We start from the raw sequence: 136,389 nt of genomic DNA, 5'->3' as shown, positions 1-136,389 counted from the left end.
ATTTGTTCCTGGCATTGCCCTCTTTGCCAGGCCACCACAGCCCAGAAATGTCTGCTGAGGGTCTTTCAGGTGTTCTGTGGTTGCCCACCATCTCTCTTTGTACCTTTTTCAGGAGATGAAAACAAGGTGGCCCTCACCGAGCTCGGAGCCTTAGATTCGCTGACCAAGCTGATAAGTCACGAGGACAAGGTGGTGCGCAGGAATGCCATCATGGCGCTGGCTGTGATGTCTGCTCACGGTGAGTCCACCGGCTCTGTTTGTACTCACACTTTACTTGGTAAGCTTAGATTGTGAAAGCCTCCACCCAGGTTGATGGGAGACCAGCTAGGTGGCCAAACCCATGGAGGATCTGTGAGGGACCACCAACTATGCAGCTTCCAAGACCACCAACTGGCCTCTCATTGGACCACAGTCTAAAGCCAAAATGGAGGCCATCTGATGCCCAGCTATATGTCTGTGAACTCTGTGGTGGTGCCACGGTGGGCATGGCCAGGTCACTTCTGGTGGGCGGGGCCATTGTAAGTTGGCTTTTTGGACTTGGGGTCCAAGGGGATGGGGGAAGGTTGTCCATGCTGGAGAACTTCCCAACAGCAAACTGGCAGGCATCTTTATCTTATATAGCGCCTTCATGGCCCCTCCCTGTGTGATCAGACTTGATGTTTGCCCGCACCTTCATCTTGTGCCCGAGCTGACACTCATTGCAGTTTCCTTTAAATGTCCTCTGATTTGACGTTGACAGGTGAGGTCAAGCGGCTCTTGAAGAAGATGGACATCATAGCGTCGATGATTGACCGACTGGCCCCTGAAGGTGAGTCAGCGTAGCGTCGTCAGGCAGAAGGGACGAGTCAGCGGAGTTAGGGGGTGCTGGACCACACCAGTCGCGGTCAGTCTAACGGGCACAGTGTTTAAGGTGTGGACCTGGGGGGCCGTGAAGGAATGGATGAGAGAAAGAAACCACAACGGTGTCCTTCTGGGTCGCCTTGACCTGCCAGCATGTTGTACCCCTGCATTTTGACTTTATATAGCGCCTTTCTAGGTTGTCTACAGGATGCCATATTTGGCTGTAGGTATTTCTTATGGTGCTTTTCTAGATTTCCCAGAATTCCAAAGATGACATGTTGGTGTTTTGGTTTAATATGGCAGGTCCAAAACGTCACCCACAGTGCATTGTCATTAGGTTATATATAGCGCCTTTCTAGGTTTCCCAGCATGCCAAGTACTTTCTAAAGAGTCACCATGTCTTCCTTTCTTTGTAGAAGATTTCATATAGTGCCTTTCATATTTAGTGCCAGTTCTCAGTCCTTTACAGGCATCGTCCACTCGGCCCACTTGCTTCCTTTGAGTGGGCTGTGACACGCCCAGGGTCAGCCACTAGGGGGCCGTAAAGCTCAACAGTGAAGTTCAGGGGGGAGGCCGCCCAGCAGATTGACCTGCCGTGTTTGTCCCCTGGCTTTGCAGAAGAGGTGGTGATTCATGAGTTTGCAAGTCTCTGCCTGTCCTTCCTGTCCAGCGAGCCAACGGTCAAAGTGCAGATATTTAACGACGATGGCCTCGAACCTCTGATCGCCCTCCTGTCCAGTCCTGACCCCGACGTCAAGAAGAACAGCCTGGAGACCATCTACAACCTCGTGCAGGTATCCCCCTTCTTGTGTTCCTTTATTATTTGATCCCGGGTCTTGATGTTGACTTGAAGTGAGCTCAGGGTTGTCTGTGAGGCTGGTATTTTCTGGGCTTGTCGGTCTCCCTGCCAGCATCTCTCCGCCAACGCCACTCTCTTGCCCTTTGCAGGATTTTTACACCCGGGCCGTCATCTCCGAGCTCAAGGGGGTTCCTCCTCTGCTGGAGCTGCTCAAGTCCGAGTTTCCGGCTATCCAACAGCTGGCGCTCAAGACCCTGGCGACGATCACCAGTGACGTGGAGAACCGGGTGGCTCTGCGAGAGTGCCAGGGGCTTGACCGTCTCATCGAGATCCTCGGCAGCCATGTAAAGCTCTTTTGTGTTTATACATGTGAAAGGCGCTATATGTTAACACTTTACATCCCCGTTTTATGTTCATGTTCTATTCATCTGTGAATTAAGGAAATGTACCGGGCAGGCTGGCATTGAGCAGTGGCCCGTGATGGCAAGACATGCCACCCTAAGCGAGTGTGAGATTTACAGCTTTGTGTCGTCTGTCCCCAGGAGCTGAGTGACCTACACGTGGATACGCTGCTCGTCGTGTCCAACTGCTTAGAGGATGAAGAAGTCATGGCGCTCATTCAACAGACGGGGGCGCTCGACAAGCTGCTGCACTTCGCCAGGACCTCGAGCCAGATGGAGATTCAGAGGAACGCCGTCAGAGCCATCCTGAGGGCCGCGCACAACAGTAGGCCACCGCACTGCACGACATTGCTCTCCGTTTGTACCTGTACTCGTCTGATAAAGGGGGGCACCAACCTCCGCCCACCCCACCCGCCCTTCCAGTTGGGCTCATTTCACCCTCTTGTGGGTTGTGAATAAACTTAAAAAGGAAAAAAAGTCATGAGACCATCAGGGTTGAGGAGCACTGCTGTGATGGACTGGCGCCCCCTGCAGGGCAGACCACTGACTCCTATCTGTTGCCAGTTTGTTTGACTGGCGCCCCCTGCAGGGCAGACCCCTCTCTTGTATCTGTTGCCAGTTTGTTTGACTGGTGCCCCCTGCAGGGCAGACCCCTATCTCGTATCTATTGCCAGTTTGTCTGACTGGCGCCCCCTGCAGGGCAGACCCCTCTCTCTCGTATCTGTTGCCAGTTTGTTTGACTGGCGCCCCCTGCAGGGCAGACCCCTCTCTCGTATCTGTTGCCAGTTTGTTTGACTGGCGCCCCCTGCAGGGCAGACCCCTCTCCTATCTGTTGCCAGTTTGTTTGACTGGCGCCCCCTGCAGGGCAGACCCCTCTCTCGTATCTACTGCTACTTGTCATTAACAATGAGACTTTAAGAATCTCTAAATGCTGAGCTCCACAGGGCCCCCTGCTGGCCACTTTTTCCAATTCAGAAAGCTAAACATTTGGAGGTGAAGGTTGGGTGTCGATTGGATTCTTTGGAAATTCTACATGTAGGTGGGTGTCTGCCCCCATTATTGTATATATATAGTCCCTTTCACCTCAGAGATTGGCACTGACTCGTTTGTTCCTCTGTATCAGTCTAGCCCTAATCCTAAGTGTAACTCTGGTGGGTGCCATTCACACAAGGGGGTCTCGTCAGCCTCTATGCATTTCTGAAATGTTCCCCTTTTTTGTGTTTTCTTTCAAGATGAGAATAAAAAAATGCTGCATGAGCACAACGTCGAGCAGGTCCTAGTCACCCTGCTGGGCGTGGATCACAGCGAAGTGCGAGAGGTGACCTGCCTGGCGATCACCGTCATGTGTGACAATGTGGCCAGCAAAGCTGCCTTTGGACAGTGCGGTAGGTGTGGGGCCTGCTGGTACCAGTCGAGAGTTGGTGTGTGGTGTTTGACATCCTCCAAGGCACGAGATGTCCGTCATGAAACGTGCCGTCACATAAATGACTACAAGGTGACACTCGTTCTGCTCTGCTGTGACATAGCACAGGCCCACCCACTGTAGAGGTGGAGAGTCTTGGAGATGTGGGCTGCCTGCAGTGCCACCTAGTGGGCACAGCCTGCATTGTCTTCCTTTCTACTCCAGTCTCACTTTTCAGAATGTGGCTGAGACCCCACAAGAGAGGGAGATGGGATGACCATCAGGGTATGTGGGTGCAAGGTGGCATGTCACACTGGGTGTAACCTAAAGTGGCTTGCACCAGATGGTGCTGATAGAAGTAAGCTGACATCCACGATGTCCAACAGGGCAGGGTGCAGGTGGTCCCGCCTATTAGGGTCTTCAGCACTCAGCCTCACATACAACTGGGCAACCACGTGGCATTCATGTGGCACAGGAGTGTGCAGAGTGACCTCCCACCTTAACATGTCATTGCCACCTCTATCACTAGGCCATCAAATGCCACTGGTGGCTCAGCTGATTTGAATTTTGACTTTTTAGGACAAACTGAGGTGAGCGTCTCGTCATAAGCTGGCAAAGCCACCACTTCAGGTGAAGCTCCCTGCCAGCTCAGACTTCCTAGGTGTGTCACAGTGTTAGGTGCAGGCTCCACCCCTCCATGGTGCTTGCCCCGCCCCTCCCCACCCATGCAGGACCAAAGTGGGCCACGTGCCAGTCTGGGAGTTGCTATGGAAAATCCAAGGAAAGGGCCATGTAAGAGGCACATGTCACGTGCTTCAGGCCCGGAGGGGACAGCAATGTCCCTTCACTTGTAGCTCCATGTTAAGGGCTTTGGAACTCTGTGGGGCCCAGCTGTGTCACTTCCTGTATGGGGCAGCAATGTCACCTTGTGTGTAAGGCCCTCTGGGGGAAGCAGTGACACCAGTAATGTGGCACCAACTAGGGTGACTGACCTGCTATATCCATGTCTTGCAGATGCCATTCGGACCCTCGTGAAGCTGCTTCAGAGTGACAGCGGGGCGGTGAAGGAGGCAGCAGCGCTGGCCCTGTCCAGTCTCACTACCTCCAAGAGCAATGCCAGGTAAGTCCATCCACCCCTGAGCTGAGTGCCAGAGTGACAGCCCACCTGTCACGGCATGTGCTGCCCAAGTGATGGGTGACTTGACCACCCAGGTGTCTCCATCACGAGTGGACAGAATGGAATGCACAGGCTGAATGCCTTGTGATGGCACCTTGGAGCTACAGGATGCCATGTTGGTCATCTCTGACGTGTGATGCCACAGCTTTGGGAGAAGGGAGCCCTGCAGTGCCCTTCAAGATGCCCCAACGTGATTTTGTCATGGGTCTTGTGGAGGTCCGTCCTGTCAAAGAAGCTGTGACCACAGGGGTCTGTCTGCCCAGGGCAAACCTCAAAGGCATTAGCCAAGTCTTGCCTTCCATGGTGGACAGCGTGACTGGCCCCCTGATCTGAGTGAGCCATTGTTGGGGCAGCACGTGGCCAGCACTCCTCCTCGGTGTCTTCCTCCACACGTCCCCTCTGACCCCTTCAGTGTGCGCCAGTTGGTCAGCAGTGACAAAGTGTTCAGGGTAGACCAGCAAGTCCACTATTTATTCTTTGTTTCCCTCCTGTTATTGACAGGTGCTGTACTGTCTGTGGTGGTCTTTCACACCTTACTGGTGGGACTTCGGCCTTATCAACTGAATGCCTTCTGCCCCGTCCTACTTGCTTTTGGATTAAATATAAGGTGCCTTTCGCCTTCTGCTCTAATCTCCTTGTCAAGGTGCTCAGTACTAAAAGGCGCTATATAAGGACTGAGACTTGTGGGGATTAAAGTCTCGTTCTGCCAGTGCAGCTCTGGACCCCCCAAAAAATGTCAGGTTTAAAGCACAGAACAGAAATCCAAGTAAAAGGCAGAGTGCTGGCGCCCTCTTGTGGGGCCATCAAGAATTACACTTGCTGACTCTTTCTTATCCATTTGAGAGACCATCTCCTCCACTTCTTCTGTTGGTCCACCTGGAGCTCAGGCAGATGAAGTGGCTTACTGAGGGTCACTCAGCCCGCCGCAGCCTCAGAGTTTGTAGTCCACAGCCTGCCCCACAACACCGCTCTGCCTTACCCGCCTACCCGGGCTCTGCTAGTTAAGTGACACCCTGCTTGGTGGCTTTGCACCTTTTGTCCTGATCTTCTTCCACTGTCAGGAGGGAATGGATGATTTGTTCCCTCGGTCTGGCAGACCCCGTATTACCTTGTGTAGGAGACCCTGTCACCTGCATCTGTGACAGATGTTACCTTCTGCTGTTTGTTCTCCTCTGATGCCCCCTCCCCATTGTTGTCCCCACACAGTGCTGTCTTTGAAGAAGGGGCCGATCCTCTCATACGACTTTTGGCTGATGACCGAGATGCCGTCATCGCTCATTCTGCGGCTATTCTCACCAACATGTCCTCCCAGAATGCACTGCGTGGGAGCATACGGGCACAGGGGGTCATGTCGGCCCTGGTGCAGCCGCTGCAGTCCCCCAACACTCTCGTGCAGAGTAAAGTCGCCCTGGCGGTGGCCGCCTTCGCCTGTGACTCAGAGGCCCGGTTGGAGGTGAGTGTAAGGGGGTGCCATTGGAAAGGGGGGGTCCACTTACCTGGGTGCTGCCCACCGCCCCATCGGCCTTGTCACTTAAACCCAATGAGGTGATGGGAGGTGGGCCCTGACTCAATCTGTGGTGCCAAATGTGACTGGTTTTGTGTGCCCAGACCCCCCAATTTAAAGCTGTCGGCTTGTGAGTTGACTGGTAGGGTTCTTGAGATGGTCCTGCCCAGTGGTCCTTAGGGGGTCAAATCCAGCCATGCTGGCCAGTGACACGGTCAAGGTAAAGGCCACACCTCATCAGCTCATCAGGAGGGGTGGGATTCATCAATTCTAACTGCATCGGGAACACAATATGCAATGGTGGGCGTTGGCGCCGAACCATCCATGTCCTGGCACCATCCGCTCTTGTGGGCACAGCCAGCTCGACTTTAAGGCCTGCTTTCTCTTTCAGTTTCGTGCAGCGGGAGGCATGGAGCCCCTCGTGAAGCTCCTGTCCTCTAACCATCACGAAGTGAGGCGCCATGCCTGCTGGGCCGTCTTTGTGTGTGCCAGCAACCGGGAGTGCTCGGTGGACCTGTGCAGATTAGGGTAAGTGGCACCTTGGCCTTTTTCTCCTTCCTCTTTCTCTTAATCCTCCTCCTTGACTTACAGTGAGTGGTCAGCTGTCAGGTGTCACCAGTCGTGTCACTTTTTGTCATTGCAGTATGTCCATGCAGGTGTACTTTGGAGTGGAGATTACTTGCTGAATTTTATAGTTTTGACGGTGGTGCCGTTCCACTGCCATTTGGAAAATCGGTCTTACTGTGCAATGTGCGGGTGGCCATTTTGTTTACTGGCTGCCATCTGCTGTAATCACCGGTAGACTATCCAAGATGGCCGCCCCTCACTGTCTGTTATCCTACTTGTGGGATTTCAAGCATAAAACAGACGTCCCCTTCGTTTGTTCCTAAATTAGCATCTCCAGGTCTCTGTGCCCCCCTGTTTCTCCAAATCCTTTACTCCTCTGTGTTCCCGACCCTCAGGGTCTTGCTCATTTAAAACGTCGTTTTCTCTCCCGGCTTGGGGATACCATCAGTAACAGAAACGAAAGAGTGATAACCAGAGTCTAGACACTAGGGGGCGATGTGGGGGGGGGGACCTCCTCAGTAAAAGAGTCCAGATACTAGGGGGCAATGTGGGGAGGCTCAGTAAAGAGTCCAGACACTAGGGGTAATGTGAGGGGGGCTCAGTAAAGAGTCCAGATACTAGGGGCAAATGTGGGGGCTATGTGGGGAACCCCCTCAGTAACAGGGTTCAGACACTAGGGGCAATGTGAGGGGGCTCAGTAAAAGAGTCCAGATACTAGGGGCAATGTGGGGGCCCCTCAGTAAAAGAGTCCAGACACTAGGGGGCAATGTGAGGGAGGGCCTCAGTAAAAGAGTCCAGATACTAGGGGCTTATGTGGGGGAACCCCTCAGTAACAGGGTTGAGACACTAGGGGGCGATGTGAGGGGGGCTCAGTAACAGGGTTGAGACACTAGGGGGCGATGTGGGGGGGGACCCTCAGTAACAGGGTTCAGACACTAGGGGGCGATGCATTCATGGATACCCTCAGTAAGAGACTTGTGCTGGTGACGTAGCTGCTGGTCATGTGTGACACCAGTGACAGAGTTTCAAGGTGCAGTTGTTGTGCCCTCGAGTGTGACGCCGTGTTTCATGTCGATTTGCACATAGAAGTAAGACTTTCCCCCAGACTCCTTACCTATGACAATGAGGACCCCATTAACCTCTTATTTTATTATCATTCATAGCCATTTACCATATAGCGCCTTTCATGTCTTTCTGTCTGTCCTTAACGCTGGTCCTGGAATGGGGTGTCATGTTGCATGTTCATCAGCACCTGCTTACTTGTGCTGGGCACGGGACAGTCAGGACCCTCTACGCCTATAAAGAAGAACAGAGGGGGTGCCAGAGAGACATGGGGGGTCTTCTGAGGTTCTCTTCTCAGAGTCGTGGGGGCACATTGGGTAGGAGATCAGGCGGTGTGGTGGATGGCAGGACCTTCGACTTGATGGTATTTTTGAATTGAGACTGATGAGCCATGATGGGCTGGACGGCCCCTTCTCGCTGGCACCATTCGTGCGCCCCTTGACTCCTTGGGCCGGTGGGCCATCTTTATTGTGCTCTTTATGCTTGTCTTTTTTTTTTTCATTTTCAGAGCCTTGGAAATCCTGCAGGAAATCAATTTATCGCCGTGCCGGAAAAGTCAGTTTAGCGAGTCTGCGCTGCAGAAGCTCTTCGAAGGGAATCTGTCCATTAAGTACAGCATGATGGGCAGCCTGGCACTCAACGACATCATCGTGGATGGCTTTTACGACCCTGGCAAGGTAGGTAGTGTGCAGCAGGCAGACATGCCATCTTGATAGCTGGTGCCAACTGAACACAAGCGCTTCCCATTTTTAGGAAAAATCAGGGAGCAGAGTGCCATCACTGGAAGAGCTTTCCAAAATGAAAGTGACCTCACAACAGACAGTCATCGTGATTAATGGGAAGCTGCCAGAAGTGTAAGTTGGCATCACCCGGGGGGTCTGGGATGAGCTGTGTCCCCTGTGCTGACCCCTCATTTCATTGTCTGTTGCTCTTCAGGGAGCCTCCCGAGTCGGCACCAGCTGAGGAAAAGTTGACGGATCCACGTGGACGCTCCCCGGCAATTCCCAGTAGGAACATGGCGGACAAAAACTTGAGGTACAGTTGGCTGCCTGATCACATTTGGACTTAAGCGGGCAGCTCAGGCCTTTCTCTGGGTCTGCTGCCCCTTGGGGGGGCTCGCTGTGTTACTAGGTGGGCTTTTAAATCTTTCAGCAAAAACAAAGGCAAAGGGAAAAAAGAAGACAAAGTCAAAGAGGAGGTGAAGATCGTGGACGACAATGGCGTCGAGACAAAGCCGTGGCTCCCACCCTCCGATCCGGCCTTCTGCAGCCTCGTCAGCCAAGTCATGGAGCTGATGCTGCCCCTAAACAAAACGCGGGAGCGTGTGGCACTGTTGGCCAGGTAAGCGCTGGGAAAATGGCACGTGGAGTTTGGGCCCCCCGCCCACCCAGGGGGACGGCGGAAAGCTCATCCCAATAATAGGCTTGTTGCAGACACCATGGGTGGTCCGGTGGAGAGGGATGTGCTGCACGAATTCTTCTGGGAGCTGCACCTCAGTGAGCTGAAAGCCGAGCTGCAGTCCAACGTCATCCCCATCGGCAGAATCAAGAGAGGCGTCTTCTGCCACCGGGCGCTGCTTTTCAAGGTGAGTGGCGTGGGCTCGAGTTCCTGCCGCCTGCTCCCTCTAGTGATGTGCACTGATGTGGGACTGGGAAGTGAAGAGATTAAAACCTGCAAGAGGGGTTTCTGGAAACAGCCTGGTGGTGCAGTGAGGTGCCTGCGGGCGCACGTCTGGTTTGGGCTTCATGGCCTCAGAAATCTGAGTACCATAAAGCGCCCCCTGCTGGCCGGACTCCTACACTGTCCTTTTTGATGATGTCAGTGCCACCCAATGAAAAGTCCTGAACCCCCGCAGAGCTCCCCCTCCCCGAGACATCGTGGGCATACAAGTGAAGCCTCGCATATTGTCCACAGAATTGGAAACCATTGGGCGTCATGTGCTTGTCCCGATATTTGATCAGGTTGGTCTCCGCCTGGTCTCTGTGACACACCCTGTGGGTCAAGAAGTGCTTGCAGCCATCCATTCGAGATGCACTTCTCTCAAGTGTCCAGTAGGTGTCCTCGAGAACCTTAGTTTAGTGTTGGCAGCATCTGACTGAACCTTCGTACGTCTGCTAGTGGCGGGCGGCGGCGTCGTGGTCCAAGCACTGAGGATCTTCAGGTGTGGAAGACGCCACAGTTTTGAGGTCAGGTGTCAGAGACGGTGCCATGCTGTGTGTCGACATGTGACACTTTGTACTTGTGACAGTAGTGACTCTATAAACATGTAACCAAGTTCAGGCACTAAGGGGGCAGTGCAGTCAGTCATACTATCAGTAGCAGAGTTCAGGCACCAGGGGGCAGTGTAATAAATGATGCCATCACTAACAGAGTTCACATATTAGGGGGTCATGTAGCTGCTTGCCAGCTGTGCCATCACTAAAACTGACACTCGAGGGTGATCTATGCATGCATGTCCTCACTAGCAGAGTTTAGACACAAGGGGGCAGTGTAGCTGCTGTCATCTGGAATTTCTTATTAAGGGTCCAGCCGCAGACCTCTGGAGGTCCATGAGCTTTGGCAAACAGCCAGTCAGATTGCATACTTATGTCTGCTTATGGAAAATCTGAGAAGCCAGCATCACAACACAGCAGCGTCGCTACCCGAGTGACAGTCATATAACAAGACACGCCCACTCAATGACAATCATTATTCATGAGTCATATAACAAGACACGCCTCTCAATGGCAATCATTATTCATGAGTCATATAACAAGACACGCCCACTCAATGACAATCATTATTCATGAGTCAGTTGACTCCTCCCACATCCCTAATCTTACACGATGTAAAAACACCTCCAAGATGGCCGTGTTGAGAAAGACGCCAACGACCAATCACATGGTGCGCCGTCACTGAGGTTTAAGGCCACGGACGCTGAACATCATAGAGTGCATGCAATTTGATTGGCTGTTTGGTGGAGCGGAGCTCTGGCTCTAAGGGTTTGCCACTTGGCTGTATGGGATTGGTCACAAGTTTACTAATAGCATTGGTCGGACACCAGGGGGCGATCTTTTCAAGGTGAGTTGTCAGTTCAGGTAAGAAGACCAAAGTCCAGAGGAGCTGCAGTTCTCCTGACTAATGATGGGGCCTGAGAGTGGAGGTGTGGGGCATCTTGATTGGCACATGGAGGTCAGACTCTAAGGGGAGTAGGAGCGGTGCATTTAGGACTGGAGCCCAGAGGGCACGTCTTTACCCAAAGAGTTGGTGGAATGGCCTACGAGACCTGATGACCTTTATGAAGGAGACACTGGGGTGGCAAATGGACTGAGTGGTCTCCTCTCGCTGGTCAGATTTCTCCTGCCCTCTGTAATGGTTGTCGTCTTTGATGATTTTTGGCCCTCGTGCAGACGTCACTGGGTTTGAATAAGCAGGGCGCAGGGCCCCCTGGTGGTCATCCATTCACTCCATCACGTCCTCTCCTGACCATGTCATGTAACCAGCCGTGGACATGAAAACCTCCAAAAGATACAAAGAAGAAAGACGGAATGGCAGAGGCAGACAGAAGGGACGGTGACAGGTGGGAGAATCTCGGGGGGCCTGAAGTGTTTCATGCTGTGGGTAGGATGAGTGCCATGGATCTCTCACTTTATCTTTTCAGGTTCCACACAAATGCCCACATGGGCCTTCCACACCCCACCTTAGGTGCCTGGGACTGGTGGATGTGTGAGGCTCAACGGCCTGTTGTCATTCATGTTGTTTTGTTTTGTTGTCAAATCGTCACCCGTTGTCCCCAAGGCTGGACCCGGGCAGGATTCAAATGGACGTTCTTCACAGTCTGTCTGTTTTTCTCCTCCTCAGGCACTGGCTGACAGACTGGGCATCAACTGCACCCTGAACAAAGGCGAGTTCAGCCGGGCCTGGAACGTGGTCATGTTAATCGAGGAGACCCCCAAGACGTCACTGGTGGCTTACATTGTGGACCTGATGCATAGTCCTGGGCGCCTGATGAAGGTTGGCAGTCCAGAAGCCATCCGCTATCAGACTCTGTGATGGGCACCGTGGGGGTCTCCTTACAATGTCAGGCGGGGTGGGGGTGATGTGAGCTGGTGCAACAGCCAAATAAAACATCTCAGGTGGTCTTCTGAAGTCCATACAATACAGTTTATTATTTTTGTATAGCATCACACAGGAAGTGCACAATCCCAATAAAACCTTGTAGGGAAAATGGAAGAAACCTCGGAAAGGCAGTTCAAAGAGACCCCTTTCCAGGTAGGTTGGGCAGTGGGTGTCAAAAGTAGGGGTCAATACAATACAATATACACAACAGAACAATTCCTTAAGACAGCATAATAATAAAATTTTAGAAGTACGGTTTAACAGTAGATGATATGACATAATTAGGTTTGGATATTTTTAGAGTCCTGGAGACCTCATCCATCTAGCTGCCTCCCCATTTGGCCATGCCACGGCTGAAACGTTGCTCCGATGAAAGGACCCTCTTTCCCATGATTCCTGTGATCCTCCATCAGGGATGACTTTACCATAGGCAGGCAAACAACTTGGCAGGTGGGCGTGGCACCAATGCCACATTTGGGTACCGAGAAAAGAAACAGAATAGGTGAGGGTTAGTATTCAAATATAATTTATCATGTTACTTATGTTATAGTGCTAATGACTAACAACAGAGATGCAGTATGTACAGTTAATCAGCAGCTCTAGTCAGGATATGCTAAACTGAAGTAGTGAGTCTCAGCGAGCACGGGCCTGTAAGCCCAACATCGTTTTCTAGCCTGTGCAGTAAAATAGAATGGTCAATGGTGTCAAATGCTGCACTTAAGTCCAACAACATAATTACAGTGGAATTTCCTTCATCAGAGGATATCAGAATGTCATTTACAACCCGTGTTAGTGCGTTTCTGTACTATGACCAGTCGAAAGCCAGACTGGAATTTCTCAAATAAATTGTAATGCGTAAGGTGTGACTGAAGCTGACTGGGAGAAAATGGTAAATTTGTGACTTTTTAAGTAAAGGTTTAATGACTGGGGGTTGTGAGCTGGTGCAACAGCCAAATAAAACATCTCAGGTGGTCTTCTGAAGTCCATGAATGACTCAAATCAGCAGCAAAGCTCGGATGTGGCCCAGATCGTCTTTGGTGCATAGAGATGAAGTTCCGCTTTAATACCTCAGATTGCTGTAAATAAATATCATTAGTGCCGACTTACTGCAGCTTGTGATTGGCACCGCGATGGCTGGCCGAGGTGTGACTGCTCATTGTGGTCTCTTCAAGTGACTCCCTAGAAATGAAGGGTGGGAATCCACTGAAGACCAGGGTGGTGGGAGTCAGTTGGGGCCAACGAGAAAGATCTGCAAGCCAAAAGAGAAGAGGCCTGCATCATAGGGTCTCTTGTGACTGCTCATCGGCCCTCCGTTGGAAGGACATTGTGGTGACCACCCGTGCATCATAGTCTCTTGAGTGTGCTGAATGGGGGTCTGTGTGAGTTTGATGGAGCAAGTGAAGAGGTGGGCCTGGGGATTAATAGAAGTAAATGAGAGTGCCTGAGGGGGTCGAGACGAGGGGCCGACTTGATTAAAGATGGCGGTTCACACGTCGATTGGACCAGACTGCCAGTGGCGCCCCGTTTATCGTTCGATTGAAGAGCCGTTCACCCCGTTGAACTCTCAGCGTACTGCTGCCCACCTAACAAACGTTGGCATAGTGGTGGGTACCGGACCACTTCTAGCACTGGCCCTTGGTCCACACACACTCTCCACCGAGAGACCTCACGTGAAGACCAGCGGCACGACTTACAAGCTGATATTACTGGAGATCACAAACACGTTCATGTCTTGGTTTAGCCGTCGAAGGTATGGAGACCCCACAAAATGGACCCTGAGAGGCTTCGAGTCACACGGTGTGCAATGGGGAGACGATGGTGAACGTGTCACTCGGAGATCGTGTCGAAAACGAGGAAATTCAGAGTACGACTGGCATCAAAGATGTCACGGTGGTCTTTAAGAAAGGGAAGGACATGTGGAATGCATGTCTGGTGACAAAAGGGCACGGAAAGTGACATTCTGGTGGCCTCATAACTTCAACCCCCCAGTTGCTAGACCTCCGGTGAGGCAGTGAAATATACCATGGACTAATGATGAGGTCAGAGAGTGGAGATGTGTGGCATCTTGATTGGCACGTGGAGGTTGGACTCTGGCAAGAGGACAACTAGGACTTCAGTCCCAGCTGAGCAAAAGATCAACTGAAAGATCAACAGGTGTTGTCCTCCTTGCTTCAGATGGTGAACCCCCCTGGGTGAACATGAGGAAAGGGTCCGTCACCTGCTCAATCTTCTTCTTCAGCCATCTCACGTTCTTTGGCCCATCAGACACAGAGAGGAGAAGCCATGAGGACTGCAGACCCTCAGATATTCCTCATCCACACCCACTTTGGCCTGCTGATTGGACCACCATTCAGAGCCAGAGAAAGGTCATTAGAGGTGAGTGGCACCTCTCGGGTTATGACTGGTATTGTTAGCCTTGCCTTACATGTGCCCCCTGTGCCACTTACTGCTTTGACATCCACTCATCACTCAGTTCTGGCAGAGGCTGGTCAGCTCAGCGTCACCACCTTAGCAAGGACCACCTGTTGGGACATCAGCTCCCAAATCACTGCCCCCCAAAAGGGCTACACAGACCACCTAACAGAGGCCAGGAGAACTTCCTGTCATGACGCCTTCATCCTTCAGTTCCTGGAATTGCTATGTCTGAAGTAAGAACGAATCACATGCATGACACGGGGCAGAAGACGTCAACTAATCAGAGGTGACATTCAAACGTCACTCGAATCTTTACTTGGGTTTGCTGGCGAGTCAAACGTCAAAGAAAATACGCAAACCTGAGCAAGTCCGGTCGGCGTCCACATCAGAGCAACCAACGGAGAGGTCCATGGACATGCAGGTGTGCTTAGTCCAACTGAGCCTTTCTTTAAAACATCCATCATCAGACGTCACAAAAGTTACAAAAGTCGAGCCGAGTGTGACAACCAAAAAGACCAAAAGTGAAGCAAAGGCTGCCTCGTGGTCGCTGTGCTCGTCCTCCACGCCTGACCTTCTACAGGTGGGCTAAGGTGGGTCACGTCCTCAAACGGTGCACTTGACTTGGAGAGTCCAAATCCTCCTCCTGAGTCTGAAGCCCGGCAGTTGTCATCATGTCTAGCCCCGCCCCAGACCTTTAGCCCCGCCCCACAACTCTAGACCTCCATCCATGTCCAGCCCAGACCTGTAGCCCTGCCCCAGACCTCCATGTCCCACCCCAGACCTGTAGCCCCCCCCAGACCTCCAGACCTCCATGTCCCACCTCAGACCTTTAGCCCCGCCCCAGACCTCCATGTACCACCCCAGACCTGTAGCCCTGCCCCAAATACATCCTTGGTTTGACCTCTGACCTGCTCCTTGTGGGCTGCCTTTTCATTCTGTAATTGGCATTTTGGTGCCCCTTGAGAGTCACCCTTGTTTCCGGTCTTTCACGCTCCACTCTTTTCTCGTAGTCAGATCTTCTCTCGGCCTCATAAGTCACATGTAGTCCGCCTGCCTGCCTTAGCTGTATAGCCTCTTTTGAGGTGCTTTCTATTAAACTGTGGCTATTTGTGACAGAACATCACATCTCAAAGGGCGGTCAACATCCACTCTTGGGGAAAAGATAAACATGAAGATGAGGAGGAAGGAAGAGGAGCCGAATCCACACAAGGTGCCTGGATGAGATGGGGCTGAGCGGCGGTGGCTCGAACCTTCTCACATTTAATTTCCACTCGGACACCTATGCCAGACAACTTGCACAGGTCGGGGGTGAGCAAGGAACCCCTCTTCAAGCTTCATGGCACAAATTCCCCTCAGGCGGTGCTGACCAAGGGGAGGTCCAGGTGGTGTCATGTTAAGGTGTGGTCAACGAGAAAGAACCATCCAGCCTGAGCACCATCACCCTAGTATAGGAGGTCCAGAGCCTGGCTGTCCAGGGTGAGGCCTATAGCAGGATCTGCAGCCCATCCTAATGGCTTCTGTCCCCCATCTTGATGTGACAATGACCAGTCCACCTCAACCCCCAGCTGGACTTTCACATTTCCAGCCCTCTACTGTGTAGCTCTTTAGATTTTACTTTACATTAAGCCTCACCCTCCTGTGTGCTGCCCTGCTCTGGCTGTGGTGAGTCTTCCTCCTGGTGTGCCATCATCATCATCAGACCCAATCAGCTTGTTCTTTATGTTCTTAGCAGAACATTTCTGTAGCTTAAAAAGGTAAAGCATTGTAATGGTTAAGACTTTGGACTTCAAACCATGGGGCTGTGGGTTCAAATCCCACTACTGACACCAGAGTGTGACCCTGAGCGAGTCACATGACCAGCCTGTACTCCAGTTGGAAAACCAAAAGACAGTTGTAGAATAGCTGTTATAAGTCGCATCGGATAAAAGCGTCAGCCAAATAAGGAAATGCAGCCCCAGTGCTGCCCTCTGCCTGACACGACTTGTAACATCAACCGGTTCATATCATGTTCCTCTCCCATAACCCTTTGTTCCTGGAGTTTAAGACATTTTTGTGACCACCTACAGCACTGTGCTCCCAACTCCCACTACTTTTCATTTAATGCCAACTGATCAAAAGCTTTCTTTGTCTTTTGCTATTTTGTGTTAATAAATCTTTCATTCGTAAAAGTCCTTTTACTACACGCCAGGGGTCTACAGCCATCCCTCCTCTTGTGTGGCTCTTGTTGTATTCTGCTGATATTTCTAGTTGCTTTGCCACCTGCCCATTTTTGGGTTCGCTCCAGTTCAGGCCAGCGGGTGGCCATGTGGGCCTGGCTGGGTTGTGGTGAGACTCTCCTGGGTGGACCACTGAAGACCCCGGCCTTCTCGAGTGGCAGCCTTTGGACGCCTCACACCTATTTGGCCTTGGAAGAAACTCCAAATTATGGCACAATGGACACGAGGTGCATGGGGCCGGGTATGGAGGTAGATTACTAGCCCTGATGCTTTAGGTAATTCAGCTCGGGGTGCGTGACGGCGCAGGAATGTGAAGAGATTTAACTCGGTGGTCTTTGGCAATGCCAGGAATTAATGAAAGAATTTGGTGAGGCTCCTGCTTCATTCTCCTTGCCTTCCTGTGTTGTAGGTGGTGGTCTCCAGCCCATTCGTTTCTAAGGAAGAGAAAAATACCATTTATTGATAAACACAAGGATTACAGAAATATGAATCTAAAAAGATAAGGTGGGACGCAGACAGACAAGTGTCCGCCATCACTGCCTGTCTAGAGTCCTAATGTATCTCGGCAGGTGACATGGTGGCTCACAGTAAGGAGACCAGGGTTTGCGTCCCATGACCTCCATCTGTGGAGTCTGCACGTTCCCCCCGTCTCACAGGTGCCCTGATTTCCACCCGCCATTCAAAGACATGCAGGTTAGATGAATTGGTGGCACTAAATTGTCCCCAGTGGTGTGTTTGCCCTGCGATGGACTGGCGTCCTGTTCAGGGTTTGTTGCTGACGCTCGCTGGGATGGACGTCAGCCCCCCGGTGGTCCTGGTCTGGGTGAGGCGAGTTAGAACATGACGTGACGTTAACAGTTTTACAGGGCCAAGACTTTAAAGATGAAGTTGGGTGTTGGTGTTGTTGCGGTCCCGGGTTCAAGTGTGTCGGAGTTCCCACGAGGTCCTTTTGTTTGGGTGTCCGGGGCTCTTCGCACTGAAGCTCTTTGCTGGGCCACCTTTCTGGCTCCACAGTTTATTCAGATGCTGAAGTCCCCTTCGTAAAGTGATAACAGCTGGCACACCTACTGGCACAGCTCGGCTTGGCAGAGAGGTCTCAGCTTTCAGGCCCATAAAGAGGGCTCGACGTTTCAGAGGGGCAGGCGGTCATTTTGGAGAGAGTGGGGGTGAAGGGTCCAAAGAGCAGAGTGCAGCTCGTTTCTGATTGGCTTAAAGTCTCTTAGAGCTACTAAAGCACTGCCTTCTCATTGGTGGATCACTCTGTCCATCACAACTGTCATTCCTTGACTCACAGCTCCTTGTCCAGGGGGTTCGAATTTGGGCCTTCCAGCCTGAAAGGGTCAGGCCAACTCTGATCTCCACCGTTGGTCTCAGATGAAGACCAGGCTGGTCCTGCTAGGTGAGTTCAGTCATTTCATTTGGAGTGCAAGTGAGGCATTGGCACAGCTCCATGCCAGGTCTGGTGTGCCACTAAAGCCTAGCAGAACGGGCAGTACCCACTTTGTCATATCAACGCTAACCTAGTCCACTAATTGCATTTCTCAGCATCTCACACTCTTCTAAGGGGTCCAACTTTTGTAGAGTTCCTTAGATTTAAACATATCTACATAATGTGGGGTCTCCATTTCTGGTCAGAGTCCGAGATCACCCCTCAAATCTTAGGTGCAGGGTCATCTGTGTTACTGGGACCACTGGGGGGAGGTCTGGGCAGACAGTGCTGTGGGACTCTATCTGGCCCAGAAGTGACCTCAGAGGTTACTCCAGGGATGTGAAGGCCCACCGCCATTGGTCCTGTGAACTGAGTGGCAGAAGAAGAAGAAGAGAAGAAGAAGAAGAAGAAGAAGAAGAAGAAGAAGTATATGGTGGGAGCAAAGGTAGGCGGTGTAGACAGGTGGAGGCGAGTTGTTTTTTAATTTCTCGTGTTTTTACTGCCAAAGTGCCCCTTTTCTTGCTGCCTTTCTCTTTCTCTTCTATTGTTCTATTGTTTTTCTATTGTTAGTTTCTTCACCATTAACTTTAATATACATGTGGATGCCATCTTCCCACCGCTGTGTTCCCAGCCTAGGCCTTCCTACCTGCCTGCCCAGCCCTTCTGATTGGCTGCTCCGATTCTGCACTAGACTGGCGTTGGCCATAAATCCACTGAGCTGTTGGGTTGTGCCATCTTGTGAAACTGGGGGTGGGGTTTAGTTTGAACACATAAAAAAGGAAACAAAAAAAAGGGGGGACACAAGAAGGGGGCAGAAAATTAAAGTGTGGGCAGCAGTTCACAGGTGCCAATGACACCCACTGTCAAGGCCTTGGCAATCAATGACCTGCCACCCTTTCCATTAAAAAGTATACCACACCCAAAGAGAGGAGGAAAAGCCAGAGCAGGCCAGGGCTGGCATCATTACTGTGCCCACATCTCTGGCGTTAGTGCCTCTGCATCACTCTGTCACAAGTCCTTGAACATACCGTGAGTAACAAGGCAGGACTAAGAATGGCTGTCACCATTCAGCTAACCTGAAAGATAAAAAGGTGGCACACAAGAGAGAGGCAGAGCCCTGTGAAAGGCGCTACATCACTGAAAGATAAAGAAAGATGACATCGGACCACCAAAGCTGAAGCTGAACACTAAACTACTCTGTTTTATGACTTGGTGCTGCCCTCTGGAATTTCGAATCCACAGACTTAAGGATAAGCAGACTGGCAACATCACATCCTTCATACTGACCACCCAACATGGGCACTCCCCCTTGACATGACTGTGTGACCAGACTCCACCATTAAAACTCATCACTAAGGAGCTGAGCAAAGACTTCAGGGAGCAGCGGGCAGAGCACTCTGGCATCTACTGGGGAGCGGGTGAGCAACTTTACACTCCTTGGAGTGACCACCACTTCTCCTTGGAGTGACCACCACTTAGGAGCTGAGCACCTTGACTCCCTCGGACATCTGAAGGCAGCTCACATTTCCTTGTTTGTTTTTACCAACTTCTATAGGTGCCCAGTGGAGTCCATCCTCACCATCCTCATCACAACCTGGGCTGGCACAGAATACAACCAGCACGGCACTGCCCTCTGGCCAGGACGACATCCACAAGACTCACAAGGAGCCTGGAAGAGCTTGGAACAGTCCTGCCTGCTGGTTATCGGCACTCGCGCCAGGAGACTCTACCCACCAGGCACCATGTCAGTAAAGAGCTGATTATAAAATCAAATGTTACGAGAATAAGACTGTACATGTAGAAAAGAAAGAAATGCATCATTTTAATATTAATGTATGAGTGGCACTATATAATACAAAGTAACAGCAGTCATAGCACCCAGTGGGCAGAGTAGAGTGGCATCCTGGCACAGAACATGTGGGCACTGGTCAGCGTTACCATGAAAAAGAATGGCAGAAAATAACAGAAGAGCATCAAATTCATAGAAAATGTACACAAGCTTCACTGAGATAGATAGATAGATAGATAGATAGAGTGAAAGGCACTATATAATAGATAGATAGATAGATAGATAGAGTGAAAGGCACTATATAATAGATAGATAGATAGATAGATAGATAGAGTGAAAGGCACTATATAATAGATAGATAGATAGATAGATAGATAGAAAGGCACTATATAGATAGATAGATGTGAAAGGCACTATATAATAGATAGATAGATAGATAGATAGATAGATAGATAGATACAGTAGATAGATAGATAGATAGATGTGAAAGGCACTATATAATAGATAGATAGATAGATGTGAAAGGCACTATATAATAGATAGATAGATAGATAGATAGATAGATAGATAGATGTGAAAGGCACTATATGATAGATAGATAGATAGATAGATAGATAGATAGATATGACAGGCAGTATATAACAGACTGGTGTGAAAGGCGCTATATAATATATCCTAGCAGTCGTTGTATTGCCCCGTGTTCTTTCCTGCCTGTCAAGCTGCCCCTTTTTCTCCTCCCAAGGTTCATCCTCAGTTCTTGGCCCACATTGGCATTCAAAGCCAGGACTCCCCAAAGTGGATGGTCCACAGAGACCCTCAGTTCAGGGTCATGGGAGCCACCATTAATATCCCAGCAGGCTGGTGTGCCTCAACAGGTCCCCATGGGTCAGTCAGCCATCACCCGGTCTGCGCCGAGGTCCGAGCTGCACAGCCACAGTAGCCGCGTATCGTGTCCCCCTGAACTGAAGAGCGCCCCCAAGTGCCTTCTCTGCCCCTCCTTCACCCTGAGCGTCACGTGGCTCCATTCCGTGCGGTTAAGATGGCTGTGAAGAGTTTAAGTGCTTGACGTGACTAAGTGAAGTGTGTGGCTGGCAGCTTCCTTGTTGGCACTTTTTTTTTTTGCAGTGCTCAGCAGGGAATGACATTCCACATAAATGGAGAGGAGTGGCAGGGTTGGCAAGTGGTGTGACAATGGACTTTAAACAGCTGATTGGCCTAAAAGAAAACTTGGCTCAGTTAAAAGAGGAATTGGGGTCTTCTCAGACGGCACAGAATTTGGGGGCTGCATGGTGAACAGGCACATATAGCAGCGGCCCACACCCACGAATGGTTGACTGAAGGTTCGAGAATGTGTCTTGTGTGCCACCAGGACTGGACAAGAGCCTCATGGCCGGAGCACAGGAAGGAAGTTGTCCCTTAAATTATGATGCCACTTTGGTCCAAGGGGTGCAGTAAGGAAGACTGATGCCAGCCTAAATATGGGGTCCCTCCCTCAGATGATTGTCTCTGCCCTTCCATCAGCCTCCACCCAAAGACCCTTTAGCCTAGAAGCACAACACAAGGTTAAAAGCCACCAGATATCTATCTTCTCAAGAAGAGCTGCTGTCCCCCTGGGCTGCATGACTACGTCCTCGCTTTGCTTCTCTTTGGGGGGACTCATTAAAAACAGCAGCCGATCTTGTATTGAGTGAATTCACATTTGAACCTGTGTCTCTAATTCCCTTGAGCTCTCCCTAAGCCATTTGGGATGTAGAGACCGGAGAAGGTTGTCCATCTTTCACAAATGCAGTGGCAGAACTGGCAGAGCAGGATGCCAAGGTGGGGGGCACTCAGGTGAACATTGAAGGTTCCAGGGTGAAAAGAGGGTCACAACTGGAGACCCTTCTTTGGCAAAACAGTAAGGAAGATGGAGGGACAAAGAAGTGATTCCATGTTGTACCTCATGACCCTCCTGCCACCACTCAGCTTGAGCCACATGGTATATAGCGTCTTTCATTCCAAGCTCTGTCTTCATGGGTCAGTGATGGGTGCTGATGGGACTTTGATGTGTCACACAGAGTTGACGATTGTGCAGGGTCTCAAAGTGACAGGAGGCTTAAAGAGGGGCTGGCAGTTAAGATTCGGGGCATTGACTGACACCTGGTGAATATAGGGCAGGTGGCATTCACTAACATGACTCTCTGTGCCACTTTCATTTCTAGGATGGCGAAGAAAGGAAAGAAAGAAGCCGAGTCGTATGGGAAGGACTCAGTAAGTGAGAGTGGAGCGCCACCATGTGGAAACTCCTGAGTGCACAGATTTAGATAAAAGGTGCAAGTGCTCAATGACTGTGAGTTAAAATGGTAGGGGGCATCCAAAATACTGGGGGCGGTGATAAAGTCCCAGTAATCCATCAAGTCACAGGATAGTATTTAGGAGGCTCAGCCCGGGTAGATGGCCCCCCCCGGAGTTGGACCTGCCATGGGCACCATGTTAGAGAGGAAGATGAAGGAGAGATCACAGGGAAACGAAAAGCACAATAAAGGGGGCTGATGCCTGGACAGGACTGGGGTTCAACATCTAGACAGGTGGCACCATAAGTGAGCCAATGCACCCAACTGGCCATCTTTTGGGTCACAGCTGTCTCGGGGGTCTCCCACCAATCCCTCCCACCTCTCAGATACTAATGTAGAGTCCCGTCCAGGGTGGGCTGCCTGCTTTTACGACCCTGAACTGGATTATGAGGAAGGTGGACGTGTTTGTGTTTGTTGAATTCACCGAGAGGACTTGGTGGCCTTGACCGCCAGAGACAAATGACAGAAGTCTGGGGGCTTGTTTGAGTTGGGGACTCTAAAAAAAATGGCAGGAATCTGCAGTCGGTTTTATGGACCCCTCGGTGTTTCCTCACTTTGTTTGTCCTTCTGCCCTTCCTCAGTTTGAACCCCTCTTGATAGAAAGCAAGAATGCGGCCACCGTGGTGCTCATGCTGCAGTCACCTGAGCTGGAAGTCATCCTCAAAGCCTGCGAAGCCATCTACAGATACGCAGAGAAAGGTTTGCTATAATGGGTGGGGGGGCTTCAAGGGAGGGGGGCAATGCCACCTCACTCACTCCTTGGGCACATCATGTCTGCTCTGCAGATCCACACCATTAGCACCACAGTCTTAGTGTTTACTTGGGCGGCTCTTAAAAGGACCCCTCAGGCCAGGCGATTCTGAATGGGGAACGATAAAAGGCTGTGGGCCAACTGGGAGCTCTCCCAGAACTGTAAAAAAGTATTTGCCCCTTCCTAATCTCACCATCCAGTGGCCTCAGATGACCAGAAGGAATGCATTATTAGAGAAGGGGGGCTTGGGGGGACACAGCAGACCCACCTGTAAGTCGGGATATTCCTTATTTGAGGAACAAAGTCATCTAACAGCCCCTGTGGAAAGAGTGAAGGCCTCCTCTGCCTTGGCGTCACAGTATGTTAGTCCTTCACGTGGCCCACTTGGCTTCACTTTCATTCCAACACGGTGGTAGCTTTTCTTTTTCTGTGTGTTTTACATTCCTTTATGTGGGACCACTCGTCCTGGGCAACAACTGGGCACTTGATCTTCACTCGGATTCAGCTGGCACTGGTCTTTACTTTTAACATTGTGGACATTTTGCTGATGTGAACTGCAGGACATCCTGGAAAAGGTTTTGATGAGACATTTAAGGAGGTTTGGGTCAGGGTGGCATGCTGACAGGGTTTACGTGTTGTGCTTTGTATAATGAGTTCATGCCTCGCCATACGTGCTGTGATGGATGGCATGCATGGGCAGGCATCCCGGCCGGGATGTGCAAGCTTCCTTACCTGGATGGGAGGAGAGCCTTCAGTGGCACAAGAACGCCAGTAGATACAGTGGTGTGAAAACTATTTGCCCCTTCCTGATTTCTTATTCTTTTGCATGTTTGTCACACAAAATGTTTCTGATCATCAAACACATTTAACCATTAGTCAAATATAACACAAGTAAACACAAAATGCAGTTTTTAAATGATGGTTTTATTATTTAGAGAGAAAAAAATCCAAACCTACATGGCCCTGTGTGAAAAAGTAATTGCCCCTGAACCTAATAACTGGTTGGGCCACCCTTAGCAGCAATAACTGCAATCAAGCGTTTGCGATAACTTGCAATGAGTCTTTTACAGCTCTGGAGGAATTTTGGCCCACTCATCTTTGCAGAATTGTTGTAATTCAGCTTTATTTGAGGGTTTTCTAGCATGAACCGCCTTTTTAAGGTCATGCCATAGCATCTCAATTGGATTCAGGTCAGGACTTTGACTAGGCCACTCCAAAGTCTTCATTTTGAGGTGGATTTGCTGGTGTGTTTTGGGTCATTGTCCTGTTGCAGCACCCAAGATCGCTTCAGCTTGAGTTGATGAACAGATGGCGGACATTCTCCTTCAGGATTTTTGGTAGACAGTAGAATTCATGGTTCCATCTATCACAGCAAGCCTTCCAGGTCCTGAAGCAGCAAAACAACCCCAGACCATCACACTACCACCACCATATTTTACTGTTGGTATGATGTTCTTTTTCTGAAATGCTGTGTTCCTTTTATGCCAGATGTACATTTGCCTTCCAAAAGTTCAACTTTTGTCTCATCAGTCCACAAGGTATTTTCCCAAAAGTCTTGGCAATCATTGAGATGTTTCTTAGCAAAATTGAGGCGAGCCCTAATGTTCTTTTGCTTAACAGTGGTTTGCGTCTTGGAAATCTGCCATGCAGGCCGTTTTTGCCCAGTCTCTTTCTTATGGTGGAGTCGTGAACACTGACCTTAATTGAGGCAAGTGAGGCCTGCAGTTCTTTAGACGTTGTCCTGGGGTCTTTTGTGACCCCTCGGATGAGTCGTCTCTGCGCTCTTGGGGTAATTTTGGTCGGCCGGCACTCCTGGGAAGGTTCACCACTGTTCCATGTTTTTGCCATTTGTGGATAATGGCTCTCACTGTGGTTCACTGGAGTCCCAAAGCTTTAGAAATGGCTTTATAACCTTTACCAGACTGATAGATCTCAATTACTTCCCATCATTTAAAAACTGCATTTTGTGTTTACTTGTGTTATATTTGACTAATGGTTAAATGTGTTTGATGATCAGAAACATTTTGTGTGACAAACATGCAAAAGAATAAGAAATCAGGAAGGGGCAAATAGTTTTTCACACCACTGTAGACCGAAGATGCCAGTGTGACAGTGGGTATACTGGCAAGCTCGTTAGTGATGGACCAAGGAACAATAACCAGAGGGGAGGCAACTTAGGTGGCAGAGTCTCTGTGTGACACTACTTTTGCAGACACCCACAAGGCACACTGGGAACTGTAGTCCTGTAGGGTGGCCTTGCCAGGTTCTGTGGGTGCCACCAGGGGTTGTAGCAGGGATTCGTCATCTCTGCTTTTGTGCAAACTGAGTTCATACAACGCACAAAACAACACAAACAGTCGTCTTCTATGAGCCAGCTTATGAATGTCACAGCACACGTGAACGAGGACAGACGCAGAGCACATGGCAAGGAAGAGTCCGGAACACTCGCCAAATAAGGACCTGGCACTTAGAAAGAGGAAAGGTCTGTTAAAACTCACGGAAAAACAAAGTAGGAGACCGTTAACGGAAATGGAAACCAACAACGTGTGTCCAGGAATGAATTGTAGAGCTATGGACAATATAGATAGATAGATAGATAGATAGATAGATAGATAGATAGATAGATAGATAGATAGATAGATAGATAGATAGATAGATAGATAGATAGATAGAGTGAAAGGCACTATATAACAGATAGATAGATAGATAGATAGATAGATAGATAGATAGATAGATAGATAGATAGATAGATAGATAGAGATCTTGTTGGGCTCCCACTGGCCAGTTATGTTTTTTATTCTGCCTGTCTGTGGGCACATACTGGGCAGCATTTTTGTGTGTTGCCTACTGGTGGTGATTCACAAGGTAATTCAGAGGGGTGGCACAATTCTGCTTTGCTGAGGGTGGCAGACTGGCATATCGTGACTCGTCCATGGTGGTCTCGGCCCACACCAGCTCTCATTTGTACCTCTCTGTTGCATTTGCCCGGCTCACCAGCTCTTCCTGCCAGCAGTTCCTCTTTTCTTTTCTTTTCTTTTCTTTTTCGTTGTCCTTCATCTGCTAAGTGACCCCCCACCATTTTGGAGCTGCTTTACTGAAGGGCCAAGGAGCAAAGAGTGGTGAAGCAGCGGGCGCCATGCTGGTGTCCACAACGCTCACCCCTCAGCACAAAGGGAGTCTTTGGTGGTCAGTTGTGTAGCCCGTCACGATGGTGGTTGGCGTCAAGAGCAGTGGATGCACAAGGACCCCACGCCCTACCTCTGCCCCTTCTCCTCCTCAACGATGTCGTTTTTATTTCTTTTCTGTTTCTTTCCCTTTCAAGGAGATGAAAACAAAGCCATCCTCGCCGAGCTGGGCGCCTTGGAGCCGATCTCAAGGCTGATAAAACACGAAGACAAACCTGTGCGCAGGAGTGCCGTCATGGTGCTGGGCGTCATCTCTGCACAAAGTAAGTCTGCCCTGCTGGTGCCCATTCTGTGGTGTTCATGACCTGGGTGGGCTGGGACCCCAAAGCTGACTGACCATCTCACCGTGAGACTCTCGGCCGGTCTTCCGAAGGCCTGTCTCGTTTGGGACGAATACAACATTGGAGGTGTTTGGAGACCACCTGCCAGGAGGGCCCACACAAGCCTGGCCAGCATTTGCTCCTCTGCAGTGTGAGTGACGGTGTCGTGATTTGACATTTCGTTTTTTTTATTGTTTACAGTCATAAAGGTGGCTCTTAAGTCTTGTTTTGTGGGTTTGGGTGGTCAAGGAAGTTTGAATTTAGTGGGGCGTTCAAAACGAAAAGACGCCGAGACCGTCTCTCGCAAGGCACCACTTAGTTTGCATTGTGAGCTGCCACCATTTTGTGTATTTTGTTTGGCCTGGTTGCCAAGTTGTTGCTAGGAAGTGTGTGCCACATGACATCACCAGGTCAAAGGTACAACTTGAGGTCAGCGTCCGGCTCTGATAGTCCACGATTGTGGAGGTTCAAAGGAAAACCCCCGACATCCTGGCTGCGAATTCAACTACGGGTTGGTCTGTCATTCCGATTGTTGACTACGATTGTTGACGATTTGACGGCGTTCCTCCAAGTTTAATTCTCACGATTTTAGTTTTTTTTAATACGAGTTTCAAAAATGGACCTGACTGCCTGGCCCACTTCTGATGGAGTCAGAAGGTAAAGACCCAAAACGGCAGGACATTCATGGGCTGCCATGTTAGCTCAAGGCCTTTGCTGAGATGAGTGAGTGATCGAGACCCCTTGGTGACATTGCTGATGAGATGCTGACCAGAGCTTTGAGTTCCACAGATCCTTAGCGTAGTTCATGCAAGAACAAGGCTTCAACCCAAAGGAGATGTGTCATCACGTAAAGATGTCTGCCTCCTGAAGTAGGCCACTCTGTCTTCATGGCCAGCCGCGGTCCCTAAGAGCTTGTCTGATCTTTCTCTACAGATGACGTCAAAAAGTACTTGAGGAAGATGAACGTCATCCCTTCGGTTATCGAACTGTTGGAACCAGAAGGTAAGTCCACTCGAACACCAAGGGAATGAGGAGAGATTGTCCAATATGGCTACCTGTGCCCTTCTGCAGTCGTCTGAGTAACTAAAGGGACACACGTGGCATTGGAGGGGATCTGCATGGTGAGGGCCACATTGAATACTGTGGTCATCATGTCTGACTCAGCTGCCAGTTGTCCGATATTTGGGAAATTTGTTGGGAAAGTTTAGTTTTCATTGAGCTCTCACAGTTTTCCAAAACTTCCATTGAAGAGCATCGGCCAAATTTGAAAACAGTCAGTGCGTCTTATTAATGAAATACTAGGAAGGGCAATGCCAACCAAGAAAGGGAAACCCCCCAAAACCCTGGCCCATGCCTTGTCCTTATTAAATTTAAATTTACATGTCATGTCAGAGGGGGTCACTGGTGGAAACTTCTGGGAAAACACACCAAAGATGAGACGTCATGAATTCAAGAGGCGAAAAACCTCCAGCAGAAAGGGAACGACAGGGGGATTCACTCGAAAGAGGCCCCCGGAATATTCTGTAATGACTAGAACGACGCAATCTGAATGAAACAACGTGCCACGTGCTCCTCGGTTTGTGGAGCTTCCAACAAGCCGGGATGCCCCTGCATCGGAGCGATGAGGTAGGTGCCAGACAGCCATCGCGATGCTTAACCTCCGCTGGCAACTTTCCACCCGGACCCCTTCACTCCAACACTCGACTTCTCAACAGGATGGTGGTGTACAGTATGGAGCAACACGTCTTCCTGGTGCCAACCTATTGGGCCACCGATTCGTTTTAACGACGTCAGAATCAACTGAATGATCGCAAGTTAACGGAAGGTGACTTCCAGCAAAACAGAATACAAATAGTCGTCTTCTACCAGCCAATTTATGAATGTCACCTCAGAAATATGACACAAGAACACGAACGAGGACAGACAGAGGACACGACAAACCACAGTCCAGATCACTCGGAAAATACAGAACTGGCACTTAGAGAGAGAAAAGGTCTTAAAACACACGGAAAAACAAAGTGGGAACTCGTTAACGTAAATGGAAACCAACAAGAATGAACTGTAGAGCTACGGACAGCTGACAACGGAGGAGATGAGATTGAAAGAGAGAGAGAGAGAGAGAGACATAGATAGATAGATAGATAGATAGATAGATAGATAGATAGATAGATAGATAGACTGAAAGGCACTATATAATAAATAGATAGATAGATAGATAGATAGATAGATAGATAGATAGATAGATAATAGATGAAAGGCACTATATAATGGATAGATAGATAGATAGATAGATAGATAGATAGATAGATAGATAGATAGATAGATAGATAGATAGATAGACTGAAAGGCACTATATAATAAATAGATAGATAGATAGATAGATAGATAGATAGATAGATAGATAGATAGATAGATAGATGTGAAAGGCGTTATATAACAGCTAGACAGTTCTACTGTTTTTGCCCCCTGTAGAGTGGTCCAGTGAAATTCTCAATTGCCTGTCCAGCTCTCATGCCACACGTTGCCCTTTCTGATGCCATGGCCAGTCAGTGTGTTGAAATGCAGAACTTCACTGTCACTTGTGCACAACCCAAATAAGCTCATCTGATGTCCTTGTCCCATTTCCATGTTCATGATGCCAACTGGTGTTTCACTTTACGATGCCCCATAAGCTCTGCCAGGGCATCCTCACCCGCATGAAGCAGCTTGTTTTTTAGAGCTGCTCACCAGCCTTCTAAAACAGGATGCGTCCATCATGGACGCATCTTGTTGGGCTCCTGCTGGCCAGCCATGTTTTTTATTCTGCCTGTTTGTGGGCACATACTGGGCGGCTTTTATGCGTGTTGCCTACTGGTGGTGATTCACAAGGCAATTCAAAGGGGTGGCACAATTTTGCTTTGCTTAGGGTGGCAGAATGGCATATTGTGACGCTCCACTCTAACGTCAAAGGAATGAAAAAGGATTGTCCAATATGGCTACCTGTGCCCTTCTGTAGATGGAGCAACATGTCACACATTGGCAAGGAGCATGGCAGAAATTGAGAGGGTCGTTTCCAAGGGGCTTTGGTCACCACGGTCGTCGGATCTGACACCACCAGACTTCTTCCTTCAAAGGACAGTCTATTGTAACAAGCCTCACACTGTGAGGAAAACATCCAACTTGAAGTTGCTGCTATTCCCCCTGAATGCGTTCAGGAACACAGAGTGCCGCTTCGAAATGTGTCTGAGGAGAAAACGGAAACCACTTCCAGCATGGCAAGTCATGCAGTCGATTCCACATACGTCAAGGTGTAGAGCGTATTTTATTGGTTCAGATTGCGTCATCCTAAGGGGAGTTACCACCGAATGCTCGGGGTCTCGTTCTCTTTTGAGTGAATCTCGCTGGGCTAAGGAGGGACAGAGTGAGCTGGAGATTGTAGAGAGAGATGTGTTGCTGGGACTAAACTCTGACAAACCACCAGGAGCTGATCACGTCCATCATGGAGTGCTTCAGAAGGTCAGATAGAAATCCCTGACGTGTGTTTTTTCAAAAATCTCGGCACTCTCTTGAAATTCCTAAAATCATGAGGCTAGCAAGTCTTATGTTCTCGCATAAAAATGACGATTGGGATGATCCACATTACGTGAGGCTGGTCAACTTAACGAGTGCCACAGGTACATCAATGGAGTCAATTATTAAGGTTGAGATGAAGCAGCTCGTGTCCAGAACAAGAGAGTGATGGTGAGCAGTCAACACGGGTTCAGATAAGGAAGGTTGTGTTTCACTAACTTGCTGCCATTCCAGGAGGAAGTCCCAAAAGCAAACGATCAGAGCGGAGTTTACGATATTCTTCACCTTGGCTTTCTGAAGGCTTTTATTAAAGTTCCACATGAGCGATCAAACTAACGGAAGTGGGAGTTCAGGGTGCAAACTGGGCTCAAACACAGGAAGTGGAGAGTTAGGGCGAGGGGAGATGTTACAGGTGGTGTCCAGCAGGGGTCAGTGTTGAGACTGCTGCTCTTTTTAATATCCATAAATGTCAATACACTTTTGGAGCTTGTAGATGATACCAAATTACGTGGATTGTCAGATAATGTAGAGTCATTACAGAGGGTCTTGGACAGCATACCGGCTTAGGCAGATTTGGAGGAAATCTGAACTGGGCTGGAGATCCTGAGGTGCACAAAGCAGGTTCCACCATGAAATGCATGGAATTTCTGTTTGGTCTTTCTGCATTTTTGCACCCTTACTGATTATTTAAGTTGGTCCAGCGGCGTGACCTGGTGTGTCTGTCCCCTTGCTTTGCAGAAGACGTGGTGATTCACGAGTTTGCGAGTCTCTGCCTGTCCTTCCTGTCCAGCGAGCCGGCTGTCAAAGTGCAGATATTAAACGAAGATGGTCTCGAACCTCTGATCGCCCTCCTCTCCAGTCCTGACCCTGATGTCAAAAAGAACAGCTTGGAGACCATCTACAACCTCGTGCAGGTGTCTCTTTACTTTCCTCTCTTTTCCTCTGAATGCCCCTTTGGACTGAGAGGTGCTTTTTTTTTGGGAAGCCGCAGGTTACTGAGGGGGTTGCTGGAATTTGAACTAAAAAAGGGGATGAAATCCAGCAGATCTCCAGGAGCAGTTAGCAGTCACCCTTAAATGTTTAAGGAGGCCAGTGAGTGCAGACAGAAACCATTGACGTGAACAAAGGGTGAAAAGGCTTATGGGTAGAGGACCTTATTAGAGTCGGGTGATGTTACTGGTGCTCTCCAGCAGGGGTCAGTGCTGGGGCTGCTGCTCTTTTCAATATACCAATTGAGCCAATCCTTAGGACCACAATCTTAACACTGGGTAGGCCAACCATTTGCTCTCCAAAGAGCATCAGTCCATCATGACATGGACTCCCTTGGAGATTCTGGGCCATGTGGAGATGATGGCATCGCACGATTTCTGCAGATTCTCTCTGTGAATCTCCTGCCCTACCCATCCCAACGGCCTTCTGTTGAATTCGGTGGTCAGCTGTGCCATTCAATGGATGGTGTTAATGGGCCCAAAGTGTGCCAAGAGCACATTCCTCACGCCAGTATGCCACCAGCACCAGGGGCTTGTGCTGCTTTGACCCAACTATCAGCAGGAACTGAGATTCCTCACACCAGGCTACGTTTTCCCACTTGCCAGCTGTCCAGTTTTGGTAAGCCTGTGCTTTCTGTTTTCGACTGACAGGAGTGTTTTTTTGGTTTTATTTTTTTTGATGTTGTAGCCTACCTGTCCCAAGGTTCAACAACAAACAAGAACATTGTTGTGAAAATGTAAAAATAAGATTAGGCAATAGTAATTAACATAGAAAAAAAAGTAAGAGAGGACAAAAAAACAACAACAAAAAAAAAAAACTCCAGATGGCTGGAGAAAACAAAAACAAAATCTGCAGGGGCTCTGAGGCCACGAGACCACCTGGCCCCCACCAGACATTCTACCTGGCATCAATGCTCTCAATCAGTCCTCAGGGTTTTCAGGATTCACGTGGAGGAATTAGATGATGATGATGATGATGGTGGTCATGTGGACCTCTGGCCTTCAGTCCATCAATGTAGGCGCCCTCATCGGGTGGTGGGGGCGCAGATTGGCACCACAGAAAACCGGAAAAAGAACAGCAGAAAGAGTAGGGGTCAGTAATAGGATTGTGGAGATGTGATAAAAAACGATAACTAAATGCATATCATCAGAATATCAGGGTTACGCTAAGATGAAGCTCTGAGGGCGCCACGTTACAGTAACGGGTTTTTATCAGTTTTTAAAGTGCTCCACCGTATTAGCCTGGCGAATATTGACCCGACTGACACACATGGCAGGCACACTTATAAAACAAATAAATGTTTCTTTTATTTATTCTTCACCACGTGGGAAACGCCTTCCCCGTTTCCCACAGGCACACAGCACAGTCCCAATAAGCACTGACACACACACTTTTCTTCTTTTCCTTTCTCCTTCACTCCTCTCCAGCAAGCTTAGTCCCTCTCCTCCCGACCCTGGCTCTCGGAGTGGTGTCTGCTGGTCCCTTATATAGCCCATCCAGAAGTGCTCCAGGTGTTTGATGACACACTTCCGGGTGTGGTGCCCATATGGGCTCAGCAACTCTTGCTGCAGCGCCCCGTGGAGGTGCCAGCAGATCCCAACAGGGCTGTATCGAACTCCATCTCCCATGAAGCCCTGCGGGAGTCAGAGACACAGCTACAACCCAGGGAGGTTGCCATCTAGGGTCGAGAGGGAGGTAATGCTCCTTCCACGCCTGCTCCCCCAGTCCTCCCAGCACGATGGCGTCTTGGCCGCAGGCTACAACTCGTATTCCAGATTTGAGGTGCATAACAGCAGAAGGCCCACCTCACCACTTCTTCTTGGAATTCTAAGCAGACCCTCATTTGAAGATCTAAGGTTATGATTTGAAGTGTGTGGTGTGGACGCTGACGTCGGAAATAACGGGAGACAAACACCGATTTAAAGCAAAAAGCAATTTCTTTATTCTTGGTGAGTCAAAGAGACTGCAGCCCCTCTCAGCTGAGTCCACTGACTGGTCAGATCAGACAGCCTGCAGCCTAACGTGGGGCTTCCGTCTTTATACCTCATTTGTGTATTAAACAAAAAAAAGAGATATATATGGCAATTCATTTTGTGGTTATACATCAATTATAATAGCTTGTGACTCCCTGAATTGGAATGTGCACTTTGCTTCTTTCAGATAAAGAGGGCACTCACAATTTATAAGAAATACTGTATGCTCAAATAGTTTTAAGCAAGAATTCAGAAACGGTCATAACTGATCTATACTAATAAAAGGCAAAGCCCTCACTGACTGACTGACTGACTGACTGACTGACTCACTGACTCATCACTAATTCTCCAAGTTCCCGTGTGGGTAGAAGGCTGAAATTTGGCAGCTCATTCCTTACAGCTTACTTACAAAAGTTGGTCAGGTTTCATTTCGAAATTCTACACGTAATGGTCATAACTAGAAGCTATTTTTCTCCATATAATGTAATGGAGTTGAGCTCGATGGCCGTGGGGGGCGGAGTTTCGTGTGACATCATCACGCCTCCCACGTAATCACGTGAACTGACTGTCAACGCAGTGCGTAGAAAACAAGGAAGACCTCCAAAAAGCGCTGAAGAAAACATGCATTATATAATTGAGAAACAATAAGAAGCGAGCGAGCAGCGAAACAATAAGAAGCGAGCGAGTGACATATACTACCATATTCATGAGTGCTGCTACTTCAGAAACAAAGCACGGTGTAAACCTAAAGTTTAAATTAAGTTCATAGACAGGCTGCCGCTGGCGTTTGTCATGCCCACAGGTAATGCGGGATACAAGTTTAATGAGAGGACGCAGGATATAAACGAGAGTTTTGATCACTTTGTAACTAAGTTAAAATTACTGGTGAAGGGGTGTGCTTATGCAAATTCCGAGAGACTGTGTTTGTGGGGGGATTGACAGTTAAGGCGGGTGGGGAGTCACGTCATCATCTCCCTCCCATTCACCTCATTTCGCTCTGAGCTGAGCTCAGGCTAAAGGAGTTAGTTTCTTCAAAAAAATAGCCACGCTTTGAGTTTCACACTCTTGGCATTCTCTCGACGAGCTTCAACAGGTAGTCACCTGAAATGAAACCAATGAGAATGCCAAGAGTGTGCAAAGGGGGGCTATTTTGAAGAAACTAGAATATAAAACATGTTTTCAGTTATTTCACCTTTTTTTTGTTAAGTACAGAACTCCACATGTGTTCATTCATAGTTTGGATGCCTTCAGTGAGAATCTACCAATGGAAATGGCCATGAAAATAAAGAAGACACATCGAATGAGGAGGTGTGTCCAAACTTTTGGCCTGTACTGTATATATATCTATATATGACAGCAACATTCATAACACTCACAAAACAATTACATTGACAATCATGGTACGTTATTTTCAAAATGTTTCCTTTTCTTTTTCTTTACTTCTTTAACACACTACTTCTCCGCTGCGAAGCGCCGGTATTCTGCTAGTTTATAATATCACAGGGTGTTCTGTTAGTATCAGGAGGTCAGCAGTTTCTCATAAAAGAGTGCAAGTGAGTCCCTTATTCTGTGCATAAGCTTAATTCTCTTTCTACATAAATGAACAAATCATATAGCTTTTTTTTAGCATGATTAATACATAATGCAGTCCTTGGTATTTAACTCCTTATAATTATTACAGTTAATGATATTTGTTCCTCAGCGGTGAGAGACATTCTGAGATAAAGGACGGAGCAGATGATTGACGGCTTTGTAAACCAGCAGCCGTATTTTAAAGTCAATTCTAAATGGCACCGGTAACCAGTGTAGTGACGCTCAGACTGGTGTGATGTCCATACATCCATCCATCCATTATCCGACCCACTATATCCTACAGTAACTACAGGGTCACGGGGGTCTGCTGGAGCCAATCCCAGCTAACACAGGGTGCAGGGCAGGAAACAAACCCCGGGCAGGGCGCCAGCCCACTGCAGGGCCTGGTGTGATGTGCTTGGATTTTCATTTCCTAGTTAAGGTTCTAGCAGCTCCATTCTGCACTCATTGTGACCGATTGATGTCTTTTTTGGGTGGTCCCGAGAGGAGCAATCCATCCATCCATCCATTATCCAACCCACTATATCCCAACTACAGGGTCATGGGGGTCTGTTGGAGCCAATCCCAGCCAACACAGTAATCTAGTCGACTAAAACCAAAAGCGTGAACTCATTTTTCAGCATCTTGTAAAGTTATAAGGGGTCTAACCTTTGCTATATTTCTTAAGTGAAAATATGCTGTCCTGGTAATCCGATGAAAATGTGATTTAACATTCAGGAGCGAGTCAATAGTTAGCCCTAAACGTGTTGTGCTTTCTGAGATGCCTTTCTGCTCACCGCACAGTTGTCTCTCTAAATGACTGTAGCGCCTTTCAAACCCGTCTGGCCGTTCTCCTCATCATCACAGTTGTCGCTCAGTGGACCCTTTTTGTTTTTCAGTAAACTCTAGAGAGAACCTTCAAGGAGATCAGTCGTTACTCAAATACTCTAAGCAGCCCATGTGGTTCAGCCCAGAGGTCACACCGATTCCCCATTCTGGTGTTTAATGTGAACCTGACCTGGAGCTCCTGACCCGGATCTGCAGGATTTTAGGTACTGCGCTGCTGCCAATTAGATACCTGCAGGTGACCCTACTAATTTGTTCAGTGGGTATACAAGTAGATCCGACAAATAATGTGGTGGTCAGGACCCTTCAAAACTCAACTTGAATTTGGAGAAACTAGGGGGATAGAATTGAGGAGCTCGTTGGGCTGATTTGCCCGTTCTCTTTGCAATTCTCCTAATGAGCCCCCCGACATCGGCTCTCGTCTAATTCCACTCTCTTGCCTTTGCAGGATTTTTACAGCCGAGCGGTCATCTGTGAGCTGAATGGAATTGCTCCTCTGCTTGAGCTGCTCAACTCGGACTACCCGGTGATCCAGCAGTTGACCCTCAAGACCCTGGCAACGATAACCAGTGATGTGGAGACCCGGATGGCTTTGCGAGAGTTAGAGGGGCTCGACTACCTCATAGAGATCCTGGGAACCAACGTAATGCAGCATCATTTCTTGTTCTGTTTCTTGGGATCGGGATGATGGGATGAGCACCTTATTGTAGGGATAGCAATCAGAGAATGAGGAAACACAAAGGGTGAAGGTCAGAAGAGATGTCATCATTGTGATGACGTGTCACTCAGAGTAGAAGCTCCAGTCGAGGGTTATGGAGCTAAAGAGTAGAGGAGGACGTCATAACTAGCCACATGCCTTCAGGGGTCCAGCACTGTGTAGCCATAGGAGTGGAACTCCATTCAGTGTGAGGAACTGATCTGGTGCTTTGTTTGGTTTTTTTTCCCAGGACCTTAGTGATCTGCACGTGGATGCCCTCCTGGTCATATCAAACTGCTTAGAAGACGAGGACACCATGCAGCTCATTCAGCAGACGGGGGCTCTGGACAAGCTCATGCAGTTTGCAAGAACAGCCACCCTCGTAGACGTCCAGAGGAAATCGGTGAATGCGATCCTGAGAGCCGCACAAAACAGTACGGGACATCCCAAGTCTCTAAAGAACACGTCTTAATACGCTCGCCACTCCGTTGTCGCGATTCTGGTGCTTTAGAATAGACGCCTGTTGAAAAGAGTCAGTCGTGATCACTGAACTGCTTCCCATGCGTCCCCCACTGGCGGCCTGTTTGCAATCGCACTCCCTGGCAGTGGGTCTCGCTGTCTCTCTCCCTGGCACACGTCTCGGTTTGGCAATCTCTTTATACTGGGAAAACAAATGTGCTGCATACACTGGGTGGTGTTCTGTACTCCAGGGTCCAGACACAACTGTGCACGACACCATTTTAGTCCCAAAAGGACCCCCCTCACTGGTCACAGTTCTGTTGACAGGCAAAGCACTCCAAGCGGTTGGTGATAATGTACCAAAGCTCCCCTTCCTTTTCAGATGCGATTTGCCCACCTCCATTCTTCACTCTAACTGTCCTGGCCGAGACCCCTTTTCAAGACACACCCGGACATAGTTCACATCAGAAGCTCCCTGCAGCAGCACCCGAGGAACCCAACATGGCAGCCCTTCTGGACTACGATTCCCATGCTCCTCTGCGGTAACACATGGCCCCTGGGATGTCTCACACTGCCCTTCCACTAATACTTGCCTCTCGAGCAACCGAGGAAGGGAACACCAAACTTCCCAGCCAGGCCACCCATCCACGTACATCACCAATCACACCAAACATTAACTGGACACAACTTGGTCCAACAAACTTGTGTGGCACCACAAATGATGTCTGATGACCCTGTGCACACTCTTGGCCCATCTGGTATCACTCCAGATATTGAGTTTAAGACGTTAAAGGGGATTCGACATTTTCAGAAACGCTCATCGTTCCTCACTCTACACACAGAGGGCCTTCGGGGGGCTCAAAAGGTGAAAAGGGGTAGACGTGACAGGACAGGATTTGTCACCTTCTTAACTTGGAGACAAATTAGTACCTGCTTTTGTGACCATGTTGTTAAGTTCATTTCATTCAGTAACAGCAGGATGGTTTGATTGATCGCAATCCGCTAGAGTTGATGGGTAGAAAACGTTGTGAAAAACAGTTTAGAAACGTCTCAAAATGGTTGAAATCTGACAACCGTCACAAAGCCAACTGGAAAAGCTGCTGCTATTAGCACAGTGAGTGTGTGTGTGGCTCCTGTAAGATGGCAATCAGTCGACAGCTTTGGGGACCTGGACTGAAAAGTGTGACCTCCGCCGTCATTTCATTCATCTTTAGCATGCTGGCACTGTGAACCCTTAATGCCCACTCGAGTCAGTAAATCACTATAAATTGAGACCCTCGCTGTTTATATGGAAGGAGGAGGATTTGGAAATGTCCTCTAAGCTCAAAAGAGAAGCTCAGCATCTGTCAAGTCAAAGTTATTTCGTATGCATCTGCTACGTGAAATTTCTCAATTATTAAAAAAAATCTTGAGACGAGACGAGTTTATTGGCCAAGAGATTTTCTTAAGTCCCACCCTCCTCTCAAACCACGCCCTTTCACGGTCCTCTCACCTCTCATTAGTGTGAATGCTTTTGTCATCACAGCTCCTGCACTCTCAGCTCTTATACATTTTTATGTTTTCCTCACTTTTAAGTTCCCAATAAAAGAACACGTCTTATGTCCAAATCTTATTGAAGAGTTTCATCAACAGAACAAATGAGTACACGGGCAGTCCTATTCTGGGACGTCAAACGAACACGTGAAAATTGTCGATCGGTTACATGGCAGATTGGTTAAATGCGTATCAATAGACTCTGCTGAAACAGTTGGTGGCAATGGTGAGGAAGATGAAAACATCAACTTACAATATCATGAAGAATATCTATAACCGTTAACACCATACAAATTACCGAAGACAGAAGGATGAACCCTAATGTAATTAATGTAATTGTGTCATTTATGTCTGAGTGATGGGCTATGCAATAGGACAAGATTAGTTGGATTCAAAGTTGGTCGAAAAATTCTGACATGTAAAATGTTAACAGGCGACAAGAAAGGTAATGTAGTCCATCTTCACTAATGACATGAGACTCCGAAGGAGATCTTGATATGCCATTTGTATTTAAACATTTACCGTTTCCCGTTAGAAGAGCTTTTGCTATGACAATTAACAAAGGGACAAACAATCGAAAATTCACTCACAGGCATTCCTACGTTGCGTTGTCACGATGAAAGTCCAAACACGGAATCAAAATTTAATGCAATATTGATGACAAGTTAATTTTCAAATATTGTTTTTACTGAAGTTTAACAGTAAAAGTGTAAGTTTAAAAAGTATTTGTGTGTTCATTTCAAAGCCAAACAGAACGAAAACGTGTAACGCAATAAATACCTCTAACTCAACATGAAACATCAATTTATTACGTTTGACTATTTTTACTACGGTTAATTACTCGCTGTCATGTAAAATAGTTAGGTCTATAATGAATACGAAACAATTCCCATGAAAATAACAATCTGTTTAAATTGCACATCCGCTTCCCCACACGCCAGTGGCAGACCCCCGGTATCGTTTTAAAATCGAACATTTTCTGAGAATTAAAAAGAAAATTTCATCCCCACCCCGGCAATTTTATAATGGAAGTCAAGGGACAAGCGGCGTTACTGGAAAAAAAGCCTAAAACTTTCCAAATTTGTTCAGGCCTTGAAAGTCATCCTTGATCCTCATCTTGCGATTCCACACACTTTGTGAAATGGCTCATACGTCTCACTTCTGAACAAAAGCCCCTCCGTGTTATGAGATTCAGCCATTTGAAGAGGAGACTCTGCACCCCGGGGCTCGTCTTCTTTCACCCCCAGGGGTGTTGGTTGTTCGCTGTGGCTCCCAAAGTGACTCCATCACATTAACTATGTCATGTCTTTGTAAAAGAGGGAGACAGAGGACCTCTCGCTCATCGAGGACGTGCAGTCTTCACACAGAGAGCGAGCGGGCATGAGATTCAAACCCAGAACACTATATCTGTGAGCTTCACACACACAAGAACTACTCGTCTCTTCAGTATTTGGCTCGCTAGTGAACGATATTTCTGTTTCTAGCAACACCATGGACTCCATTTGTCATGCCGCTTCACTTGGACTTGCACATTCTGTTTTATCAGGTACATCGCCGTCCGTTGAAAAATGAAAACTACAAACTCGCGGACCAACTTTCAACAGGTCTTTAAGTTCAAGTTTTCATTTATTTATTGACTAGCTGTCCCCTGCAGCTGTGCCAACGTAGTAATGAAACAGGACAAACTTTAAAAATGAATAGACGTTGGCACTGCATCTGATTGTGTTCAGCTCTGACGGGAGAGCATCACCTGTGTGGGGAGAAAAGCACATGGCCGTGATAACTCTGCCAATCATCAGGTACCCTCTCAAACACACGGAGCACTGATCTCTCTCTCTCTCTCTCAAAAACATCAAACGTTACTCCTTGGCAATCTCTAGATGGTAAAGTCGCTGAACAAATGGGTATCGCCAGCTAAGCGGAGGCAACACGTGGCGAGAGGTAGAGGGACTCGAACAGCAAGCCAAGTTTTGGAGGTCCCAAAAGTCCTCCTGTCCGCCGCTCTACTTTGTTACTTATTCCACGTGCCTGTGGTTCTCTGTGAGAAGAAAAACTTCCTAATGTTTGTGTGAATTTAACCCTTCACAATTTACTAATGGTGTCCCCGTGTTCCTGATGACCTCATTTTAAAGTCACCGTCTCAATCCACTGGACTAATTCCCTTCATCATTTTAAACTCTTTCAGTCAGGTCTCCTCTTCTTCTTCTGGCTGCTCCCGTTAGGGGGTCACCCCAGCGGATCACCTTCTTCCATAATCTTCCTGTCCACGTCATCTTTATCTGTCACACTCGTCACTTGCATGTCCTCCCTCACCACATCCATAAACCTCCTCTTAGATTTTCCTCTTCTCCTCTTTCCTGGCAGCTCTATCCTTAGTACCCTTCTCTCCTCTGCACATGTCCAAACCAACACAATCTCACCTCTCTTGACTTTGTCTCCCAACCGTCCAACCTGAGCCGACCCTCTAATGTCCTCATCATTTCAATCTCTGTAAAGGCTCAGCTCTGTTAATCTTTCCTCATAACTCATCCCCTGTAGCCCTAAATCAGCCTCGTCGCTCTTCTCTGGACCTTATCTTGTGCTACTGTGTCTTTATGGAGACCCAAACTGTACTCAGGACTCCAGATGAGGCCTCACCAGTGTGTTATAAAGCCTGAGCATCACCTCATGTGACTTGTAACTCCACATGTCAAGGCGCTATATAATCTGACATTCTGTTAACGGCTTCTGAACACTGTCGGGAAGTTGATAGCTTAGAGTCCACTATGACTCCTAAATCTTCTCATAAGGTGGTCTCTCAATTTTCAGACCACCCATTGTATATTCAGACCTCACATTTTTACTTCTTGTGTGAAACTCTTCACATTTGCTGACATTAAATGTCATCTGCCACACATCTGTCTGCTGCCCAAGTCCCTCTGATGATTGAACACATTATTGACCATCTGCTAATCCACCTATCTTGGTATCATCTGCAGACTTCACCAGCTTGTTCCTCATATTCCTATCTAAATCATTTATATTTATTAAAAATAGCAGCGGCCCCCAGCAATGCCCCCTGCTGGTCACCACTCTTAACGTCACCCAGTTCTGATGGGTTAACCACCCATTGCCCTCTCCTTCCTGTGCCTGAGCCAATTAATAACATTAATGTTTCCTGCTTCACCAAGAGGCACACACTGGTGAACACCTAATGGCCGGGTGAGGCTTTATTTAATGTAATATTCAAAATGGAGGACATCACAAAGATCTTCACACGGAGCTAAGAAGGAAGAGCCTTTGCATTATCTTTCCAGTGCCATTGTTGAATAATGAACAGCAGTTCAATGCCCAGGACTGTCCTTTTTTTCTTTTCACAGGACTAATTTATCCTCTTTTATAATGGTGGACATTTGCACATTAGCCTATTGGGGGGCTTTTTTGTGTCCCCGGCTGTTTTTATGGTTCAGGATGGTTTTCATTGTTTTCAAGTCGGTTAGCTCTGCTCATTAAGTGCTCGACATTTGCACCCAACTTTGTTTTTCTGAGATCCCCAGGAGCTCACATTGGGGTCTTAAGTCTGCACTGCTCAAGTGCCCACTTCATTCTTTTCATTTTTGTTTTTAGGTAAAAATAAGAAGATTTTGCACGATCACGGGGTCGAGAAGATCTTGGTAGGACTTTTGGGTCCGGATAATGCAGAAATTCGAGAAACTGCCTGCTTGGCCATTACCGTCATGTGTGAAAACGAATCCAGCAAGGTGTCATTTGGGAAGTGCGGTAAGGAAAAACAAAATGGCGCCATCCCACCTGGAAAAGAAAACAGGTGGGGTAGGGGACAATTAGGGGGTTGGGGTGGGGGGGGCTTCACACCTACAGCAGATAACACAAACCTTCAAACGCTCCATCAACAGGTGCTTGGCTGTCAAGGTTTCAAACAGCAGGGTGGACCTTAAGGGCCTGGAGACCACCACTACTCTCACCCCTTAGCCTGGGAAAGAGAGAGACGGATAAGCCAGGTGTCCCCCAGGCTCGGTTCTACACAACATTCACCCGATTCTTTCTTTGTAAACCTTGGTTCTTGATTTGTACTCATCTCTCCACTGCCCCCTCTTATAGTTTAACCCTCTTATAGTTTAACCACAAGTCATCAATCATCTCACCTGCACCTCTTTGGTCATCTGCTTTTGTTGCTTCTTCATAGATTTCCAGCATATTAGTAAAGCACAACCCACACAGACTATTCCCTAAACGGGCAGTTTTCACACAAACACTGTACCATGGGAGCATGGACAACATAGTGGGGTGGACGGCAGGACCACAGGGACCTTCAGGTCTCAACTCGATGTTACTAATGAGGTGAAGCAGACTGTTATCCTCCCAAAGCTCCCCTACACTGCCTGGACTTTCACACCCCGCTCTCATCCTGGATCCATCCTGCCTCAGTTACCCAACTGGGCTGCTCCTCTTTGGGCTTGACTTCAACGTCCTTTGCTTACTAATTTTTTTGCTGATCCCCTGGAATGTACAACATGAAGGATGAACGAGGGTGTCTGCCAAGTAAAGGTGAACAATTCCAGACAAAGCGGCCTTGGGTACCTTATAAGGCGCTTTAAAATAAAATGTGTTATGTTATGTTGTTGTTATTATTATTAACTAGCTGTGTAAGCCCGTACTGTAAAAATCCTGGGCTCCTAGAAACCCTGGATTCTGGCACTTCAATCAATCGATTGCCTCAGTTGTGCATTAGCAACTAAGCGAGTTTCTCTCTCCTCAGAGGTTTCATTTTGCCAATGTGCTCATCTCACTTGTCTATCGGCGGCTAAGCGAGTTTCTCTTTTCTCGGCGATATCTTTGAGCTTCTTGCTGTAGCCTCGTACTTCCGGGCCAGACAGACAGACATACATTTCCACGCGTAGACGTTTATATATAAGTCAGTACTTGTCGCTTGTGCCCGATACCCGCCACACATCTAACCGGACTCTCCTGCTCGTTTGTGTCTTCCAGATGTAATCAAGCCACTGGTGCAGCTGCTTCAGAACGACTGTGGCGAGGTGAAGGAGGCGGCCGCACTCGCCCTATCCAGTCTCACCACAGCCAACATGAACAACTCCATGTAAGAGTCGCGGGGCCGTGAATTGTCTCCTGTCGTGGTCAGATCTCGACACGGTCATTCTCTTTGTTGTTGTGTCTCACGCAGCGCTGTCTATAAAGCCCGAGGCACAGAGCCTCTCGTACAACTCCTGGCTAACGAGAGGGAAGGTGTCGTGGCCCACGTCGCTGCTGTCCTTACCAACATGTCGTCCCAGAACATCCTGCGCTCAAATATTCAAGCCAAAGGAGTCATGGCTGCCCTGGTGGACCCACTCCAGTCGGCCAGCAGTCTTGTGCAAAGTAAGGCGGCCCTGGCTGTGTCGGCCTTTGCTTGCGACTCGGAGGCCAGGGAAGAGGTGAGTGCCCGAGTTTCCCACCTGCTGTATTTCGCCGTGCCAATCTAAACCACCCAATTAAGGATTCTGAAATGTCTCGGGGGGAGCATTTTAGATTAAAGCTCCCAGCCATCACAGATGTGCCATCCTAAAATGCCAAGTATATGACTATGAAAGCACAGGATGTGAGTGACACCAAGTGTGTGGAACATCTGTGAGGAGCGACACCAAGGATGAGGGCGTCCTTGGCACCCAATTGGCACATCCAGCAGTGGCCCAATCCCAGCTTTGCTTTTTTTTTTTCTTTCAGTTTAGGATTGCGGGGGGCTTAGTGGCGCTTGTGAGGTTGCTGAATTCCAACATCAATGAGGTGCGACGCAGTGCCTGCTGGGCTGTCTTCGTCTGTGCCAGCGATGAGCCCACTTGTCTAGAAATGTTCCGCCTTGGGTAAGCTTGGCTCTTGTTTTACAATAAATTGCACGTCACTCACCCCCCATGGGGTCACGCAGAGTGGGCTTACATCTGCTGACTAGTTAACGGGACACTTACTGGGTGACAGAGGCCGACACATGCCAATGGCTCCTGACAATCTTGTCACTACGTTTCCAAAAGATGTCAAAATCCATTACTACTCAAACAAACATGAAGAACGGACAATTCACACAAACTCGTTTAAGCAGCCAATCGCAGTCCGTGCTGAGCAGCCACCCTCGATTGACTCAAATGACAAATGGGAATGCGCTGAGGAGTCACAGAGCGAGTCAAACAAATGTCCTGCACGGTGGCCTCTCTGTGCTAAGGGCAGGTGGGGGCATGTCCTCCATCTCCCAGTAGGTGGCACTGCTGTGTAAAAGTTAAATGAGTGGTAAACTCAATTTCTGTTAAAACGTTTATAATACGCTCAACTTGGTCGTCATAATCTCCAGGGAGCCAATTTCATGCAAGGCAATTTTTTTCTCCATTATGAAATAATAAAACACAAAATGAGAGTTGAGTATGATCTTTAAGAAGTATATCCAGTTCATATCCGGTACCTTCTTTGTATAGGGCCTTTAAAAACTCTGATAATTATTTTCATTTTAAAGGTTTTGAATATCTCAGATATTACGGCCTACCAAAAGGGCTAAAGGGGTATATGGGTGGGGGCGACGAAACACAATTTAAAAAACTCAACCAGCTCAATAAAAACAGAAATAAGAAAAACTCAAATATGGAGAAAGTTACACACAAAAGAGAAACAAGGCAGGAGGAGAACACGAACTTAGCTACCGTATATCCTCACGTATAAGTCGGGTCTTGAAACACAAAAAATCGATCATAAAATCAGACCCTGACTTGCATGACTGTTCAAAAATGTGACCCTTAAATTTTTAAATCTTCTTGCCTCCTCCAGTCTCACACCAGTTTCTCAGACAAACCAAATTTTGTTGCAGCAGCGCAGTTCCCGATTTCTTTTGCCACTTCAACGACTTTTAATTTAAAAAGTCCCAGTACACCCTGTGGGAATCCACGGTCCAGGAGAGCTGCCCTCTAGCATCCCAGGAAGGTATTGCAATGCCGATGCTCTCTCCCCTGGTCCTTCCATGCATTTGGCATCCCGGCCAAGTAATTGAATTAAGTGTGTCATCAAACACCTAGGTGGTGCGATGATAACAAAAATGTGGCTGGCCTCAGGGGACATTATATAGCATGCCAGCCATGAAAAGGGTGACAGGCCTCAAAAAGACCTGTGCTGCACCACATGGTGGCCTCGCCATCCATCCATCCATTGTCCAACTCTCTATATCCTAACTACAGGGTCACGGAGGTCTGCTGGAGCCAATCCCAGCCAACACAGGGCGCAAGGCAGGAAACAAACCCCGGGCAGGGTGCCAGCCCACCACAGGGCATGCACATACACACACCAAGCACAATTTAGGATCACCAATGCACCCAACCTGCGTGTCTTTGGACTGTGGGAGGAAACCCAGGCAGACACGGGGAGAAGATGCAAACTCCAGACAGGGAGGACCCGGGAAGTGAACTCAGACGGTCACCTAACTGCGAGGCAGCAGCGCATCGCCGTGAGAATCTACGCAATACAAAATAATTACACAATGTTTACATGAAACAACTGAAATGATGACAAAGGAAAATAAAGATGCGCTATGGAAGTAACCCATGCTGAAAAATACCAGAGGTGTGTCTGGACGAGGTATCGGGCCAGCTTGGCTATTAGCTGAGTAGACTCACTTGATGGACTCGTTTGTCCAAAGTCTTCCTTTTCTTACGTCTTTAACTATTTGCTTACTCTTTGCACAGAGGTGAGAGATTGTGTGGGGTCTTCCCTTGACCGTCTAACACCAAACTCAAATGACCACAGTGGCCTGACCCTCGTCCCGGTGTTTGCTCTTTCCATGACGAGCTTCATTTTTACACTCCTCCACTTTCTTGTACTTGCAGAGCTTTGGAAATCCTCCAAGAAATCAATCTGTCCACCTGCCGAAAAAATAATTTTAGCGAGGCTGCCCTGCAGAAGCTCTTTGAAGGCAACCTTTCGATCAAGTACAGCCTTTATGACTGCCTGTCATCAAGTGACATCATCGTGGATGGCTTCTACGACCCTGGACGGGTGAGTGTCACTTTTGGCTGCTCCTGGTGCCCCTGGGCTTTATCTGATGGAGACGTTGTGGCGTCTTCAGGTGAAACCGGGCAAGAAGGTGCTGCCACTTGAAGACCTGTTTAAAATGGAGGTGAATCAGCAGCGACCCATCATTCTGGTCAACGGCAGGACGGGTGACGAGTAAGTTGCTTTGCCATTCGTGGAGTTTGTGTTCTTGGCATGTGGAGTGTGTGAATGTTAGAGCTGCTTAGTCTCACGGACTTCACTTCTGTTTTTATTAAGTGACTTGGTAGAATCCGTTTCTGGTGATGAGAAACTGGTGGATGGCGGTGAATGGACCACTGGAAGAAGCGTCAGCAAAGATAAAAGCCCGAGGTAGGCACACTGGCACCGAGAGCAGCAGCGCCACGACTCTCTGCTGATTTGGGATTTCCAGACTTAGATACACTTTTTTTTTCCAGGTTTTAGAAAATTTCCCATTGTCCTTCTGGACCATTTCCCCCCAAATGTAAACAGGAAGATTATAAACATTTAAATTATTTTAGTGTATGAAATAGAATTTTGGCATGATGAAAATGAATTACCGTATATACTCGTGTATAAGTCAGGTCTTGAAACACAAAAAATCGATCATAAAATCAGACCCCGACTTATACAAAATTTAAATTTGCTTAACCTCCAATCTCGCACCAGTTTCTCAGACGCATCAAATTGTGTAGTTACCAATTTCTTTTGCCACTTCAACGCCTTTTCATTTAAAACCAACTTTAGATTTTCTTCTGATCGCAGATAAGGGATGCTCTTACGATCAAGGTGTATGAATGAGGGTGTGAGATACAAAAAACACAAAACAGTGCAAATGTCGCTTCAGAATAGTTTGGGTATTACTGTGTAGTCACGCAGGCACAATACATAGAAAACAAAAGGGCGTGTGCCCCGTGGTGACTCTCTCAGGTGGGCGATAGCATATCGTAATCTCTCGGACCAATAGTGTCCGGTTTCCGCATTCGACTTATATGACCGACATTATAAAATACCAGAAATTATACAGTAAAATCAAGGGAGAACTTAAGGTACAGGCAGTCCTCGGGTTACGTACGAGACAGAGACTGTAGGTTTGTACGTAAGTTGAATTTGTATGTAAGTCGGAACAGGTCCATTATTTTAATAAATGCTATTGTTGACCGACTGTAACCAAGTGCTCTGTCAGTGAGTGATGGAGTTTCACGTCTCTCTGATCTTTTTATTATTTCTACTTTATTTTCAATGGTGATGGCTTTTCTCTTCTTTCCTGTATCAGCAGCACTTGCATCAGATTTGTATTTCAGAGACATTGTTGAAGGGTGAAGACAAAAGGTTAAGATGAGTTCTTCTGCACAGCACTGTCCATGTTATCACAGCAGGAAGGCACCCGTCGTCAACACGTCTGATGTACTGACGAGAGACAACTTCCTGCTGTGTGCGTAACAGTATAAGCGGGCTTGCTATTGAGAATGACTTGGGGCATCGAGGGACGGTTTATCACCAGCCCTCCTCACAGTCACCTCCACTACAGTATGCTGCCTGCAGCGAACAAACACGGTGTGGCCAAAGGCGGGTAGTGAATCACCCCATTCAATAGGCAGCCATCCAATGCACACTACAATGCTACCCCCCGCCGCCCTGTTCACCCTCAATGGCCTCCGTTCAGTCACAACCGGGTCGGCGCTTGCAGCATTACCAGACACCCACTAAGAACGAACGGGGCAGCTGTGTGTGGTGGGCGAGCAGTGAAACCGCTTGCCGCCAGGAGCCACCTGAGGGACACTACAGTGCGTGGGCAGCAAAATCACCCCCCTCCAGCCTCCGTCCAGCCACCGCTTGCAGCGTTCCCAGGCCGAAGATGACAGAGCGGCAGTTACTGAGGCGCATGCGTCACAGCTACACCCCGTTCGTAAGTCGTAGGTCAGATGTCCGTAACCTGGGGACTGCCTGTATTTCTTTTGCATGGGCTACAACGGCATTTTGTTTTGTTATGGGTGCCGCCATTTTGTGTAGGGATGTAAGTGTGGGGCGTCAGGCTGCAGACCCTGGAAATCGCATCGATAATCAGGTTGACGATTTATAAGCTGGCGATGCGCTACATTCATCGTTCTAAGTTTGATTAACTCTAATTACAATTTCAAGGGTCTTTGGTTAAGGCTTCTAGATATTAATCGTGCACAGACCACATTTTGGGATGTTGATGTCCTGATTGTCAGGTTCATGATTCATGTTTCTCCTCCATTACTCTGCCCTTGTGGCCTGCTATGTTCTATCTCTTGGCAGAACACTCTGTCACTATCATTAATTACAGACAGATCTCTTTTATTTGTCCCTGGTGTCATGTGCATGGAGTCTTTCTGCTAATCACCTTGTAACGTGTGCCATTCAGCAGCAGCGCCACCGTTAATAAAAGAAAACTATTTACCTGAACAAGTTACATACCTTGTCTTGAAATGTGGGCGTCCCCAAGATCCCCGCCTTCTGTTGTAGGTTTATAGGGTGCGTCCGGCAGGAGGCACATGTGCCTTGTGATTGGGTTCTTTAAGCACTGCAGTCCTACACGAGAAAAGATCATTTCACTCCAGTAATCGCAGCAGAGACGGCAACACAAGGAAACGATGGTGTAAAGGAAAGAACAAATACAACTGCAGCGTGTGAGCCTGTTAGACAGTCCCAATGTCTTACGATGTTTCAGTGGGGTCTTTTACGACTGAGAGTGTCCATCCTTACAGAAGTCGGGATGAAGAGCAGCCTAAAGGAAAAGCTTCAGTAAGTGACTGAGCTGCCCTGCTTTACACCTTCACAGCAGTCTGACCAATCAGATAAGAACACTTGCAGACATCAAATCATTTCCATTTTTTTTCCAACCCGCTGAATCCGAACACAGGGTCATGGGGGTCTGCTGGAGCCAATCCCAGCCAACACAGGGCACAAGGCAGGAACCAAACCCAGGCACGGTGCCAAAACCACTGCAAGACACACACTCCCACACACCAAGCACACACTAGGGATCGCCAATCCACCTAACCTGCATGTCTTTGGACTGTGGGAGGAAACCCACGCAGACACAGGGAGAACATGCAAACTCCACGCAGGGAGGACCCGAGAAGCGAACACAGACGGGTCTCCTAACTGCGAGACAGCAGCGCTACCCACTGCGCCACCGTGCTGCCCGACATCAAATCATCTTCCATTAATCCCATTGGCCCTCAGCTCCTATTAACAGTTTACACCACTGAGATTTGTTTTCAGGAACAGGAGCCCATTTTCACTTCTGGCTGTCAATACGTTTTCTGCTAACCACCTGCCTATTCGTCCTCCATTGAAAACAGTAAAAAAATCCAACCGTCTCCAGTTTACTATCTCTGGCCTGAATCAGTAAGTCATTACGCACAGGAAGTAAACACGTGAGGTCTGAATACACAAAGGGAGGTCTGAAAATCAAAAATCGAGAGTCCACCTTATGAGGAGGATTTAGGAGTCATAGTGGACTCTAAGCTATCGACTGTCACTCAGTGTTCAGAAGCCATTAAGAAGGCTCACAGACTGTCAGGTTATATAGCGCCTTGATGTGTGGAGTACAAGTCACAGGAGGTTCTGCTCAGGCTTTATAACACACTGGTGAGGCCTCATCTGGAGTCCTGTGTGCAGTTTTGGTCTCCAGGCTACAAAAAGGACATAACAGCACAAGAGAAGGTCCAGAGAAGAGCGACTAGGCTGATTATGGGGGGCTACAGGGGATGAGTTATGAAGGAAGATTAAAAGAGCTGAGCCTTTACAGGAGATGAAGAGGAGACCTGACTGAAGTGTTTCAAATGATGAAAGGAGTTAGTGCAGTGGATTGAGATGGTGACTTTAAAATGAGCTCATCAAGAACATTTTGCTGCAGCAGAGACACACTCAGATTAATGTTTGTAATTCTGTCTTCATATTCTAACTCCCCGTGGAGAGTAGGGACACCAATTTCAACTACAAGAATGTTCTTCTTCTTTTGTTGGCTGGTCCTGTTAGGGGTCACCACAGCGGATCATCTTGTTCCTTATCTTCCTGTCCTCGTCCTCTTGCTCTGTCACACCCGTCACCTGCATGTCCTCTCTCACCACATCCATAAACCTTCTCTCAGGCCTTCATCTTCTCCTCTTACCTAGCAGCTCTATCCTTAGCACCCTTCTCTCATTAGACCCAGCATCTCTCCTTTGCACATCTCGCCTCTCTTGACTTTGTCTCCCAACTGCCTCACCCGAGCCGACCCTCTAATGTCCTCATGGCATAAAATGTACAATACAGTTCTTCAGCTCATATATAACACTCTGAGGTGCATGACAGATGATACGGTGTGTTGACAAATATTAGTAATCATGAGGGCTGCCTGATATCATAACTGTATTCACTGGACAAAATCAGAGGTCACCGACATTAAATCCCTTGAAACCTTCAATAGGTACTTGAACACCCCCTTATTATGTCACAGATTTCATTTTATTGCCCGTCCATCTACACTTACAGTTGTGCTTGAAAGTTTGTGAATCCTTTAGACTTTTCTATATTTCTGCATAAATATGACCTAAAACATCATCAGATTTTCACTCAAGTCCTAAAAGTAGATAAAGAGAAACCAATTAAACAAATGAGACAAAAATATTATACTTGGTCATTTATTTAGTAAAATTATCGAATATTACATATTAGTGAGTGGCCAAAGTATGTGAACCTTTGCTTTCAGTATCTGCTGTGACCCCCAATAACTGTAACTAAACGTTTCCGTAACTTCTGATCATTCCTGCACACCGGCTTGGAGGAATTTTCTCCCATTCCTCCGTACAGAACAGCTTCAACTCTGGGATGTTGGTGGGTTTCCTCACATGAACTGCTCACTTCAGGTCCTTCCACAACATTTCGATTGGATTAAGGTCAGGACTTTGACTTGGCCATTCCAGAACATTCACTTTATTCTTCTTTAACCATTCTTTGGTAGAACGACTTGTGTGCTTAGGGTCGTTGTCTTGCTGCATGACCCACCTTCTCTTGAGATTCAGTTCATGGACAGATGTCCTGACATTTTCCTTTAGAATTCTCTGATATAATTCAGAATTCATTGTTCCATCAATGAAGGCAAGCCGTCCTGGCCCAGATGCAGCAAAACAGGCCCAAACCATGATACTACCACCACCATGTTTCACAGATGGGATGAGGTTCTTATGCTGGAATGCAGTGTTTTCCTTTCTCCAAACATAACGCTTTTCATTTAAACCAAAAAGTTCTATTTTGGTCTCATCCGTCCACAGAACATTCTTCCAATAGCCTTCTGGTTTGTCCACGTGATCTTTAGCAAACTGCAGACGAGCAGCAATGTTTTTTGGAGAGCAGTGGCTTTCTCCTTGTAACCCTGCCATGCACACCATTGTTGTTCAGTGTTCTCCTGATGGTGGACTCATGAACATGAACATTAGCCAATGTGAGAGAGGCCTTCAGTTGGGGTCCTTTGTGACCTCGACTATTACACGCCCTTGCTCTTGGAGTGATCTTTGTTGGTCGACCACTCCTGGGGAGGGTAACAATGGTCTTGAATTTCCTCCATTTGTACACAATCTGTCTGACTGTGGATTGGTGGAGTCCAAACTCTTTAGAGATGGTTTTGTAACCTTTTCCAGCCTGATGAGCATCAACAACTCTTTTTGTGAGGTCCTCAGAAATCTCCTTTGTTCGTGCCATGATACACTTCCACAGACATGTGTTGTGAAGAGCAGACTTTGATAGATCCTGTCCTTTAAATGACACAGGGTGCCCACTCACAGCTGATTGGCATCCCATTAAGTCAAATTTCACCTTCAAACTAACTGATCATCCGTGAGGTTCACATACTTTTGCCACTCACAAATATGTAATATTCGATCATTTTCCTCAATAAATAAATGACCAAGTATAATATTTTTGTCTCATTTGTTTAACTGGTTTCTCGTTATCTACTTTTAGGACTTGAGTGAAAATCTGATGATGTTTTAGGTCGTATTTATGCAGAAATATAGAAAATTCTGAAGGGTTCACAAACTTTCAAGTACAGCTGTAATAACCCATAACGATAAAGTGAAAACATGCTTTAGAAAGGTTTATGAATTCATTCAAAATCAAAGACTGAAATTTGTCGTTCGCCGGCTCCTTCTTACTTGAATTCTTCTTGAGATGTTTCTAGAACTTGATTGGAGTCCACTGGTGGCAAATTGAATTGTTTTATAAAGTCACACGTGTAAAGAGGGTCCCACAATTTCAGGTGGCGTATGCCGTGACTGTGAAGAAGTGACAGAGAACACGCATCATCTACCTTAAAAGTCAGCAAGCGTTAGAAAGTTTCTTAAAGATGTCAGGGCCCGCAGCCACCACTCTTCCTGTTCCATATGTTTTAATAGTTTTATGGTTGTGTTTTCCGATTTTCTTCAATTAATAATCGATTTCTCCTTTGTGAGAGGAGCGTGACATTTGGTGTGCAATATAAATGAAAGGTGTCTGCTTGTATTATTATTATTAAGGATGCTAACAATATTTTTAGTAAAACAAAGGGTAAGGGCAAGGAGGATGAGGATGAAGATGACGACAGGAAGACATGGCTCCCTCCTTTTGACGCTGACTTCTACAGCTTGGTGAACGAAGTGACCAAACTCATTTCGCCTCTGGAGAACACCCGGGACCGAGTGGTGGAGCTGGCCATGTGAGTGTGGGGGTCTCTGAGAGCTGGGCTGGGCTGGGCTGGGCTGGGGGCGCTCGTCTGTGCTCACCACTCTCTGACTCTTGGATGATGATGATGATCAGATTTGTTGCAGAAACCATGGGTGGCGGCGTAGAAAGACGGAAGCTGCACAATTTCTACTGGGAACTCCACCTGAGTGAACTCAAGTATGAGCTGAAGTCCAATGTCATCCCCATTGGCAAAATTAAGAAAGGCTTCTTCTGTCACCGGGCGCTCCTTTTCAAGGTAACCTGTGATGCCCTCACATCTTCTGTCTTTAAAAAGGGCAGTCAAATTGTGCTTCATCTGCACCCAAAAAGGACAAAGAGGGCATTGGGCTTGCAGCTGAGCAGACGGGGGTGTCTGGACCGAAGGGTGTCACTTGAGAACGCCCAGCCACGTCTCCCTGTCTTGTAGGATCCTCTATTAGACGAGGACTGAGGTGGCTGCATCAGGCCTTCCTTAAACTGATTACACCCCATCTCAAGTGAGATTAGAGGCTCCAAGTCAGCCACACCCTAGTCGTCTTTCATTTTGGTCACTCAGAGGAGTGGGCTCTGCAAAATCTAAGGGCTCGTTTATACTTCACGCTCAGAACGGGTACGCACACGCATCATGGCTGCCCAGCGTTCATTTGACGCGTCCTCTGAGCAGGTCCTCAGAAATTAACGCGGCGCGTGCTCGAGTTGCAGTACCAGCAAAAAGTCGGGGGACACAGTGTGATAAAAGTCGGAATGTGACGTCAGAGCCTTTGTTTACTATCGACATGTGACAGAAAGCCACTTTGAGGATCCTACGGGATTGATGTGCGCACTTCGATGTTTGATGACTGGCTCAATGTGGTGAAGCAAAATGCCGACATACAGATACATTCGTGGTGCTTTTATATTCAAGTGTCGCATATTCCCGATCGTAATGACACGATACGTTTAAAAAGCCTCACATACCATCTTTCGTGCCGTCTTCCTCCGGATCTGACAGTAGCGGCAAACAGCCATAGATCGCCACACAGAACACATTAAATGTCTGATATTCCAACTCTCTGTACATTCAGAATCCTTAGATTTATACTCGAAATGCATTAAAGTATGGATGCTACATTTTACAGACGAGTCGTTAATTTCATTTAAATAATGACACACATGGGGTGACACGGTGGCAGAGCGGTAGCACTGCTGTCTCACAGGGAGTCACGTCGCTGCTGTTCCCTGCCTGGAGTTCTCATGTTTTCCTGCTGGATTTCCTCAGTGTGATCCAGTTTCCTTCCAAACTTCCTTCCTTCCATGATGCCAGTGTATGTGTGTGCTTGTATTCACCTTGCGATGAGCTGATGCCCCGTCTAGGGATTGTTTCTGCCTCATGCCGAATGCCGACTGGAATGAATGGGCACATCCCTGGATTGATGGACTTAATCATTAAACATCCTTTTCAGAGATATGTCGGTAAGGTGTCATCGGAATTTAATGGCTGTTCCAGGCAATTCACAGCTTCTAGATTTCACCGTAAAGTCTCGCGCCACCTGTGCAGGTATAAACAGTAAAACGCTTGCGTAGCAGGAGCGTCCGCTGGAGCATGTGTTGCGTCACGTGAAGTATAAACCTGGCCTTAGACCAGGGGTCTCAAACTCCGGTCCTGGAGGGCCCCAGTGGCTGCAGGTTTTCATCCATCCATCCATTATCCAACCCGCTAGATCCTAAATACAGGGTCACGGGGGTCTGCTGGAGCCAATCCCAGCCAACACAGGGCGCAAGGCAGGAAACAAACCCCGGGCAGGGCGCCAGCCAGGTTTTCATTCTAACCTTATTTTTAATTAGTGACCCATTTTCAGTGCTAATTAACTCCCTTTCCTTTCGTTTTAATTGACTTGTTCCTCAAGATTGTTTTCTTCTGATCATTCCTCTGAATCGCTTCGTGTTTTTCCTTAAAAAGAAAGGAAATGTGACGTGAGTCAGCCAACAGAAGACCACCTAAGTCAAGGCCTCAAACTCCAACCAATTGCTTAATGATGTGCTGAGTCTTGTGGTTAATTAAACCCGTTCTTTAATTCCATGGCTTGTTGCTGCTCTCATTGTGCAATGGCAGACATGTCCGAAATTGTGGATTTTCTCTTTTCTAAGAGACTTGGGGACCTGAGCAGATCAACATTCCTTCATCTTTCTTTACTGTCAGATATTCTGTGATGGACACCAGTTGTTTTGGCTCACTTTGTATGTCGTTATTGTTTGGCTTCTAATTAAGGAAAAAGAAACAGTTAAAGGGGCGGAGTCTTCAAGAGCAAGTCAAGTCAAGTTGGGGAGCCTGCACTGGTACAGCATGTTGCCACACCCACTACATGATGAAACAACTCGCAGTCCAGTCCCACCCTCTGAAAATGACCCTCCATCTGCCGCAGCCAGGTGTTACGTGGGCGACCCCTTGGCCTGGCCCAGCCACTCGGGTCCCCAACAATGAGGATCTTATGAGCCGGATCACCCTCGGGTAATGGCGCCACATGGCCGTAGTGCCGTAACTGACGCTCCCTCACAATGCAGGTCATGTGCCTCATTCGGGACTCCATGAGCAACACAAAATCAAACCAACGGTACCCAAGGATTCTCCAAAGAGACACAGTACTGAAGGAGTCCAGTCTTCATCTCAGGTCACTGGATAGCGTCCATGTCTCACAGCCATACAGCAAGACAAGAAGCACAAGGACTCTAACGACTTGGACCTTCGTCCTTTTGTATAGATATCGGGAGCACCACACACCCCTTTCCAGTGACCTCATGACCCCCCCATGCTCTCCCAATCCATCTACTGACTTCGTAGGAAGAGTCACCAGAGTCACATGAATGCCACTGCCAAGGTAAGTAAGCCTCTCGATGACGAGGTCGACACTCTCACAGCAGACAGACACTCTGCTGATGGCCGTGCCCAAGAGGTCATTAAAGGCCTGGCTCTTGGTTTTTATCAGGACACTCGCAAGCCCAGACACTCAGACTCCGATCAGAGCCTCCATTGACTCCGCGAAGATCACAGCATCGTCAGCAAAGTCGAGATCCGTGAATCTTTTTTCATCTGTTGGTGAAGAAACATTCAAGAGCAAGTCAATTAAAATGAATTTGCAGCAAAAACAGGTCACTCATTAAGAAAAGGGTTAGCATGGAAACCTGCAGCCACTGCGGCCCTCCAGGACCGGAGTTGGGGAACCAGCAATGTCGTTCTTTATGAAGCTTTCATTTCATTCAAAATGCTGTTGCAAGAATCATTACAAGAACTAAAAAAAATCTGACCAGATATTGAGATGTTACACTGGTTACCAGTGAGATTATACGTTAAACCCGTTCTTTAATTCCATGGCAGGTTGCTGCTCTCGTTACGTGACAGCAGACATTACTGAAATTGTTGATTTTCTCTTTTCTAAGAGCTCTGGGGACCTGAGCCCCTTTTCATTTTCAGATATTACATGCTGGACACCAGTTGTTTTTGGCTCATTTTGTATCTCGTTATTGTTTGGCTGCTAATTAAGGAAAAGGAAACAATTAAAGGGGCGGAGTCTTCAAGAGCAAGACAATTAAAATGAATTAGCAGCAAAGACAGGTCACTCATTAAGACAAGGGTTAGCATGGAGACCTGCGGCCACTGTGGCCCTCCAGGACAGGAGTTTGGGACCCCTGCCTGCCCTGAGGCTGAACTTGCTGCATTCGCCCCCAGGATCAGACGTGTGAATGTAACCGTCGAGTGTTCTTCTCTCGTTTGAAGGCGCTGGCTGACCGAGTTGGCATCAACTGTAGCTTAGTCAGAGGAGAATACAATCGCAGCTGGAATGTGGTGACGTTGACGGAGGAGCACCCCAAGGTACTCTTAGTGCCGTATGTCGTAGACCTAATGCACAACCCCGGGTGCCTGATGAAGGTCAAGAGTCCAGAAGCAGTTCGCTATCAAACCATATGATGAACGTCTGGAGGGAAGGAGGTAGCAGACGGCCACGCAGGAGACGGCTCAGTCAGACGGTATGACGTGCCTCTGGAAATGTGAGTCCCCATCAAACAGGTTCAACGCCGACTAAAACAAGCAGCTTTAATAAACAAAACTAAGTGTGAAGTGAAAAACAAAATTAAAACTGAAAAAAACAAAAATGGTGGGAATGAAAATTGGTATTTTTGTGCATTAAGTTCATGATGAATTCATGTAGCACCTTCTGGGCAGGGCTGGACCTCCACTGTCGAAGTCCTAATAAGCCTCACACTGGCTCTTTGTGGTGTTCCCGATTCGAACTTTTGGATTTTAATCTTCATTATTGTAACTTTTTTGTTTGACTTTTGGGGTTGGGTGTGATGGCATCCTCACGTCATTATGAAAGAACCCGCCACTTGTGCAATTTTCCAGAATGTTCTTAACTGGGAGGACATCTGCTCATCTGTTTGTGACCCGAAATGGATGCGTCACCTTACTATCCGGCAGGACAAAGAATTCGAAACACAAAAGCGAGCGTTGAGGTTTTGGTGAGGCCTCGTCAGAGCCTTGATTTGAGCCCAGGAGGAGATGCCGAGATGTGCACAAACGTGTCGACGTGCCTGAGCTAAAGCAGCTCTGCGCTGGCCGATGTGAGCAAGCGACATAAGACGACACCAAGAGTTTAGCTGTGAGTGTTGTTACTAAATGTGCTTCAGTCAAGAAGTGAAACTCAACGACTTTTACACAAGGGTGACAGGGGCTCCTTGAATAAAGAGAATCGTGACTTAAAAACGAGATTGTGTGCTAACACTGCATTGTGTCTCTTAAGATCTGAGACCACAGGATAAGAGGAAGGGGGCAAAAACGTTTACATTTACATAAACTTGGCGCCCTGCCCGGGGTTTGTTTCCTGCCTTGCGCCCTGTGATTGGCTGCAGCCGACCCCCGTGACCCTGTAGTTAGGATATAGCAGGTTGGATAATGGATAATGGATAGATTGATCGTATTGATTTTCATCAAGAACATATTGTCTGAAGTCAGGGCCTGTGTTGCCTCAAAAGCTTGCATGTTGTAGTCTTTGTAGTTCACCAATAAAAGGGGTCATTAAATGTGAACCTAAAAAGTGAATTCTTAGACACCTCTTGCAACCCAATTTCCAAAACTTAAGCAATGCATTTTTTTTACAGTTTCTTTATAATAATTTGTACCTTTTATTGTTACCTAGAAACTCAGAGATTGCACTTTTCAGTGACACCCAAGCCTCCAGGGGTTCATCGCACCATCAAATTCTCTATCAGAGCTCACGAGTGAGCTCAGCAGACAACTTGGCCCGAGGGCACAACTGCAAATGTCGTTTACAAAGAGATCCTTACACCCTAAAAATGGGCATTTCTCATACACGACATTTACAATCCTAAATGAAACTCTTTACAATCATCTGAGTTCACTCTCAATAGTAAAATAAGCCTACGACAATTATTTTTTCACAACTTCTTTAACACACTACTTCTCCGCTGCGAAGCGCTGGTATTTTGCTAGTTCATATATATATTGTGACCACCAGAGGACACCATTGAGCCCCGACACAACTTGAGCACAGAGAGTTTCCAAGTTCAGCTAAACGGTGATTTGTTAACAAGAGTGCCTTCCAGGCTTTAATACAGTAAACGCTGTTCAAATAGCCCACCAATGCCACCCATCTCCTTCCCCTCATCCTCCACGAGTGTCCTCTCACTCGCCAACTCTGGCTCTACAGTGCATTGAGACGACTCCCCTTTATCTTGAACCCAGCACTACAGGGTCACAGGGACGTCACACTGTAGTCTTGAGGTTCTTTTCTATAAGGGCCACCCCAACATGGTTTCCCCTTCAAACTCCAGATCTCAAGCATCCTTGCGGGTGCCTGAGTGAGAAGCCAGCCAGAGGAGTGCTGCCACCTTTCGTGCCAGGGACAGACTGCCATACAAAAACCCATCTTCTGTATGAAAAACAAGTGATTAACACAGACCTTGGGGTTAACTTTTGCAGTGCACCAAACAATTCATATGTCTCTGGTGTATGCCATTGAGCATGGGATTCGTAAAAGCAGTGGTAAAGTTTGTGACGTGCCACCTGTTGGAATGACAAATGCAATGCATCGCATTACTAAAAATGTTTGTGATCCACCATCTGTTCAGCCACGGCATTAAAACTGCCTACCTAATGTCGTGTAGGTGCCAAAAGAGCTCTGACCCGTGAAGACATGGACTCCACAAGATGGTGTCCTGTTGTATTTGGCACCAGACATATCAGCAGCAGGTCCTTTAAATCCTGTAAGCTGCGAGGTGGGGCTTTCATTGATCGGACTCTAATCTTTCCAGCACATCCCACAGATGCTCAATCGAACTGGACCATTTCCTTATCTTAGTGCACGATTGTGCATCAAATGAGTTTGATTTATAATTTTACAGGTTTCAGACCGAAGCTGTTTTGTGGCCTTCTGCCCCTTTACCTCTTATAAAGTGTGCTATTTTCTTGTTATTTGTAAATAGTGTGAAGGAATTGAAATGAACACTAATGTGAATGGGTGGCACGGTGGCACAGTGGCAGTGCTGGCTGTAAGGAGACCAGCGTTCAGGTCTCGGGTCCTCCCCGTGTCTGCGTGGGCTTCCCCTCCGGGTGCTTCTGTTCCCAAACTCTCCAAAGACATCCCTGACAACTCTAAATTAGCCCCCGTGTGTGTTTGTCCTTCTAAGGACTGGCGTCCTGTTCAGGGTCTGTTCCTGCCTTGCGCCCTATGCTAGCTGGGATGGGCTCCAGTGGACCCCCCCCATTCCAAACCAGGTGTGGATTCAACAGGTTAGAAAGTGACATGACATGACTGCTGTGGTGGGCTGGCGCCCCGTCCGGGGTTTGCTTCCTGCCTTGTGCCCTGTGTTGACTGGGATTGGCTCCAGCAGACCCCCGTGACCCTGTAGTTAGGATATAGCGGGTTGGATAATGGATGGATGGATTACATGACTGTACTGTAGCACACTCAACACTTCACAGCTTTTCACAAGAAATTAAAAGAAGCCATATGGGGATTTGGAGAGAAGTTGTTATGGTGGCGTTGTGCCCCCTTTTTTAATTTCTTATAAGGAGAATACATTTTTGTTCAGCTTGTGTGTGCCTCCTAATTGCAGATATCCTGGGCCAGCACAGACAGAGAAACACATGGCAGTCAGTTGCATTCGCACATACCCAGGGGTCAACCAGGGAGCACTGCAGTGCCGATGAGCGCCAAACAGACTGGCGGCACCCGGCATGAGGACATTTTCAAAAACAAACAAAAAGCAAAATGAAATTTCACTGAGCAAAGGAATGGAAATTGGGAAAACAAAATGGAGGGCTGCTCTAAACATCTTACATCTAAGCCCGGCCACGGACACACACTAAGGACACACTGTGTTCTTTTAGCACACATTTCACGGTGGGCACCAACCCTCAATTTTGCTCAGTCCTTCACTTTCCTCTTTCATTTTCAGTTCTGCTGCCGCCTCCACTCCTCTCCCGCAAGCTCCGTCCTCTTCCACCCGACTCCGGCTCCCTGAATGGAGTGAGGCGGCCCCTTTTATAAGGCACCCTGATGTGATCCCTGATAACCGCTGATGGCTTCTGAACCATCCAGGTGCCCCCTGGCGGTGGCCACAACACCCACCAGGATGGCTGCCCTCTTGTGTTCCAGGTGAGGTACTGCTCCTCTCTCAGTCCTTCCATCCTCTAGGCACAACGTCTACACGTGGAAGTGTCTGTCTCTGTGTGCGTGTCTGTCTGTCCGTCCAGCCCGGAAGTGAGAGGTGGAGTCAGGGTTAGGGCTCCGCCTCCGAGGAAACACAAACTCCCTTAGCCGCTAATAAATAAGCAGGACCAACACATCAGCAAAACAAAACCTCGAAAGAAAGACAAAGTCGCTTAGCCGCTAATGCACAAATGACGTGAGCACGTCCGCAAAACGAATCCTCCTAGGAGAGAGTGAGAGACAGACGCCCAGAGTCGTTCCTTTCAATTACCCAACATCTCTACATTTCAATTTGTTTTCGGATGATTTCAATAGTTTCTAGGACCCCGGACTTTTTACAGTGGGGGCTTTCACAGCTAGTTTGATTCATAAATGACTGAGGGACGTTTATTACGGCTCTGTGTTCCCTTTGTCATTTATGGCCTATAAGGTCACATTGTAATTATAGGTCACTTGGTGTAGACCGCTCACTTACCACAGGAACGTCTGCCATTCAGGATACTGGCAACATCTGCATTTTTATTGGCATTCCTTCCTCACGTAGACCGGACATCAACATGAATCAGTGTGGCTTGGCACGGCATTGAAGCAAAACTGAAATTATAAAAGAGACTTGTATGAGACTGTAATCAATAAAAGATAAGCTACAAACGTCACCTAGCAAAGGGCGAAACAAGGCAGCATGGCCCCACAATAGATGTCATAAAGAAGTATCTGGATGAGATTCTGGGACAGCTTAGCCAAACGGACGACAAACAAACGGACTGAACGGTGTCCTCTCATTTGTCACATTTCTTACGTTCTTATTATAGATCAGCATGGCCATCTGTGTGAACAGAGCAGCAGACGCTTTGAACTCCTCTCATTTTACTCGGGTTTCAAACTCGGAACTGCAGTCAACCACGGCCATCCACATTCATTAGCTGCTCTGCCTTCTATTTGATTTCCCTTCTAAACAGAACTCCAATGGGGCAGTTTTGTTTTGTTTTATTATCTTAGTATTGGTTTCCTTTCCCAGCGGTCCATGCTGCATATTCGTGAAACGCTGGACGGACCTCGGAATTGCAGGGAGAATGCGGTGCAGTGGAGAATAATGGAAGGAGACGCTTTTGGTCCTTTTCCTTCCTTTCAGATCTCGCCTTTCATTCCCACTTGCACTCCGACTGAGGATAGTGGTACGGATAAACAGACAAGGTTCTTCGTTTTGGGATATTTTGTTGAAGTCATGCATTAGGTGTCCTCAATCACGGTCCTGCCACTTTTCACTTCAACAAATTTTTTAATTAGTGGTGGCTTCTGAGGCCACCGACTCCTGTAAACGCCAACTGTACTCCATTGGGACCTTAACCTGCAATTGCTCTGCCCTGGGTATGATGTTCACCTGCTTGAAGCTCCGCAAGCAGCTCCTCCAACTTGCAGGGAAAACTTGGGGGCACTCCAGCCACCATCAAAAACCTCACAATGTCCCCGTGTGGTGCTAAGGTGTCACCCGCTGCACTTGGGTCCCAATGCAGGCGGTTTGTTGTGTGGTGGGTGTGGTGATGTCCTGTCGGCGCCTGCTCCTAACCTATTTGCTGCTGAAGCAATGTGTGTTTTGGCCCTAATTAAAGTTAAGTCACTTGTTACAACTCAGAACCCTGGCTTATTTTTAAAATGCCACTTTTATTTTTTAATTGTTTCCTGATTTCTTCATCAGACACCAGTTAATAACGAAACTCAAATCACCAAGAAATCACCGGCTCTCCAGCTAAAGCTGGTTACATTTACAATGGTGAGTACGCATCACAAAGGATCTGAGCTCATGAAATAAATGAGACAGGAAAGGGAAGGACCGTGAAGTGCAAGTCTGTTCTGGTCCAAACAACAAATCACAGGCATACTCTTAAAAATTGTTTTAATCTCCTCTCTCTCCATCCATCCATTATCCAACCTGCTATATCCTAACTACAGGATCATGGGGGTCTGCTGGAGCCAACACAGGGCGCAGGGCAGGAAACAAACCCCGAGCAGGGTGCCAGCCCACCGCAGGGCACACATACACCACGGACAATTTAGGATCGCCACTGCACCTAACCTGCATGTCTTCGGACTGTGGGAGGAAACCGGAGCACCGGAGGAAACACACGCAGACATGGAGAGAACATACAAACTCCACGCACGGAGGACCTGGGAAGGGAAGCCAGTATATATATATATAATATACACGCACACAGGGGTCCTCGGGTTACGACACAGTTCCATTCCAACAACAGTGATGTAACCTGAATTTTGGTGTAGAAGTCGAAACACACTCTAGCCTAAGTCACTTACCTATCTTAACACATTTGCAAAATCATAATCTAGAACATAAAAACACAAAGTCTAAGCCTGAGAAAAAAAGAAAAGGACATAAATATACTGTACTGTAGTAACAGAAAAAATGAGTGTAAAAAAATCCTTACCTCTATTCCTTCTCATGTCTCAATGTTTTTATGTTTTTATGGGAGTGAGCGTTGTAAACTCGAAACTTTGTATGTCGAAACGTTGTAACCCGAGGACCCCCTGTATATATAAAATCCTAAGCCTAAAAGTGCAACGGTGACGTTTATATGTCACTTTTTTGTCACGCTTTAAATCGGCCTTATTTTAAAACCTACATATAACTGTTTGGTATTCTTTTCAGAATTTACCGAACTTTAATGTGATGTTGTTAGAATTTCAGATTCTTGTTCTATTTTTAAATTCTAAACTAAAAAATATCAAGAACTCACATCCTGCGAGACAAAAATTTGTGCCAAGAGATTTAACCAGGTCCGGGGCCGCAAATAAAAGCCAAAGAGCAGGACAGCTGCTGTACAGGCTTTTAAATGTTTGAAGCGCCGTGCGAGATGCAGATCACATGACACGGCAGCAGCTGATAGAGCAAAGGGGAGGTAAAAAAAAACTTTATTTGTTTCCCATTGTGTCACCGTTTAAGAGGGGGTGTCAGAGGAGCAACCGCGTCTCCTTGGGGTGCGTTCAGCCCCCCTCTTCACAACGCGCGTGGCAGAGATGTGAAGTGGCCCTCTAGTTATTTTATGATTTTTATATTTCTTTAGGCCATTAATTAAAAAATGAACACCTTTTTTTTTCCTATCACGTAAAATATTTCTCACAACGCACATTTCTGTGTCTCTTACTGGCTCAGCAGCAAACAAAATCCCCTGATTTTCACTGCGAGTGGGACAGCCGGTGGCTCTGGCTGATCTTTTTTCGGCCATCATATGAATGGTCTGTTTTGGGAAGCCTGTGATCGTTTTCTCCATCATGTGTTATCTAGCGCCTGATCAAATTATCTTACATCATTTCAATGGCCGTGACACCCCAAGTCCCCAAGCTCTTTGAACCTATTATGTCTTAGAACTCGTGCAGTACCCCCAAAGGGAGACCCTTCCCAGCTCTTCCAATTCCTATGTCTAAGACTGTACATTGAGAAAGAAAAACTTAAACCCTTAACTTGTATTCCTTTATGAGGAAGGGCTGACCTCTGCTACTATCAGAAGACCCTGAAGAATGTAAGATCTTTATGGACTATAAGAATGTTTAAATTGATTCTAAGTAGGTGCAAATACAGGGTGTATTCCTTAGGAATGCAAATGACTGTTTATTTCATGTTTTAGGACATTCCAGTATGACATAAATTAAGACTTATGTATAACCTCAGAATGAACTGCTAGGGGGTTTTTTCCTTTTCTAGGATATAAAAGAGAGAACATTTTTACTTTAGGTATTCTGCTAAAACCCAAATCAGTCGACTGAGTTGGAAAGAGGCAGTCTCACATTCTCTTTACTCACCAAGAATTAAGAATAAAGAAATTATTTTTACTTTAATTGGGTTTGAGTTCTTCCGTTGTTTCCGACTTCAGCTCACAACATGAAAACCTATGAGGAGGCCGAGACCCTTCTAGAACAACTTCTAGAAACTTCCACAGGGACAGCGGAGCCAAGAATTGTGTTCAGAAGGAATGGCCATCTAGGAAAAGGCTACAGCTTGGTGCCAAAAACCTTGTTAGACTTCTCTTGGTGGACCCCGATAAAGTGCTGCTACCACCGCCTCATATTACGATTGGTTAAATGAAGTGGTGTGTCAAAGCTCTGCCATTTACTTCGGCCAGAAGTTTCCAGAGCTTTCTGAGGCTAAATAGAACGAGGGTATTTTTGTCATACTTGATATCAGAAAACTGATGGCTGATAGAGAACTTAATGGTGCAACTTGGGTATCACTGAAAAGTGCAATCTCTGAGTTTCTAGGTAACATTAAAAGATACAAATTATTATAAAGAAACTGTAAAAAAATGTATTGTTTGTTTAGGAAATTGGGTTGCAAGAGGTGTCTAAGAATTCACTTTTTGGATTCACATTTAATGGCCCCTTTTATTGGCGAACTACAAAGATTACAGCATGCAAGCTTTTGAGGCAACGCAGGCCCCGACGTTTAGGCAGCCCTTGACTTCAGGGAGTTTGTATTACTTGCCTAAAGAAGGGGCCCGAGTTCCCTCGAAAGCTGGCATATTGTAATCTTTTTAATTGGCCGATAAAAGGGGTCATTTTGCTTGAATTCCCATTGCATCCACAACTGCCAACACGGTACAACATCCGACCACTAGTGGATTCACATTTGGAATTTTTCCTTGAAAATCTTGGACCGGTGAGTGAAGTGCTGAGTGAAAGGTCCCGTCAGGATATCAAGGACACGGAAAGAAGGTGCCAGGGAAGTTGGGAGGATGGCAGACCACTCTTGGATGATTCCTGGGGACGCACCAGAAAAAGTGGAGAAAGGAATAAGCGACAAAAACTCGAGAAGTTACGTTATAGGTTAATGAACAGCTATTGTTTTCCTTTACACAGGTTTCAACATATTGTGTAATTTGTTGAATTTTAATTACATTTCTTTTCAATTGTGTCCTTGAATCTGACATGATGAGAAAGATTCAAAGTATGTTTTTCCAGTGTTTCATCAATGCAAATTAAAAGAACAACTCAAATTAAATCAATTTTTAGGAGTTGTAATTTGCAGGAAGCTCTATAATGTAACTGGATGACCGAAAGCACAAACAGAGCAGGGATGTCCAACTCCGGTCCTGGAGGGCCGCAGTGGCAGCAGGTTTTCATTCTAACCATCTTCTTCATTAGTCACCAGTTTCTGCTGCTAATGCAATTCTTTTGTTTTAGTTTTCATCAACTTGACTGAAGCCCCTTAGTTGTCTCTTTTTCCTTAAAGAGCAGCCAAACAATAATGAGACACAAAATGAGCCGCCACATGACCAGCTCACCTGTGCCCATCACACAATAACTCTCTATATATAAAACTAGCAAAATACCCGCTGCGTGTTAAAGAAGTTATGAAAAAGAAAAGGAAACATTGGATGCGAGGAATAAATCGAGTCTCCCCTGAGCCAGTGCCAGTGAAGACAGCCGCCTCAATGAGGTCCTTGTGCAGAGATCTGATCTGAAGCCTGGTGCCGTTACAAAGTTTTGGTGGTTGTAAGTTTCATAGTAACATCATTGGTGTGCCAACCTTCAAAAGTAGAGTATGTGGAGGCATTCCCTGAGGATTAAGAGTGTGAAGAAACTAAATGAAAAGGCAGGAGTCACCAGCAGGAAGACGTGAAAGAAGGTCAACAATAAGAGGCTTGAAGCGCTGGAGTAAAGGGAGCAGTGAGCACAACGAACACCTGAGGAAAGTAAGGAAGTGAGTGAGGAGCGCGGGATGCCGTTAATGTATATAGCAGTAGAGTGTTGTATAGTCAACCATGTGGTAGGGGCACAGACAGCGGCCATGCAGAAAAAGGAACGGGGACCTTGTGCATCTCTGACGTGAAATAAATCCTCTGGTAACGGAAATAAAGAATGAAACTGCCAAAAGGAGAGGTCAGTTCTGAAAGTTCCTAACAGCATAATGGTGAGAACCGCCAAAAAGAAGACGTTATTTTTGAAAGTTCGTTACGGGGCACGGCGGGAAATGAAACATACTTAACGTTTGTAAGTACGGTGCAAAAGATGAGCATGGGAAATTTGGGCTTCCACCTATAAGGAAAGTGGGAGAATTAGTGAGGAGTCAGTGAGGGCTTTGCCTTTTATATGTAGAGATCCAACATCTGTCTGTCTGTCTGTCCGTCCGCTTTTCACGACAGAACTACTTAACGGATTTAGATCGGGTTTTTATCTAGAATTTGCTTGAACATTCCGGTTGATTCTGCGACTTCTATCATTGCGCTAAGTATCACAGTTCGCTTGCGGAACCGATTTATTCACGAAAATCCGAGAGAGACGCAGTGGGCCGAGGGGAGGCGGGTGGACACCTCCTCACTTACCTGCCAGCCTTGGGGCATATCTTACCTTCACTTAGCTAGCGAATGAGAGAACTACTTAACAGATTTAGATTGAGTTTTTTCTAGAATTTGCTGGAACATTCCGGTTGATTTTGCGACTTCTCTCAGAGTTTGCTTGCAGGAGCGATATATTCGCGCTAATCCGAGACAGAGGCTGTGGGCCGAGGGGAGGGGGAAGCGGGATGTCAGGAGCACTTAGCTAGCAATATCTTTTTGTTTATTGATTTTTAAAGGTTGTTCTCTTTCACTACCACGTGGGCAGAGCCGCTGGGGGATTGCTAATCTGAAAATAAAGGAAGGTGAAGGTGGTCTCAGTAAGGCTCATCTCTCAGCTCACCAAAACATTTTCATGGTGTTCTTAAAGAAAACTGAACATCAACAGTTTTGGAAATGTCTGCTGTGTCAGAATGAAAGCAGCAAAGGGCCATGGAGTTCAATGACAGGTTTAATTAATGAATTAACAGCAGGAATCGGCGTCTCATTAAGAAAATGGTTGGAGTTTGAAGCTTCAGATTAGTTGGCCGTCTGCGGGCTCATTTCACGTCTCATTTCTGTTTGGCTGCCATTAATGAAGAAAAGAATCAATTCAGAGGACTGAATCCTTCAAAACAGGGCTATTAAAATGAAGGGAAAAGGAGTTCATTAGCAGTGAAAACTGATTAGGAAAACCAGCTGCCACTGCTGCCCTCCTGACCTGGAGTTTGACACCCCTGGCATTGAGTTGAATACCAAGTTTTACGACCAGCAAAGACTGTTGGAATGAACCGCCAGGCCCATGACTGAGGACCCCTGTATGTAAAGAGTCACGAAGGAAAAACGAGTTGACCCTGAGAGCCTACCATGACAACACAACGGGCAAATCCTAATTTCCCTAAATTCTAAGTAAGAAAAGAAAAAGTGTTTATTTAATGAGAGGCATGGCTGCTCCATCTGCTCCATCGGTTAGTTAAACGGATTAATAAAGTATCTTCTATCTATCTGTCTATCTAAACTGTTTGAAATGAAACCTGCAGTCGTAGAAGACCCCCACCCGGACTGACCTCGAGAATCCCAAGTGCCCGTGAAAGCCTCTGTCCGTCCTTGTCTTTTTGTCAGCAGTTGTCATCAAGTTGAAGAGAGCCGTCGCTTTCGTGTCGCCCTCCCGGTGACTTCGTTGCTCTCGGGGGCGCCTCTAGCGCTAAACGCCGACCCTGCCTGGCCGGCAGCCCGCCTTCCTCTGTTGCTCGCTCGCTCGCTCGCGCCCTTTGACACACTTCACTCGAGTGGGCGGGGCCACCAGCGCGAGCCCGCCTGTCCGTCCGCCCGCCCGCCTGCCTGCCGCTGTCTTCGTGTCGCTTTGACAGACTCGCTCGCTCGCTCGCTCGCTGAGCTGCTGAAATGGCTCGCCAGCTTTCGAGGTTGTGTCCGCTGCTTCTGAGACGAGTGGTGCAGGTAGCGCCGGTCACGCATATCCGTAGCTTCCACGGCACTTTGGGTAGGTGTACTTTTATCTTTTGCGGTAGTCAGTCGAGCTGCACGTTGAACTGCTGGCGACGACGGAAATTTCCAGCTGCTGCCGTTTTGCTCTGGGGGGCTACGCGCAGTTCGAGTGCAAAGCAAGTGAAGCGCGCCTGCCTGATCGTGCAAGAAACAGACGGGGGACAGGTGTCGGAGTGTATGTGAGCCTCCATTGTGTAAAAGGGACCGCCGAGGATCGCGTAGTGCCAGTGCGTGTCGGTCTGTCCCTCTGTCCGGCTGCCTCAGTGTCCAGTTGTCAATATTCCTTCGAAGATGGCGTCACGTGCGCTCTTGTCTGTCAGCTACGATTTCCCCTTTTGCGAATGCGTCCATAAATCTCTGGGTCAGTGGACCCTTCACCGTGGAGGTCATCTTAATGGGCTTCGGGTTCTCAGCTGTTCGTCATTCGACATGTCTGTGGGGTCCTCTCAGTCAGTCCTCGATTCGAATCTGGGATGGCAGCAGTGGGTCAGGACGAACCTGTAGGCTCCCATTTACGGCCACATGGCTGCTACTGTTTTGCTCCGTTAAATGCTCTCATTTCGTTAGTTTGGCGTTTTGAGATGTGAAACCCCGGAGATGAGATGAGTGTTCCTATAGGTGGTTATTTTATTCGTGCTTGCGGGAAACTTGGCTTTTTTTTTTTACAGAAGCGCAATAATAAATTTTATTATATTATGAGAAACAGCAAACCCTTTTCAAACATACACCAGAATGAAGGAAAACTGAAAAAGAAAACTTCAGACTTGTCAGTTACACAGTCACCATCAGGCATTTTACAGATGTGTATCTTGGCCGAGGCATTCTGAATTTGTCTGTTGATGTGCAGATAAGAACTGCCTTAATACACAATGGCTGTCCCTCTTCTGATAATGACAAGCACAACATGTTCTCTCACATCACAAACAGTGGGATGTGGACACCTAGTCTGCATTAATTGGCATTACGTCATTGTGATTCCCTCTGACATTTTCATTATGTCAGATACATCAATATTAAATTCTATTAAAAAAAATAACACACACCTGCTGCCTTGGCAAGAACTGGTAAGGAGTGACGTCAGGGGTGCACCAGCCCAGCGCGAGGGAGCCCCCAAGGACCAGTGCTGGGTTCTCTGCTATTCTCCGTATACTATCCTCATTAGGCTCTATCATCCTGTCCCATGGTTTCTTCTATCATTGCCATGCCGATGATACCAAGTCATGCCTATAGCTCCCTCCACAGGACAGTGTGGTATCGGCTAGAATCTCGGCATGTCTCGCCGATACTGCAAGCTGGATGAAGGAACTCCATTTCCAGCTCAACTTGGCCTAGACGGTCCCTTTTCTTGTCTGTCTGTTCAGCACCCTATCTCTATTCAGTTCAGCTCATTATTGCTTACCCAGTGGAATTTTATTAAAAATTCTCAAATAAATGAGCTCCACTATTATAGAAGATAAAGACAAAAAATTCTAATTCAAACTTTCCGGCAAGCATTAATTACCGTCTTTCCTAAGAAGAACAAGGACCTACTACAGTGTGCGTCATACGGGCCAATTTCTCCTCTGAATAACGATGTTAAGATACTCTCCAAAGTCCTAGCCAGAAGGATTGAGAAAATGCTTCCTTCTGTAATATCACAAGACCAAACTGGATTTATTAAAGGCAGTTCATTATCGCTTAAACCTGCCAAGCAACCTTCAGGTGGTGACTGATGACCGGCTGTCCTTAACTGACCCTGTCACAACGGTCTTCCGGATACCGTTAAACAACATCTGCAAGATCAGAGCACATTTGACCGAGTATGCAACACAACTCCTGGTCCAGGATTCAGGTTTTGTCACGTCTGGATTACTGCAACTCCCTGCTGTCTGGATCACTTGTATGTATCACCCCTCTATTCAGATCACTACATTGGCCCCCTGTAGTGACACATATTAAGTTCAAGTCCTTGATGCTTGCCTTCAGAGTAGTCGACAGGTCAGCACCTATACAGTACACATGGAGACACTTGTTAGGTCCTACGCTCCTTCTGGACCACGCAGGTCTGCTGATGAATGGCGTTTGGCGATGTGTGGCCCAAATCTCAGTCCAGGCTCTTTTCTTGTCATTGGTAGCTCCTAGCTGGTGGAACGAGCTGCCCGTCTCCTTTTGAAATCCTGACTCCCTCAATGTGTCTTAAGCGTCCGAAGTGTGAATTTGTGCCTAATTCAAAGTGGCTTTGGTACATTCTTAACATCACTTGCATTTTGCTTTGAGCTCATCATTTTTGTGAACTTGTCCTGTAACACTTGTTCCCAAACTTACTTGCTCGATTATGCTAACCTCTGCTGTACGCTGCTTCGGATAAATGTTTCTGCTAAGCAAATCTAACTGCCTGACCTGACACGGCCTCCTCAAGTTTAGAATCGAATGGCTCTGAGGTGAAAACAGACACAATGACACGGTCAGAGACACAGGTGACACACAGAAAGACTCGAACACACGACCCTGAGGCTGGCTGATAGCGGCGCTAACCACCGCGTGGCCAGGCAAGGCCTGCAAACACCTAAAAAGACAGTTTTCTGCACATGGACGTGCTCTTCCCACACTTCACTGAAACACGAGCACATGTCGACTAGCATTTTGTTTTTTTTCCAGTTTAGCACGGTCCCCCTCATGTCAGGTTTATTGTCACATGCACTTGATACTCTGACACCACCCTTTGCAGTGCTTCACACTCTTGATGTGAGCGGGTGGTGCGCCAAGGTGTCAAGACGCCCCTGAGGATGGCTTTTACTCTGCACCCGTAGAAGTTCTTAAGGTCAGATCGAGAAACCTGAGCCGTCCCAAGACATCGGAGAAAGCAGATCCTAAGCAGTGGGTGACAATCAAGATGCATCATAATGGCTTTTGAACAATGCATATTAATCTGCTGTCTTTGTTTTTTTTTAGATTACTATGGCTACCTTTAAGGGAGCAAAAGATGCCAGATTTTCAATATCTCTTCGCTGATGTGTGCTGTATACCCTCAGTAGGGAAAATCTTGAACCGAAAGTGCAAACGTGCAATTCCTAAAAAGGTGAAACAACAGTCGGGCTTAATTTTAATGTGGGTGACGACCATCGCTAAACTGAACAGTTCAGGTGAGACACACACACACACACACAGCCCAGGGTACAGAGAACACTGCAGAGCCAATCGGTCCTCCCCTCAGCCAGGGCATGGATACCATTTCCAATACTACAAGAAGTCGCCAAGTGCCATAGGAAATTAGAAAGAGATTTTTTTATCACCGTTTTTTAAAGTACATTACATTGCTAAGGCAGGTTGTTACTCATCTTTCACAGTACCTGATGAGGCTTAATGAGCAGAAGCCACTGTGGAGATCCATCTGCCGATCCTCTATGCATTGTGCTATGCCAGGGCTGCAGGGGAGGCTCCATCTTACCCGTTTAGCACGCCAGCGCTGAAATCACAAGGGGCAGAGTATTGAAAAGGCAGACCCATGACATGCGTGAAAACAGTGCATATCATTGGTTGAAGGAGCTGTGCCCGTTACACCTGGGAGACGCTTTAACGCATACTGTACATGTGAACGCCCCTCATTTGGCATGTGCCAGTCAGCTCCGCTGTTTTACTACTGCGCTTCCACTTCTACATCTTTATTTCTGAGACACTCAAAATCCACCAGCTGGCTGCTATTATTACTGCTGGCATACCCCTTTCTCTGAGGTGCCCAGACTTGGTACCATGAGGGAGCTAAAGTGCTGTCACCTTATCAACAGGACAGTGCTGCCCGCTCAGTTTTGGATGAAAACTTAACTTATGGCCACCTAACTGTACTAACTGTTAATTTACACCAAAAGCAGCGTAAGCCCCCCATTTGTGAGGGTGGGTCACACCAGCTCTGTTCAATATTTAAGTTCCACATGCGGCTTCTGAATGATCTTTTCTTGATGTTTTTTTTTTATTTAACATTCATTACAGAATGAAGTGCGTTACTGATGTTGTATTTCCGTTAGGAGTCCATGTTGTTTGTTTAGTACAGCAAGTCGATTGAGTTTCCTACTTACAGCAGTTATGAATATTCCAGGGATTGACACATTTATGTTGCATTAACATTTAAACATTAAACATGGATGAATCTTCCAACTTCAGAATTGTTTTCAGGAAGCAGTCGAAGATACATTTAACTTTGTTTATTAAAATGCCATTGAGATATCAATGAGTTCAATAAAAACACACATGTGACTCATTTCATACCCGCTTTGATTTGGGAGTGTCTGTCGTCACGTCACGGTCCTGGAGGTCCGCAGTGGCTGCAACTGTTTATTCCCACCAGTTCCCTAATTAGAACGCAGTCCATGCCGATAATGAAACTTGGTATTGAACTGTTTGGCTTGTCCTTGCTTGTGTTCATCCATATCTGCGTGGGTCAAATCTCAATCCAGGCTCATTTCATGCCATGGCTATCTCCTAGCTGGGGGAACGAGCTGCCCGGCTCCTTTTGAAATTCTGACTACCTCGATTGACACAGATTTATAGGAAGTCACTGCACACTGGAGAGATTCTGAAGGACTGGAAAATAAATGGCAAATATCATCACGTTATATAAAAAGGGTGACCGGGCAGAGCCAAACAACTACAGGCCAGTAAGCTTAACGGGCATCACAGGTACATTAATGGAAGGAAATATTAAGGACAAGATGGAGCAACACCTGGCAAGGACAGGACAGTCAGTGTGGGGTCAGAAGAGGGAGGTCGTGTTTTACTAACAGGCTGGAATTCTATGAGGAGGAAACAAAAGGATACGACCAGAGAGGAGCAGATGTGGACTTTTAGAAAGCATTTGAAAAGGCGCCACGTGAGATGGTGGGCATCAAACTGCAAGAAGTGGCAGATCAGGGTGTGGGGTGTAGGTGGGTATAGAATTGGCTCAGACACAGGAAGCAGAGGGTGATGGTGTGAAGAACCTCATCAGAATTGGGTGATGTTAAGAGTGGTGACCAGCAGGGGTCAGTGCTGGGGCTGCTGCTATTTTTAATATCTATAAATGATTTAGATAGGAATATAAGGAACAAGCTGGTGAAGTTTGCAGATGATACCAAGATAAGTGGATTGGCAGATAATTTGGAATCCATTAAATCATCACAGAGGGACTTGGATAGCAGACAGGCTTGGGCAGACTTGTGGACGATGAAGTTTAATGTCAGTGAATGTAGAGAATTATAGATAGGAAGTAAAAATGTGAGGTTTGAATACACAATGGGCGGTCAAAAAATCGAGAGTCCACCTTATGAGGAGGATTTAGGAGTCGTAGTGGAGTCTAAGCTATCGACTGTCCTCAGTGTTCAGAAGCCATGAAGAAGGCTAACAGAATGTCAGGTTATATAGCGCTTGATGTGTGGAGTGCAAGTCACAGGAGGTTCTGCTCAGGCTTTATAACACACTGGTGAGGCCTCATCTGGAGTCCTGGGTGCAGTTTGGGTCTCCATAAAGACATAACAGCACTTGAGAAGGTCCAGAGAAGAGCGACTAGGCTGATTCAGGGCTACAGGGGATGAGTGATGAGGAAAGATGAAAAGAGCTGAGCCTTTACAGGAGATGTAAAGCAGACATGATTTGAAGTGTTTAACATTATAAAAGGAATTAGTCCAGTGGATCGAGACGATGACTTTAAAATGAGCTCATCAAGAACACGGGGACACAGCTGGAAACTTGTGAAGGGTGAATGTCACACACACACACACACACACACATTAGGAAGTTTTTCTTTATACAGAGAAGCACAGACACTTAGAATAAGCGACCAAGTAGTGTGGTGGACTGTAGGACTTTAGGGACTTTTAAAACTCGACTTGATGTTTTTCTAGAAGAAATAAGTGGAGAGGACTGGCGAGCTTTGTTGGGCTGAACGGCCTGTTCTCATCTGGAATGTTCTAATGTGCCTAAGAAGAGTCTGAAGTGTGAATTTCTGCCTAATTCAAAGTGGCTTTGGTACGTTCTTAACATCACTTGTATTTTGCTTTGAGCTCATCGCCTTTGTGAACTTGTCCTGTGACACTTGCTCCCACACTGTCATGTCACCCAGATTGACGCTTACTCGATTATGCTAACCTCTGCTGTAAGCTCCTTTGGATAAATGTGTCTGTTAAGCAAATCTAACTGCCGGACCTGACACGGCCCCCCTCAAGTCCTGGAGGGCCACAGTGGCTGCAGGGTTTTATTCCCACCCGTTTCCTCATTAGAAAGCAGTGCATGCTGATAATGACACGAGGTATTGAACTGTTTGTCTTGTTAAGGCTTGCGTTCATCCAAGAGCAGTTTGAATTGCACTGTAGAGTTTCTGTCCGTGAGAACGTTATCCAAGTGTTTTGTGGACCTGATTAGATTTAAACTTGATGGTCCTTCTACTTCCCCTCTCATTCATTTTTGTATCACAGATCCTTCATGGTAAGCGTGTGAGCTGGAGAGCGGCTGGGTTTTTGGTTCTCTGCATCTCGTTATTAACTGATGTCCTTGTGACGATGCGGTCCCTCCAAACTCCGTCTTCCCACATGGAAGTCTGGTGAACCAACAACGTTGATAGTTATCACCGAGATGAGTGGATAAATCTCATCCTAAGCCAGGGATGGTGGGAAGTGCTCGAGTGCTTTTATTAAAGAACAATCAAAAGTAAAACCAAAAGTGTCCACTGTGCACGGTACACAAGTAACTCAGTGAAGAGAGGGAATAAAATCCATAATAAATAAATCAGTTAAAGTAGAGGTTATAAATGCAGGGTCTCTCGTCATGTGATCTCTGCCCACCTCCTTCTGTCTCCCCGGCTCACCCATCACTGGCGTTGCCGGCGGAGACTCAGCATCCACAAACTCCATTCTGCTGCCCCCCGTCTTGGCCGCCTCCACATCGTGCAGTCAGACCGTCCGAGGTTGGCTCATTTCCCATCTCCCTTCGCACTCACACGGTCGCCCCTCGGATCCATTGGGAGGTCTTCTGTCCTGCTCGGCCCACTCCACACGATTATTCAGTGGGGTGAATGGTGGCCCCTAGAGCGCCTCGGCCTGCACTCCCTCTCAGTGTCCCAGCTCGTGCTGCCTTCTCTATGCAGGTGTCCTGATCGTCTGCCTTTCACGTCTTTTAACCTCCGTCTTCTGATCCATTCTTTCTCTCCTTTCTTCTTGTGCCAGCCCATACTTATACACCTCCGTGGGCAGCACCGTAATCACACGCTGATTGAGAACGATCGCCCTGATTACCTCATTAACTCCCGTGGTTGTGCAGTCGTGCCCACGGAGACGGACACGGCTTTCTGGTTTTAAACACTGGCCATGTTTTTTTTTTGAAGCTGTGGATCCGCTATGCCACAGTCTGATTAGGAAAACAGGCCGGAATTAAAATGGAGATGCAGCTGCTAAAATCTAAAACAGGCAATCAAGGGTTCTGAATGGTAACTAACATTAAGCCCAAAAAACATATTCTTTAGCAGTAAATAAAAGGGTTCTAATGAAGAAACGGGTTAAAGTGAAAATCTGCAGCCATAGCAGACCTCCAGGACTGTAACTGAGGACCCCGATCTACAAAACAATTTGTCTTTGATTTCTATAGTGAGAAGTCAAGCAAAATGAGACCTTCTATTGGCTAACTAAAAGATTGCAATATGCAAGCTTTGGAGGCAACTCAGGCCCCTTCTTCAAGCGAGATGATTACAGAGACTGGAGTTCACTGTGATTATTTAGACACACCAGGACAGGCAGAGCATTGGAAAACCTTTAAGTGAGACATCTTAAATATAAAAAGTTAATAGACCTCTTCAGGCTAAGATTCATTAAGGAAGAGAGGAGAGCAAAGTATGGCTAAGATCTTTTATATAAGATGACTGTCCATCAAAGTCTTTTGAAGTTTCTGATGAGTTTTTCAATACAATGTTGGTCTGTAGACAGGTTGTCTGTGTCAGTTGAGAGATGCAAGCAATCCTCATACTCGCCATAAGACCCATGTCTCTATTCAAACTGTGTTCTAATGTACAGTATTCAATTTTAGCATCAGTTTCACTTCCCATGCTTTTCTCTCTTGCTGTGTTCTGAAGTTGCCCATAACCCCTGTGACTTTAAAGAGCCCCCTCACAGTGTCCATGGCTGATGACGTGAGCTGTTACAGGGACATCTGTGTCACCATGCTTGATGTGTCACCTGTGTAAATTCATCCTCTGGCGGAGTGTTTGTCCAGTTTCTCCCACACAGAGTGCAGCGTCAGGACATTTCATGCAGAGAATTAGGTGGACCACAATTGATGATCTGCAGGAAGATGGTCCCTTTATGTGATGATCTAGTCATCAGTGTGGTATAACTACAGTATACAGTCTGTATTATAAATGTGGGCACACCTTTGACATCTTTTCTGTAGGCAGGGACTTGTGCCATTTTCTGTTGGTTCACTTAGGGACCTTTGGACAATTAGTGGCTGCAGGGTTTGGCGGTGGTCTGTATGCCAGGAGGGCAGGTTCAGGAAATCCATTTTTCATCATTTGGTTGTTGTTTAGCAGTGGTTGAAGTTCTTTTATAATTTGTCAAAGTGCTTCAAGATGTGGGTTGTAGGTGACAACAAGGAGATGCGGTTCTTGTTGTCTTTGTTTTATATTAAACAAGGTGGTCTCTGGGTATGCCGGTAGCTCTTCTTCTTTGAGGGTCTGTTGTTTTGAGGGTATAACCTTCTCTGATGAGATCTTGTCTGTGCTCCTGCAGTTGTTGATCCCAGTCTGTCAGGTCCTAGCAGATATGATCGTATCGTATTGCTTGGCTGAAAATAATGGAGCACCTTATATGCTTGGGGTGGGAGCTGTCACTTCTCAGGGTGGTCCGTCTGTCTGTTGGTTTGTGAAAAAGTCTTTCAGTTGAACGGTGGTGTCAAGGAAGTTGACTTCTGTTTTTGAGTAATTCAACTTTATGTTGGGGTGGAGAGAATTACATTCATTATGAAAATGGAGGAGGTCCTCCTCACTGGCAGTCCAGACTATGAAGATGTCATCTATGGGATGGAGACACAACGCTTTGGTTTTAAGACGCACGTTGACATAAAATCTTCCTCCAATTTTGCCATAAAGAGGTTTGCATAGTGAGGTGCAAACCGACAGCCCATCGCAGTCCCCATTGGTTGCAAGTAGAAGTCTTGTCCTAAAGAGAATAAATTGCGTCTCAGAGTGAATTTTGTCATTCGTATAACCGACTCTGTGGGTAAGTCATGTTGTTTGAGGTACGTCTCACATGCCAGTATGCCATCATCCTGGTTGGGTGGGGTGTTTGTGAATCAAAATCCATTGTTCCCAGTAAGGGGCCCATAGCAGACGTCAGTGGTGTCCTGGATGTAGCTGGTGGGATTGCGGGCGAGGGGTAATGACAAGGCACCAACTATCATTATCAGCAAGTTGTAATTAGGACACTGGCTGGAATGAAAACCCATAAGCCACTGGGGCCCTCCAGGACCAGGATGGAGGACCCCTGGTCTGTTGTGACATAAAGTGATGGTAAAGTTTCACTTGGCCTCACAGCCCCTCATAATTTCAGATGCCACCCTACAGAATTGTCCCTTGGCACTGGCCCTCGTTTGTCACTAAGGAGGAGTCTCTCTCACAGATAGTGAACGCTGGCAGAGGCATCAGGCCCATTCGGCTAAAGGCCGTCTTGCACAACGCATGGTGGAGAGGGTGGAGGTGTCACCTCACACACACACACATACACACACAGAGGTGCAGACAGTTCAGGTCGGTGTGTTGTATTTGCACAAAGTCGTGTTGTCTGACTGCGTGTGACTTGATTTTTGGGTTTGTTTTCCTTCATTTTGCCAGAGTTTATGGAGGTGCTCCAGATGCACAAACCACTCAGATGTGCAGAATCCAGGAGAGCACCGGCATAGGATGCCCCTTCAGCCGGGAGTGTTAGTGTTTCAGTAGCACACGCTTGTGCCCGTCTCCCCACCCAGTATTTGCACCGTCGCCTTTTCTGACGCACGTTGTCCCCTTTCCTGCTTGCTGAGCCTCATCGTTAGACACTTCTGTCTTTCCCTTTGCTGATCGGCTGATGGCACTGAGACACGTCTAATCCACTGTTTGTAAAGCACGTTGTGCCAGTGAATGTGGACGGTAAGGCTGGACATGTCTGCCTGCTGAGTTTGTGCCAAGTCTTCCCAAGTGCCTGAGATTTTCGTGCTACTTTATTTTGTTTTTTTTCAGATTTCAGATCGCTTACCAGGTACGATGAATCCGTGGTCACCACTGATTGGCAGAAGAAACTTACACCGGAGCAGTACTATGTGACACGGGAGAAGGGCACAGAACTGGTAAGCAGAGTCGGAATTTGCCACGTCTCCCGGGCACCTCTAGGTCTTGACGCTAAAGCCACGCTTTTTCTTTGCAGCCCTTCAGTGGTGTCTACTTGAACCATACGGAAGTGGGGATGTACCACTGTGTTTGCTGCGACGCACCTCTCTTCAGGTACGCTTTATTCTTCCTGTCCGCCGGTGAGTAGCTGATGACGTTCTAGATCTTTCCGTACACCCTGGAAGTGTGTCACTCTGCAATGCTTTTGGAGCAACACCTCATAGGTGCACACATTGGCCCATGGAATGTCTGTATCCCTAAGAAGAAACCTGCTGCGTCCTTTTGAATTTAGTTTTATTTCCTCATAGATCAGACGCAAAATACAATTCTGGCACTGGCTGGCCCTCGTTTTATGAAGCGGATGGATCCTGCAACGGAGATGAAAGCAACGCAAACATCGTGCGGAGACCCGACAACTCTTTGGGCTCCACCGGAACAGAAGTGATCTGCCGGCAGGTACGGTTTGCACAGTGCTGGCCCAGCATGTCCCATTGTTAGACTGGGATCCCGGCCATTTCAAGAATTCAGCTTTACGTAGCCCTTTAAACATCCACGATACATGTCTGTCATGTTGAAGTGTGCCACACCATTCCTGCTCTAGTGACAGGGGTTCAGAGATGGTGGTCCTGCTGAGTCAGAGCTGCGCCAGCACTGCCATTTTGAAATCACACAAATCACCAGGAGCAGATCAGATTTACCACAGAGTTCTTAAGGAGGCCAGCGAGTGCAGATAGAAACCCTTGGCGTATGTGTAGAGAAAGTCGCTGCACACTGGAGAGACTCTGAAGGACTGGAAGATGACAAATATCATCCCGTTATATAAAAAGGGGTGACCAGGCAGAGCCAATCAACTACAGGCCAGTAAGCTTAACGGGCATCACAGGTACATTAATGAAAAAAATTATTAAGGATAAGACAGAGCAGCACCTGGAAAGGACAGGACAGTCAGTGTGGGCTCAGAAGAGGGAGGTCGTGTTTTACTAACAGCCTGGAAATCTATGAGGAGAAACAAAAGGATACGACCAGAGAGGAGCAGATGAGATGATTGATGTGGACTTTCAGAAAGCATTTGATGAGGTGCCACATGAGAGGGTGGGCATCAATCTAGAAGAAGTGTCAGTTCAGGGTGTGGGGTGTAGATGGGTGCAGAACTGGCACAGGAAGCAGAGGGTGATGGTGAGAGGAACCTCATCAGAATTGGGTGATGTTAAGAGAGAGTGGTGACCAGCAGGGGCAGTCAGAGGGCTGCTGCTATTTTTAATATAACTAAATGATTTAGATAGGAATATAAAGAACAAGCTGGTTTGCAGATGACACCAAGATAAGTGGATTGGCAGATAATTTGGAATATTATATCATCACAGAAGGACTTGGACTTGGGCAGATGAAATTTAATGTCAGTAAATGTAAAGAATTACACATAGGAAGTAAAAATGTGAGGTTTAAATACACAATGGGGTGGTGGAAAATCGAGAGTCCACCTTATGAGAAGGATTTAGGAGTCAAAGTGGACTCTAAGCTATCAACTTCCTGACAGTGTTCAGAAGCCATTAAGAAGGCTAACAGACTGTCAGGTTATATAGCCTTGATGTGTGCAGTACAAGTCACAGGAGGTTCTGCTCAGGCTTTATAACACACTGGTGAGGCCTCATCTGGAGTCCTGGGTGCAGTTTTGGTCTCCATAAAGACATAACAGCACTAGAGAAGGTCCAGAGAAGAGCGATGAGACTGAGTCCAGAGCTACAGGGGATGAGTTATGAGGAAAGATTAAAAGAGCTGAGCCTTAAGGAGATGAAGAGGAGATCTGACTGAAGGGTTTGAAATGATGAAGTGAATCAGTCCAGTGAATCGAGACGTGACTTTTAAATGAGTTCATCAAGAATACGGGGACACAGTTGGAAACTTGTAAAGGGTAAATTTCACACAAACATTAGGAAGTTCTTCTTTACACAAAGAACGATAGACATTTGGAGTAAGCAGCCAAGTAGTGTGGTAGACAGGAGGACTTTAGGGACTTTCAAAACTCGACTTGATGTTTTTTCAGAAGAAATAAGTGAATAGGACTGGCGAGCTTCACTGGGCTCAATGGCCTGTTCTTGTCTCGGGTGTTCTGATGTTCTTATGTGCCGTACCAACAGCTCCAAAGCTCTCCGACTCCTGTACCACTGCCACTCCCAAGACCTTGAGACGGGTGCCAGTGCTGCAGTAACCCCACTATACTGTACTCAGTACACTCCGCTCTCTGCTTGGTCAAGGAGTGAATGTGCATGTTGGTGGGAGGCTGGACTGGTCAAGTAATGCAGAGGACCTAGAGAAGAAAAGGCAGACCAGACTCTTATTAATTAGGTGACGGAGCTCCATTATTGTGGGTAGTGACACCTGCTACATGTTCCATAGCTCTGATAGCCAGTCTAGTCTGTGGGGTGCTGGGCCATCACAACAGAGGAAACGATTTCTAGCGGCTGGTTTTAGCATCAGATCACAGCAAATCCCAATCTTGAACAAAACCAGTCAAGTAAAACAAATAACTAGTTAATAAAGTTCAAAACACAAACAAAATGGAACGAGAACAGAACTTCTGTAAAAGGCTGCTCCTTGTAACCTGGCCAAGTATTTGATGTTCTTACAAACTGAGCATGTGCAGCTCTTATAAGCGTACTGTCTATGGCACCCGAGTTCCACCAGGAAACTTCATTCCTCACCTGAGGAGAGCAAAGACAGCTGGTCAGGTCACGTCCCGTCAGGTCACGTTGGGGGGCAGGCACTGGTACAATGCACCGCCATACCCACCACACAACCACACAGCTCAGGATCCTGGTTAGCAGCCTCACAGGCAGACATGCGGTCCAGTCTCACCCTCTGGAAATGACCCTCTATCTGCCACAGCCAGGTGTTTTATGGACATCCCTTGGCCTGGTCCAGCCTCTCGGGTCAACAATGAGCTGGATCACCCTCGGGTAATCAGCGCCACTTGGCCATAGTGCCGTAACTGACACTCCCTCAAAATGCAGGTCATGTGCCTCATTCAGGACTCCATGAGCAACACAAAGTCACACCAGCGACACCCAAGGATTCTTCACAGTACTGAAGGAGTCCAGTCTTCATCTCAGGTCACTGGGTAGCGTCCATGTCTCACAAACAGGCAGCGCCAGGACTGAAAGACTTGGACCTTCGTCCTTTAGTAGAGATATCAGGACCACCACACACTCCTTTCCAGCGACCTCATGACCACCCCAATGCTCTCCCAATCCGTCTGCTGACTTCATAGGAGGAGTCACCAGAGTCACATGAATGTCACTGCCGAGGTCAGTAAACCTCTCGATGAGGTCGACACTCTCTGCAGATAGACATACTGCTGATGGCCGTACCCAAGAGGCCATTAAAGGCCTGGCTCTTGGTTTTTATCGGGACCCTCACAAGCCCAGACACTCAGACCCCTCACTCAGACTCTCGAAGACAGCTGGGAGTTTGTATTTATAAGGAGTGGCCTACCGGCTCCAAATCGGACATGACAGCTTTGGTTCTCTCCATAACAAACATAATGTTCAAACACAGGGTTCATCATAAATGTGCTTCATGGCCGATGCCTGTGGGACAGCCTTGAGAAACCCAAAGAAGTGATAATATGTTTTATTTATATAGCGCCTTTCCTGCGCTCAAGTAGACTTATCGGGCTGAGTTCAACTTTTGCTCTTGTTGAAGCTTCTAGTGTACTGACGTGGCCTAAAGTTCTGAGACTGACCCAAGTGTTGGTGTTCACAAAGTTGTCTGCTTGAGTGTTTTTAGATCTTTGTGTCAGATGATGACAAGCAGTTCAGAAGTTTCAAAGGCTTTTATTGACAATGACATGAAGTTTATGCAAAGAGTCCATATTGGCAGTGTTGGCCCTTCTTTCTTTTTCAAGACGTCTGCAATTCACCCTGGCAGGCTGTCTGTCTATCAGCTTCTGGGCCCAATCTTGACTGATGGTAGCCGCCAATCTGAATTGGTGGGTTTTGTTTGTCCACCTACCTTCTCAATGGGATGAAGGTCTGGGGAGTTCCCTGGCCATGGACCCCAATTTTTGATGTTTTGTTCCCCGAGCCACTTATTTCTCACATCTGCCTTCTGGCCCGGTGCTCCATCTTGTTGGTCACCAAACTGTTCTTGGATGGTTGGCAGAAGTTGCCGTCGATTGATGTTTTGGTCCCATTCTTTATTCATGACTGTGCTCTTAGGCCACATTGTGAGTGAGAAGCAACCCCACGTGACATGAATGGTCTCAGGATGCTTTACTGTTGGCCTGACACAGGACTGATGGGAGCACCGCTGGCCTTCTCTTTTCTTTTTTCCGGATGCCCCAAACAATCGGAAGGGGGATTCATCAGAGACAATGACTTTCACCCATAAGTCCAATCCCAGAATGTCAGTCTGTCCCTGATGTTTTTCTTTGCTGCCCTTCTTGACACCCACCAGGCCATCCTCCAAAAGTCTCACTCCCACCTGCCTGCTGCCATTCATTCCTGAGTGAGCTCTGCCCTGGTGGTGCCCACAGCTAAATCACCTTTAGGAGACGCTCCTGATGCTCACTGGACTCTCTTGGGCACCCTGACTCCTCCTTCATTTCTCTGTTGTAACTCAACCAGTGTGACAGAGTGACCTTCAGCCTCGTCCTCGTGGACACTGTCACTTTGTGAACGAGAGGGTCACTGAAGTGACATCAGCAGGTCCTTCTGACATGGAGTGGTTTTTCATGTCAGAGAGGGACTTTACAATTCATCTGATGACTCGTCAGAACACTGCGGTGGGCTGGCACCCTGCCCGGGGTTTGTTACCTGCCTTGCTCCCTGTGTTGGCTTGGATTGGCTCCAGCAGACCCCTGTGACCCTGTAGGTAGGATATAGCGGGTTGGATAATGTATGATGGATGGATGGACTCATCAGAACATTCTGGAGTCGATTCAGATTGCTGTCATAAAAACCGAGGCAGCACGCTTTGTGAAAATTCAGATTTGTGTCCTTCTCCAGACTTTGGTCCACGACTGTACACCAACCTCAGCGCACATGAAGTTTGAAAGGACCCCAGTAGTAGAGTCAGAGAGGTAAGCCCCAGATTAGCAGGCCCCTCCATGTTCTGTTATCTGCAGGCCACAGGACTTGATTGTGCCCTGGTCAGAGCTCCGCTGTCCCGTGACTGAGCCGTGAATTGACTGGTATTCCTAAAGGAAGTGCCATAGTTACAGTCAGAGGAGTTAAATATGCCGCAGTGGCGCTGAATTCTTGATCTTTACCAGCTTTATTTTAGCAGTTTAGGAGGCAACCTGAGCCGTAGGTGGGGTGGCTGGAGAAGATCTGACACGTGAGGCCGAGTCCTCACAGAAGAGACACAGGAGGAGTTTGAGACGGGTGACCGCATTTGGGAAGGTGAAAGAATCAAAAGGAAAGTGCCAACCAGTAGGCAGATGCATTAAAGGTGAATGGGCAGGGAACACAAAGACGGGCTCTAAGCCCCTCCTTATCTTTTCAAAAGCTCTGGAAGCTTACAAATGGACGTCCAGTTGGAACGTGTGATGGCAGCTAAACACACACAAATGAGGGCCTGCAAGGAGTGAATCACAGAGCCTTTAGAGGAGAGTCGCTCCACTGGAAGATTTCCCTTCTTATTGTTATACAGCACGGAAGCCATCGGGTTTCTTTTGGCTCGTCTGACACTCGTCATGTTTAATGGGAAAAACTGAGCTGTGCGCAGAGATAAAAAGAGATGGCATTAAAGGTTAGGAGCCAAGTGTTCATTCACCCTCATCGGGTCAGTATGTGGTGGATGGCAGCCATGACAGCCTTGAGTCTGCGTGCCCAGGTCTCCCTCTATCAGGCAGGCAGTCATTTACTAACTGGCTCTGTCTTAAGCAGGGTGGCGGGGGTGCCCAGCCAGCATAGGGCACAAAGGCGGGAACAGACAGGGTAAACACCCACCATGCACCACGGCCCGTCCACCTGACCTGCATGTCTTTGGACTGTGGGATGAAACTGGAGCACCAGGAGCAAACCCAGGCAGACTCGGGGAGAACACGGCGACTCCACGCAGGGAGGGTCCGGGACTCGAACCTCAGTCTCCTTACTGCAAGGCTGCCACACTAACCCCCCATTCTCTATCCGCTGTGCCAGGGGTCCTGTTGAAGGCGGGTGAACAGGCCTGGGCCCCCCCAGGACATTCGCATCGTCATCTTCAAGCCATTCCTGTGTATGTCTGGGCTTGTTGTCCGCTCCCAAGGGTCCCATCGGGTTTTGTTCCCGGATTTCCTCGTATTTCGCTGCCCCTTGTAAGCCTTCCAGATTTTTTTTCTTAAAGTGCTGTAAAACGTGGCACTTGATCTGACGGCCAGTAAGCTCCACTGTGGTCTCATCAGACCAGAGACCCTTTTTCCAGCTGATTTCACAGCCTCCCGTGTGCCTCCTGGTGAGATGTCCACTCACCCCAAAAGCCACGACTGGCACAGTTGTTGTCTACATAATGTCCATCCATCCATCCATCCATCCATCCATTATCCAACCCGCTACATCCTAACTACAGGGTCATGGGGGTCTGCTGCAGCCAATCCCAGCGCGCAAGGCAGGAAACAAACCCCGGGCAGGGTGCCAGCCCACCGCAGGGCACGCACACACATACTAGAGACAATTTAGGATTGCCAATTCACCTAACCTGCATGTCTTTGGACTTTGGGAGGAAACCCACGCAGACACCGAGAGAACATGCAAACTCCAGACAGGCAGGGAGGACCCGGGAAGCGAACCCAGACGGGTCTCCTTACTGCGAGGCAGCAGTGCTACCCACTGTGCCACCGTGCCACCCCCTGCACAATGTCAACCACTGTAACTTGTGACTCCTTCAAAGTTGTCAGAGGTCTCTTGGTGGCCTCCCCCCTCACTTGTCTCCAAGTCCTGACTTGGGCTTTTCTGTAGAGATGCTTGGAGTGTCCTGAGGTCCTCGTTGTGTAGGTCAGGCTGCCACACTGACACCCCCCAAATTGGATATAATCAAGTGAAACCCCAGAATGGTGCCCTCCATTGCACTACTGATGGGACTTGTGAAACCAGTTGGCTGCCCCAGTGAGGTGTTATATGAAAGGGGGTGAATACTTAATGCCATCAGCTCTTTTGTGTTTTATATTTAGAAATAATTTAGGGGTCTTTCTCTGTTGAAATGACATCCACTGTGAATGAATCCAATGAGGTGAACACTCTGTAGCAGGGCTACACCTTCCTGGACTCCAATTCCCAGCCTGCCCTGAGGGTGTCCCTCTGATTGGACGTCTGCAACGGGCACAGGGGCTGCTGGGAACAAGAAGGGCCAACGGCAACTTTAAAAGAGAGCTGGCTAAGCAGAGAAAGGAGCGCCGTTTGCCTGTGTGGATATCACGTGGTGGTCCCACACTACTGTCGTATTTTACTGGTGGCCGTGTGTGTCGGGGGGAGCGCTGCCACGCATCTCAACGCTTCAGAAACGCAAGGACAAACAATATTGTCACCTCTGCAGTGCGCAGGATCTGCCATGAAGCTTCGTTTGTGTCCGTTACATGGGGGTGACTCGGGACATCGGCGTATGTGTGTGTTGTTGTGCGTTGTCGGGGAAGGGGAGGGCCGTCTGATTATCTGTACTTCATATTTACTTTCCATTTAATATATTAATATTATTATTATTCATTCATTCAGGCTGGCTGCGTTCCCAGAGTCCCCACCAAAAATAAATAAATCACCGTCCCTGAAGCTGAGCGGCACCGGACCGCTACCACTCTTTAGAGGGTCTGTAGAGCGCTGTGCTGCAATACACGACAGTACCTGACATCTTCACGCACACACGCGGCCCGGAAACGAAGGGGGCAGCATACAGGATGAGTCTCACGAGGCACAGATAGGACCCAGCGTGGCACCAGCTGGGTGGCAGAGGCAGCCTCACCCCTCTCAATGCCCCTTCTCTCTCAGTGGGCTGTGCCCCTGTGCTACGCTACCCTCTCCCACCTGCCATCCTCCATTCACCCAGCCACCCGTCACATGTGCTCTGTAATACGTTCTGTACTTTCAGGGGTCTCGCTGGTCTGTGCGGTGAGGTGAGGTGATATCTGGCAGGAGTTGAGCTTGGGCAGGGATGGCGGGGTGCCATACGGTGGGACGTTCAGCAGGCAGCTTGGCATTTGGTATAGCTCTGTCTCTTTATCAAATGTCACCTCTTTATTAGTGCAACGTCTTTTCATTTTGTATTGCCTGGAATAATTTCTGAAGTTTGAGGGATCAAGTGTCCAGAGCCTAACGGCTTTCACCTTTCTTTCTTTCTTTCTTTCTTTCTTTCTTTCTTTCTTTCTTTCTGCAGTGTGATGCCCACTTAGGCCACGTCTTCGAGGACGGACCCCAGCCCACAGGACTTCGTTTTTGCATCAACAGTGTTGCTCTGACATTCAAGGCTGTTTCAAAGTGACTGGCATGATGGCGGGCGGTGTGACCACCGGGTGGACGTTGTTTGGGACTCGGGCTGGCGCCACAAGTTTCTTTTTTTTTCCTTTCTCCCTCTTACGGTGTTTTAAAATTTACAGTAAATTTGCCACCCTTTAAGTTGCTCTGCTTTAACTATGGCCAACAGTGAAGTATATGACCTGGGTGGGGTGGCGGGGTGTCAGGGGGGCTACAGCCCAGTGCACAGACAGATGGCCTTCTTCTTTATAAACACAATCAAATGCAGTTCAGATGACTGGGTGATGGAAGTTGCTGCATTCGGACCCCCCTGCGTGTGGGTGGGTGGGCTTCTCAAAACCCGACTTCTGGACCCCATCCCGTGCTGCGCTTCTCCCCAGAAATGCTCGAGTGCTGAGTGGAGTTACCCTAGAAGTGATTGCCCCTCATACCCTCATAATGGGTCTCTCAGTTTCACACATCGATGCCCAGCTCTCTGGTTGGTGATTGGTATGAAGCTGGCAGATTAACAACACCAACGCCATTTATTTCTGTCACACGTTTTCATAGAAGTGCTGTCACTAAAAGTGCTTTACAATTTGAAGGAAGAGAAAATCTAAAAATAAAATTGGGCAACGCTAAGAAACAAAGAATAAAGTAAAGTCTGATGGCCAGGAGGACAAAAAAAACACAAAAGAAACTCCAGAGGCTGGAAAAAAAAAAAAAACAAAATCTTCAGGGATTTCTGAGGCCACAAGACCACCGAGCCCTCACTGGGCATAAATGACGATGACAAAGCGGGGCTCCTCCACACCGAGGACACACTGGTTTGTGTGTGTCGCCCCCCCTCGCTGTGCCCACACACATTCACTCCTAATGCAGTGCTTTCCACGCCACCGATGGCATCAAATCCGCAATTCTCACCTGGAAGTCGCGATTCCCAGTAAGCCCTCCAGTTTTCTGCCCACTCGATCGGCTGTCATGTTTGTCACCTGATCAGCTGCTCTTCTTTGTCAAAGGAGGCGCGGGCGGTGGGTCTGAAATGGCGGTGCTTACTGACAGTGTGACCTGACTGGGTCACCAGCTCAGTGGACTGGACATGCTGGGTCCTGCCAGAGGTGACCGTGCTCATTTGATGTCACCTCTGGCTTTCTGTGTGGTGCATTCGGTTCTGGTGGGCATGTTGTATTTGCCAGTCCTCATGTGGTCCCTTTGTGACATTATGCCCGGGCACAGATGTTAGATGTTTCGTTGGTTTATACAAACGGGTGTCATCTGCCATCCTGGCACGTTGTCTTTTATCAGTTTTTTGGGTTTGTATTCCTTTATTTCCCAGAGTGCATGTTGATGGTCCCGACACGCATACCAGTCACGTGTCCAGAATCCAGGGCTGCAGGGGGTCCCTTCAAGGCCCCCCTCTCTAGGCCTGTGCCGACAGATGATTTGGATTCGGACCCCTTCACTTGGTCACATTGGCTTCTGTCGCAGTCTTGTGTTAAAGTCATTTGAGTTCATCAACATCAAGCAGCACTCAAAACCCCAGAATGTCAAAGTGAAAACAAACGCGTTAAAAAACTGAAAGACCCCCATTGGCACAAGACCCTTTGGTGTATCCTGTTGATGATTGTCGAGATGCCCGCCTGCGGTCGATTGGACTGATTAGGAGAGGCACAGCCGCCATCGCACCTGCACGTCAGAACAGCTCATCCCCCCGAGGAGACCACCAACAAGGTCTAAGGAGAAGCTTGGATTACTGCTGGTGGGGCCAGCAGGAGGGCGCTTACCCCGGTGGTCTGTGTGTGCGGTGACTTCAGATGAGGACCTGACTCTCGGTGGTCGTAAATGACGGGAAGGGCAGGGGTGTCCTCATGTCCACCCTCGTGACGGATGGCGGTGGCCCTTTCCTGAGTCGGAGGATTGGGGGAGCAGACGTGCACAGGACAATACCACCATCCCCAGAACGCTTGAGGGCAGCCCCCCTGGGTTGCTGTGGCTCCACGGATTTCGCAGAGCATGCTGGGAGTTGGAGTTCGCTGCAGCCCTGCTGTGTTCCATGGGGGCCACCAGGGGGAGATGCAGAGGCCTACATTGGGTTTCCTCCACACTTGAGAGTACCGATGAGCCCCCTGAAGTGCAGCATAAAGGAGGAAGAGGATGAGGATGAAGAGGAGTGGACGGTGAAAAGAAAGGACGGTGTTGCATTGTGCTTTGGTGCTTAGGAACTGTGGGGATTGAAAGAAAAGGTACTTACCCGCTATAATAAAGTGTGCTGTGTGCCAAGACTTGTGTCTGTCTGTGCCAGGGCTGGGCGGCTGGAGCGCCCTCTGGTGGCCACGGCTTGACCACCCCCTGCCTCTAATTGGCTATCCCTCTAAAATCTAATGTGTGGCGAGCCTACTGGTGCACAAAATGGCTGCGGTGGTATCATCCCAGTGGGTGGCACACATGGTGGTCGTTGAAGTGGCCCCCCACTATGTACATGTAAAGAATTCTTATCACTTCACCCCTCAGCAGAAGGTCCGACAGGTGAGCACCAAGTGATGAGGTCAAAGGGGTTACCTGCAGAGTCAGGCTTGTGCTGAGGCTCTACAGCCCTGAGGGTCCTCACGAGCTCAGTGGGCTTCCATAATTCTTAAATGGGGGGTCTCACCTTTGGGGCTAAGGGTCCCCGGTAAGAGAACAGGTGACCCAAAACCCAATGTTCACTCCAGCAAACCTGTGGAGATGGAGGAAACTTCCAGAAGGACAACCGTCAGTGCAACACGATAGAGCGGGCCAGGCAGGAGCAGCTTGTCCTCGGTAAGTGACACGCAAAGGTCTGGTTGGCATTGGCAAGATGGCACCTGAGGGACTGTGAGAAACACGACTCTCTGGTCTGATGAAAGTGACATCAACGTCACATCTGCAGGCCCAGCTCGTCACCGGCCTCAGAGGGGCCACACAGGGCCAGGGTAAAGCTGATCTCCTTGGTGGGCACCTGGACGGGACACGGGACAACTCTGGGAACGTCCTTGAATGGCCCAGGACCTGAGCCCAGCCAAAGCTGCTGAGAACAATCGCAGACGGTCCCCAAGTCCAGGGGGCTGTGAAGCTCCTCGTGTCTGACCCCCCGAGACCCCGGGCTGAAGCTCTGCGTGAAGGGGCAGTCGGACCCTTCAGGGTTGTGGTCTTCTTATAAATCTGCTGCTCGTCTCTTCGCTTTGACATTCTGGGCCATTGAGTTCAACTTGAGGACGGAAAAACTGACATTGAAGGACCAAACAAAGGCGTGAAAGTGAGGGACTGAAAACTTTCTGAGGGACGTTTACACGGGACACTGGCGCTTGGAGGCGTGTCTTAAACAACATTCACGAAATAAATATGCAAATGAACACAAGATGTGAGCGTCCATTGATGAACGTCCCACGGGTTACGTCTTTCATTTTGTCTGTACGGCACGGCTTGAATTTGAGGCCACCAATCAAAACGCAGCACTTGCCAGAGCCCGCCCCCTCGGCTTTGACGAGTCAAAGTGACAGGTTTAAATTCAAAATGGAGTCTTGATGGCTTGCAGATGACCATTAAGAGAGGGCATGGCGTGAGTTCTCAGATGCGGAAATCGGGTCTGAATGGGTGGGCAGAGTGAAGACTGGCAGCGTAAAGCCCCTCTTGGATTGTTCAGTGACTGCCGGCCGGCACACGTGTTGCCTCATGTTCTTCTGAACAGAATTTTGAACGTGTTTACCCATCTAAATGGTGGCGCTGCAGTATCTGGCTATTGATGGCACCTCGCACAGCCTGTTTAGAATTGGCAGACCCTCAGCGCGCCCGTGGCTTTCGTTGGTGACTTTGACAGGATTTGGAGGGTCTCCGTCACTGGCCCAGAAGGATTATTAAGTACGTCATGTGACTCCAGGCTGTGACACATCATCACGTGCACCAATCAGCTTGCTGTCTGGGAGGAGCTCAAAAATAAAGGGCTACGTTGGAGGGAATGTGTGACACAAACCTAATGTGTTAATAACAGCGCTGTTACGTTGTGCCCGTGGCAAGCTGCCCATGGCTCTTCTATTTTGTGCTTTTTCCAGTAATTAATGGCTGGCAGGGCAGCAGCATTGGCTAAGGTGGCATCCAGGGACATCCGTGATCCAAACTCAACAGCCACTGCCCTGCTTAGTGGCCAGATGACCGGTGAAACGTGCCGAGCAGACCAATCCGACCACCGGCGCCCCTCGAGGTCGTCACCCGTCACACCTCGCCGCAGGGTATAAACAGCGAGGACGCCCAGTGGCCAATCTGCAAAGTGCAGCAAGAGCACAGCTGGCTTACGGCCCTCTCACATCACACGACGTTTCGGTTGTACACTTCATTGATGTAACCTCGGCCATCGTGTGTGTGCTCATCACCCAGAGGTACAACGCCAAGAATGTGTGGTGAGGTGCCCGGGTGTGTTGGACCTCACAAACAGAAGAGGGGCTCATCTGTCCAATGCCATTTATTTTAGGTGAACAGAAGGGCTGGGATTGCAGCTGAACCTCACTGTGCCCATAAAGCCTTGGCACGGGCACTGGCACCATCAGGCAGCACATCTATGGCTGTCAGAAAAAGGGACGAGCGCAGGATACTTGGGGAACGTGAAGTGGTACTGGAAGGCCATCTTCAGTTTGTCATCGTCATGTAATCGGACATCCGCAGTCGTCAAGTTTGACACCCCATGACTAGAAGTCGTGTCATGTGACGTCAGCGTAACTCAGTTAAAAATGGCGACGGCCCACTCCGCCAAGAACACCATCAGCCAGCGCCATGTCAACTGATCGACAACATCAGCCCACCTTCCTCTGCCGTGGAGGGGCACCAGGCTCATTCCTGCACAAAGCACTCCAACGTCCACACGGCTATGAGCCCAGATCCAGAACCTTCTGAACGACTGGCATCCCCTGTGCTTTCCACCATTCAAATTTTGTTCATCAAGTATCCGCCATCTTGTGTGCTCCGTCTGGCCAGCTACTAACCTCACTTGTTCTGAGAAAGTAGGTGGGAGACGAGCCCAACCGTGGTGGGCACAAAGCAGCAGCCTCCTGAGGATGGAATGCCAGTGCACCACAGGGCATCATTACCCGCACTGGGCCAGTTTAGTCAGCCAGACATGTGTGGCCTTGATATGTGGAACTAAACACAACGTGGACCCTGGGAGATCATGCAGACCCCAAGAAGAGATCGAGCCGAGTCCCTCATCGTGGGTCCGGGGGGCTGTGAAGTGACACCGCTAACTGCTCTCCTGCCCATTTGCTATTCGACATAAAGGCCACCAGCAGACAGGTGAGGCGAGTCACTCTGAGTGGGCACGAGGGGCCGACAGGGGACCTGAAGATGAGCTCTGGGATTGTCTGCCATTACAGAAGGACAGGGTGTCCGTGAAGGAGCTGACCGCATGAGAGACGTGTGGGGACCGTGGGCTGGATGTGTCAACATAAGAGCTGCGTGGTGACAACTGGCATGAGCCCCACGGTCCGCGGTCTCAAAGGAGACATGAAAAAAAAGGAAATTGTGTGAATGATGAAATTCTCAATAAGTTTGTTATAAAAGTGGACGGGGACTTGCACGACAGGCAGAAGTGGCACCTGCTTATGCCATCTGTAAGTGGCGCCATGCCGTAAAAGTAAAATATGAATGAATAGTTTGTGGAAATGCGCCCCCCTCAGGCCAGACACACTGTGCGCGCACATTGCCTGTACAGTTGACTTTATTGAAACGGGCACAATGGAGGGCAGGCAGTGTGGACTTTAGACCCCCAATCCCACTGATAAATTTCACTAACGTTCTTTCTCAGGTCTTCTGTAACTCCTTTCATTGGAGGCCTGTTGTGCCGCTAATTGCGACCTTTCAGTCAACTTCACATTTCTGGAAAGGATCAGCTGAGGTGATGTTAAGACTCGGGTGGGCCGGCAGCCACCAAGCTCGAGTGCTCATATTTTGCTGCCCTCACAGGTCCCACTGGGCCTACTGCAAGGAAAGCATCGCCTCAGCCTGCTCTAATTTAGGTCTTTGTCATTCACATTGTGTTTATTGGTTGACTGAGTGACCAAAGGGGGGCACTTACTTTGTCACGGGTGTGGCAGAGATTTTGGGGAGCCTTTAAGAAATGAAATAGATTTTAAAAAGTGTGTGTCATGTCGACTCAGGTTGTCTTTTTTACTTCACAAAATGTGCTTGGAGATCAGAAACCATGAAGCCTTCTGAACTCGCAACAATAGAGGAACTCAGCGAGGGGGCAAATACTTTTTCACAGCCCTGTGATTTGTTATTCATGAGCAGGGCTCCGTTTTCACCTTGACATTAAAGAGTCTTTTTCTGTTGGTCAAAAATATAACTGAACTCCACGCCGCAGAAGAGCAACATGTGAGGACTTCCAAGGTGGTGAAGCCTTTGTGGCGCTGCTGCCCCTCATCCTGTGCCCACCATAGCTCCATTACCATTCTGTGCCCACCTCGAGGACTTTGGGTCTTGTTCCTCTTCTCATGCTCTTTCTTTGACGTTTTCGGTGTTTGATTCAAATTAATGTCACTCGCACATTTAATGTGACCGCAACTCGTGTGATGTTACGAGAAAGGCGGAGTCATTTGTAAGTCAACTTGGACAGCAGACACGAGTCTTCGTCACATGTTCTTCTTCTTCTTCTTCATTAAGTCCCAGTGGAGTTCAGTTGTCTTTTTGATCAACAGAAAAAGACTCCTTAATGTCAACGTGTAAACAGATCCAAATTACAAATCACAGGACTGTGCAAAAGTATGTGCCCCCTTGTTGCACCCAACCAACTGCATTGTTTTTTGAAGACAGATGTTTATTGTGAAATTGGTGTCTGCAATACATTCCAAAAAAGTTGGGACAGTACAGTCTGGGACTCATAATGAGGTGACAACTTGAAAGAAGAAGGTGATGTGTGGCAGGTCAGGCGGCCGTGTCCTAGCAGATAAGAAGTCTCCTAAAACTGGTGGGATTTTGGGTGTTTCACCCTCAACAGTGCAGAAGGTAATTAAGGTGATTAAAGGTCAAGGCTGAAATCCAGCTGTGAATGTGTGTGTCACCTCTGGCCCCTCAGACATCACCGTCTAATGGATAGCAGGACGTGGGCTCAAAAGCTCCTTGGTAAACCTTTGTCACCCGACACCAGTCACAGTGTGGAAGCCACACATCACTGGTACCCAAAGATGCCACCAGCTTCTCCAGGCTCGGTCTCATCTGAGATGGAAGGCAGGGTAGGAGAATCATCAAGTCAACAGATGCCATGTTCTCCCGGCCAAAGATGAAACGGACCATCCAAGTCCTATGTCAGCGTCTGTCATGGTAGCCATCTGTGAGGGCACCACTAGACTGGCACAAACTGTGGAGCAGTACATGGCATTTTTTCCAGGGACATCCCACCTTTTTAACTCCAAATGACATTCTGCCCGAGTTACGTGTGCCCGGCTGCCAGCTGCATTGTGAAGAACACCAAGCCAGATGCCAGCTCGTCACTCCTCCTCTGGTACACAAATGTAGCAAAGCCATCGGCAGAAGCTCACCAGACGAGAGGGTCTTCAAATGGGCTTCATAAAAAGGGCATTGAGGGAGTCAGCAGTTCTCATGGAGGTGGGCAGCTCACCCCACCAGCTAGAAACGACTCCTAAAGAGTCTGGCCTGGGACGAGGAACAGGTGAAAACTGTGCTGGCTCAACTTAACCCACGGGGGTCTTTGGCGCCCGCCTCAGTGGGGGACACGCACCTGGCCTCACGTGACTTGGGGGGCATTTTCATGACATCCAGTAAGGCGCCTTTGAAATGTTTTTGATGGAGCGCAGGGTGGAGAGAGATTCCCAGTCGATCCCACTTGTGTGTGTTGGTGGTCTCTAAACGGCCCCAATGTTTTTGGAATTAAGATTGCAGGCAAAAAAACAAACAGTGGCTTGAAAGAAACCGCGCTGAGCAGGAAGAGAGCGTCTGGGCGTCGGGCACCGGGCACCTCCACGATACAAACTGCACAAGGCTCTTCTGTGGGCTCCCTCTGTGTTTGCCGACCCACCGGGGGTCTTGCTCATCTGCTCGGGATGTACCATCCTCCTCCTCTTCGCTGAGCGGGCTTTAGTGAAGTGGCACGAGCTGCGACGTGCCAAAGGGAGAGGGCAGCCTGCGCAGGGTTGGCGTGTTCCTCCGGAATCCGTAAAGCCCGTTGTAGCCGAAGACGGGGCGCACCGATGCCAGGAAGTGACCGTGTCCGTCCCGCACCTCCGACGAGTAACCTGCAAAACACAAGCGCAAGAGACGGTGAGCTGGCCCAGCGGCAGGGGGTCCCGTTCGTCTTGCGGTCACTCCAGGGTCTCACAGCTCACTTCACCTTCACCTTCAGCTGTCTGCTCATCTCGTTAGGCCGAGTGCAGCGTGTGGCCGTCAGGGTCCACCTCACCTCATGGTGGTCTTCTTCTATTCAGTCTGCCTTTTAAATAGCAGTGATTTCATCTCGGTGTCCTTATTAGTATGATTAGCAGACCCCTTCATCCAAAGTGACTTACAAATGAGGTCAACATAGCGGAGTAGCTGTCAGTATGGCAGGACAAGGTGACAGAGCACCAAGCTTGACACACCTCCTCTGTCACTCAAACGCAGCAAAGGCGACATCAGCTTCGACAGAAGCCCACCAGATGAGGGGGTCTTCAGATACGCTTCATAAAAAGGGCACTGAGGGAGTCAGCAGTTCTCATGGAGGTTGACAGCTCATCCCACCAGCTAGAAACGACACATAAAGGGTCTGGACTGCGACAGGTGACATCACCTGCAGCCCTGAGGGGGCAAGACGGACCCTTACAAGGGTCTCCATGTATGGAGGTGCTGACCCACTCTGTAGGTGGCCATCAAGGACTTGCAGTTAAAATGTGTCACTAAGCTGGTCTCCAAATGGCACCTTACTGGTCCCTTTTGAAGCCGTTGACCAAGAACCAGTTTGTCCTCCCGTGTCACGCAGGGCGCCTCCTCTGCCTGGGGTTTCACGTTTCGGGTCCCTTTTGTTCATTTTGGATGCTCTGCGTTATGCAGATGATGGTGGGTGGTCCTCTAAAAGGGCGGGGCCATCTGCCAATCACTGCCCTGCACCCTAAAGGCAGAGGGGCTCCCACACTACATCTGGAGTTGGCGAGTGGCATTTGTGTTTCTGCTGGGCTTTGCTACTTTGATTCGTTGGATATCTGGACCACTTGCTCTGCTGTGTGACTTTGCCACTAGACTTGGATTGCCCTCACGCTGGCAGCTCCTTTGTGCCATGTGTGTGTGCCCTGTGGAACTTCATGTGCTGAGACAGCATTTCTGTGATAACAAATCATTTCTTTTATAAAGGCCCCTTTTTGTGTCTGGCCAGGGGTTTTGATGAGATTTCTCCCTCTAGAGGGCATTTTTGAGAACGTTTTTTAGAACATCAGAACAATCTGGACGAGAGCAGAGCATCCAGACCACCAAAACTCGCCAGTCCTCTCCAATTTATTTCTTCTAAAAAAACATCAAGTCGAGTTGTGAAAGTCCCTAAAGTCCTCCTGTCCACCACACTAAGTGGTCGCTTATTCCAAGTGTCAATCGTTCTTTGTGTGAAGGAAAACTTCCTGATGTTTCACCTCCACAAGATTCCAGCTGTGTCCCCGTGTTCTTGATGAACTCATTTTAAAGTCACCGTCCTGATCTACTGGACTAATGCCCTTCGTCATTTCAAACACTTCAGTCAGGTCTCCTCTTCATCACTCTAAAGGCTCAGCTCTTTTCATCTTCATCTCTCATCCTCTGTAGCCCCCATAATCAGCCTGGTCGCTCTCCTCTGGACCTTCTCAAGTGCTGTTATGTCTTTATGGAGACCCAAACTGCACGCAGGACTCCAGATGAGGCCTCACAGGTGCATTATTAAGGTTGAGCAGACCCTCCTGTGACTTGTACTCCACACGTCAAGGCGCTATATAACCTGACACTCTGTTAGCCTTCTTAATGGCTTCTCAACACTGACTGGCACTTGATAGTGTGGAGTCCACTACGACTCCTAAATCCTTCTCATAAGGTGGACTTTCCAGTTTCAGACCCGATCGCGTACTCCAGCATCCCTTTAGTTTTGACTTGGAGTCCCAAAAGAATTAATCAGGATGAACTGCAGGTGCAGAGGTGACTGGACCACCGGGGTCAGGTGACCATAATATAATAACAGCTCTCAGGGTTTTATAAGAGTGTGGATGCAAAGACCAAAACTGTTAAATTTAACTTTGGTGGGGCAAATTTTGAGCAGATGTGGCAAAGGGCAGACTGGGAGAAGCTGTTGAGCGTGGAGACAGTCGAGGAGCAGCGGAGCAGGTTTGAAAATGTCTGACATGTCATGCAGGACAGGGACAAACCTACTGTGATGGACGGCTGGGGATCCTGCCTGGACGGGACGCCCTTTTCAAGAGAAGACCGGGGGAATGGGCATACTACCAGGGACACGAGAGGGCAGCCCCCTTGGTTTACATCGGTGCCACGGAATTGGAGCTCAGAAGCTCGACCCAGTGGGGGTCTGTGGTCACCACCAAGGGGCACCTGGACAGCACCAGAGTCTGGACATGCAGCACTTCTGCCATCCCAGGTGTTCTCACTCCATTCAGAGGCCAGAGTCAGGAGGAGGAGGAGGAGGAGGAGGAGGAGGAGGACGAAGCTTGGGAAGAAAGGAGTAGAGGTGGCAAAAGGAAGAGAAGGACTGAATACTGTGTTGTGTGCGGGACCTTTGTTTAGTAAAACGTGTGTTTTGGACATGCGGTGTCTGTCTGTCTGTCTGTCTGTCTGTGGCCGGGGCGCATCTTCTACACTACATCTGGAATTAATAGGAAATGTGAAAATAAATATGTAGTGGGTTAATAAAGAGTTAAAAAAGAAGAGCTGCAAAGGAAAAAACAGACGAATAAAACAAATAACTTCAAAGGGACTCATGGGGCGTATGAGAAGAGGAGGGCAACCATTAAGAAGGACATCAAGGAGGCTTAAAGACAGTTGGAGAGGACAACAGCAGATGAGGAGAAGGACGACCATAAGAGACCCTGAAAATAGGAAGAGAAGAGTCAAGGAGGAGGTGAAGAGCATCAGGAGTAGTAAAGGGGGGTTAAAAGATACAGACAGTGAGATAGCGGACCCCCTAAAGTCACATTTTAATGAGGTCTTCACAAGTGGATAACCTCAGAGCAGTAACAGGGACTACTAAGGAGGTGCCGAGGGATTTAGAGAAGAGCTGCTGAGATGAAAGAGGCTGGCATCACACAAATCACCAGGAGCAGATCAGATTCACCACCGAGGTGTTAAGGAGGCCAGCGAGTGAAGACAGAAACCCTGACACAGATTTATAGGACGTCACTGAGCACTGGAGAGACTCTGAAGGACTGGAAAATGACAAATATCATCACGTTATATAAAAAGGGTGACCGGGCAGAGCCAATCAGCTACAGGCCAGTAAGCTTAACGGGCATCACAGGAATATTAATGGAAGGGATTATTAAGGAGAAGATGGAGCAACACCTGGCAAGGACAGGACAGTCAGCGTGGGCTCAGAAGAAGGAGGTCGTGTTTTACTAACAGGCTGGAATTCTATGAGGAGATACAAAAGGATACGACCAGAGAGGAGCAGATGAGATGATTGATGTGGACTTTCAGAAAACATTTGATGAGGTGCCACATGAGAGGGTGGGCATCAAACATAGAGAAGTGGCAGGTCAGGGTGTGGGGTGTAAATGGGTGCAGAACTGGCACAGGAAGCAGAGGGTGATGGTACCTGGGAAATGATCAGAACTGGGTGAAATTAAGAATGGCATCCAGCAGGGGGCAGAGGTGTGGCTGCTTTTAATATGTAGAAATGATTTGGATAGGAATATAAGGAACAAGCTGGTGAAGTCTGCAGGTGATACCAAGACAGAGTGGACTGGCACATAAACAAGAATTCACTGAATCATCACCGAGGGATTTGGTCAGCAGACAGGTTTGGGTAGATTTGTGGATGATGAAATTAAATGTCAGTAAATGTAAAGAATGACAAGTAGGAAGTCAAAATGTGAGGTCTGAATACACAACGGGGGTCTGAAAATCAGGAGAACACCTTCTGATGAGGATTTAGGAGTCGTAGTGGACTCTAAGATATCGACTGGCAGTCAGTGTTGAGAAGCCATTAACAGAATGCCAGGTTATATAGCGCCTTGACGTGTGAAGCACAAGTCACAGGAGGTGACGCTCAAGCTTTTTGACACACTGGTGAGGCCTCATCTGGAGTCCTGGGGGCAGTTTGGGTTTCCATAAAGACACAGCAGCACTAGAGGAGGTCCAGAGAAGAGCGACCAGGCTGATTATGGGGGGCTACAGGGGGTGAGTTATGAGTGAAGATTCAAAGAGCTGAGCCTTTAATGGAGATGAAGAGGAGTCCTGACTGAAGAGTTTAAAATGGTGAAGAGAGTCAGTCCAATGGATCAGGATGGTGACTTTAAAATGAGTCCATCAAGAACACGGGGACACAGCTGGAAACTTGTGAGGGGTGAATGTCACACGGACATCAGGAAGAGAAGCACAGGCATTTGGATTAAGTGACCAAGTAGTGTGGTGGACAGCAGAACTTTAGGGTCCCTCAATACTCGACTTGATGTTATTTTAGAGGAGTTACATGGGCTGGACTGGTGAGCTCTGGTGGGCTGAATGCTAACGTTTGCAGATGAAGTTTGTTTAATTGGGCTTTGAGGAGGTTCCTTATAGGTGGACAAGACAGAAATCTGTAATGTCTGGTGGGCATCATTGCAGGACACAGCATGTTATTATAGTCGTGTGAAAATTAGGAGCCTATTAGGACTTCACACATCTGTTCTCATCTCATCGTGACCACTTATGGACCCTGCACATGGAAAATTCTTTAGGGAATCAAACCTCACACTCCTGTGGCATTGCTCTAAAGAGCGGCCCTGGCGCATTGAGTGTACAGAGAGTCAATGTAGAGACCTGACGTGAGGGGCGACGTGTGCCCACCTCAGCTGGCTGAACTCAAGACTTGCTACTGCATTTTGAGCCATCTGCATTAGCTTGGTGACCTGTGGCGTGCCAACCCTGCCAGCTGATGATTAAAGTAGCACAGTAGTGAGAAGGCTGGCAGAGGCTGGGCTGCGTATTCCATTAGATGTTTTAAGCTCTTCCTCTTATTTCGTGCATTCGTTTAAAGTTTGTTAAAAAGTAAAAAGTCGTTCACAAGACCCCCGACGAGTCGTCACGACTTGCGGGGTTCGGGCAGAATGACCGCGAAGAGACGGCGCTGCAGCGGCCCCTGGCGGCCAATGACTAGAAACGCAGGGGATCGCAGCGCCGCACGCGAGTGACAGTAATGGCTGAAGGACTCGCCGTTGGTCTGTCCGTCTGTCCGGCGGGCGGTCTGCCTGTCGGCGACATGAAAGCGGACTGTCATTTGTCGCTCTGGCAACGCCAGCCGCGGGGAAGCCGACGCACCGGTTTGGCCGGCATTGCTGCCCCTGATACAGTAAGTGGGCAAACGAGCCGCGAGAAACAAACAAGAGGGCGGCCTGGCGAGGGCAACGTGCCAATGTTCAGGGAGGGAGGGAGGCAGAGGAGAGTCCACCGTACCTGTGCCCCCCTCGGCGTTCCTCTTCCTCAGGTAGAGAGAAGCAGCTCCGTGATGGTTAAACCGGTCAGCCAGGGGTCCCAGGATTGACGTGCCGCCTTTGGACTGCAAGAAGAAGAAGAAGAAGAAGAAGGATTAATGCCGCCCAGTCTGGGGTGTTCATAAGAAACTTGAAGATTTATGTCATGAGGTAGAAGTGCCTGACCAAGCAGAAGAATCGATCGCTCCAGATACTTGAAATGTGCTTCGATTGAGATGTTTAAATAGTCTAACTAGAAATGTGTCACTTGTCACCCTCTGATGAAGGTCCATCGAGGGCTAGTAAAGGGTCAAACCCAAAAAATCACCTCATATTCGTAATCGGTGACCCTGAAATCATCTAAAACGACACCCCACATGCCTAGGCTTGAAATCTGCCATTTTGAAGAGCTAGGGCTAAGACCACCGGTTACGGACCAAATGTCAAAACTAGGATTAGAAGTGCAGTGATGGACTGGTCTGGATTGAGCAGGTTAGCAGGTCAGCAGCCATATCACCCTGTAGCCCTAGACTGGTTGCCCACGGAAGCTAAGCAGGGTTGAGCCTGGTCAGTACCTGAATGGGAGACCTTCTGGGAAAACTAGGTTGCTGCTGGAAGAGGTGTCAGTGAGGCCAGCAGGGGTGCTCACCCTGTGGTCTGTGTGGGTCCTAATGCCCCAGTATAGTGATGGGGACGCTTATACTGTAAAAAGCACCGCCTTCGGATGAGACGTTAAACCGAGGTCCTGACTCTCTGTGGTCATTAAAAATCCCAGGATGTCTTTCGGAAAGAGTAGGGTGTTACCCCGCATCCTGGCCAGATTTGCCCATTGGCCTCTGACCGCCATGGCCTCCTAATCATCCCCATACACTGATTGGCTTCATCACTCTGTCTCCTCTCCACCAGTAAGCTGGTGTGTGGTGGGCGCTCTGGCGCACTATGGCTCCTGCCCAGACATTGTCCCTGCTTTGTACCCACTGCTTACTTGGATAGTTGCCATTCCTCCACCACGACCGCTGTGTCCCCAGTCTGGATTGAGCAGGTTAGAAGATGACAGGACATGACGTGATGTGACCATAAATGTGACCAGCAACCTCAAGATGCCATAAACGACCCTCCACAGTCTGTATTAATGAGCCCTTTATTTTCAGGTTTTGTAAAGAGGAGTAACTTTGACACCTCGTATCTTATTAGGGGGTGAACTCCCAGGGTCCACTGAAGCACAACTTCAAGTTCTTCTGGTCATTTGTGCTGAAGACACCTGTTGGTTTGTTCTTTATCATAAGGTTGGCATTTCCTGCACAAAATATGGCTTTCAGATCTAGAGGGACAAAAATAGGGGCATCCCCAAAAACTCAACATCATGCAGAACTGGACATTAAGGCGAGTTGAATGGTATGTCATGTGTGGGGGTCTTCTCATCCCGGTCAGTCAGGAGGCACCAGACAAACAAAAACTGGAGGTGAGGTGAAGTCATCCAGAAGGAACTCAATAATCACAACGTGCCAAGCAGTGGCATCCTGCCCGGTGTTCACCCCCGCACCACACTGAGTGTTGCCAAGGCAGATCAAAGGCTCCCCGCCACCCCAAACTGGACAAACAGGTTGGAAGATAAGTAGATAATGGAATGGTAGCCTCTAATGACCAACCTGAGGACAATGAAATCATGAAAGCTCTCCACCTGAAATGCTCCCGGCCATCTGAAGTGTCACGTCTGCACTTGAAAAGGAAGAAGGCATCTCCTCCAAAATGGTCGACAGATAAACAAACGCCTTGAAAATGTCAAATGCAGCCATCCATCTTGAACCCCACCGCCTCATTCAAGATCGCACACTCAAGGTGCCAGCGTGGTTCTTCAGAGCGATGCCATAGGGCACCCAGTTTTGGTTTCCAAAATATCCATCCACATGAAGGTTCCAGAACTTTCCTTGGATCTGAATGTAGGAGAGCAGAGCAGTCCTGATTTTAACAGGACCCTCACGGCCCACAGCCACACAGGCTCAGGACTGGTCTTCTTGGTCTGCTGGATCCTAACCCTGGCACAATAAAGGGTTCAAAGCCTAGAGGACCAAAGAACTTCTCACAGAACTGAAGGGCTCTTTGTCAAGCGAGGGGCACCAAACCACCCAGTATGGTGCCAATAACGTAGCAGAATTTTTAGTAGCCTATCCTGGCATCTGTGGGCACATTGCTGGATGCCATTTTAAAGATGCCAACGTGCTATTTGTTGGCGTTTCCTTTTTGTTGCACTTAACTTTAGTTGTACTTGTGAGTTTTGTGCTCCTTGAAAGTCGTTACAAATTTGACTAAACTTCTTTAAAAAAGCAGAGGAAGGAGTGACTGGCACACTGTTATACATATGTGGGGGGTCCCCTTGGGGGTCAGAGCGCGATGTGGTCATTTACTACTGGCACTAAAAGAGAAAGATGCCAGCACAGGCTGCCCACTGCTCCACTCCATGCCCTGTATAGATATTTCTGTTTCTATATTCTGCATATTAAACATTCATCTCCCCGGTTGGGCACTTCTTTGGGTTCTGCACCCTCAGCTACAATCTGACATCTTTAAAAAATAAAGAAAACCAAAGCCCACCGGCCGCACTTCTGACCGGACACGGCCCTCGCATGAAAGTTCGGGGCGACCACTTGTACCTGTCGGCCCAGTCGTCGATCGCTCGGTGGCCGCCCCCGCCTCGCCTCGCCGCGCCCCGTCTCTTACCTGGCCGGTCCTCCTGAGCACAGCTGGCACGGGTTTGCTGCTGAAGTAGCCGATCGCGTGTCGGTCCGCCTGCGCGTTGTACGGGGGGATGACGGAGCCCAGCTTGGGCAGCGAGCGGCTGAAGTCCTCGGCGATGCTCCCCACGGCCACGCAGTCCAGGATGAAGGTCTGCTCGCGCAGTCTCAGGCGGGCCGGGTCAGGCACGGGGGCGAAGCGACTTCTCGCAGCCATTGCGCCACACTGAACGAAAGCGCGCTGGGAAGCGAAACAAAACGCCAGGCTGGTTGTCATAGAAGTCCGAGCCCGTTGTCTGCTCCCCGCACTCCCCGTCAGGGGGCGCTCTTGCCCTCTCGCCGCGAGTTAATTTCAATCGCCGAGGCCTCCGCTGGAAAGTTCAGCTTGTCGCTCGCTCGTCTCAAGGTCTGTCATTGGTTGGTGAAGCGAAAGTTTCGGCTTTTTAGCCGAGGAAATCTGCGAGCAGCGGGGACCCGCAGCCATTCAGAGTTGAGGGAGTCGGTGCGCGCACACGCACGCGCACAAACAGCGCCGCGCAGGACGAGGGTGCAGTGCAGTGTCAGTGACGGCCGGCAGGTGTCGGGCTGGCGCCTCTCGTAACCAGCAGACGCGCGGGGGTCCCGACTGGGCCTTTGGCTACGGCCGTCGCTTCTGGGCTCCAAAGACCTGGGTTCAAATTTGAGGCCAATGACGAGCATATGAACTTAAAAAGTTGGAGGTGACTTTAGCAGCGTCGTGGTGGATGCTGCAGTCTCTGCACTTCAGGAAACATTCCTGACCTGAGGAGATGCGAGAGAAACGTTTGGAGAATTTCAGACCTCCAAAATCTGTCGGCCGACAAAACAATCAGAAGCCATTGAGGACAGCCTGAAGAAATGACCATCGAAGAACAAGAGTGGGCTGGAGCGTTTAACATTCCTGCACACTGAGACCACCATGTTCTCCTAGTGACTTCTAGTGGCTGGAGCAGAGGGGGCTTTCCTGAACATAAGACTGACCGGATGTCCGCCATGAGATGGGATCACCTCAGTGGTCTTGCTGCCATTAGTCCGTCACCTCTAATGACATTGTTGATGGGTTGCAGCAGAGTCGAGGGGTCGAGTTTATGACTCGCGATGTGCGCAGAAATGACAAACGTCCAGCAGCTTTCATTTGTAGCTGGAAATGGCCGAGTGGGCTGTGGGAATTGCTGGGATCAGCCGTTAGTCCCACTTTACTTGATTGATTATTGGTATAATTGTACATCCATTTGTTATTACCTCTGTTACACGGTTTTGTGAAAAAGTAAGTGCCCCCCATGGAAAGTGTGGACTTCTTCAACATATTCGAACTGGCTGATGGCAGACCTTCATGGCAGCAGGTGAAGGTGACCAACTTGAGTAAAAACACAAGGACAATGTGCCTTTTCAATCATTTATACAAGAAGAGATGTCATGGTGGAAAAAGTTAAGTCCACCCCTGGCCTCAGAAGGGGGCTGGTCCTGCCCCCTTTAGCAGAAATGGCTTCTTGTAGGTGTTTATGAGAACTGCCCAGCAGCCTCTGGCGTCAGCTCCACTCCTCCCTGCCCAGTTCCTTCATTTGCAGGATGGTTGTGGTTTCTCTGGCACGTCCTTCTCATTTCCACATTTTAATGGCATTCAAATCAGGGCTTTGACCAAGGCCAGTCCATCACCCTCCATGTCTTCTTCTTGACCCATTCCTTGGAGGATGTGCTTGGCATCATCGTCGCCATTTTGACAGGTTCAACTTCGACTTCTAGGTAAGATGAGCTCACATTCTCCTCAAGCACACTTGGATACGACGCCAAAGTCACACCTGACTTGATGACTCGGAGACAGCAAAGCCACCCAAACCAGGACGTGTCCAACCAGCAGACGTCACAGCTGTCATAAGGGTCTTCTCTGTCAATCATGTCTACTGTGAGGACTTCACCTTTGATACATGTGTTCCAGAAGGCCGGGTCTTTGCTAAGATCTACAATGGCTACTTGTCATCTTGCTCTGACGGTCTTTATGGACAACAATGGCAGGTCAGTTTTGTGTCATTTCTTTCTGACTGGAGATATATGGACTTAGACACCAACAAGGGTGTCCAGCAGATCCCACTGTGACATTCTGGGGTTTTTGAAGACTTCTTTGAGTATCAGGTGGTCAGCTCTTGGGCTGAAATTGTCGGGCTGGCCATTTCTGGACAAATCAGCAGATCTTTTGAAATCTCCAGCACTTGTAGAGGATTCCCCTCACATTGGTGGAACTTATTTCACATGATATGGTGACCTTCTGAAATCCCCTGCCAGACTCCTAGTCATCCACAGTGTTCTTTCTGTGGGCCGCAGGAAGCTCTTTAGATCTGGGATATGATGACACCACAGCAAGACCCTCAAGATGTCAGGTCCACCTGCAGACCCTTAAGGAGGTCCTAATCATCTGGAACACCTGATTATAACTGATGGATGGATGAGGTGAGCTTACTTTTTCCATGTGACAAATGTGTGACTTGTGAGGTCACCTTGTCAATCTGAAGTGTCATCTGTATCCGCAGGCACCACTTCCAGGATTTGTCTGTTTAAAGACGTGAAAAAAGCCAACCCTTTCCATGGGGCGCACTTACTTTTCACAGCAACAAATTGCACTTTTTCTGTTTTCTAAACTGTCTCAACAAATGTGGTGCCAGCTCAAGCTAAAGTCATGTGGCCTTCCCTCAGAGTGGCGCTCATGTAGCTCATGTCATGCCTGTGGCAGGCCAAGACTAAGATGACAGCTCCTGTGCCCCAGAGCTCGGTCAGCACCACACACATGGCACAACCTACATGGACATCTTCACCAGCCAGGCCAAAGGAGGACTAGCTGCCCAGTCTGGCGTCTTTTCTTCTTCACAGCCTCTTGGTGCCTGCTGTGAGGTGCTCCTCAGGCTTCCTGGCAAATCTGGGTCACAGCACCAATGTACCCAGGCTCAGTCCTAGTCACGAGTTGTCCCCACTGGTCACCTGGCATGCAAAGTCACTCCTCGAGGACATGAACTGGAAGGACCTGATGAGAGTGCCTGGCATGGGTGACAGAATTGCTCTTCGTGGCCCCTTCCATCCTGTCACGCTGGTGGTGTATGAAGTTGAGCTCCACAAGTCCACGTTGGGTTTGCTCCTCGTCCTTCCATGACAGAAGGAAATGTGCCAACTCACTTAGGCTGGGTGGCTTGTCAAGAGGGAGGGAGCAGGACTGGCACCAAAGGCCCAGAACTTGCTGCCACCATTAGAAACGTGTTGCCACTGGTGTCTTCTGTTGGGACTTTTCACTGCCATAGTCATGACTCCTATGTGGGACGTGTCAATAGCGCCAAGAATACTTCACAGAAGGCATGTCACATCAATGAGCAGGGCACCAAATAGAGGGCATCACATCACTGACCACATGAAATTCTACTGCACAATCACAACAAGTGCAATGTGACCCCACAGTTTAAGAACTGGTCACCTGCAGGGGACAGACAGCGTAAGGAGGGGCTGCTGCTAAGACCACCATTCAATGCCACTCCGGTCCACCCGGTCCACCTTAGGCTTTGAGAGCCAATGCAAGCTGGGACTCCCCTGTGGCTCCGCCCCCAGGGCAGTGCATTAGCCAGTACAACCTTTTAGCCACGCCTCTAAGTTGGCCCGCCCTTCCTGACAGCCCACACAATACAAGGGACGTTCCAATTGAACAGTTAATCATCATTGTCACTGTTGTCTATGGGTGAGGATGGTGCAAATGATGACATATTTGATGATACAGGTGGCACATGGGATGGATTGGCATCCTGTCAAGGAGTCAGGAAGATACCTTACCTGGACAGGAGACCCCGAGTGGACAGAAGGACATCCCAGCCGAGACAGGCAAGGATGTGGCACCCGGACAAGGACATCCCAGCCAGCGAAGAGGAGGATGGCTCCTTACCCAGACAAATGGACAGGTGTCCCAACTGGACTTGTGCACCTTCTCTGGTTGGGATAAAAGAGGACAGGAAAGGTCTGTCTCTGGGGGGTACTGATGTCCCCAGGCTGCTAGATGGCAGCAGCCCACAATAGCAGCACCCCGTTCGGGAACCAGAAGAGAATGACAGGAATTGTAGTCCGGCAGCACAACCCTGCTGGGGTCTTGGGTGCCACAAGAGGGCGCTGACTGCTCCCAGAAGTGCTTCTAATGGGCAAAAGCGCTGGCACCGGAGGTACTCCTGGGTCCTCAATAAAAGGGGCTGCACTGCCTTGACCAGGTGACTGGAGGAGCGGGAGGGGGGGAGAAAGAGAGAGAGAGAGAAAGAAAGAGGGAGAAAGAGAAAGAAAGAAAGAGAGAGAGAAAGATGGAGAGATGGAGAGAGAGGGAGAGAGAGAAAGAAAGAGGGAGAAAGAGAAAGAAAGAAAGAGAGAGAGAAAGATGGAGAGATGGAGAGAGAGGGAGAGAGAAAAAAAAGTGAAAGAGAAAGAGAGAAAGAAAGAAAGAGAAAGAAAGAGAGAAAGAAAAAGAGAAAGAGAGAGGGAGAGAGAGAAAGAGTGAGACAGAAAGAGAGAAAGAAAGAAAGAGACAGAGAGAGAAAGAAAAAGAGAAAGAGAGAGGGAGGGAGGGCAAAGGAGAGAGGGGAAGAAAAGAAGAAAGAGAAAGAAAGACCAAGAGAGAGAAGAGAGAGAGAGAGAGAGAGCTGTGTTGGGTTCTAAACTCTCTCCATTTGAACCCGGGACTCTCTTGTGTGTTCGTGTCTGGTGCCCTCTGGTGCCCCCTACCCTTCACAATGTTTTTATGAATTTCAAAGAAACCACGGAAGTTGAAGGACCCTCAGATGTGCACACACACTGTGCCAATGGAGTGAACTCAGGAAGCCGGAGGACGGCACTTGGGGGCCCAGAGAAGCGTTTGTGGCAACGTGTAGAGGAAGATTCTGGACAAAAATAAATAAAAGAAAAGGGACATGTGACCTTAAATCTATCTGTCACACATAAACTCACAAACCACTGGCCCTTGAACCTTCATCTTGGTCTTGACTTAGACCTTACGCTGGGACACATGCGGTGGTGGAAAAAAATGAGAGTTGCGACTGACTCCACAGTACAAACGACGTGGCACCACATTGTGGGGACAACTGTGGACTACAGATGGGGGCGTCACACGTCTAGTGGCAGGAGACAGACCAGCATTTGGTGCCAGTGTCTTTAGGATTTCTTTGTTTATTTATTTCACTGATAGCACATGTGACATGAAATAAGCCCAGAAATGAGAAATGTCACTTACACTCGTCACAAGTAACAGCAATGAATACAATTAAATACCGAGTGTGTCAGCTGATTCACACGTGTGCTTGTGTGTTTTAGAATATCTATACGAGTACACACGTTACAAGTGTCCTTGAGCATCTAGCTAGCTGTTATATAGTGCCTTTCACTCTCCGTGAACGTCACTCAGATCAATCTGTCATAAGAACTGTGGCACACAGCAGTCCTCTTCACTTTGTGTCTTTCACTGCCTGCAGTGTCCATCTATGATATAGCGCCTTTCACCTTATAGTTCTGAAATAGTGCTTTCACTGCCAACTGTGTTGTGACTTCTATCTATCTATCTATTATATAGTGCCTTTCACTAGCTATCAATTTTATATTTTTTCAGTATCCTTTAATAAGTCATGTAGTCCATTGATTTTCGTTCCATCATATTTTACCTATAAACTATCGATGAATATGTAATATCGTGCCTTTCCCTTTCTATATGTTATATAGTGCCTTGCACTGTCTGTGAATATGTGCCTTTTATTAAACACCTGTGATGTGAAGAGGTCGCTCAGTCTAATGAGCTCACTAATCCTAACTCTTATATAGCGCCTTTCACTTTCTGTGTCGCTTGTCCACGTAAGCAGGCACATTGATGCCAAGCCGATCTGCCACAAGCAGCATTACTTCATAAAGACACAGGCCCCCCATAATGCCATGCAGCCTCATTGCAGCCATCACTCAGGAGGACCCTAGGGTGCCCCCAGTTGACCCAGTGTGCCCTGCTCGGGATGCCAGAACTGACTGCCAGCTGCCAGTGTGGAGTGCATTTTGGAAGGAGCCCACGATGACTGAAGTGCTGGATTTGACCCTTTCAGCGAATCCACCGCACACACACACTCACACACATACCAGGAGTCCTTGGTCGTCATCCCAAATTTATTCCCAGGCTTTTCCTCCCACAAGATGGCTGGTTACATTGACTGGTGAGCCTGCATTGGGCCCAGTTGGCATACACACACTTCCACGTACCAAGGGCTCCACTTGGCATTACAACTCTCAATTTAAGAAATACGCGTTCTGTAACTGTGAACAAGTCAAGGGGCAGCCCTGAACAAGGACCCCATGGAGAGGACGCCTGTCATGAACACTCGCACCTGCACACAGATGCCAAATCGAAGTCCCCGCTAGTGCCACTTGATCACATCCCAAATGCATTTTGGTGGGCTTGCCATGTTTTGCCCATGTCCATGCGTCCCACCCTGAAGACACGGAGGTTCAGACACCAGAACACGAGACAAGGCCAGGCCAACTCCACCAGCTCACCACGCCCATCATGTTGGCCTGGATTGTCCTGCACCTCAGTAAGGTCAGGTGTGAGTTGTGTCCCCAAATGGTGCCCTGTCTGCAGTCCAGTGGCATTGAGGAGGACGCCACTGAGGTTCAGAAAATGAATGAATGAGTCAGAATTTGGGAGGGAGACTCAACTCACCTTTACCATAATTAGGTTTGGGGGGTGGGGGGTGCAAATGTGACATTGAGGTCGCACACACTTCTCCGCAGGTCCCCCCATTGTCTCTCCATCGGTGGCGGAGCGGAGTGAGCACTTGGCACGGCAGCGGAGCTTCTCAGCGATCTCCACTGTGGTCCAAAGGCATGGCGGACACCTGCCAGGGGCTCGCGGGACACTTCGGGGTCCCAGCAGCTGCGCTCAAGACCCGCCACCCGTCCCGAGCGACTCCACGCCGCCACACCTTCACAAAACGCCTCGAGCGGCCATTCATGCGCCTCACTGCGCCGACTCGCCACGTAACTCGTTTGTCCGGCAATCTGCGAGGCGGGTAAAGTTTCCTCACTGAGAAAAGCGCCAAGTGTTCCGATTCCCAGGGCTCTTCTGTGCTCTGCAGCTTGCCTTGGCACTCGGGCCAAAGACCCCCGATCCCCCTCCCCGCCGCCTGCCGACACGGACACGGGCAGCCCGCCGCCTCCAAATCCGAGCCAAATTAGCGATGGCCGCGCTTTGTGTTTGTTCAGAGCGTGCGAAGTGCAGGAGGAGGAGGAGGAAGAGGAGGAGGAGGTGCCGGGCAGGCGTCTGTGGGGGGCGCTGTGGCGTTTAAAGACTGTCGCTCATGTCAAGCCTCCCCAGTTTCACTTTGGATTTGCTGCGTTGGAAGCACTTTGGTTCAATTTAACTGTCGCTCTGTGACATGCCGGTGACATCTGCTCTTGAGGGGGACAAAACTCGGCTTCATCTCCGCATTCAAAGCTATTCTACCTGTGTGTGTGTGTGTCTGTGTGTGTGTGTGTGTGTGTGTGTGTGTGTCTGCCACCTCGTGCCGTAATCTCTAAATATGCAATATGGTGCGTTACACTTTCTGTGTCTTACATAATGCTTTTCAATATCTCTCTATTATACAGCGACTTTCCTGTATTTCTGTTTTATAGTGCCTTTCACTATCTATCTATCTATCTATCTACATAGTGCCTTTTATTTTCTATGTCTTATAAAGTTCCTCTTATTACATATTGTATTGTGACATTTCTATTATATAGCATCTTTCACTATCTTTGAATCTGTTATATAATGCCTTTCCTATTAGTCTCTTAGTATAACAATTGTACTGCATCAAGCTCGCCAATCACATACGCAGACAAATAGGGATTCAGAATTAAGGATAGTGAAAGGCGCTATATAATACTAAGATACATAAAGGCACTATATATTCATAGATAGCAAAATGCATTGAATATTAAATAGAAAAGGAAAGGCACTATATAATACATGGGAAAGGCAGAACATTACAGGTAGTGAAAAGCGCTATATAACAGAAATAAAAAGGCACTATATAAATATATAGTGAAAGTCATAAAGAAAAGGAGTGTCGTCTTTGGGGACTTGTCTGTAATGTTAGCATGTCACTGAAACGGCAATTGAAATTGTTCTGCTGTTGTTTTACTGATTATTTCAATCAAATTTCTTTTTAAAAATTAAAAATATCTATCTATCTATCTATCTGTTATATAGCGCCTTTCATCTATCTATCTATCTATCTATCTATCTATCTATCTATCTATCTATCTATCTATCTATCTATCTGTTATATAGCGCCTTTCATCTATCTATCTATCTATCTATTATATAGCGCCTTTCACATCCACCTATCTGTCTCTATATATAGTGCCTTTCTATTTTATATCTCCTGTCTATCTCTCCGTGCATCCCAGACTGTGTGACAAGTCACATTTCTTTAGCCCCACCCCCAAGGTTGCCCACCTCACCATTTCTCCAGTCCCTCGACAGCCAACTCGCGTGACCACATCGTGTCCCCCGCACGGCAGCTCCAGCCCGTCCCCAGTGCTAATCGGCCGTGACCACGTCCAGGGAGTGAACGTGTCATTTATAATGTCGCGCTTTGTGTCGCCTCTCCCAGGGCCGCATGTGCTGACATTCCCATGGATGCCGGGCTCTCCAGCAGGCAGCGCCGCCTGTCACGTCTGTAAATTCGTCGCCAAGAGGTGGCGGTCACGCTCGGGCCTTCAAAGGCTTCAATGAGAGCTGGTAGGAGAGAAAGGCGATTGGGAGCGCGGCGTGCAGGTACCAGTGCGGTGCGTGTGGTGCGCTTTCTGATGGGGCCGCACGCCATTGTCCGGGCTGGGCGCTCACTCGGCGGGGTCTCGCGGTCATTTTTCACGTTTTAAGCCGAGTGACACACAGGACGTAAATCTGCTGTCGCTGTCCGTCCGGGAGTTGAACTTGCTGCGGTCTTGCATGTCCTCGCTAGATGGCGCTCTACGGCCATGTGCACCCCGGCGGCGGCCGCGGATTCGACTTTCCGGTTTCGGTGGAATTTGCGGGGCGCTCCGTTCAGTCGGCTGATTTCCTGGCTGGGGTTCCCCGGTTCAGTGCTGAGACCCCCCATTTGTTTAATGGGAGGGGCTCTGACTTTGCTTTTTCTTTTTTAAATTTTCCTAGCAGTGAAGATCTCTCGTCTCCATGTATCGTGCAGAACGGCTTGATACGCCCGGCCTTCATCTTCATACCCACTTATCCTGTAAGCCTTGGGCACAAGGCAGCGATAACAGCTGGACAGGAGGCCAGTCCGTCGGATGGCAGGGTGGGCACACACACACACACTGCTCCACAAACCCGCTTCAGAAAGTTCACTTGTGACACCAAACAGCGAAGAGCAGACGTTGGGGGGTTTGTGAGTCGCTTTATTCAATTGTCCCACCACTTGTGTGTAAAGCGATGGTGGAGATGGGTTCCTGTCAACAGCCCCTGCACTCCCAGTACAGCCAGCTTGACTGACCTGAGGGTCCCACTGGTCACAGTCTGGTGATCCTGGCTGACCTGAGATGGAAAAGGCGATTCACAGAAGGAACGAAGAAGCTGCAAGTGAAGACATGAAGGACAGAAGATGAACTGACTATGCCATGTGGAAGGAGAGTCGAGCTTGAGATGGCATGGGGGTGTCACCCGTGCCCCAAAACACTCCAGAAACATCTCACAAGCTCCAGTCCCCAACTGGTTTCCAGGTAATCTCCCAGTATACAAGTCCAGTGTCCTTCTCTCCCATTGTCTTCCTTGCTCTGCTACTCACCAGACACCGGGCTCTCCCAAAGTCGCCTTCTAACCAAGGTCGTCCCAGAGAAGGCAAGAATGGGATTCAAATTCAGGTAAAGCCATGAAGCCATGGTGTGCTCTCTGCAATCTCCTCAATTCTACTGTTGGTGTGAAGACCACCAAGAACCTGAGCATAAACAGCTCAAGGTGGTCCTGTGTGACTGAAGTCCTCAGCCTGTGTGTCACAAGCTTTCTTCACAGGCCACTTGTGTCACCCACAAGGTCAGCAGGACCATGTAGCCAAAGCCAATGACACAGGGGGACATGGCAGCAGGTGGCAGACATTTTACAATTTGTGCTCCTCAGCTGCAGGGTCTCATCAGAATGCCAGGGCTTGTCCTCCACTGTGGGTCACTCAATACAAGTCACCAGTGGGCGGGCGGACTAAACCGACGTTGTCAGATGAGTGCCACCCCAATGTCGCACGTCTCAACCTCAAACCCAAAGTGCTTTGAAGATCACAAGACAAGAGAATGCGACCCCCCCAATGAAGTCACCCCCCCCCGTATGACATGAACATCAAAGGAACGCCCCAAAATATGCCAATCTGACAAAGTGGTACTGCGCCTGTCACGCATCAAAGAGACCGCAGTGACATGTCCATGTAAATACTGGGTGACATTGTCAGGTGGGCACCACCTTCTGAAAGGGACTTTGGGGGCTTGTGATTTGGAGGGGGCTGTGGGGTGCCTTCTGATTGATTTGAGTATAAAATGTGTGTGTGTGTGTTGACCAATTGGCTGACTTTAAAAGACTCCACAGTCACGAGCGTCACATGTGAGCCGACCTCGGAATTCTGCCGGCTGGGCTCCACAATCCAAGATGTCACCTGCCCTTTGGCTCTGTCACTTGCTTTTTTTTGAGAAACGCATTGAAATGTCCTCACAGCCCCCCTGTGCCTCGTCTCCCTACATGGTGTGCTCTCTGAAGAAAACAAAATCGTCACCGTCACGCAAACTGTAAGGCAGTAATGGACTCAAAGTGACAAATGACAAATGTCTGCCTGCTCCACAAGGCTTCTGCTCACCTGGACAAAGCAGGCCACACCGTGAGGATTCTGCGTCTTTGAGATCTCCAGCGCCTTCAGTACCACCCAGGGGTCTCCTCAGAGATATGCAGGTGGGTGAGCCTGAGGGGTCCTGATGATGGACTACCTGTGGGGCAGACCACCAGTTTGGGAGACTCGAGGACTGTGTGGGCAACACTGGACCACCACAAGGGGCAGACCTGTCTGGTTTGGTCTTCACTCTGTGCACCTCTGACCAGAAATAACACAGCAGGTCAGGTCACTGCAGAAGTCCTCAGAGCACTTATTGGGGGGAGGGGGGTGGTATTGATAAGGGGGCACGTTGGGGGGGACTTGGAGAATTGTCTGCAACTCAACATCAGCAAAACTAAGGAACTGCCAGAGAGCCTCCATGTCCGGTCACACCATGGAGGAGGTGCACAGCTACAGGTGGTTGGGGGTCCACATGAGTGACAGGCCGGACTGATCTGGTGACACAGTGGAACTGAAGACGGTGTGAGACTTTAATGTGGGAACTGACCTCCTTCACATCTTCTATAACTCGGTGACGGCCAGTGTAGTGTGCTGGGCAGGTGACGTCACTTCAGGAGAGGACCACCGAATTAACAAATGAAAATAAAAGGGCAGCCTCAGTCACGGTGTGCCTCCTGGACCTGCCGGAGGTGGTGGTGGAGCAGAGAATGAAGACGGAGAACCGTGTGCCATCATGAACAACGCTCACCGACTCAGGAACGTCTTCTTGATCGACTTTCTGAGCTCTTAGCGCAGGGTTAGGGTTGAAGTGCCACATGTGTTACTGGCAGGACTCCTGACCAATGACTGAGGAGGAGAGGCGGGCCTTCAGTTGGAGTGCAGCACTGCTTATTTGGGACGTGGGGACTGAAGGACTTGACATGTGGATGACGACATTTTGGTCTTGTTTGCTGTCCAGTGTTGGTCACCATGGAGGCTTTGAAAGTATTTTCTCGGCCAACACCATTAAATAAATGAAATAAATAATATTAGAAAACAAAAAGTCTGAAATGGCTCAAGCCCCCTAATTCAGAGATTTTGTGAGAAATGTGAACCTTTACTTCATGAGGAAGAAGAGCTGAATAAACGAGAAGAGTGGAGTCCAACATGTGTAAATATTGCGGATTGCCTGGTGGTGGGTCATCGAGGGTTAGACCCCCCCAGTGAAGAATCCAAAATCACCCCACATTCCTAACACCTGACCTTGAACCGTCTTACATGAGACCCCACATGCTTAGGTTTGAAATCTGTCCTTTCTGACTTTCCATGAGTGACTCTTAGAGGTCCCGGACCACCAGTAAAGACTCTGAGATATTCGCATATTGGAGATCAGCAACCGCAAAACAACATCAAACAATGCCCCGCATGCCAAGGTTAGCCAGTCAGTCATTGCTCCACCCGCTTGTTCCTGAAGGGGGGTGCATGGGGGTCCGCTGGAGCCCATCCCAGTTAGCACAGGGCACAAGGCAGGAACAAACCCTGGACAGGACGCCAGTCCATCACAGGGCAGACACGCACACCCACCAATCACACACCAGGGCCAGTTCACCTCACTGGCACTGGAGCCCCCCGAGGAATCCCACAATTCCCTTTTTTTAAAGTTTTGACTAGAGGAGTAACTTTGACCCCTTATACCCCATTAGGGGGTGACCCCCTGAGGTCCTGCTGATTATTTTTCCATATGGGGTGTCATTTCCTGTGCTCCAAACAAAGGAAGGGGCTTTTTGGTGGACCCCCCACATAAGCAGAAATGGAGCAGAGAGTCTCGTAGCGTGGAGCCCCGAGGCTGCTGTGGTCTGATGGCCTATGTGAGGGGCTCTTCTGAGCGCGGGGAGCTTTTTAAAATGAATGAACGTGTGGATGAATTCTTCAGCTTCAAAGGGGTCCACAAGATTTGGTGAGGCACACAGAAATACTTCAGTTCATGTGAGCCCGTTGAGACTCTAGGGGGCGGTGTGGTTGTGACGGCTGGTGGGCCGCGTCCTTCAGGTAAGGAAGACAGGAGCTTCGAGGGTCAGGAGGATCAGGAGGGTCCGCTCGCTCCTCAAGACCCCAGAGAGTGCTGACGTGATGAGTGATGAGTAGAAACTGCAGGGACGAATGTCACCGACTGTGACAGTTTAGACACTAGGGGGCGATGTAGCTACTAGCCCAGTGTGCCATCCACCTTCATGTGATCAGAGTTCAGACAGCAGAGGGCGATGTCTCATTTCCAGGTAAAGTGGCCATTTCTGGGATGTCGAACAGAATGTCGAACTCAGGGGTTGGGCGGCAGTCAAAAGGCGATCACTGGCTACCAAAACTGGGGACTCTGGGGACATTGGGACCCCTCTGGGAGAGCTGGTGGGGGGACTGGCGAGGGGCCTTCCAGATATAATTGGGCTCACCTCCACACACAGCACGGGCTCCTGGATGGGCACTGGACTTTATTTCACTGTCGATTTGCCCAGGGTGGGACAGGCGTGGACCTACTTATAGTCCTCCCTTAGGCTCAGTTGATGGACGAGAAGGTCACCTCTTTGTGACTTCAAGCCGGGGGTGAGGACTCTGACCGTCATCTGTGCTTATGTGCCAACAGTTGGGTCGGAGTATTCGGCCTTCTTGCAGATCATGGAAGGGGTGCTGGAAGATGTGCCCACCAGGGACTCTGCCATTCTACTGAGGCACTTTAATGCCCACGAGGGCAATGACAGTGAAACCTGGAAGGGTGTGATTGGGGGGAACGGCCTACCCATGTGGTGCTTTGTTACTGGACTTCTTTGCCCGTCACAGTTTGCCCATCACAGGCCCCACGTTTGAGCATAATGGCGTTCATAAGTGCGCCCTTGGTCATACAGCAGGTCCACGACCGATTCTGTAGTCCTCTCATCAGATCTGTGACTGCATGTCTTAGTCCAGGGGTGTCCAGCTCCAGTCCTGGTGGGCCGCCGTGCAGGCTGCAGGCTTTCATTCTAACCATCTTCTTAATCAGTGAGCTGTTCTTGCCGCTCATTCACTTGTTTTGCCTTCGTTTCAATTGACTTGACCAGCTAACCTGAACATAAAGAAAGTGAGGGTCTCGGTCACGTTGGTCTGCTCAGGTCACCCAAACATCCTGACGGTGGTCTTAGAAAAAAAAACAAGGAAATCAGCCATCTGCTGTGGGAGAACGAGAGCAGCAACACGTCGTGTTATTCAAGCACGGCTTTAATTAACAGCAAGAATCGCCTCCTCGTTAAGAAACTGGTTGGAGTTTGAACTCCCAGTTTAGCTGCTCGCCTGTCGGCTCGTCTCACGTCTCATTTCTGTTTGGCTGCCATTTCATGAAGAAACAAATCAATTCAGAGGAACGAATCCTTCAAAAACAGGGCTGTTAAAATGAAGGGGAATCGAGTTCATTAGCAGTGAAAACTGATTAGGAAAAGAGTCAGAATGGAAAGCTGCAGCCACTGCGGCCCTCCAGGACCCGAGTTGGACACCCCTGGTCTTAGACACTCAGGTGAAGAGAGGACCTCAGCCGTCAACTGGTCACCACCTGCTTGGGAGTTGGATCAGATGGCACGGAAGATGCCGGGCAGACCAGACAGACACAAACATATGGGGAGGGTGTGCTGGGAACGTTTGGCGTACCCCCCAGTCTGGCAGACCCTCAACTATCACCTCCAAATGAGTTTCTCTTGAATTCCAAGGGAGGCTGGGGGACAACTCAACCTCAATGGGCCACAATCCATGACTCCATCGCTGAGACAGCAACACGGAGCTGTGGCCGTAAGGTCATTGGTGCCAGTCATGGTGGCAGTCACGTGGCCTGAGGCTGGACAGCACTGGTAAAGGGGGCCATCACACCGAAGAAGGAGACCCTGCTGCTTCCAGGCTTCCTCCATTTCCTGATAATGGAGCCCCTGAGAGCACTCAAAGCTTTACCAATGGCTTTGATCCCCTTATGCTGCTCTGTCTCTCGCCACAATTGGGGGTCTTCCTTGGTCTACATGGTTTGGTTTTTTGTCCTGTGTGAATGGTGGGAGCTTCTGCACACGTCTGCCTTAATGTCCAGTCAATTCAGTTTGCCACCGGTGGACCCCAATCAAGTTCTGGACAGCCAGCCAGCCATCCATCCATCCATCCATTCTCCAACCCGCTATATCCTAACTACAGAGTCACGGGGGTCTTCTGGAGCCAATCCCAGCCAACACAGGGCGCAAGGCAGGAAACAAACCCCGGGCAGGGCGCCAGCCCACCACAGAAGTTCTGGACACGCACAGGAGAATTCAAGCAGACAGGAGGCACCTGAACAACCCACAGCCGAGGGTCCGAATACGTCTAGAAACTGAGGAGAGACGGTTCAGACCTTCCTGCAAAATTTGTCACTTTGTCATTGTGAAGACTGATGGCCGGAAACAGTAAATGAAACCTACAAGGCGCTATTCTTTCTTTCTTTCTTTCTTTCTTTTATTCGTCAAAAGGGTGTTGCACCAATGAGGCGCTTTGTAAACTTCAGTAAACTGGACGTTTGAAGTGTCACTCGACACTTGTTCTTTATTATTGTTGCTATACTGACGGAAAAGGTTTATTGATTTTTGGTTAACAAAGTTGTCTTCACAAGTCTGAACATCTTTCTTTCTTTTTTGTCTTTCTTTCTTTCTTTCTTTCTCTCCATTTTAAGACCGCGCACAAAGCGGACCCTGCACTTTTAACAAATCCCCTCAAGTCTCTTCAAACGACAATCTGCCAAACAGCAACAACAAAAACAAGTCAAATCTTGGGTTTAACTTGAGCTCCGATTTCATTGACTGACCAGCATTAAGTTTGTTTCACCAACGAGATGAAAAGGACGAGGGAAAAAAAAAAACAGGAAAGGGGGCATCCCTCAAGTGTCAGACATGCCCCCGGCCCCCGTGAAATTTCGGCCAGATAAATGGGCAGACAACAAGAGGGCCGCGATGAAAGGTGCCCTCCTGTTTGCTCGCTCACTCGCACAGACCCCCCCAAACCCAGCATTGTCCCGGCCCGGCCCGGCCGCCGTCTCAAGCTGCAGAGCGGCCTCCTGTCTAATGGCCATTTCAGCGCGAGCCGCACAAGTGCGCGGATTCCCACGGCTCGTCCTCCGCACTGCAGCTTGCCGCGGCACCCAGCGCCCCGGCTCTTCAGGCGTTATTTATTTGGCTTTCTTCATTCACAAAGTGACCCCCACCAGCTTGACACAAACAAATGTGCAAAGGGGCTTCTCACGCAGAGTTCAGCACCAGTAAGCCACTCAGGTACCAGCGCCGTTCGCAGAGCGGTGACTGACAGACGCAGGCGACTCGGCGGCGGCGCGCACAAGCGAGCAGGAGGAAGCGCGCGCGCCCGCTGGTGTCACTTGTTCGGCCGATTTCAGGGGCGTTCGTGCTCTGCACGGGGGTATTTATCCCGGCATTCAACACACGAGTAAATCCATGGATTCGTGAACACGCGTTTTATTTAGAGTCTGAGAACAGCCTAACGAGCTCCACCGGTCCTGGCCGCTCCATTTTATTAATTATCTCATAAAGTAACTTTATAAAACAAAGAAATTGACGTTCAACATAGAAAGTATTAATGGGATGGAAAACCTACATGGACATCCGTGGGGCATGCACGGCGGCATTGGACTCCTGTGATTGCCCCGAACGTGAGTGCCCAGCAGCCTTGGTTGGGGGTGCGGACGCCTGAGCTGCAGCTTGGCACGGAAACGGACCGAACGGTCAGCAGCACGTCTGCTCAACGCCATTTCAGAAACAGCACGTCTGTTAGTCGGTCGTACCGCGCAGTTCACGCGCAGTGCTCGCCGTTGAAGTCAATACGTGAAACGATAAACGGGAGCGCGCATGCCAACAACTCAGTCGCGACTCGATTATTTAATTTATTCGTTAGACATTCCTTCTCACCAAACGGCCCATCGATGCTTTTATAATAAAATGGCGCAGAATCCAACAAATGAGTTACTTTATATATGTTAAAAAATGAAAACGAGGACAGCAAAATAGGGAAAGAATCGACGACTCGACCAGTCCGCCAGGCTCATTTATACTTCATTTTAGGTTTATTTTTATTGGACAATCAATGTTTTTTAATCTTTTGTATTTTAAAATAAATATATTTTTTGATCGGAGTTATGCTTTTAATTATTTAATTTCCTTCACCTTTACATTTGCAGCATAAGGTTAGACTGACGAGCCATCCCTGCATTGCTTCCTGCCTTATATCTGATGCTGTAGGGAGTGGCTCTGCTCCCCGTGACCTTCACTTTGACTCACGCGGGTTGGGTGGGCACACGTGCGGAATATGGTGGTCGTGCACCTGATGGATCTATTATTAAGTAAACCTATTGTAATATGATGGCGCTGAGATGCCACCTACCTTTAGTGATGTTATTAAAAGTGAGGGTGGTGGTCTGTGAGGAAGTTAAGACTGTCAGGGTCCACATTCTGTCTTTCTTTCTATCTGAAAGGTACCATATGAATGAAATGCTTTATTTGTTGATTTAGTTATTTATTTAAATTGGACTTTTTCTTCTACACTGAAAAAAGTCTAACATTGATGCTGTTCATTCAACGTAAATTTTCTCTTTCAAGCAACTTCAGATTAGTCATTCAGTGTTGCAGCTTGAAATATTTGGTTTTTAGATCTCAATCAAAGTAAAAAAATGTGTTTGTACCAAATTGAGTTATGGTAGAGGGAATAAACATAAAAATCCTATTTTATTTAACTTAATATTTTAGGTTGTTCACGCGCTGCGTTTGAGGGCCGTTTTTATTTTCTTTCGGTCGAACTTTCCAGTTTGATGGCTTTCAACTGCCAAAAAAGAAGAACAACTTAAAAAATAGAAAAGTGAATCGCACCCAATCACTCGAAATGATTTGCCTCAACTTAAAAATTATGGGATCAATAAGCTAAAAAGAATTATATTGGTTCAGATTGAAAATATGAAGTGTGAAGCATCACATTTTTTTTTTTTCAGTGTATATTCTCATTGCTTCTGTCGGGTCCACGCCAAGACATCAGTCAGTTTGGTGGGGTGTGTATCCGTGTAGATGTCTCAGGGGCTTGTGTTTGTGTTGAGGAATCCCCTCATGCACTACGTGACGTGTATGTCAAATGGCTTCGCTCTTTCTGCGGGCTTCTGTCACCGTGTTGGTTTCTGTGTCATAGGCTGTAGGCTGTCGTGTATGTGGGGTGACACCAGCGACAGTAATTGATACAATGGTCACTTTATACATTCTCAACAAGCGGTCTACTTCTTAAGTCAAGATGATGATGATGGTGACGATTGTTGTTGTTGTTATTATTATTGAAGAACATGATATCACATACAATAAAGACGCACTTATACAACAAATGACTTCATAGTCAAATTAGAAGAAAAGAAGAAAGATAAAAAAGAAAGCAGGGAGAAAAAAAACAGCGAATCCACACGTTCTTCTTCTTCTTCTTCTTCTTCTTATTATTATCAGGTGATTTTTTTCAGAAGCCTTGCCACCCTCGGCTCCTGCTCAGTCTCACCTGTAGATGGCGCTGCCCTTTTGCCACCCCACACAAGTCGAGCCGACATGTCAGAGCCGTTTTGATGTAATCAACCAATGCACGCCTATGTGGAGATGATTGGCATCAATCGTTTAAATCATTATAACTTTTCATTTTGTGAGGTGTTGAATATCTTGACTTACTGTTTACGTACAGTTTCCAGTTAAAAAAAAAACTAGGCGTGCGCGTTTATAATGTATTGGGATACATATGATCGAAAACAGCCAGGACTTAGAGCTCCTCTATAAATACATTACCAGACTCACATCGAATAAAAAGCTGAGCCAGTTTAAACAACACAAGCAGGTAAGAGAAGATGAAGAAGAGTTTAGTGGCCATGCTAAATGGCTCCGCTGGTGGCGCTAATGTGACCCTAATAAAAGCCGCTCGCTTGTAAGGACATATCTTAAAAATAACGCCCACGAAGCGCGGCAAGTCTACGGTGTGGGGCCGGGTGGTCTCCTGTCCTCAAACATGTCTTTGTGGTCCTCACCAAGGCTGCCCCAAATCCCTCATCTTTCTCAAAGCTCCTCTTGTCTTTGTCCTTTAGTTGTCACTTCTCATAAGCGGCCTTCAACGTGAGCTCTGGACTCTCTTTGGCTCTTCATGGCAAGCTGTACGGCACTGAAGATTTAACGTCTTTTTTAAAGCCTTTTATTGATTGATTTAATCACAATCAAAAAACATTCAAGTCAATTTTAACAAAACTAGGATCGAAAGAATATCTTTATTTGACAGATAAGCGCATCTTCAGAGCAAAACTTTACTTAGTTAAATCAGTGACAGACGTCAGAAACATCCATGAATAGACGGTGACAGCCGCGACATTAGATAGATAGATAGATAGATAGATAGATAGATAGATAGATAGATAGATAGATAGATAGATAGAGTGAAAGGCACTATATAATAGATAGATAGATAGATAGATAGATAGATAGATAGATAGATAGATAGATAGAGTGAAAGGCACTATATAATAGATAGATAGATAGATAGATAGATAGATAGATAGATAGATAGATAGATAGAATGAAAGGCACTATATAATAGATAGATAGATAGATAGATAGATAGAGTGAAAGGCACTATATAATAGATAGATAGATAGATAGATAGATAGATAGATAGATAGATAGAATGAAAGGCACTATATAATAGATAGATAGATAGTACAAGCGTGTCGCCACTTATGGATGATGAAGACACGTTTTCACTCATATAGCGCCTTTTCCTGCTCGAACCGCTTTGACTGTGAAGCCCGGTAGGCTCTGAGAGTTGGACGTGTGGCCTGTAGTGATGGACGCCTTCACACCTTTAACTGGTCTTATACTGGCACTTCACTGGCTGTGTGGTTCAAAGACGCCTCTGCGTATTTTGTTAATTGATCGATTGATTGACTTATAACTTTTTTTTTTTTAATTAACAAAAAGTAGCCCCGATCTTCTCCAAATGTGTTTTATTTCAATGAAGCCCATCAGGCACACACAAAGCCGGGCCTTTGATGAAGTGCTGGACGAGTGTCCACTCTCTTCAGGTTGTGGGGGGCTCTCCTAATGTGTTCCTTTCAGGCTTTCTAAAAGGCAGCACCATGCATGGCATTGTTAGATGTGACCCGCGCACGGGCGCCCATTGAAAGGCCAACCGCCCCCGCGCTGGTAGCTCAAGTGCTGCTCATTCTGCGCTGATTGTCGCGAGTGTCCACTGTGTCCCCTCGCGGCTCCCCGCTCTGATGGATGAGTGCCTCTCGCCACTTGGCTTTCTTTTCTTTTCCAAAAATAATACAACGCGCTCCTTTCAAGTGGGCACAAATATTTGCACAAACGCAAAGCCAATATGGTTCAAGGCAGGCTTGGGTGACCTTGTTAATTGGACGGCCCACCTGACCTGTTAATGGAGGACACGGCTGTGAGTTGTGAACGCGCTTCCCATCCACGCAGCCATACCGGTCACAGCGTTACTCTCCATGTCCATTTTATTTAACAGGAGCCATTTGAATGACCCCACGACCCCGTTTAGGACTAGTTCAGGATTAGAAAATGACCGAGTGACATTTGAAATGACTGACTCAGGGCTGCCACCGTCTCACTGTGTGGTCCTAAGACTCACCGTTAAGCTGCACAGCACGCGCGTCCAATCAGAGTGGAAATTAAGAAACGGCCAAAGACTGGGAGTGCTGGGAACTTTTTAGACACCATCATTTGTCATACTAAGGGAAGGTTAGTCAGTCAGTCAGTCAGTCATCGTCCATCCCGCTACAGCCTAACACAGGGTTACGGGGGTCTGCCGGAGCCATTCCCAGCCAACACAGGGCCCCAGTCCACCTCAGGGCACAAACACACACTACAGACAATTTAGGACTGTGGGAGGAAACCCACACAGACACGGGGAGAACATGCAAACCCGGGTCTGTTTAATGCGAGGCAGCAGCGCTACCCACTGCGCCACCGTGCCACCAAGGGAAAGTTAAAGTTCTTTAAAATGTACTTGTTACCGCATATTTATTTGTGAATTTCCATCCCCTTTGTATTAATGAAGTATCTATTTATTTCTCTCTCTCTCTATTTATTTAATTCAATTCCGTTGATTTTAGCAGAGCGCTCTTGACTGAGGTGTAAAACCTGTGGCTCGTTCTCGTTAACAAATTACGAATTAGGACTCAGATTGGCTCCGCCTCCCCGCCGGCTTTAGAACTGAACCGAATGGCGTGACGTGCATTTCAGGCTTTGAGTCCCTAATGGCGGGTTGAACGAGTCTCTCACAACGCGCTGAATGAGGACGCACTGAGAAGCGCCTGATTTGAGCCGATTATTCGTTTAAAATTAGCCGAAGAAGGGCAAGCAAGCCACCAGCAGAGGTCAACAGGACCAGAAAGCTACTGGTGCACTGCTAAGGTACAAACTCTGCGCCTTCGATGGCACTTGACTGAGTGGTGGGGGACTCCGTGGTGCAAACCGCTTGACGTACTTTTATTTATTCGTCGGACTCCTTTGTCTTCGGCAAATCCCAGGCTTTGACAGACAAGCGGTCACGTGGCTTTGGTCTGTCCACTCCGAACACAGCAGGTGAAGTGATTGGCTCAGGGTCACACAGGCGTGGGCACTGCAGCGCCTTAATCAGCCGGGAAGTGGTCGTAGCTTCTTCAGGCCATTCCAGGGTTTTAAAAAGGGTCCGTTAAAAAGGGTCCGAAGATGTGGACCGAGATATCAAGAAAACTTGAGCTCGGCTGCGTCACTGTGCACCGAAGTGGAGGAACCCAGTGGGACTTCTCAAATCTGTTTTCTATTTGTGGTTATTTTTGGAGCCCGCTACATCGAAATGAATATAAGCGTTCTTTCTAGAATCTTCTTGTGGCGCGTCCTTTTGGGAGCTTAAAATGGTAAATAAAGGCGCGCAAAGGTGGAGCTGGGAAACCACGTGGCCACCTTTAGTTTAAATTGTGCGTGTGAGGCTCTCAGAGAGGAGATGTCTGTCTGTCTGTCTGTCAATCACAAGTCATGGTCACATAAGATGGACGCCACGTGCGCGCACTCTGCTCGCGTTGCCCCGAGATCGGTGGGATTGCGCTCTTTGGTGGACTCGCGTCTCGTCCAATGGTGGATCCTGCCTATAAATATCGGACTGACAAAGTTGAAGACGATTTGTGCCTGCTATCAAATAAATTAATACAAGAAACGCAAAGAAAAAGAAATTAATCTCTTTTCATTGTTTTAAAAATGTAAAACTTTACACAACAGCATTAATTCTTTGAGCTTTGTAATGCCCTGCGTTTAGAGCTTCGTGCTGCGAAGTAAATTTAAACCTAAGCTTAAAACTGATCTTTTTAATATTTTTTTTTTATTTTGTTAAGTGTATCATGTTTTAATTTATTTAATTTTTGGAGCTTCTGTAAAATTTTAATTTCCCATTGGGGACTAATAAAGTATAATCTAATTTGATCTATATTTGAGAAGTGAGAAAGGCGTTATATACATTAAAACAATTATTATTAGTAGTATAATTACAGTATGAGTATTTATGCATAATGGACCGTTTAATAATATGTTTTAATATTTAATGCACACAAACCTGTTGCTATTATTGTTTTTTATTATTATTTCAAAGTGTTTTACAAGATGTCACACAAACAGTTACTGTAAAAGAAAGATACTTAAATTAGATAAGAAAAATAACGCATAAACAGCAAGAAAAACAATATAATAGAAAATAAATAAAGCGCACTTACATATTTAAATATTTAAATAAGAAAGGCAGGCCGCGCAGTTTCCACTGAAACGAACAGCAGGCGCAGGTCGCGTCGTTATTTTCTAAAATGTCGCGCATTTCGAGGTGCCTCTCGCTCTTTTTTTTTTTTTTTAAGGTGACATTCGCGGTCCGCTCCGTTACTTTTCCTTTTCTTTTCTTTTGCTTTTCTTTTACTTGTTCAAATGAAGCGCAGATCGCTGAGAGTCACACTGGGATTTAAACGCCATAACTGCACGGTACTCCATGTCACATGTCATTTTACTTTACATTTCTGGGGGTTAAAATGATCTAAAATGACAAAACTCGCGTGAGGACGCAATGCTGTCCGTTTTTTTTTATTAGCGAATTTAAGGCAAAAGTCCACGCAAAAGTCGAGAGGCTCTCGGGTGCGGCGGACGGGCCCCCTGCAGGTGGTCGTGGTGGCCCTTCTACAGTGTGTATGAATTCGAATCGCTCCTTCAGTCCCGATCGGCTCTTCTTCGCCCCCCTTTTTGTTTTTGTCGCCGCAATGCCCTGCACACCCCGTTCCCCGTGTACGCGGAGGTGTCCGCTGTTTGCTTTGGCTGGTCGGGTGGGAGGGGGTCTCGCGGCGTTAGTGGAGGTGGTCGAGGGGGGCTAGGGGCGAGACCTGATTGGCTGCCGGCTCTGGTTAATGGCACGCGACTCTGGATGTAGTTATAAGCGTCCTCGCGTGCCAGCCTTCCGCTGAAGCGACTCTTAAACTCCCGGAGGCAGAAGGACGGGCGGACCACTGCTGTCACCGGGCGACAGGGAGCGACTTGAAAATGGACACCGTGCTGGAGCAGTTCTCGGGGCTGGACTCCTTCTCCTCCCCGTATTTCAACGAAGAGGACTTCTTCACGGACCACTCGTCCAGGGATGCCCTGGACGCGGACGACTTCCTGGACGACGACGTGGACTTTCTGAGCGGCCACATCCAGGATTACTACAAGGAGGACCGATTAGCAGCGGACGGAGACTACGGCGACCCCGGCAACTTCTCCTTCTCGTCCTCGTCGTCCACCTTCTCCTACGGCGGCCCGGACAGCACGTCCGAGGTGTCCCCGCGGATGAAGGGAGAGGGCCCGCTGATGAAGAGGAGGCGGCGGATGAGGTCCGAGGCGGAGATGCAGCAGCTGAGGCAGGCGGCCAACGTCAGGGAGCGCCGGAGGATGCAGTCCATCAACGACGCCTTCGAGGGGCTGCGCTCGCACATCCCCACCCTGCCCTACGAGAAGCGGCTCTCCAAGGTGGACACGCTGCGCCTCGCCATCGGCTACATCAACTTTCTGGCCGAGCTGGTGCAGTCCGACCTGCCCATTAAGAACTCGAGCAGCGACCCCGCCAATCAGCCCAAGAAGGTGATCATCTGCAACCGAGGAACAAGTGAGTCCACCTACAGGTGTTCGGGTGCAGAAGAAGCCCACCCGTGTGCCTGCCGCTCGGTGTTCACCATCTCTTCTGTCTTTTTTTGTGGTCTTTAGGGTCTCCATCTCCTAGCGATCCAGACTACGGGCTGCCCCCTCTAGCAGGGCACTCCCTGTCCTGGACCGACGAGAAGCAGCTGAAAGAGCAAAACATCATCCGGACAGCTAAGGTGTGGACCCCCGAGGACCCCCGAAAGCTGGGCACCAAGTCGTCGCTGAACAACATCGAAAACGAGCCTCCTTTTGCGTGCGTGTCATGAGGGGGCCACACGGACCCTACGAGCGGAGCCTTAAAGTGAATGGCAATCAACGTATTTATTGTATTTATTGAAAGGACCCCCCGCGGGCAGCCGCTGGGAATGTCTGCACCTCTCGAATCGGACTATTTATTACAACTTTAATTTATCACCTAATTTAACCTAATTGCTTTTGTTTCTTTGTAAATGGGCTAAATAGCAATGTAAATTTGATATATTTTTGTATTTCGTTTTCTTAAAAACGTGAATTAATTTAAATTAATATATGCCTTTTATGTGATTAAAAAATACATTTTCTAAAAACGGGCTGCTGCTTCTTCTTTCTGGGTGTTTTATTTATTTATTTATTTGAAATTCTGTTTGACCGCCTCACAACTCCAAAGATTCATCGGCTTTAGAAACTCCGCCGCGTCGGCCTGGTGGGCTTCCTCGAAGAATTCCGTTTTCTAAAGTTGGTTCTTTGGGCTTTCAGAAGCCAAAATGAAATGTCCGGTGGGCCACTTAGGGGTCCCCTTAAAAAACGCAGATCTGCTCATTTACCGTGAGGGGCCCCGAAATTGGGGTCTCTCTGGAACGGAACCACAAATGAATGGAACGGGGGGCTCCAAGGGTACTTTAAAGGCCTCTCGTTAACATTCAAGCGCAGCCCGAACCCCAACTGGAGAGCGTCGCCGTTACCGTGTCGGGGAATGCCGAGTGCAGAGCCGCAGGTGGGCAGGTGGCAAAGCAGAGAGCCACACCACGACACCGGCTTGACGCCACCTCGGAGGAGGACCAGCGAGCACCGAGGCCCACTGCCGGCCATCGTTTAATTGGGGACACCCAGCAACATTTGTGGGGCTTCGTTTAAAAGACCCCGTAGAGAAGACTGGTTCACTGACGGGCATAGCGTTCGCTTCTTAGGAAGGAGAAGAAAAAAAAATGTCAGCCGGCAGGAGAAATGGGAAGAAGAAACGCGAGGGAGCCGAGAGTCCGGGAAACCGGGAAAGAGAGATGGCGGCCCGAGGGTCCAGAAGTGCATGTGCTTAATAATAATAATGATAATAATAATAATACCGTTTATTTAAATAGTGCTTATCCCACACTCAATCAAGGAAGAAAGGAAAACCGCTCACTACACAGATAAAAAATAACAAAAAAAGAAGACTATATTAACAAATACACATCATTACAATACACTCGTGGACACTAATTCTTTAAAAGATAAAAAGAAAAAGAAAATAAACAGAAATCCAGCGGAGACAGAGCCAGGCTAAAATACAAGCGTGAGTCGTTTGATGATCATTTCTTCAAACTCCTTTACATTTCATTTTTAAATAAAGCAATATATGAAACTTCAATGTAAAAGTAATCAGAGATAGATGGTGAAAGGCATTATAAAATACATAGATTTGAAAGGCACTATATAATTAATAGATCATAATAATAATAATAATGCAGGTGAAAATGAAACATTCTGAGCCCGGGTGGCGTTTGTAACAATTTGTATAGATGGTCAGTCCAAAGTCCAATGTTTGCCATTTTGACAAAACACGCAACGGTGTGACTCCGAAAGATAGAAAGGCACTATATAATTCATTTAGCTAAGTCAATAAATAAATAAATACATTTAATAATTAATTAATTGCCACGTTTCTTGAGAAAGCGATTTTCATTTTTCAACATAGAACTGAACTTGCGGAATGTCAGGACCTTTCAACCCAAGGAAACAAATAACACACATTAGTGCTGCACACGCAATTAGAAACGTTTATCTAATAACCAAACTAGCATGAAAACAGGATTAATTAGGACTGATAGATCTGGGATTGTTCGGGTGATTTTCTCTGTAATAACCTTAATAAGTTATAGAGTAATGAAAAATGTGGACCCCCCTATATAACAGGTAGACTGATGTCTTGTTTCTGAAGCTTCATCACTTCCAGCGCTACATGAAAAGGTCCTTTTGCTAACACGACAAGCTGCGCTCCACCGGTCGATTCCTCGTCCTTGTTAAACGAACACAAATTCTTTATTCGGCCAAACATTTCTAATTTAAATTCGGGGTGCAGAATCGAGAAGCGATCGTTCAGTCCATCAGATTTGCTCGCCCTCTTTCTTTCTTTTTTTTTTTTCTCATGTGATTTTTGTACGTCAAAGAGTCGCCAGAAGTCCCCGACTCGGACGTTTTGCAAAAGCCTTTAATCAGATTAAAATGTCGGAGGGTGTTAACTGCCCTCATTACGTTTTCATGAGAAAGACGCGGCTTTTCGCTCTTTTCAGTTATGCTTGACTTCTTTTGAATTATTCCTTGTTATTTCCGAAAAGTTTTATATACTTGCCTGTATGAGAGACGCTATATAAAAGTCCCCATGTGTCTTGCTATAAAGAATATTTTATAGCTTTCATTATTTATATTGTGTGAGATCTGAAAGTGAAAAAAGAACAAACGAGCCCCTCTGAACACACAGAGTTAGCCCACTGAGTGAACTCGCATGGTGACCTTCGCACGAGAAGCCCGTCAGTTCCCGTGTGTATTCCTATTCACAAATCATTGAGACCTTTTAGCATTTCACGTTCATTTGCTTATCTATTATTATTATTTATTTATTTATTTATTATTTTATTGTAGTAGAGCTATTGTTCTTCTGTTGTTGTTGTTATTATTATTATTATTATTACAGTATTCTCATTGTTACACATTTAGCAGACGTCCTTGCTGCTGACGAATGGCTGGAAGGTGCCACCATCTAAAGCAACAAGGACAAGATCAAAAGCCAAGCACGAGGTGGTCGCCCTAACCTTACCCCCTGACCGCTCTCTAATTACACCTGCAGTCCGACGACCTCCACACCCATCAGCATCCCAAACTCCTCGTCAGGTTCCTCTCAGAGTTCCCGTCCGATGTCCCTCCTGGTTTTAATCCCCCAGTGGCCCATACACTTGATGACCGATTGCTGCCATCGAGCCAATTTCGTCTGGTGGTGGCCCAACTTCTCGTCCCGATTCTTCTTAGCCCTCTCCCACCCGATGTCACTAACCAGTCCTTCTCGATGACAATTCTAAATGGTTATTAGAGGGGCCGTGACGAGCCCGAGGCCCCGTGTGAAGCCACAAAGGCCGCTCTCGGCGCGTCACAGGTGCTCCGGACGTGGAATTTCCCGTGGAGTCCACCGGCTCCGGCACGGCATACGTCAGAGTCCGGATAAGACAGATGCCCGACCGAGCCCACAAGCGCACACGCCCTGCTCCGAGATTTGGGAAAGACAGCAGCTTCAGCAGCAGCAGCAGCAGCCGATGGGAACGGGAGCGCGGAGCCGAAGGTGTAAGCCCTGCGTCTGTTATTTTGGTGCACTTAATCCACCTAACGGGGCGGGGGGTACTGAAGAACAGTTGGTGAATGCGGGCCGACATCGAAATTCTCGATACTGCAGAGAAGACGCGCACTGCTTTTCACTCCTTTCTCCTTTTTTTGTTTTTTAACTTTCTCTTTTCTTTTCTTTCCGCCTTTCTTCTTTCTTTTCTTTTTCTTTTTTCAGAGCAACGAAAGGGCACGTCATTTTTTTTTCAACATCTTCTTAAGGCATTTCAAACAAAATGGTAAACGGTTTGCTTTCTAGGCGTATTAAAATAATTTGATTTTACCGTGCATTAGAGCCTCATTAACAGCGCAGAAATAGGAGTCGGTGAAGTCCTCCAATAACCCATGTAATCTCATTACATTCATTAGAAAGTCAAATGTTAGCAAAGCAGACTTTAACTCAATAATAGAGACGGGCAAGTCGTGTAGCCGCTCCTTCGGCGTTGTTGGGGCTACATTTCAATTTGATGGGCTAAAGTGGTACCGCACAATAAAACAACACTGCCAGCATTGTGCACGGGCACCTATGGCTATTGAGAAGCCGCGTTTTTGTGAGCACAATAAGCCAAGGCATCCTTTAGTGCGGCGGCGGTCAAGCGGAAGAGCCGGGCGGCCAGTTTGAAACGCCGAGCCTCTATCTTGTCACTCTTGTGTGGCGGCTTGGCAAGTCCTTTAAGCGCGCCCTTCAAACGCTGACAGGTTTTATTTGTTTGCTTAGTCCTTTAAACACTCATGGGCTGCATGGGCTCGACTAGGCTTTAAAACCCTCGGCGGAGGCGGCGGTGGCGGAGGCAGCGGTGCACACACAGCCGTTAAAGGGCGAGCGAGGAACAAGCCAGGGGAAATGTGGACGAAATCAAAATGAAATAAAGTCAATGGGGCAATGAGAAGAACGGCCGAAAATCTGCAAAAAAATTATTAAAAAAAAAAAAAACAAACGTGAACAGTGAGACCAGCGAGGAACGCCAGGCCATTGAGATCACTGAGCGGCCTGCCACCATTGTAGCGACCAGCGTGTGTGCGGCTCTGAATGACAAGCATTGAGCGACCCACCGACGAGCCCCCCGTGTTCACAAAATCAGGAAGTGGCCTGATAAGCGCAATAAAGCCCTACCGTCCCCACTCTATCTGTTTAGCTGTTATATAGCGCCTTTCATCTATCTATCTATCTATCTATCTATAGTGCCTTTCATCTATCTATCTATCATATAGCGCCTTTCATCTATCTATCTATAAAGTGTTGTTCTTATTTATCCATCTATCTTAACTGCTTATCATATCTATTAAACTCGTATCGTGTCTTTTGCCTGTTGTGTTTAACATTCAATTAATTTATGATATATCATCACCATGTGTGTATTAGACAGACGTGAGAAATGCAGTAAATTGATTATATATATATATATATATATATATATATATATATATATATATATATATATATATATATATATATATATATTTTAGTGCCTTTTCTTTTGTTGTAAATTGCCTTTCACATAGTGCGGTTTGTCGTTCATATTTATTAATCAGTCTTCTTTGTGGTGCATTTGTTGTCCATTACTTAATTAAGACCTCATTTGTGTTACAGAGGTAGGGAGAGTGAAAGGCACTATATAATATACTCATAGGTCGAGCACACGAACAGCCGAAACTTTCAAACTGGAATCCCAAATCTAACGGCTTTTTTGGAAGTTGTGTTTTTTTGGTGGGATTGGGGGTCTGAGGGGTCGACATGCCTCGTGTTAAGCCCCTAACTGCAGGCTGCGGCCTCCTCCTCCTCCTCCTCCATTTGCTCGCTCGTCTTCCTTTCCTTGCGCGGTCTGCCAGCCTGTAATGTCAAGTTTAATTTTCAGTGCTACTGAATGGCCGAACTCCTGAGTCCAGGGAGGTCGGGTGATTTTTGTTTTTTGATTTTTTAATTATTATTTTTATGAATGAGTTAGTTTCGATCCGGCACCTTTTAAAACAGAATATTTGTAACACCTTAAGTGTGTCGCATGTTTCAGGTCATGAATATTCATGGCGTTTCTCTTCAAAGACGGCCTAATTTTAATTCTAATAAGTGAGTCCGAGAAGAAGCCGACAAAGTTTCCCGTGCAGGCAGGCAGGCAGGCAGGCAGGCAGCGCTTTGAGGCCGCGTCGCTCATTTGCTTTGCGGGCCGCTAATTGATCCAATTATGTCATCCAGACGTTTGTGTCGCATCCGCTTCAAGAATGTGACCGCGTTTGAGGGAAGCTCGCTGCCTCGCCGGGAGCCCGTGCGGTGGTCTACCGGGCGGGTGTCCGCGGGCCGCTCGGCTTCTCCTTTTAAATTTTTATTTTTTTATATTTTTGAACTGGAATGACATGACGCTAAAATATCTTTAAAATGGACACCAATGTAGAAACCCCCCCTCCCTCTCTCCCCCTGAGGTCCCATGGCCTTGCAGAATCTCACTCCTCGAGGGAAGGCCGTCACCATCGAACGGCCGGCCGCCTGCTGCTCCCAGGCTGGGCACTGGGAATGTCTCCCTGCGAGGCTTCCCAAAGCCGGAGATCTGCCGATATCAGGGATTACGAGTGTCAAAGCCGCGCGTGAAATCCTCTAAATCCCCCAACCCCGCCCCTTTTTCATTAACGTGTCGTCTGTGGTGTGGCATCGAGTGGCAGCTGTGAGCTCCGGCAGGCACCCGCGGACGGTCCTCCCTGGTTGCAGGCAGCTCGGGGGGCTAAATCCCCTGGTAAGACGCCTCGTCCGTGCAGCTTGTGGGAATGGCCTACAAATAATTCCAGCACAATTCCTCCTCCTTCTCCGTAGCTGGAGCCGCCGGCGAAGCCATTCCACGGCACGGCGGATGAAGGGTGAGGGTGGTCTGGCCAACAGGTGTTCGGATTTGGCGGCCGGGGCCGGAGCTTTTCTGGCTCGCTGGCTCGCCCTGAGAGGAAGCCCGGGCTGGCAGGGAGGGGACAAGGCGGGCAGTCCCCGGCGCCTCCCGCGCTCGCCATGGCGTGGAAGGCCGAGACAATCGGACGGCGATCTTTTTGCGAGCTTCCCGTCCGAGGCTGCAGTAACATATCAATCCCTGTCGTGGTTCTCTAGGATGCACCTGGTATGTCGAACTTGTGCTTTTTTGTGCTTCTGGTGCGTGGGCTGCAGCTGCCTAACACAAGCAAAAGAGAGAGCCCTTACAATATCTCCAAGACGTGTTGGCATGGTTTGCTCGTCTTTAATGTACCATTAACCATTGTCCGGGCACAATATGGGAACTGTAAAGCATGACATTTGTTATAATAAAACGCGTTCTCAATGATACACTTCGGATGAAAGCCTCATGCAAACTAGCAAACAGTCCCCCAAATCCTGTTTTGTCTCGCCAGGCTAACCTACTGGCAATTACATTCAAGCCCCCCGATCAGCCAATTAAATTTATGTCCTCTAATTTTTCACTTAGAAAAAGAAGTCTCCGTGCCGGCCCCCAAAGACATTGATTTTCTTGCTATCACCTGGCGTTCAGACCTTAGTTCCATTTATCAAGGAGGGGAACGTCAGGCGTTACATGAAGTGACTCTGTTACCATAAGGCTCTCACCCTCCTGCCCCATTGTTTTGCCTTGTTAATAACTCATTACCAGGATTTAACAAATCAACCATTACATATGTTTTGTGTCTCCATATTTTGATCCGTACGATTAAGCAGATGTTACGATTGAAAATTGAAAAGTCCAAGGCTACTCTAGGCTGAAAGAAAGAGGGCAGCCTCAAAAACGGCCTAACAAAGAGCTTCGGGAGATCTTCAGAAAAACATTTACGACCAATAAACAGACTTCAACCTGCTCTATTTCAACCATTGTGTCGTTTTGAATAATTAATTTATAGAATAGGTTTTATACTTTGAATCAAGACCACAGGTGCGGGTGCACGATGAATGTGCTGATTTGAAGCTCAAGTGCCTTTCCTCTATCTATCTATCTATCTATCTATTATATAGTGCCTTTCACTTTATCTATCTATTATATAGTGCCTTTCACTCTATCTATCTATCTATCTATCTATCTATCTATCATATCTATTTTTATATAGCACCTTTTATAGTTCCTTTCACATTTATCTACTATAAAGTGTTGTTCTTATTTATCCATCTATCTTAACTGCTTATCATATCTATTAAACTCGTATCGTGTCTTTTGCCTGTTGTGTTTAACATTCAATTAATTTATGATATATCACCATGTGTGTATTAGACAGACATGAGAAATGCAGTAAATTGATTATATATATGTTTTTAGTGCCTTTTCTTTTGTTGTATATTGCCTTTCACATAGTGCGGTTTGTCGTTCATATTTATTAATCAGTCTTCTTTGTGGTGCATTTGCTGTCCATTACTTAATTAAGACCTTATTTGTGTTACAGAGGTAGGGAGAGTGAAAGGCACTATATAATATACTCATAGGTCGAGCACACGAACAGCCGAAACTTTCAAACTGGAATCCCAAGTAGTCTAACGGCTTTTTGGAAGTTGTGTTTTTGGTGGGATTGGGGTCTGAGGGGTCGACATGCCTTGTGTTAAGCCCCTCGCTGCAGGCTGCGGCCTCCTCCTCCTCCTCCTCCTCCTCCATTTGCTCGCTCGTCTTCCTTTCCTTGCGCGGTCTGCCAGCCTGTAATGTCAAGTTTAATTTTCAGTGCTACTGAATGGCCGAACTCCTGAGTCCAGGGAGGTCGGGTGATTTTTGTTTTTTGATTTTTTAATTATTATTTTTATGAATGAGTTAGTTTCGATCGAGCGCACCTTTTAAAACAGAATATTTGTAACACCTTAAGTGTGTCGCATGTTTCAGGTCATGAATATTCATGGCGTTTCTCTTCAAAGACGGCCTAATTTTAATTCTAATAAGTGAGTCCGAGAAGAAGCCGACAAAGTTTCCCGTGCAGGCAGGCAGGCAGGCAGGCAGCGCTTTGAGGCCGCGTCGCTCATTTGCTTTGCGGTCCGCTAATTGATCCAATTATGTCCTCCAGACGTTTGTGTCGCATCCGCTTCAAGAATGTGACCGCGTTTGAGGGAAGCTCGCTGCCTCGCCGGGAGCCCGTGCGGTGGTCTACCGGGCGGGTGTCCGCGGGCCGCTCGGCTTCTCCTTTTAAATTTTTATTTTTTTATATTTTTGAACTGGAATGACATGACGCTAAAATATCTTTAAAATGGACACCAATGTAGGGAAACCCCCCCTCCCTCTCCCCCCCTGAGGTCCCATGGCCTTGCAGAATCTCCTCCTCGAGGGAAGGCCGTCACCATCGAACGGCCGGCCGCCTGCTGCTCCCGGGCTGGGCACTGGGAATGTCTCCCTGCGAGCTTCCCAAAGCCGGAGATCTGCCGATATCGGGATTACGAGAGTGTCAAAAGCCGCGCGTG

The 136,389-nt window shown here is 48.0% G+C and overlaps 5 protein-coding genes and 1 long non-coding RNA gene across 6 annotated transcripts in view; 4 read left to right on the top strand and 2 right to left on the bottom strand.

Annotated features, from left to right (window-relative positions):
• Positions 1 to 11,904, top strand: part of armc3 (armadillo repeat containing 3) — a 17,354-nt gene extending 5,450 nt beyond the window's left edge. Inside the window, exons 4-18 of the mRNA XM_039754244.1 lie at positions 113 to 238; positions 740 to 808; positions 1,459 to 1,634; positions 1,789 to 1,983; positions 2,182 to 2,365; positions 3,273 to 3,425; positions 4,457 to 4,562; positions 5,826 to 6,072; positions 6,515 to 6,651; positions 8,261 to 8,429; positions 8,506 to 8,606; positions 8,689 to 8,787; positions 8,905 to 9,093; positions 9,175 to 9,337; positions 11,593 to 11,904. Coding sequence (XP_039610178.1) covers positions 113 to 238; positions 740 to 808; positions 1,459 to 1,634; positions 1,789 to 1,983; positions 2,182 to 2,365; positions 3,273 to 3,425; positions 4,457 to 4,562; positions 5,826 to 6,072; positions 6,515 to 6,651; positions 8,261 to 8,429; positions 8,506 to 8,606; positions 8,689 to 8,787; positions 8,905 to 9,093; positions 9,175 to 9,337; positions 11,593 to 11,784 — 2,306 coding nt within the window. The 3' untranslated portion in view covers positions 11,785 to 11,904. The remainder of the gene's footprint in view (positions 1 to 112; positions 239 to 739; positions 809 to 1,458; positions 1,635 to 1,788; positions 1,984 to 2,181; positions 2,366 to 3,272; positions 3,426 to 4,456; positions 4,563 to 5,825; positions 6,073 to 6,514; positions 6,652 to 8,260; positions 8,430 to 8,505; positions 8,607 to 8,688; positions 8,788 to 8,904; positions 9,094 to 9,174; positions 9,338 to 11,592) is intronic.
• Positions 11,905 to 22,485: 10,581 nt separating this feature from the next.
• On the top strand, positions 22,486 to 53,282 carry LOC120530063 (armadillo repeat-containing protein 3-like). Its single transcript, XM_039754210.1, has 15 exons — positions 22,486 to 22,731; positions 26,106 to 26,231; positions 27,222 to 27,290; positions 30,576 to 30,751; positions 35,667 to 35,861; positions 36,166 to 36,349; positions 41,514 to 41,663; positions 42,894 to 43,002; positions 43,087 to 43,336; positions 43,626 to 43,762; positions 45,758 to 46,006; positions 46,200 to 46,292; positions 48,674 to 48,710; positions 52,466 to 52,644; positions 52,746 to 53,282. Exons 1-15 carry the CDS (start codon positions 22,563 to 22,565, stop codon positions 53,077 to 53,079), a joined length of 2,457 nt encoding a protein of 818 aa, XP_039610144.1. The 5' UTR covers positions 22,486 to 22,562; the 3' UTR covers positions 53,080 to 53,282.
• Positions 53,283 to 60,163: 6,881 nt separating this feature from the next.
• On the bottom strand, positions 60,164 to 67,908 carry LOC120530086. Its single transcript, XR_005633901.1, has 3 exons — positions 67,749 to 67,908; positions 60,834 to 60,952; positions 60,164 to 60,509 (listed from the first exon to the last, which is right to left on the bottom strand). It is a non-coding gene; the product is annotated as an uncharacterized LOC120530086 (long non-coding RNA).
• A 91-nt stretch (positions 67,909 to 67,999) lies between these two features.
• Positions 68,000 to 87,138, top strand: msrb2 (methionine sulfoxide reductase B2). Its single transcript, XM_039754243.1, has 5 exons — positions 68,000 to 68,182; positions 78,395 to 78,501; positions 78,579 to 78,655; positions 78,850 to 78,997; positions 86,885 to 87,138. Exons 1-5 carry the CDS (start codon positions 68,086 to 68,088, stop codon positions 86,987 to 86,989), a joined length of 534 nt encoding a protein of 177 aa, XP_039610177.1. The 5' UTR covers positions 68,000 to 68,085; the 3' UTR covers positions 86,990 to 87,138.
• A 6,635-nt stretch (positions 87,139 to 93,773) lies between these two features.
• On the bottom strand, positions 93,774 to 103,787 carry LOC120530084 (uncharacterized protein C17orf98-like). The gene is made up of 3 exons (XM_039754242.1): positions 103,308 to 103,787; positions 100,573 to 100,675; positions 93,774 to 95,216 (listed from the first exon to the last, which is right to left on the bottom strand). Exons 1-3 carry the CDS (start codon positions 103,596 to 103,598, stop codon positions 95,059 to 95,061), a joined length of 552 nt encoding a protein of 183 aa, XP_039610176.1. The 5' UTR covers positions 103,599 to 103,787; the 3' UTR covers positions 93,774 to 95,058.
• A 22,771-nt stretch (positions 103,788 to 126,558) lies between these two features.
• Positions 126,559 to 127,800, top strand: ptf1a (pancreas associated transcription factor 1a). Its single transcript, XM_039754156.1, has 2 exons — positions 126,559 to 127,365; positions 127,464 to 127,800. The coding sequence occupies exons 1-2, from the start codon at positions 126,765 to 126,767 to the stop codon at positions 127,664 to 127,666; spliced, it is 804 nt and encodes a 267-aa protein (XP_039610090.1). The 5' UTR covers positions 126,559 to 126,764; the 3' UTR covers positions 127,667 to 127,800.
• Positions 127,801 to 136,389: the final 8,589 nt, after the last annotated feature.

Source organism: Polypterus senegalus, chromosome 5 (genome assembly GCF_016835505.1).
Source record: "Polypterus senegalus isolate Bchr_013 chromosome 5, ASM1683550v1, whole genome shotgun sequence".
NCBI classification, from domain to species: Eukaryota; Metazoa; Chordata; class Cladistia; order Polypteriformes; family Polypteridae; genus Polypterus; species Polypterus senegalus.
This window is presented reverse-complemented; position numbering and strand designations above follow the sequence as displayed.

What these genes read in the sequence shown, in the direction of transcription:
- ptf1a (XM_039754156.1), top strand. Translation starts at nt 126,765, where the DNA reads ATGGACACCGTGCTGGAGCAGTTCTCGGGGCTGGACTCCTTCTCCTCC. An exon ending in CATCTGCAACCGAGGAACAA is followed by an intron (nt 127,366 to 127,463) that starts GTGAGTCCACCT and finishes TGTGGTCTTTAG; the next exon opens with GGTCTCCATCTCCTAGCGAT.
- msrb2 (XM_039754243.1), top strand. Translation starts at nt 68,086, where the DNA reads ATGGCTCGCCAGCTTTCGAGGTTGTGTCCGCTGCTTCTGAGACGAGTG. An exon ending in TAGCTTCCACGGCACTTTGG is followed by an intron (nt 68,183 to 78,394) that starts GTAGGTGTACTT and finishes GTTTTTTTTCAG; the next exon opens with ATTTCAGATCGCTTACCAGG. An exon ending in GGGAGAAGGGCACAGAACTG is followed by an intron (nt 78,502 to 78,578) that starts GTAAGCAGAGTC and finishes TTTTCTTTGCAG; the next exon opens with CCCTTCAGTGGTGTCTACTT.
- LOC120530063 (XM_039754210.1), top strand. Translation starts at nt 22,563, where the DNA reads ATGGACCCCTCGGTGTTTCCTCACTTTGTTTGTCCTTCTGCCCTTCCT. An exon ending in CAAGGTGTCATTTGGGAAGT is followed by an intron (nt 41,664 to 42,893) that starts GCGGTAAGGAAA and finishes TGTGTCTTCCAG; the next exon opens with ATGTAATCAAGCCACTGGTG. An exon ending in GCCAACATGAACAACTCCAT is followed by an intron (nt 43,003 to 43,086) that starts GTAAGAGTCGCG and finishes TGTCTCACGCAG; the next exon opens with CGCTGTCTATAAAGCCCGAG.
- LOC120530084 (XM_039754242.1), bottom strand. Translation starts at nt 103,598, where the DNA reads ATGACAACCAGCCTGGCGTTTTGTTTCGCTTCCCAGCGCGCTTTCGTT. An exon ending in TGCTCAGGAGGACCGGCCAG is followed by an intron (nt 100,676 to 103,307) that starts GTAAGAGACGGG and finishes TTCTTCTTGCAG; the next exon opens with TCCAAAGGCGGCACGTCAAT. An exon ending in GAACGCCGAGGGGGGCACAG is followed by an intron (nt 95,217 to 100,572) that starts GTACGGTGGACT and finishes TGTGTTTTGCAG; the next exon opens with GTTACTCGTCGGAGGTGCGG.